Source organism: Furipterus horrens, unplaced genomic scaffold (genome assembly GCF_987537825.1).
Source record: "Furipterus horrens unplaced genomic scaffold, mFurHor1.1.pri manual_scaffold_1, whole genome shotgun sequence".
In the NCBI taxonomy this organism is placed as follows: Eukaryota; Metazoa; Chordata; class Mammalia; order Chiroptera; family Furipteridae; genus Furipterus; species Furipterus horrens.
Genome location: NW_028327171.1, coordinates 212,567,801 through 212,704,523, shown reverse-complemented (window position 1 = coordinate 212,704,523; position 136,723 = coordinate 212,567,801). Strand labels below are relative to the sequence as shown.

The 136,723-nt window shown below is 45.8% G+C and overlaps 2 protein-coding genes, 1 long non-coding RNA gene and 1 pseudogene across 5 annotated transcripts; 2 read left to right on the top strand and 2 right to left on the bottom strand.

Moving 5' to 3' along the window:
* Window positions 1-20,502: 20,502 nt before the first annotated feature.
* Window positions 20,503-23,802, bottom strand: LOC150022765 (uncharacterized). The gene is made up of 3 exons (XR_016509689.1): window positions 23,727-23,802; window positions 21,022-21,178; window positions 20,503-20,927 (listed from the first exon to the last, which is right to left on the bottom strand). It is a non-coding gene; the product is annotated as an uncharacterized LOC150022765 (long non-coding RNA).
* A 14,112-nt stretch (window positions 23,803-37,914) lies between these two features.
* Window positions 37,915-48,847, top strand: LOC150022764 (nuclear autoantigen Sp-100-like). Of its 3 annotated transcripts, none has more exons than XM_090284922.1 (8): window positions 37,915-38,026; window positions 40,088-40,247; window positions 41,089-41,257; window positions 41,897-41,980; window positions 43,279-43,362; window positions 47,307-47,456; window positions 47,977-48,109; window positions 48,597-48,847. In XM_090284922.1, exons 1-7 carry the CDS (start codon window positions 37,965-37,967, stop codon window positions 48,102-48,104), a joined length of 837 nt encoding a protein of 278 aa, XP_090141048.1. In that variant the 5' UTR covers window positions 37,915-37,964; the 3' UTR covers window positions 48,105-48,109; window positions 48,597-48,847. The 3 variants fall into 3 exon arrangements, with proteins under 3 accessions (XP_090141048.1, XP_090141047.1, XP_090141045.1); XM_090284921.1 differs by having other exon boundaries at window positions 48,585-48,847; XM_090284919.1 differs by lacking the exon at window positions 48,597-48,847 and having other exon boundaries at window positions 47,977-48,127.
* A 2,221-nt stretch (window positions 48,848-51,068) lies between these two features.
* Window positions 51,069-126,311, bottom strand: SP100 (SP100 nuclear body protein). The gene is made up of 26 exons (XM_090284913.1): window positions 126,085-126,311; window positions 98,196-98,358; window positions 97,844-98,012; window positions 96,168-96,251; window positions 94,786-94,848; window positions 92,555-92,689; window positions 90,272-90,418; window positions 89,420-89,491; window positions 87,148-87,201; window positions 86,391-86,483; window positions 85,202-85,255; window positions 84,502-84,585; window positions 78,338-78,430; window positions 77,124-77,177; window positions 73,134-73,178; window positions 69,723-69,794; window positions 66,223-66,270; window positions 64,085-64,189; window positions 62,311-62,453; window positions 59,902-59,940; window positions 58,682-58,723; window positions 55,428-55,543; window positions 53,056-53,176; window positions 52,712-52,783; window positions 52,046-52,189; window positions 51,069-51,363 (listed from the first exon to the last, which is right to left on the bottom strand). The coding sequence occupies exons 1-26, from the start codon at window positions 126,294-126,296 to the stop codon at window positions 51,241-51,243; spliced, it is 2,547 nt and encodes an 848-aa protein (XP_090141039.1). The 5' UTR covers window positions 126,297-126,311; the 3' UTR covers window positions 51,069-51,240.
* On the top strand, window positions 112,896-113,828 carry LOC150022763 (V-type proton ATPase subunit D pseudogene; annotated as a pseudogene).
* Window positions 126,312-136,723: the final 10,412 nt, after the last annotated feature.

Genomic DNA, 136,723 nt, shown 5'->3' with positions numbered 1-136,723 from the left:
CTAATGACAGTGATACAGGGTCTGAGGTAGAAATCAAATAGTTCACAAAGATTTTGAAGGTTGCTTTTTTATATCATGAACTAGTAAGTTTAAAATAGCATTTTTCTTTCTTTCTTTTTTTGAGACTCTACCATGCACAGGTCCTATGCCAGAGGCTTTACCTACGTTAATAGCTGCTCCTAAAACAAAAGGGAAATACTGTTATTCATTGAATGTAAGACACTTTGATTGTAAGGCTCATTGTTATATGTTGTAACATCAAGAAAAAAAAAACCCTATGAACTCTATCATAACCTGCTATTGATTGCAAACGGCCTCCTCATTTCAGAGATATTAAACGGGGAACGGAAAGGGCACCTTAGAATTGAGGAGACGAGGACACTGGAGCTCAGACGGGCCGGGGACTGTGGGCAGACTGCAGAGCTAACGGGAGGCAGAGCGGGGTGTCAGCCACGTCCAGAGTCCGCTGCCGCTTTGGAGGTCTGGAGCCCTTTTGTCCCGGGTAGATTCCCTTCCCTTGCCTGCCTGTTCTCAGGAACCAGCTTCTACGCCCTCTGTCCTAGAAAACAGCCCCCCCCCCAACCCTCAGTTCCCGGACAGCTAACAGAGCTGAAACAACTGCCTTTGTAAGGCTGCTCCCCCTCAGTCAGGGTGCCTAATTATAGAGACTGTGCATTCTGCTGCTGCTACATTATTTTTGGTGGTGGCAGGGCCGGGGGGGGGGGGCGGGGGGCGGGGAGTGGCTGTTGGTGACGGCTGTGCAACCTTCCGCCTCTCCCACAGCTCCTGCTCCCCTACTTCTTGCCCTGTGGCAGCTGAGGGAGGGCCGTGGGGGTGGCACGTGTGTTAATAAAATCAGGGAGTCCTGACTGGAGTGGCTCAGTTGGTGGGCATCGTTCCGCAGGGTGAAGAGTCACCAGTTCGATTCCTGTTCAGGGCATGTGCCTGGGCTGCAGGTTCGGTCCCAAATCAGGGTGTACACGAGAAGGTGGCCGATAGATGTTTCTCTCACACATTGAGGTTTCTCTCCCTCTCCCTCTCCTTCCCTTCCCTTCTTTCTAAAAATAAAGAAATAAAATCTTTTTTTTAAAAAAAGCTGATTTAGGGAGCCAGAAGCTTCTGGGAAAATCTACCCAAATACCCTCTCCTATCAGATCTTCTTGATCTTCTCTGTCAAATGACCTGCCGCTCTGATTGCTGACTCAGTTTCATCCCTGAGACCTCAAAGTTTTGTCCCCTCTGAATTAAAGTTTTCTGTCTCCAAGGCTGAACTTCCAATTGCTGAGCCCACCTGTCCACTGACTTAGTTCATTCATTCAGTGATTCAGTCAACATTTAGTGAACACCTACTGCCCACAGGTATTCTGAAGGTGACAGATAAACCAACACACACACACGCACACACACACAGAGTTTCTGTCCTCATAGGGTTCATAGCCTAGGGAGAAGGACAGATGTCATCAAAGAATCTTATAAAGAAACATAAAAGGACAATTGGGACAAGAGGTTCTCAGGAAGAGCTGTGGCAGAGAAAGGTAGTGCTCACCAAATATTCTGTGTGCTTCCCTGCATTTCCCACACCCCTCCCACTTTGGGCTGGGACCATGTGGTTAATTTTGGCCAAGAACCTTGAGTGGACATGATGTGGGTCACCTCCAGAAAAAGCCTTGGAGAGTGGCAGTGTCTCTTTGTTCTGCTTTGATGACCTTGGGCACCGTGCTAATGGTGTAGCCATGAGATGAAGGAGGGCCACCCATCCCACATTGAACTTCATGGTTAGGGAAAATGAACCTGCTGTGCTTACTCACTGAGGTCTCAGGTTTGATGGGTAGCTGTTGGTAATTACCTTAACTAATGCAGACTTGCTTCTTATGAGGGGAAACAAGGAAAGAACTGATCAGGCAAAGGGCCAGAAAAGGCACCCTCATCCTTAGAAAAGTGATGTTTAGGCCAGGATCCAAAGGAAGAGGGGGAGTTAACCTGGAGAACAGGCTGACAGCTTATGCAAAGGCCCTGTGGTTAGAGGGTATGTTTGATGGACTGGATGAAGGGCAGAGTTACAGGAGGAGCTCAGTCACCCACTGTCCAGCTGATCTGAGACAAAGTCTGACGTCCAGGTCACACACTGTTAAGTCCTCTGGATTACTATGGGCTTCAGGACAGGTCCCCTATTCTTGAAATGGGGTCCACTTTGCCCTCCCACCTCCTTGGCCCCTCACAGCCAGTTGGTAGCCACCTGGAAAGTGTCTTGCCCATGGTCTGCTCCTCTGTGTTGTCCTGTCTGTTCTGCTCCTAGGACCAGAACGCCATGGGGAGGGGTCGGGGCAGGAGTCCTAAGGAGCTCTTACCCAGCATCACTGGGGATGGAACCAGAGTGCAGAGAGAGGAGCCTGAGGGTAGCTGGGCAAGAGGGTCAGCAATGAGAGGACCAGGGTGAGGCCAACAGGGTGTGGGGAAGAGGCTTGGGGGTGGGGGGCACTGGGGCCTGTGGAGCCCCCTCTCAAGAGGTGCCACGGGGCCACACCTTCCTCTTGTGAGCAAGGAGGTGTAATGCTGCAGGCTGGGTTTTCCACTTCATGTTTCTGGCTCTACCTGTCACACACCTGCTTAAAACCTTGCCAATGGTTCCCCTTTGAGTACAAAGGAAACTGGGGTCTAGAGTCCAAGGACCCCTAAGCTCTGGTCTCTGGCCACCTTCCCATTGTTTCCCTTCCCAACCCTGCCCTCAGCTGGACCTAACAGCTGTCTTGTCCCTCAGAGGCCCGAGCCTCAATCCCTTGGGGACAGGGCAAGTCCCATTACAGCAGATTTTTGTCTCTGCCTAGTCAATGTGCGATCCCCCTTTCTTCCCTGGATTTGGCTCCATGCAGCAGAGAGCCCAAGCTCAGGGTTTAAGTCTATCATGGCAGCCTCATCCTCGGTTTTCTTGCAGTCGGAAAGGCCACGAGGCTTAGTGCTCTCAAGGAGACCTAAGTGGGAATCCGCTGGGGGTGAGAGAAAGTTCTCTGGAAAAGCTTCTCCTTTCCTGATACCAGGGGGCATACGTGGCTGGTAACACCTTCCTTCCTTGGGTGTAGGTGTGATGGCTGGAGCAGGGGCAGCTATCTTTGTCCCATGAGGAAATAGATGACAGTGGCCATCCTGTCTTTAAAAGGCTATTGAACTATTATCAACATCCGTCTACTGCTGGACTTCTTGTTATGAATACCCCTCGCTCCCGGAAGCTGCTATAGACAATTTCTGTTGCGTGCCACTGAATGTCGTTCTGACCTGATACACCTGTCCAGGAGCCCAGCCTCAGGTTTCTTTGCTTTCTTCAATTCCAGGGACTCTTACCGCTTCTCCATTTCCACATTCCAATCTTGGACCTTGTTGTCACCTTGAACTATTCCATGCCTGAAATATCTGATAAAACTGCTAACTTTCTGACCCAGACTCGATCCTTCCTTATTCCTGGGTTCACTGTGAAAGAGCGCTATTCATGCAGAATTGGAAAGTTGTTCTGGACTCTCTTCGGAAAGCGTCAGGATCGGCAGGTAAGCTCTTGCTCATATTTCTTTCCAATGTTCGTCACTGCATAGCTCCCGTCACCTGCTTTCCTTGTGTCTTGCATAGACCTGCCCACTTTCTCTGGTCTCCAGGGCGAGGTATCCCTCCTCAGGGTCAAGTCAGCCCCTCCCAAGTGCGCCAGATTATGTTCCCTCTGGTGCCGCCACGCCTGGCCCTCTGATGTCTTCAACCTCTCCCCTTCCCCTTCCCCCAGCAACATGCTCAGGCTCCCCCCTCCTCTGAACCACGTCCCCTGGACCCTGTACTTCCCCACTGCCACGCTTGTTTCCCTTTCCTTTGTCCCAAGCTTGGTAAAAGAGCCATTCTCACTGGGTAGGTCCACCCCTCACCACTGAATCGCTCCCCACCCCACAGCATTCTGTCCCTACTGTCCCACTGTGACTGCGTAAGGAGTCTCCGGTGGCTTCCGATTTACCAGGCAGACTGGGTACATTTCAGTCCTTATCTTTCTGGACCACTTAATTGATCTGACACAGGGACCACACTCTCCTCCTTCCGGCTTCCCGCTTCCCTGGCCCCCAAGACAGCCTCTCGCCTGGTGTTCCTTTTACCCATTGACAGATCTTCTGAGACTCCTTGTTGGAGGCTTGGGGTCTTGAGGTCCCAGTCTTGCTTCTTGGGGTTCGACGCTCAGCACAGTGCTCTTCTCTTTCACCCTCTACCTCATTTCTCATCCATGTCAGAATTTCTATCCCCTCCATGCTGCCAATGCTCTGATACACAGCTTCAGCCCAGACACGGCGGCTAAGGTTTAAAATGTTTTCTATTTACCCGTGGATCTCATCTTTTGCTGCTCCATGAACATCGCCACGTGGTTGACCAGCCACTGAGTCCAAGTTCGTCAGGATGACGCATGTGCCCTCGGGTCTAGGCTCCTGCTCTTTCTTCAGTCTGATTCCGTCCAGTCAGCCCAGCCTCCCAGGGCTTCCTGGGACATGCCACGATGCCTCATGCCTCTCTGTCCTGTGATACGTGCAGCCTGGAATTCCCTTCCGCTCCTTGCCTCTCAGCGTCGTCTTACTCACCTTCAGTGCTCACCTTAGGCATCTTGTATCTTTGCCAGGAAGCTTTACCTGTCTGCTGTCCTCGTCCTCGGGCAGAGCCACGTGCCCCTATGCCAGGCATGCCTCTACCACTGCACGGATCTGCATGTAGTCGGTCTCAAGTGGCTGGACCCAGCCAGCCAGTACTCCCCGCCCCCCCCCCCCACCTCTCCTTCTCTGTCTCTGTCCCTCCCAGCCTCTGCCCCTCTGCCCTTTGAACTCTTGCTCTACCCTCCCTTGACAGCCGGGGAGCTCGCCTTGCACGGAGCACAGACCCCACCTCCCAGGCATCTCCCTCCTGCAGTGCCCATGAGCTAGCTTCCAAGCAGGGGCAAGACTTCGGGACTCTGGGACTCACCTTCACTTCCCCAGGAGAAAGTGACTGGGCCACCCTGGATCAGAGCTGATCCCTGGGCAAATTGGTGTGGGGCAGGAGAGGAATTGCCTGGAACACGGGGTGCCTATCTGAGCTGTGGCCCAGAAGGAAATGACACTCACCTCTAGTAAAACTGATTAAAATAAATAAATGATGAAAAGAGACTTCTGGAAAAACAGCCCTGAAGCTGGCCTCTGTTCCCCACGCCCAGAGCCAGCCTCTTGGGGTACATTACGGTTCTCAGGAGGCTGGCTGGGCAGGGTTGTTTCCCGGCACACTGACTGTGAATGCCGCATTGGGGGGCGTATGGTCACCAACAATCAGAATCTCATGTTCATTCATTCTTTGCCCGAGGTCCCCTCCTGTAAGGGCCCGCAGAAACAACATCGGCTCCATCCCCACCCAGACTGCTTTTAGGGAGGCCCAAGCAGGCAGGGGTTGCTTGGGTGGTCCTGGCATGCTGGTGAAGTTCTGGCCTTGACTTTCTTGGGTCTTGCCTCCTTGGAGGCTGGTTAGGGGATCTGGGGAGGAGGAGGGATGCATTTGGACATCCAAGGGATCTCTGGGCTCTCAAGGGGCAAGTGGCCGTGCATGTGGCAGCCCTGGTGGAGAAGGTCATTCAGGAGGGCGCCCAGCCAGTCCTGGGGCCCAAAGAGAAACACAACCGAATGCCTGTCTTCCAGGAGCATGCAGCGAAAGAGACACGCATGGAAGGGGTCTGCCCAGGCCTCGTCGCCTTTGCTGCTTTGTTTATCTTCACAGAACTTCAAATGTGACCTGCCTTGCAGTGCATCTGATTTATTTTTCCGTCCCTTCCATGCGTCTAGGATGCAGATTCCATAAGGGCAGGAATTTTTGTTGTTGTTGTTCATTTCTTTCATTCATTGCTGCAGCCTCAGGACCTAGGACGGGTGCAGACTAGGTACTTAAGTATTTGTTGAAGGCATGGATAAAGTACCAGGGGTCAGGTCTGTGCGGGGTGTTAGGGAAGCTTAGTTCACAATAGAAATTCGGAGATGGCTTTCTGCAGCCATCGTGCCTACGCTGTGTCCCTCAGCATCAGCTAGGTGCCCCGACCCCGGGTAGAAAGAGGAAAGACTCAAAAAGAAGGACCAGCTTGCTCTTTGCATGACCTGGCTGCCCTCAGGGCAGAAAGGCTTCTGGGTGTGGGAGCAGCTGTGTGGCCGTGGGCGGGGCTCAGGCAGGCAGGTACTGACCAGGTGGAAGTAGAACTGAGCTTCCAGGTGTCCCTGTGTTGGGACTCAGTGCAGGATGAAAAAGGGGACCATGCTGTGTGGCGGCCTCTCCCAGGAACAGAACAGCCAATTCCCTCTGTAGTCAACTGCACTGGACCATAGAGGTGGGGGCACATTGGGACAGGCGAGAGGCTTCGGATCTTGGTCAGCAGAGGGACGGCAAGGGCCAGGACCTGGTGACAAGCACCCTGGCTCGTCCAGGATTCCAAATGTCAGGGGGACAGCGAATGGGTGGAGACGTCAACTGGACTCCTCGCTTTGGCTGCCATTGCTGCTGGGAAAGGGCCCCGCACAGAATAAGGTCTCCTTGTTCTCAGGGGGCCCCACCCTGGGCCTCCCGAGGTCAGAATGCTCACTTTACAGTCTCTTGCTCAGCTGTGGTCTCTGAAAGCCACTCTGGGAGAAGCTGGGTCAGTCCCCAGGCTGAGCCCCACATGCTAAGCTTTCCCGCTGAACCTGGGCCCCGGGTCCGGTCACTACCTGTTCTCACGGGTGAGTTTCCCTCGGTGGCCCCTCCTGCCACCAGTCCTCATTCGGGACAGTCTCATTTCATCAGAGTTGCTCTTACGATGCTGAAGGTCAAAGGCCCGGGACCAGGGTATGGGCTGCTTTTGTTCTGAGAGTGTCCTTGGCCCCTATTCAAATGTGCCCACCTGTCCCAGGCCAGCTCAGCAGAGCAAGCGGACAGGGCAGTGACCTTGAACACTGTGGCCGCTGCATCCTCGGAGACCAAGGCAGCGTCACGCCACTGACTCACCCCACCCAGCTCCCACTGGGGCAGAGGGTCCCACTGGGGCAGAAGGTCCCTCTGAGGTCAGCCTGGACCTGCACCTGGTTCCACCCTTAGTGTTTGGCTTACAACCCCCACCCCGCTCCCGCACACACCCAGCTTTTTCCCAGAAGCTCCCAAGGGAGACTCACAGCTCCTTCCAAGTCTAGCCCAGGATCCCAGAAACCAAGGCTGCCTCAGGCAGAGCTCAGATGTGGGGTGAGCCTTGCCTCACCGAGATACCCCCTCAGGCTGGTGCAGCTGTGTCTGCATCTCAGGCAGGTGCAGACAGCCTCTCCCCAGAGGCTGGGTGGGCAGTAGGGGTGAGGTGGGGTGGGGAGAGAGGAAGGGGCCCCTCTACTCTCCACCTGCTGTTGCTTGTATCCCATCCACGTCCCACTAACTGGGAGGACCTTGGACTGCTGTGCATCCCCCCTCCCCTCTCTCTGCCTCTGTTCACTGTTTCCTGGACTGGAGGGGCCAGCTCTCTGCTTGCTTCTAAAAGGATGGGGAGAGAACATTTTGTTAAAAGTTAGCCCAGGAGGGTGAGAAAGAGTAATTTAGAATATCTTTTTTAAGGTAATACTGTAGTCTGACTTGCAAGGCTATTTTTTCTCTCTCTATAGAAGTTGAATAGCCCCTAGCTTCTTCTTTTCTTCTTCTTCTTCTTAATTTAACTTCTGTAACAAATCCTAAAATGTCCCCAGGCAGATAAATGAAGCGCACACTAGAGTGGAAACTCAAAGTTTCATTAACATTCTTCAAATGCACTGCACACTTTTCTACTTATCCATTTCTGCCGTACGAAGTTCTTCCTCTTAAAAAAGAAAAAAGGTTTTGTTTGGCTGTTTGAGGAAGAACCGAGTTCTCTTCTTCGTTTCCTTCTCCATCTTTCTGGATAAGGCATGAGTCAGACCATGAAGAATCTGTTGGGGGCAGCCCTTTGTTCTCCTGTCTCAGGTTCCGTGGTCCCCGTTCCATTTCTGGCCACTTTGCATCCCACACAGCTGTCCTACATATTCCAGAAGAATGCGGGGCATTCACCTCCGGTCGTCTGCTGTGCAAAACCGTTCCCCCGGGAGGCGAAGCCAGGGTCTCAGACGCAGCCTGGGCCGCGGAGGGCACCCTCCCTGCCGTTGCCCAGGGAACACAAATGGGCGGGTCTCCACCCTCCCCTGCACTCTGCCAGCTGGGCATTTGTTTGGGGGGTGGGGGAGGATAAGGGAGAAATAAGGCACATTTCCTCATTCTTGCTGTGTTCACCAAGTATTTCTGGGGCACCTGCTGGGTGACACCCAAGGGGAAGGTTAGAGGGGGTGGTGGAGTCCTTCGCCCTGTGAAGGAAGAAGCAAAGCTCGCACCCGGAATACAATTGTAGAATCGCCGCAATGCTGCCACGGCAGCGCCCCATTGTGCGAGGGGCCCCACGCAGCCTCCTTGCTTGTCTTTGGCTTTTAACTGTCAGAAACCTGGGCCCTGGTTCTTGAGCGACCCTTTCAGATCCTGCCTCTGTTTTATCTGCTAGTTGTGCTACGTTTGTTACTCTCTCTGAGCGTCCATTTCCTTGTCTAGAAATTGGGGATTATACTAGGACTCCCGTCCTAGGGTTTTGTGAGGGTCAGATGAGGCGGTGTTGGGAGCGGCTTCGCTCAATACCTGACACCACTCACTGCAGGAAGGGGGTGAATTTGATCTTTGCCTGCCCCAGGTCGGAAACCAACTGGCTGTGAGCTCTGAGCTGCAGGGTGAAGAGGGGCTAACCCTCAGGGAGAAAACAGAGGGCAAATGGGGAGCCGAACTGGGGCACGGGCCACAGGTGTATCAGGGATTTGTATAAGAAGGAGAGCGGCAGGGATTGGGTGGCTAAGGTTGATCTCAGAGCGGCTCTGTAGCTGGTGACAGGGGGCACCACAGGGACCGCCTGGGATTAAGTGAAGACCATCCTTGCAATGCCAAGTGAGGGCCGATTCACGCTGAGCCCCGCCGCACAGGCCCAGATAGTGGGGTCTGAAACCTTTCTACTGCCCCACGTCAGATTGCACTAGGATTCATGAAGCACCTACTATGTGCTAAATGCACATTTATAGAACAGCTCCAACTTTACAAGACATCGTTTTGGGGAAGTACAAATATGTGATAAATATATTCCTAGAGGCTTCCTGGGTAGGTGTCTGGCAGAGCTGAAAAGCTCTCTTACTCTTCTGGGACGAGAACCCAATTTAGAAGTTTTTCAGAACAAATCTACGCTTGGTTTGGTACAGTTGTCCTCTGTAATCCCTGGCCCTCCCTTATTTTTCTAGTCTTGCCAAGCTTCTTTATTTAGAAAAAAATATTAGGTACAACTTTTTTTTTTTTTTTTTTTTTTTTTTTAATTCAAATGCCCTTTAAGGCTGGTATGTAGAAGAGAGGATTCTCAGGCCACGCAGCTGAGGCCTTTAGGGCTGATGTATCCTGATGTCTAGACTCACTATCAGATGTTTCGTATACAGGGTGGTAGAGAATAAGGTAAAATGGTAACCACTGTGAAGTCTGGAGGGAGGGTCTGGGAGTGGCGGGTGTCCTATTCGCTTCATTTTTCTTTCTGTTTGGAAATTGTTAAATGAAAAGGGGAGGAAGACTTGTTGAACCACAAGAGGAAACAATGAGGTGAGAAGAGCCTTCCAGTCATGGCGGGTTGGTGTGAGCTCTGACCTGGGGCGCTTCCCATTCCCTGCTGGACTGGAGAGGCCCTCTCGCTGTGCTTCTGGGTTCTTCCAAATGGGCATTCTGCTGCTCTGCCCTGTGGCCACCTCTCTGCCTCTGCGTGGCTTTGTCCTCAGCCTGCTGGCCTTTCTGAGGACCTGCCAGGCCCTACCCGGATGCCGTGTCCACAGAGAAGCAGCCCCCAGAGGAGGCTGAGAGGGGGCGGAGAGCCCCTTACTTTCAGGTTTCTAGAAGTGGGTCCTTTAGGGGCATGCGGCATAAACCTGGAGAATTCCTCAGCCAGCACCCGCCAGTCCCAAGTCTTGGGCAGAGAGCTGGGGAGTCACAGCAGAGGACAGGGGCCCTCTCCTTGGTTGTTGTTGTTGTTTATTTGGGGTGGGGGTTGAGGAGGCAGGTCTTGTGTAGGAAATATAGCTGCACTGGACTTACTTAATGAGAGATTTACACCTTGTTGATGGAGTTTCAAGGGTGACTCTACTCTTCTGACCTTACCTAACTTTAGACCTCACCTCCACGGGGCGCGTGGTGGCACTAGGCAATGAAGCGCTCATTTCGTCATTCATTCATTCCCCTCAGGCTGACCGAGTGCTAATTTTGGGCCCTGTGGTGGGGACACAGGGCCCCACTGTGCCTTCACGCTACAGCTGCCCCGGACGCTGGGGTCAGACACTCTCTTTGGGAGGTAGTGGTCAGGGCAGGTTTCCTTAAGGGGGTGAGACCAGCCAAGACAAAAAGGGGCTGAAATGAGACAGAGGAAGGTTCTTTCTTAGGGCACAGGGAACGCCATGAGTGAAGGCAGCGTCTGACCCGTGCGCCCTCTCTGGCTGGGTGAAGATCCGTGGGCCTTGGTCCGGCTGGGAAAAACCTAAAATTAGCCCCACCAGCTGGGCCTGGGCTATGAGGGACCCCTCCTCTGCCTGCTGGCCTCCTCGGGTTTCAGAAAGCACACATGTGTGTAGGGACAGCATGCTTTGCCCGGGTCACCGCAGGCAGGACAGGGCACCCGGGGCCAGGCCAGGCCAGGCCAGGCAGGGGTGCAGCTTCCAGGGCGATGCTCTGTACGCTGCAGGGCCTGGCAAGAGGGAAGGGGGAGTCCCTGCCCTTCCTCCCTCCTTGACACGGCTTCCTCTTTCGCTTTCCCGTTCCCCTTCCAGATACAGAGGCCCTGGTGTGCCGCCAGCGGCAGGCCAGAGAGCTGTCTGGGCCAGCGAACCAGAGCAGGGCAAGCCCAACCAGAGGCCAGAGGCCCAGACAGGCAACGTTCCGGGGCCCTGGGGGGGGACACCTCATCCTCATCCACGGTACCCTGGGCCAGCCTCCTTTCTGACCTTGCCTGAAATTCCCTCCATGAGTCACCACCGGCAAAGAGCAGGTGCTGCTGTTGGAGTGGCTAATCTTGCCTCAGAAGGCGCTGGAGCTGATCTGGGCAGATAAGGAGCAGAGGGTGGCTTGGCATGAGTGGGGGGAGGGGAGGGAAGTTGAAGGCCCAGTCTGGTGGCGGTGGCAGAAGTGGGGACTCGGTAGCTGGGCCACCTTTTCAGTGTCTCCACCGCTTTCCCATGACATACCCTCCCCGACACCAGACATCCACAGTGTGATTTCTGTTATGGCCTGAACGGTGCCCCATCACTCTCCCGGACCCCAATTCGCCTGCTGAGGTCCTAGCCTATAGTACCTTGGAATGTGACTGTATTTGGGGATCAGGTCTTTAAAAAAGGTAATAATGTTAAAAATGAGGCTGGGCCCTAACCCACAACAACAGGTGTCCCAATAAGAAGAGGAGATTAGAACCCAGACACACCCTCGCCCTGAGCAAACAGGAGGAACAGCCTTCCTCCAGATTCATCAGCATCTTCCGTGTTCCTTGTACCCTACCCTGCGAGGCATGGGCACCGTGTACTGGAATGTTAATTTGGGGTTCCTCCTTTTACATACCTGCCCTCACCCCCTTTCCAGTGCAGCCCAGGCTTTGTGTGGCCAGGCCTGGGGAACCGGTGGAGTGGAGCGTGGCCCGTCCACCAAGACTTCAGCGGGTGGCAGACCGGCCCCACCTGGGCTGCGGTCACACTCACTTGGGGCCACGCAGGATTTTTAAGTTTGTTGAATTAGTTGCCAACATTTAAAATTGGGAGACTTTACATAAAATTAGAATTTCTGACCTCTCTTGAACTATGAAAAGATAGGGCATTCTCCTAGCATTGGCACTTTCTGGCCTCCCGAACTGGAAGACCGTGGATGTGCATTGCAGTGCTTGGCTAGGGCGGTCCCACGAGCTGGGCCAGCCCCCCCCCCCCCCCCGCCGGCCCTCGGGTTTGTGGTGCGGGCATTGAGCCCAGGGCCCAGAGCTACCTGCATTTTTACCTGCAGCCAATCCCCTGCATGTTGATAAGATCAGTCTAGGTGTCCTGGGAGGATAGGAGGGAGGATATACCTGGAGAGATGCACAGACCCTGACCCAGCCCTCACGGTGGGTAGTGTCAGGGGTCTTGGAGCAGCAGGGAACCCCAGTACCCCTACAGCAGCCAGACCGGGTGGGATACCTGGGCTGGCATCAGGTATCCATGTTTGTCAAGGATTCCCCCACCCCGAAGGGGCACTGAGCATTGGGGGTGGGGGACACACACAGCAAGCTTGAACAGCAAAGAAGCCGGAGTGACCTTCCATCTGGGTTCTGATGAGAGGAAGCGGAGGTCGCAGGGCGGATGGAAATGGAAATCTAGGCCAGCCCTTCAAAACGGGGTCAGCCTCAAACATCACTTGATTGAAGGGCAATAAAAAGAGTGTGTTATTTATCCCCTTTACGCAGATAAGGACACTGAGGATTGGAACAGTTCAGTCTCCCAAGCTCACACCTCTGGGAAGTAGCTAAATGTCCCACCCACAGCCTTGGCCACTGGCGTGGCTGTTTCCATGAGGTCACCCTGCCCTCCCCAGCCACGGCTCCCATGGGCTCTGCCGGGGTCTGTCAGGCCCCGCAGTGTTTGTCTCCACCGTCATCATCCATCCATCCATCCATCCATCCTGTTTGTTTGCTCAGCACATGCTGGCTGAGAACTGTTTCTAGTTACTGGGGCTATAGCAGTGAAAAAAAATAGATCTGGTCCCTCCCTCTGGGAGCTTGTCACTGTTTCTGGTGGTGACCCTTCCCGTGGAGAAGAGAAGAGAAAGCAGGCTGGGGTCAGTGTCTATTAACACAGGGGTCGCAGAGAGCCTCTCAGGTAGGCGTTACCAAGGCCTGAAGGGGTGAGGCAGGTGCCTGGTGCTCGGGGGAAGGTTTCAGAGGCAGAAGGTGCCGAGGCCCCAAGGTGGGCTCAGGAGCCCACCCCCCGCGTGCCCGGGGTGGTCCTGGGCTGCACAGGAGTCACGGGGTAGCTGTGCAGGCGGGGGTGGGGGTGGGGGGGAGCTGTCAGCTTCTGTCTGGTGGAGACAGATGTGTGAGGAGGGTGACAGGCTGGGCGTGAGGGGGAAGTGGGAGAGGGACGGGCATCGAGGGGGGGCCCTGTGGGTGTGGTTTGAGCCACGTGTGGAACCTAGGCGCGGCTGACTGCGGTGGGGCAGGCTGGGAGGGGCGGGGCCTCCTTGGGTGGAGCCCAGAGTTTGCTGTGGGGTGTGCTAAATCGAGACGGCCTTGAGGCATGCAGGTGGGAACTCTGAGGAGCGGGGAGGACACCCCCACCTCCAGCTCCCTCCCGTCTTTTCGTCCCTCGGTAGCGCTGCTCTGACAGGGAGGACAGGCCTTTGGTCCTCCTGTTCTGCACTTTGCTTTAATTCTTGCATTTACTTGGTCTAGCTTACTGGGTTTGAGGGCTCCGAGGTCCCATTGTGTCAGTCCTGAGGTGGGGGGTCAGGGTAGGGGGCAGAGGACCTGGAGCATGGTCATTCTTGCGGCCGGTCAACCAGCGGCCGGCTTCACTTCTCTTCTTTGGCCGAGTGTGTATGGGGAAGGGGGGCCGCTGAGAAGCAGTGATGGGGGGCAGCAGCTGGCCCTGCCCCATGGTGCCAGGCTCATCAGGTTGGAGAGACTCAAGGCCAAGTGAGTGAGAGAGATAAGAACACCAGGGTCTCTGAGAAAACAGAGGCCCCACGTGTGTGAGGGGCCCCACGTGTGTGAGGGAGCCACACATTTTTAAGGAAGGAAACAGATGCACCCACTGCTTCCCGCCTGCACCAGACAGGCCCCCCAGACCCTCAGCCCAGGCTCCGCCTTTCTGCTGTGGACCCTCCTGCCAGTGCCCAGGCCTGTGCTGCTGGGGGCGGGGGGTGTGGTGGGTCCAACAACGGGCTCTGATCCCAGCACCGGCCTCGCCAGGGGTGGGAGCCTCCCCCGCTCTTGCCTTACTGAGCTCTGCAGAGAGCTACGTGCTAGGCACATGTCCAGTGTCTAGTTGCCCCTTCATCCCATTAGCAGGGCCCAGTTTGGGGGCGAGGGCAGTAGCCACGTGCCCAGCTGAAATACTTTGTAGGATCCTTTGTAGCTCATGGCGGCCGTGTGGATCCAGTTCTGCTCAATGAAACAGGAGAGGAAGTCAGTGGGTAGATATTGAAAAAGGAACTGACTCAACTGGAATGTTCATCAGCCCTTTATCGCTGATCGCTGACCTCACCCTTTCCTCTTTCTGCCTTCCTGGAAGACAGTCTGGATGCCTGGAGGTGCAGCCGCCATCTTTCAGCCGTGCAGATAAAAAGCAGATGCTGAGCGTGCTGGAGGAGGAAGATAGGAGGCTGGATCCTGGCCAGTGCCCTCAAACAGAGGCACCAGCCCTTGGCTGTCTACTTGGAACTTATTTTTCTGCATGAGAGAAAAACGAAATTCCTTCTTTGTTTCAGCCCCCATTACTCGAGTTCTCCATTGAACATGGTCCTAACGATATATAGTCCATCCTCCACAAGCTCTGGAAGCTCCTTCTGAGACCTGAGCCCCGACCCCAGCCTGCCCTAGAGCAGCCCTGCCCACGGATAGCCAGGCCTGTACTGGGACCTCCCCACCCAGAGGTGATGGCCCAGAGGGGTGCCGGGTGTGCAAGCACAGGCTCAGAGAGGTTGAGTGACTTGGCCCACATCACATTGCTGGTAACGAGCAGAGTCAATGGTCAGAGTCAGCTCTTCTGTCTCAGGGGGACCCTTTCACCTCTGATACTACAGTGGGGTGGGGGTTTGCAACCCTAAGAATCTGGTGTGATTCTCTAGAAATAATAACAATAAATAATAAAGCACCTTGTCTAAGGTTTTGTCCAATATTGCCTCAATGAGGCCCACCCTGACCACCCTATTTAAAATTTCTACCCTTATCTCCTGACTCCCCTTATTTTTCTCAAACTTTTTTCTCCCGTAAAACTGATCACCTGCTAGCACACTACGTAATTATGTCATTGTAGGACATCTGTCACCCATGCCTCCACCCCCAGGATTAAGCCCCACACGGACAAGGGTCTTGGGCTGCTTTGTTTATTAATACATTCTGAGAGACTAGACTAATGCTGGCGTTGGGAAGGTATTTGTTGACTTGAATTAAAGAAAGATGTTTTCTGAGCGCCGACCGTTGCGGGCTGACTTGTGTACTCCCAAAACTCATGTGTTGAAGTTCTAGGTCTCAGTACTTGGAGATAGGGTTGCTAAAGAGGTAATTACTTTAACTTTTAAAAAAGATTTTATTTATTTTTATTTTTAGAGAGAGGGGAAGGGAGGGAGAAAGAGAGGGAGAGAAACATCAATGTGTGGTTGCCTCTCAAGCATCCCCAACTGGGGACCTGGCCCACAACCTAGGCATGCGCCTTGACTGGGAATCGAACGGGGAACCCTTTGGTTCATAGGCCGGTGCTCAATCCACTGACCCACACCAGCCAGGGCAGAGGTAATTACTTTAAAATGAGGCCATTGGGGTGAACCCTAATCCACCATGATTGGTGTCTTTATAAGAAGAGCTTAGGACACAGAGCAAAGACCACGTGAAGAACATGTGAAGATACAAGGGGAGAGAGGCCTCACCTGCCAACATCTTGGTTTCTGTCTTCTTCCCTCCAGAACCACGAGGAAATGAATTTCTGCAGTTTCAGCCACCCATCCCGTGGTCCTTTGTTGTGACAGCCCTAGCAGGCTAATGCAGGCTTCTGTACGGGCTGTCTCATTTGATCTTAACCACAATGCTAAGAGATAAGACTGACATCTCAGATGCGGAAACTGAGGCCCAGGAAGCGATGATAAGGGGGCCTGGGAAGGCTATATCTTGGGGTGCTGGGCCTCCTGGGTGGGGCTGGGGGAGGGACCCTCAGCGGCTGACCCATCAGAGACTCCTCTTTATCTGGAGCTCCATGGCCAATCAGGCCTGCCCCCGACCCTGCCCACTCATACTCCACCCCTACATGGTCCTATGCCGGACTCCTTGTACCCCAACCTGCCATACCAGCAGCTTCGTGCAAAGCCCGGGGATCTGGGATGCTCCCTGGCATTACCCAAGGCAATGTCCCCGTGATGCAATGTCAGACATCAAGGCCAGTGGAGGAAGGAGAAGTCTGACGGCTCTGAGCAGGAAGACTTTCTTCCGTGTCCCTCAAAGCAGTTAGTCCTCGCGCACAGGCCTGGGACAGATTCTCCAAGACGAGGCGTGAGGAGCCCAGGGTTCTTCAGCTACCACTCTAGTCAGGACAGCAGTAGAGGCTCCCAGGTGCCAAGCCTTGTCCTAAGTGCACTGTATCCGGTTTCTTTTCTGCGCACTCCTGCGAGATGACACTGATATCACCACCATTTTACAGACGGGGACACCGAGGCTTACAGAGCTCAAGCGATTTGACCATTCGGCTAGTAAGCGGGGCGTCTGAGCTCAGTGCTGGTCCTCTTTGCCATTAATGGACGCCGAGTGTATACCCTGCCTCGCTCCCCCTTAGGCTGCGGGTGGTCGGGCATGGTCCCCACCCGCCTTGCGCTGGGAGGAAGGAAGCGCATGGGGAAAGAGGATGGAAACTGCCGGGCAGCGTGGCCACGATCTGAACTCCTGGATACGCGGTCAGTTACCGCCGCTGCCCGTTCTCCGTCCCCGTCGGCCGCCTCTTCCCGGGAGCTGAGATTGTCCCCTTTGGCTGAGTCTTTCCCCTTCAAGGCCACCGCCCCCTGTTCATCTCAGCCAGGTTCATGGGGGCGGTGATGGTGCTCCCTGCCGCTGGTAGCTGGTTATGAAACACCCTGGTCGGGCCCCAGCAGAAGAGGGAGGGGACATTTCCCGGGGGCTGGAATCTTCGTCCAGGCCCTTCCTGGAGGAGCACAGGCCTGGATCAGTCCGAAGCATGGCCTGTGGGCACTGGCTGATAAACTGCCTGAGCTCTGCCCTGAGGACCACAGCGGACCACTTCCCTCCGGCCCCGAGCCCTGTGTCCTGTCCTCATTAGCCGCAGTGTGGGGCTTTTTCCCCTCTGGGCCGCAGCAGCCCCGACCATCCACCAGGCTTTGGGAGCCCGGCTGGGAGCCCCTTCCTGCCCCTGCTGGCCTCACAGCTCCGAGAGCGTCTGCAGGTCAGCATTTGGGAGAAGGTGAGCGGCCAGGCCCTTCCCCGCCCCTCCCCAGGGCCACCTCTCCCGTGGGAGTGTGGCCGACCCAGGTGGTGGTGGCATGCCCCCAGGTCTGACACATCCTCTGTGTGTTGGGGGTGTGGGGTGTGGGTGAGGGAAGGGCACACATGCCCGAAGCACGTCCCGTGCCTGTTAGTGAGTCTGCCCCTGGCATAGCCCTCAGGTGGCCGGTGGGAAGGTGGCTGGCACAGGAAGAGGGCAGGGAGGGCAGTACATGGGAACACAGAGGCAGTGGGCTGGAGGTCTTGGTGGGAAGCCACAGGCCGTGAGGAGGCTGAGGAAGTAAGTGGCGGGGCCCCCGCTCCAGAGCTGCCAACCACACCCGGGCCGAGGAGGCCCAGGCGGCACACCCGGGGCCTCTCGAGCTGTGGGCTGGGCACCGGCGGATGGAGGAGGGTCACATGGAGGAGGAGTCCCGTGGGTCCTGGTATGGCTCTCCTGGCAAAGCTCGCGCCTCCCGCCCACACTGATCCTACTTTGTGGGCTGGTTTCTGGGCTCTTCTGAAGACAAGTTTGTGTGACTGCCTTCCCTTCTGCCCCCCCCCCCCGCACCCCCCCCCACCCCCCGCCAACCTGCAACCCCTACAAACCCCTATCTTCACATATCAGGCACCCAACACCCGGTTTCTCATTTTCCGGATGACTCTGCAGTTCCAGACAGTAGAACCTGCCGGGTTCTGGGAAGGTGCTTTCTGTCGCCCCTGGGAAGTGGGTGACACAGACCTCGGACTACAGGACGCCTCTGGCGACCTGTGGCCGAAAGGGGTAGAACGAGAGGACCCAAGGTCTGACACGGATTTGCTGGGCAGGCTGGGGTTGCTGAGACAGCTGGGGGCAGGCGGTTGTGGGGTGGGGGCAGTGGGCGGAGTCTGGAAGGGGAGCCTGGGTGTACCCCTGTCCTGGGTGGAGGGAGTGGTAGAAGAGAGATGGGGAACTAGGAGCAGGTGGGCGGGCCTCCAGGGAGGACGCAGAGGCCTGACTACAGACGCAGGGGGACACACCAGGCCAGGCAGAGCTGGTCTCAGTGGGAGCTGGAGAGGGGCACAGGGTTCCGAGCTGTGGCTGTGGTCACCAGGACCGTGGCCGGGGCTCTTGGGGGCATCCCCGTGACAGCCTCAGAAGGGCCTGCACAGTGCAGGTGCCGTGTGCTCCACATCAAGACTGTTGAGGGATCACACTGGAGGCCTCGGAGGAAGCAGGTGGCCTGAGCCCCTCCCTGCCAGGCAGGTATGCAGGTCACTGAAGGGTCAGAGATAGAAGGAGGAACTTCTTTTGGAAGAGACGGAGGAGGACATTGCTGCTGCGGGGGCCCTGAGGCTGTGACGGGAGCTACACCTGGACGGGGGCTGGTGGCCCAGGGGACGATGACCAGCATGTCCGGGAAAGGGTCTTTGCGGGGCAACTCATCTGGTCGCCACAGGGATGTGGCAGAGAAGGGTGCTTTGGGCACAAAGGCCACCGTGGGGACAGCTGCCCCAGTTCGGGGAGCAGAGGCTACCACTCCCCCACTGCTCTCTTTTGGGGACCCTTCTTCCCTTCATGGCGGAGTTCCTTCCAGAGGCCCTGCCAGAGCCCACCTGGTGCAGGAGAGGAAGGTGAACAAGGCAGAGCCCTGTTTGCACCCAAAGAAGCAATGGCAGAGAGTGTGGGTGCTGGAGTCCTGGGTGGGAGGGGCCCAGAGCTGGGCTGCATGAGCCCCTGGCAGGGGCAGGGGCGGGGGGTGGACAGGAATGGCCTGAGGAGTCACAATGAAAATGACAGCAGCTACTAGCGGTTAGGGATCTGTAAGTGCTCCTTCCGTCACTACGGGCATCACATGAGATGCTGGCAAGTGCTGGCTCTGTCCTGGCACCAGCCCAGCGCTCAGTCCCCAGGAGCTGTTACCACTGTCCACGGGCCTCCGGCAACCTGTGAAGGGGGCTCTGAGGTTGGAGAGTCAGCCTGTTTGGAGCCAAACTAGATGGCCTTTGGCACCCTTTCTGCACCAGTCCCTTCCGTGTCCCTCCGGGCAGGGCCGGAGCCCTGCTGGCCAGGCTGGGACCCTGCGTGAAGGTCCCTGTGAGGGGGCAGCTGCTGCCCTGCGTTCTCTGCCCTGTGGACCCCGCCATGCTGGGTGTTTCCAGCAGGGGAGAAACCCGGAGATCACAGTCAGGGCCACAAGTTCCCTGGAAATTTGGGGACTGCTCTGGCAAGATGCCTTCACTGCTCAGTAGGGGATCCTGAGGTCATTTTAGCTACTTAGAGGGGGCGCCCCCAGGCACTTGGGAGAGCACCCCAATTCCTCCGCGAACAGGTCTTTCTACCTGTGCTGGCCTTGTTCACTCTCTCCCACCTGCCCGCTGCTCCGACCTCACGTGCCGGCCCTTGGACGTCTCCACCTGAAGGCCCTGCAGTTCGCTTCTTGGAGCCCCGCACCTCCACCTTCGTGCCTGCTCTCTGTCCCTGGGACACCTTCCCGCCTCAAACCTCTGTTTTCTCCCAACTCCTGCTGAGCCTGACGTGTTCTCAAGGCTCGTGTCCCTATCTTCTGGTCTCCCTCTCCCTCCCTCTCCCTCTCTCTCCCTCTCTCTCCCTCTCTCTCTTCTTCTTTCTCGCTGAAAGTGTTTAGAGTGTTCGCTGCACAGGGTCACAGCCTCAGGATTCCTTCTGTGACTCCCCACCTGGGAGCCTTCACGTGGGCATGTAATCGTCTGTTCATGTCGGTCGGTTTCTCCGTGTTTTATCGTCAGTGCCCAGCAGTTCCTGAATTATATTAGGTGCTTAATAAAGGTTAATCTCTAATTCATATAGCAGCAAGTTCTATTTCAAAGCTAGATTCAAGTGTGCGAATCAAAAAAGAGTTCAATAATTCTACAACTCAGGCTCTATTTTGAGCCTCCTTTCGGCCTCATGGGGGACGCTTTAGCAGTTCCAGGAAACCCACCATTTCTGTGACCTCCCTCCCCCATGGCCCAGTTTATGTTTGACTTATTCTGTTTTCCTCCTCCTCACTTCTCTAGAAGGACCCAAGTTCACGTGCCCCTCCGAAGGGTCCAGAGACTGGGGGAGGAGGCGGGTCCTGGGGGGTCTTCCACTCTGTCCTTTGGCGGTTAGCATCTGTCCCTCAGCTTTGGCTGAGGTGTGTTCTCAGCGTGTCGCAGAAGGTAGAAGGGGACAACCGCGGAGGATGTGTGGGGGCGCTGGTGGCTTCAGTCATATTAGAGTCACTTCCCCCTTGTAAGTGGGCAACCTCAAGATCCTATCTAGAGACCCAGGAGAAGGGGTGGGTATGTGGTAATGTATCTGCCCCCCTCCCAGCCCCTTCCTCAAAAGCAGAGAGGGGCCAGAAGAGAGGACACTCTTGATGTGGGCAAGACACCCCTTTACTGGAAGAGCACAGCGATGGGACTTTGAATATGCAAAGCAGGTTGGTGGTAGGAAGTACTAAGCAGGAATTGCTCTGCATAAGGAAGTGGGGGAAATGTTTTTGGAGCTAGGAGTGGATCACAGCATCAGCAAAGGGGGTGAGGGGTGAGCCTAGAGGGACTGCTGGTTGAATGGCTAGGAAACTCTTTAAGCAGGGGATGCCTACTTTGTCCCTGTGGTGGGGTGGGCCATCTGTCTTCTCAAACTTTCAGTAAAGTAGGCTGAATCCAAATTGGAGTCTTCGCCCTGGAAATGGAAGGGAAGTTCTTTTATTCCCAAGTTCAAACTCCCTCCCACCCCTTGCCCTTGGGGAGACCCTGGGGGAAGGAGCCACACTTACCCTGAGTCTGTGATCCTGGTGTGACCAACAGTGATCAGTGGAGCAGAAAGTTCTGGGAAAGGGATCACCTTTGAGGAGGGGGTCACATGGACAAACCTGGGGTAAGGAGGGGGTCCACTCCCCACCCTCCTCTGTGACTTTTATGTATGCCAACAATCTGGAAAAGAAAAATTGTTCTCAGACTGGTCTGGGGCTGAATTATTTTCGTGTGATACAATTAACAACTTCCTTCTCGGGAGAGACCAGCATTCTTGACGAAATGCATAAGCACATTTCTGATGAGCTTTAATGGAATGAAGACCAGTGGGAAACCGGTGTGTGGCCCACCCAGCTGCCCTGTAAAAAGGAGCAGCAGACATGTCTGTGTTTATGTAAGGAGGTGTGTAGATACCTCTTTCTCTGCTCCTTCCACAAAGAGAGACTATAGCACACAGAAACGCCCTAAAATAACAATCAAGTATGTTGTACGGGGTCCACTTGAGTCCAAGAAGTGTCTCCGACAGACACGGACTCAACATGACCTATGTGGTCAGATGGGTCTTAGGAGGGAGCTGGACACCAGGCACATGACCCTTGGTTTCCCTGTTCACATGCCTTAGAGCTGCCCTGTGTCCCTCGAGGGCTGTGTTCATCCCATAGGATTTGGAAATGCAGAAGTCAGCTTACAGGTTAGGCATTATCGGTGCCACCCTCTGATTCGGAGAGAGCCTGCCTCATGCCGGAACAGCTCAGGAGGCAGTTTTGATGCCAGGCTCCCTGACATAGGCCTTCTTCCTCAGGGCGCTTTTTCAATCGCCCACCTCTCAAACGCACCTCACCCTCCCCGTTAGCTCTGATTAGGGTTGCTCCTTTGGAGTTCTGAGAAGTCCATGGCTTCCTTCCCACCCCCCTGCTGCAGCTTCCTGACTTCCCTTGGGGTCTCCCACCCCAACTCCCCCACATTCCAACCAGCACGGGTGCTTCGTTTTCAGCAGCGCCAAGGCCACTGGAGCTAGTAGAAGGAGAAAAGAGCGAGTCGCCTTTCCAGCCCATGGCCAACCCTCCCCTGACTCCTCTCCCACCCTCTCCCCACCCCCAGCACGGGCATAACAACGCCTGTCTCTCTGCTGATTATGAGAGAGCTCATGGCTGTTAGATCTGCTTGAATAAGCTCTTTTGTCCCAGAGAATTTTCCCATGTCAAACATTTAGTCTGTTGTGTTATGGGTCAGCGAGCGGGGAGATAAGTCTGAATTCTTAAATAACCTTGTGAACACATGACATCTGTCTGAAAGGCAATCAGACAACATCTGTCACACTGCCCCAACTTTCAAGACCCTTTCTTAAAAAAAAAAAAAAAAAAATCATTTCATGTTTTACATCCTGAAGAAATATATTTTCTTTTTACAAACTCAAATACTACAGAAATGTATACTTGGGAAGATGAAAGTGCTGCATAAATCTGCACCCTGCTCCCGCCCCTCCGCCCCCAATGCCAGAAACTCTTGTTAGTACAGTGCTTTGGAATCTGTTCAGATTTTTTTTCTCTGCACCTACTAACATAGCTAGCATTATTATCAGCATCATCACCGTTACCACTCTTACCATAAATATTGTTTTGCAACTTGCTTTTTGACTTAAACATATCTTGAAGTGGTTTCAGTATTAGGATCTCATTTTTTAAGCAATTGTACAGTGTTCATTGTGTATATGAATAATCATTTACGTGAGGAGTTTCCCGTTAGTAGATGCTTGGAATTCAACCCCTTTCAACATTGCTTTTCCTTTATATAAACAGTACTGCAATGTATATCCTTACACATATGTTTTTGTGTGCTTGTGAGTGTTTCTATGAGTATAGAATAGGTTTCTAGAAGCAGAAATGCTGGGTCAAAGATATAGACACTTAAAATTTAGTAGGCATTGCCAAATTGACTGAACCAAGCATTGTTATGTTTGTGGAGTTCTTAAAGGCAGAAAATGCCACTGAGCACAAGAAGTGACTGCTGATCTTGAGTATACCCAAGAAAGTGTTTCCCAAGCTGCCTGCAAGGCCTGAGGCCTCTTTGCAACATGAAGACTAACTTCGGAGAGGGCAGAGGCATAAACTGTCGGTCTGGAAAGGACAGAAGTCATCAGCTGAGTGAATTCCAGGAAAGGAGGGGCCTGAATGACATGCACATTTATGAAATTGTCTGTCTCCAGTCAATCTGTCTTTTGGAAACTGCATATCCCTTTGGGACAAACCTCTTCCCACTCCCCAACTCCAACTATTGGGTTCTAGTAGGAGCTCCCTAAGCTACTGTTCGCCTGCCTAGACAAGGGTCAGTAAATATCGTCTCCAGCTGATTAGAAGCCTTCCCCAGCACTTTCTGAATGCGAAGTAAGGGAAGAGGTTGTGTCCCAGGTGAAGGGATTGGAAACGTGTGTGTCCAGAATGGGCTAGGGGTGTGATTTCTGTGCTGGAGAGAAACACATTTGGAGGGACTACTGATGACTTCTAAACGGGAGGTGAGGCAAAAGGCAAAGAAAGCCCAGGTGGTGCCTGAGGCCTGATGCTTTTTTTAAAAAAGGTAACTAATTAATTTATTTTGAGGGGCACCCCCGCTCTGTAACAACCCCCCCCCCTCAGACTTAAGACCCTTTATAATCTTATAAAGGACAATGGGTGAAGGTCTCATGCTCCTCTAGCTGCTTCAAGCTGGGCATGGTCATTGTCCTACTTACCCTTGGGTCCAGAAATCCCTAATAAGATAGGGAAGGATCTTGCAGACTCCAGATCAGTTGGCTGTCCCCGGATACCAGTGTACTTGGTTTAACAGGCTGGCATCCTTGTTGTATTCTGGCGGCAACAGATTTGGCAACAGGTTTAGAAGGCATCATTCAATCCGTAACCACTAGATGACAAAAGGCAGGGATTAATTTTTCAATGTCCCACATTAGGGAAAAGAAAAGCTTCTTAGGAGGAAGGTGTACAAGGCATGTCACACCTGTCCAAAATCCTTTTGCCCACTATACTTAGTTTGGGCTGAGGGGAATATTTTAGGTTTCCCCCCCTCTCAGACCTCTGGACCCTTTCTCTCCAAGCCATTAGGATAAAAAAGAGAAACCAGTTTTAAAGTGAAGCTCACAGACCAACCCATGCTTCACCAACCCAACCATTTAGTTCAGCCAAACCGAGAGGCCTGATTCTTGCCATCTCCAAGGCCCAAGGGTTCTCAGTCCCTTCCCATGCTTTTGCTATGGACCAAAAAATTAGTTTTGCCTGTTTTTCACCTTTGCATACATGGAATCATACAATTTGTATTCATTTGTCCTGATTTCTTTGATGTAACACTATATTAGATTCATCCATGTTGCAGAGAACAGTAGGTTTTCCCTTCTGTGGCATTATGGTATCTCAATGCTTTGGAGTATGTGCCCATGATCAGAATTGCTGGGTCACATGGTAACCCTATGTTAACATTTTGAGGAACTGCCAAACTGTGTCCTGAAGTGATCGCACCATTTTCACTGAAAAGCAAAGTGTGAGGGTCCCAGTTTCTCCACGTCCACACCAATACTTGTTTTTGTCTGTCTTTTGGATGATAGTCACCCTAGTGGGTACAAAGCGGTATCCCATGGTAGATTTCATCGGCTTTTCCCTGAGGGCTAATGTGGTTGAGCATCTTTTCATATAAGTATTGGTTGTTTGTAGTTCTTCTTTGGAGAAACGTCTACATCCCGTTTTAAATTGGGTTGTCTTTCATGGATGAGTTGTAAGCATTCTTTAAATATTTTGGATATTAGACCTTTATCACAGGTATGATTTGTAGATATTTCTTGCCATTCTAGGGTTAAATTGGGTTTTCAAAAGGTCACTCTGGTAACTATCTGGATAGTAGATGGTGGGGAGTGGGGAGAGCTGGAACCAGGAAAATGGACAGGCTAACGCAGACATCCAGACAGGAGATGATGGTGGTCAAAATAAATGCGGACTCTCAGAGGTACAAGATGGAGCCTTGCGTCTGCTCCCAAATCTCTGTCTGGATCTGGCCTTGGCAATGACTTTGGCTGTGCCTGGCTCTGACCTGTTCTTCCGCCCATGGTTTGACTCACCCCCCACCTGATTTCAGTTTATGTCCACATTCCATTTCCACTTCAATTTCCTTACAGATTAATTTCTTCTTACCGAATTGTTGGCAGTTTTGTGAATCACCTCACTTCCCCTTTGTAATGAGCACAAAACATGGGAAGATAAAGAGGTGGTAGGTGGAGAGATGGGGGAGCAGACTCCTGGCTTCTGTCGATGCTCAGAAGCTGGCTCCCAGTCCGCCCGCCCCATGCCTGCCTTTCCCCAGCTGTCTGGCTCTGATTTCTGGTTCCACTTCCTGGACTCCCAGTTGCCCAGGGTGCACTGGGAGCCAGGTGAGTGACTCAGAGGGATGGAATAGAGAGCTCGGGGGGCCAGGGCACAGACCCCTGAAAACACAGACACTCCGTTCTCTTTTAACCTGTGGGGCTGCACCTTCCGAATCTGCCTGTCCCTGAGCTTTCAAGCCGTGGATGCCCCACTCCCCTCCCTGGGGGTTAAGGGTTAGGGCTCCAGGGCTTGCTGGATACAAAATCTGTATATAAGAATAACTTGAATCTGTATGCACTAGAAACAAATTGATAAGAGAAGAGTCCCGGTGTGCAAAATTCAAGGAAGCCTTCGTTCACTCTCCGCCTCTCTTGCCTCACCCTAGTCCTGGCCGTAAGAAACTATCAGAAAACATCAAATAGCAAGGAACAAGTCTAATAAAAGATGTGAAAATTTCTACAGTGAAAACACTGAACATTACTGAGAAAATTCAAAGAAAGGCAAAACAAGTGAGGGCCTATACAGGTTTATGGACCGGAAGACTGAATACTGTTGTGAACTAAATGTCATTTCTCCCTAAATTAAACTATCCATCCACAGCAATTACAGTGACAATCCCAGTTGGTTATTTTGTGATAATTGAGAAGATGATTCCGAAATTTGTATGGAAAGTCAAATGATTTAGATGAGTCAAGGCAATTTTGAATAAGAACAAAATTGGAGGAATTATACCACCTGATTTCGATTTACTATAAAGCTACAGTAAGTGAGACAGTCTGGGAGTGGTGCACGGATAAACAGATAGACAGATGGAATAGAAAAGAGAGTCAGTGAGGGGCAAATTTCCTTTTCAGTAAATGACGTAGGTCAATTGAACATTGATATGGAAAGATTAACCTTGACCTCAACTTCACTCAATATATATCAATTAACTTGAGATAAATCCTAGTCCTAAATGTGCAAGTTAAAATGGTAAGCAGGATGGATGGAATATCTTAACTTTAGTGTTGGTTATATGACAATAAAAATGTGTTAAAAGTTGGTCTGCTTTGTGAAAATTCATCCAGCTATATATTTGTTTTGTGTCTTTTAATCTATGAATCATACTTCACAATAAAATCTATTTAAAAAGCAATACAGCCCTGACCGGTGGCTCCGTTGGCTGGGCGTTGTCCCACAGAGCTAAAGGTTGCCGGTTCGATTCCGGGTCAGGGCACACGCCTAGGTTGTGGGTTCAATCCCTGGTCAGGGCATGTGCAGGAGGCAACTGATCAATGTTTCTCTATCACATGGATGTTTCTCTCCCACATGAATGTTTCTCTCCCTCTCTTTCTCCCTCCTTTCCCCTCTCTCTAAAAATAAGTAATAATAATAAAAAATGCAAAACAACACTGCCAGAACTGTAAATAAAATAATTGAATTTTACTTTATGTAAATTACACCTGGATAAGAAAATATAACCACGAAGTGAGTAAGGCTCCTGGGTTGTTGGGCATTTGCTACCCTGACACGGATCAGCCACCGACCCCGCCTCTGTGAACTGTGCACCATGCCACTGTGCCCCACTGCGCAACTCATTCCAACCCCAGGGCACCATGGGAGGAAGTGGAAAGTTCAGTAGGCAAGAAGAAGTCAGAATAGTTGTGCGATGAGTATCTGATCTATTTAGATTGAGTTTCAAGATGTGATGAGCACACAGAAGAGAATGGAAAGCCCCGCTGCCTCTGGTCTCCAGGTTTTAGGCAGAAAACTTTGTTATGAGTAAAAACCAGAAAGCCAGTGTGATTCATGTCTTGAACGGACAAGCAGGAAGAAAACAATTTTTCTCCTAAGGCCAACTCCAACCTGCTCTTTGAAATCAGTTTATTTTTTCCTGCTCTTTTGGTTTGGGTCTCCCCAGAAGCAGACCCTGAGACATGAATTTGAGCACAAGCAGCATATATGGAGGTGATCCCAGTTCACACAGGTAGGGAGTGAGGAAGTGGGATAGGAAGGGGAACGCAAGCCCCTGTCCCAAGAAATCCGAAACACTAATTTGAAAGAAGACAGGCACTCCCATGTCCATTGCAGCGTTATTTACAATAGTCAAGCTGTGGCAGCTGCCCAAATGCCCACCAACAGATGAGCTGATAAAAAAGCTGTGGAACAGCCCTGGCTGCTGTGGCTCAGTGGATTGAGCGCCGGCCTGCGAGCCAAGTGTCGCTGGTTCGATTCCCAGTCAGGGCACATGACGAGGTTGCACGACAGGTCCCCAGTTGGGGGCGTGAGTGAGAGGCAACCACATAGTGATGTTTCTCTCCCTCTCTTTCTCCTTTCCCCTCTCTCTGAAAATAAATAAGCAAAACAAACAAACAAACAAATAAATAATTAAACAAAAACAAAAACACTGTGGTACATTACAGAATGGAATACTACTTGGCCATAAGAAAATAATGAAATCGTACCTTTTGCAACAGCATGGATAGACCTAGAGGGTACCAGGCTCAGTGAAAGAAGTCAGTCAGACGAAGACAAATGCCGTATGATTTCACTTATATGTGGAATCTGAAGAAAAAAACAAACAAAAGAGAAACAGACTCAGATACAGAGAACAGACTGACAGTTGTCAGAGGGGAGGGGGTTGGGCAATGGAAGGGAAAACGTGAAGGGACTGAGAACTGAAACTTGGTGGCTGCAGAACAGCCACAGAGACTCAGGGAACAGAGTCAATAAAACTGTAATAACTACGTTTGGGGCCAGGTGGGACCGCTCTGTAAAGTACATGATCTTCTAATCACTATCCTGTCCATCTGAATTTAATATAGAACAATATGGAGTATAAATTGTAATTGAAAAATTACAAAATATATATTTTTAAAAGAAAGGTGAGTTTTTCAGGCATCACAGAGCTATCCCCACAGGTGGCTAGGAAGCGGTGGTTCTTAGCCCATAGGCTGCTGTGCCTGACCTGTGGAGGGCGGCTTCCCCGCACCTGCCCTCGGCAGCGCATTCAGTTTGCCTTGCTCGAGGGTTGGGCACCCTCCCTGGCCCCATAAAATCCCTTAGCCAGAGTCGCAGGTATCCTCAAAACACAGCCCTCCTCAGAGCGTCAGTGCCGGGGGGAGTGGGCCCAACAGTGTCTGCTAAAACTGCTTAGGATCAGGTTTCCAGAGCCCTTTCATCACAAGAAAAAGACTCCTTTTAGCAATCAGAAAAAGTCCCATTAGCTCTCAGATTTACTATTTTATTGTACTTAAACCCCCTCCCCTCCTTCAGCTGGGGTCTGCCTTAGGCTGGGGACCCACAGGAAAATGGTCTGATTGGTTTTCTTCCTGATTCAGTCTTTTCCCTCCTTTAGTACTTGCTCTCCTTGGTCTCTGCAGGGCTAGACCGGTCAGGGGAGGCGAGGTAATAAGGGGCAGGAAAGGCCTTGCTTGACCGATTGTGTTATAATTTGGCCCTGGTGTTCTCTGCATGCGGCAGAGGCTCAGTTGCTGCATTATTTTCTCTGGGAACATTTTTTGGGGGTGTTTTTCAGGGACCCTACCATTGCGGGGTTTCTTGCACCTACAGCTGCCTGGAAGTGCGCAATGACTCCTCCTGCTGGCCAGGTGAACACCAGCATGGACTCCTCCTTCTGCTTTGATCTGTCCCCCTGCTGGGCTTCCATGTGGCTCTCTTGGACAGAGTCTCCCTCAAGAAGATCTGTCTGGCTCCCTTCAGCAAGCCCACTTCTGGCCGGTGGGAGAGGCATATCCATTCTTGTCCCATCAGGCTCTTCAAGTTGGCCATAGCCACGAGAGTCATATCACTTCCTGCAGCTCCCAGGTTCCTACAACTCACAGCCTTTGGATTCTCTCGCTGTGGTTCCATGTCTGATCTCCGAGGGGTTCTCTTCCAGCCCCTCTCACTGGCTTGAGGTGGTGCATACTGCCTCGTGATACCAGCTTGTCAGCTAGGAAGCTTTCGGTCACAAGTGCTGCTCTGGCCCTCCAGAGATGTTGGAGGAAAGAAGCGAGCCCTGTGGGGCTGGCACGGACTCACTGAGAAGTAAAAGCCACAGTGCCAGAAGGGATCCGAGCCGGGGCTGCTGTTGGCTCACTGAAAAGTCAGAGAAAAGGGGCCTTGGAGACAGGGTCAGGGAGTGGGGTGGGTTAGCCTGGGAGGAACTGCCGCTGCCTGTTGCTCCCCTGGTTGCAAGTCTCATGGGGACCTTTAGGGTTTAGGAGGAAGAGAGCAAAAGTACATGCTCGAGAAAAGGAGGGGCAGAGGTGTGCCCCAAGGAGAGCATTCAACGGCTTCCTTTATCTTGAGGGTTTTTAAAAAAAATCTGTTTTCTAAAAACAGAAATTTTAGGGGAGGTGTCAGGGGAGGATCTCAAGAAAATATTCATCAGCTTCGCAGGTGTGCCCTTCCATATGCTGATTGATCAAAACGAACAGTAGAGAGGGGTCAGGGTCACTCAAAGAACAGCACCAGAGAGGAGCTGGGACCCAGGTGTGTCTGCTCCTGCAAGGTCTGGAGTGTGTGAACCATTTGCTCCTAGGCGTCCTTGGTTAGGGAAGATAAGACCTTGCAATTCATTGGCTGCAAATTGGTTGGCCTGTCTCTAAAGCTCTCTCTCTCTCTCTCTCTCTTTCTCAGTTTCCCCATTCCCTTTGCCAAGCAACTTTCCCGGCTTCCTACTGTCCTGCCTCCTGTCCGTGGTGCTTGTGCAGCTAGGTTAACACATCTTTTAAATACTGGAAGTAATCAACCCTCTTGTTAACGATCCAATCCCCACCTTGCTTTCTCCCACCTTTATGTACTATTCCCTCCTTCATTTCAAATGCAGAAAAGAAGATGAAAACGGTTATTCTCCGGAGCATTTGAGATCTGGCTCCCTGGCACATGTGTCAGTTTGGCTCAGATAAGCGCTTATAAAAACTCTCTCCTGGTTTGGGCATTTCTTATCTTGACAACAGCATCTGAGAAGGAGCTGCCCCTGCAGCCCTGCACGGCCCATGGCCTTTGCTCTGTGTTGTGATTCTCCATGGTCATGCTAACAACATGGCTCAGGCTTGCAAAGTGCACAAGATACTTCATGCTGTTGGCATTCAGAGGTTATAGCTGTATATCTGACATTCTTTTTGAAGGATAGGGTAACTTTTTTTTTTTGGTACTCAAAACATAAAGACAGAGTTCTCTTTCAGAAGGCCCGCTACTGTGTAACTGGCAAGGACACGGCTCGAAGTCTCTCAAGGGGGACAATGGGGGAGTAACGGGGCAGGGAGAAGGCAGGAAAACCAAGACGGACAGTGTAGAAGGCACAGATGGGGCCACTGGGTGTTCAGCAGAGGAGAGTCCAGGGGGAGCCAGAGGGAGAAGCTGAGATGTCAGGGAGGCAAGGAAAAGCTGGGACAGAGTGAATGAATAGTCCTGGGAAAGAAGAAGGTGGTCTGTGCTGGATGGTGTTCCCATGGGAGCTGGCTGGGCCGCAGGCTGGAGGACTTGGAGATTCTGAGCAGTTACCACCCCCCCAGGGACAAGCCTAGCAGGGCGGATGTGGGTGGGCTCGGGGTGCTGCCACTCCCAGCCCCAGTGCCTGCTGGTTCTGAAGCCCAGCGAGGTTTCTGAGGTCCCAGCAGGATGGAGCCCAGAGGCCCAGTCCCTGGGGAGCAGGCCATTTACCGGAGTTTTCTCCCTCCCCTGTCCCACGTGTGCATCCTAGACCGCCTCTCCAATAAATGCCCTGTCCCCAGGTCCTTGCCTCACTCCTGAGGAGGGGATGCAAAACCTTACCTTCCTCCCCCCCCTTAGGTTTCACGCTGGGGCTCTTTAGCAACAGACTGGGGAGAGAAAAACAGGTTGTTAACTCCTGCAGTGCGTGTCATGGGGGAGAAGCCTCAGGGGAAGGTAACTTGAGCAGGTGGCTTAAAATTCTGGTTTATTAGCATCTTCAATAAAGGACAAAAGTCTGCAGAGAAATGTGAGGACAAAGGAAAGCAGTTTTCAGCTTCCTCTGAGGGTGGCTCACTGTGGGAAGGTAAATAAATATACAGGAGGCAACTGAGAGGAAGGTTGCTTTGCAGATTCCTGTAGTGCAGATAACAGCCTGGGCTGATAAGAGCCTGTCTCCTCCAGTAGGAGAAGAATTTATATCCTGTCTTCAGGCAGAAAAGGAGGGTAGACATAAGTTTTCCTGTGTCTGCTGCTATTTAATTACCTTCAGTTCAATATAATTTTTATGTCAAGAGGTGTAGGGGTTCAGAATGAGTCACCTAATTATGTCTCTGTGATATGTGGATAATTTTGAGTTAAAGGCAACGGAGACCCTGTGGGCTCAAGGACACCCTCCACCCCAAATCCCCTTAATTACCTAGAAGAATTTAAATTAGGGGCCTCGCCCATAATAATAGGTATTACCAGAAATGACTTTTTATGACCCATCCATATAGGGCAGGGCAAACTACCAACTACTAAACATTTGCTGTTCTTATCATCATCCTGCAATGACCTTCCTCCCCTCTGAAGTGCCAAGGCATCTTACCTCATCCTTAGCTCAGAATGTCATAGATACCTTGTGAACAGAAAGTCACCTCACAGGGTGGTCTGACGGTAAATTCCTACCTGAGCAGGTCATGGTGGGTAGTCACGTGCACATAACTTTTCAGTGAAAGGTTTACCTGTGCCTTAAACAAGCCTTGTCTGTTGTTCTTGTGTATCTCAGTTAACAGACCTTGGAAGTGTGCCAGTAATTCTTTTGAAGCTTCAAGAGATCAATTAAAATACGTTTCCTATTTACTCTAATTTTATAGCTGGCTTTTTTTTTTTTTTCCTAATTGTGTGTGCAGAAGATTCATTTAGAAGTATCAGGGAATCCTCATCTCAGCCATCTTAGTATAAATAGGAGGCTGCCTGTCCCGGTGCTTGTCGTCCTGAGGCACGATTTCCTGTTCCATGTTAATGTTGAGATCTGTAGCATCTGAACAAACTTCTAAGGGAAACCAGCCTTTACATGCATGTCTCCGGATGAGCCAGATGCAGTGGAAATCCCTATAGGACCGCTGCATGCCCTAGAGGAGACAGAGAAGTATGGCCCAAAAGAGGGAACAGATTGAGGTTCCAGTGGGAGAACTAAGCAATGAGGAGATAGCCAACCTAACAGACAAGGAGATAGCGAACCTAACGGATGAAGAGTTCAAAACACTGGTGATAAAGATGCTCACAGGCTTGATATGCTTAAGTATGGCAAATGCAAAAGGGAAGAAGTGAAGGCTATGTTAAATGAAATGAAGGAAAATCCACACAAAACCAATGATGAAGGGAAGGAAACCGGGGTTCAAATCAAGGATTTGGAACAGAAAAAAGAAATAAACAGTCAACCAGGAAACAATAACTGAATAAAATGAGGAGAGACTTAGGAACCTCTGGGACAACTTTAAATGTGCCAACATCCAAATCATAGGGGTGCCAGACGGAGAAGAGGAAGAGCAAGATATTGAAAGCTTATGTGAAAAAATAATGAAGGAAAACTCCTCAAATTTGGTGAAGGAAATAGACATACAAATCCAGAAAGCACAGAGAGTCCCAAACAAGCTGGACCCAAAGAGGACCACACCAAGACACATCATAAATAAAATGCAAAAGGTTCAAGATAAAGAGAGAATCTTAAAAGCACCAAGAAAAAAACAGAGAGGTACCTAAAAAGGGGTGCCTATGAGACTATCAGATGATTTCTTAAAAGAAACTTTGCAGGCTAGAAGGGACTGGCAAGAAGTATTCAAGGTGATGAAGTGCAAGGACCTACAACCAAGAGTACTCTATCCAGCAAAGCTCTCATTTAGAATGGAAGGGCAGATGAAGTGCTTCCCAGACAAAGTAAAGCTAAAGGAGTTCATCATCACCAAGCCATTATTATATGAAATGTTAAAGGGACCTGTTTAAGAAAAAGAAGATCAAAACTATGAACACTAAAATGACAACAAACTCCCAACTATAAACTGAATAAAAAAAAAAAAAAAATCCAACTAAGGAAACCAGAATAGGAACAGAATCATAGGTATGGGGATCATTTGGAGGGTTATCAGCTGGGAGGGGGAAGGGGGAGAAATGGGGAAATGGTGCAGGGATTAAGAAGCATGATTGATTGGTACAAAATAGACAGGGAAGTTAAGAATAATGTAGGAAAGGGTGAAGCCAAAGAATTTATATGCATGACCCATAGACATCAACTAAGGGGGGTGGGATTGCTGGAGGGAAGGGGGGTACTGGGCAGAGGGAAGCAAAGGGAAAATAAATTGGGACTACTGTAACAACAATCAATAAAATATACTTTAAAAAAGTTTCTCAAATCTTTTGCTGTCTGAAAATTTTGCTAAGTTAAATTAAATGATAGAGATTTATCAAATATCAAATAGATCATTTTCTAATAATAAAAAATGAAACATTAATTATTAAATGTAAATTTATTTACTATTATTTTCCTATTGCAGAAAAATTAAAAAGGTACATTTCAATCTATTTGCAAACATTTTATACTGTGCTGACACATTTTCTATGAAAAAGCACTTGTTTGTAGCAATTGTAGGTGGCATCTATGAATTTGATAAGGTAAAAGTTCATAACTGCTTACATCCTAGTTTTTACTGGAATTTAAGGTTTTTAAAGGTTAAAAATTCGAATACATTCTACTGGAAATAATAAAAGGGGCAACTGTATCTAAGAACAGTTGGATGTGAGAAAAGGTTAAAGAGAATGAAGATGCATTTCTGACAAGGAAAGTGAGAGTAATTTTGTTTAAACTAGAACTTCTAGTTCCAGAGGGCAAACTAAGGGTATGCAGAAAGTGGGAGAGAACATCTTACCTTGTGTGATCAAGCTGACTACAAATGAACTGTTACTATAAAAGCTTTAAAAATTAATCTTTAATATCAATGGTATGCTTGTGTAAAGCTAAAACTTAATTTTCTTTTATTTGCTAAAAGAATTTTGTTTTCTTGTTATCTGAGAAAGCAATGATTCTGCATTTTGTCCAAATACTTTTTTGGTGTGTGTTTTATGTTTTAATCAGATCCTTAACTCCTTAAGAAAACGGAATCTCCTGAACAGTAAGAACTAAGTTTTGCTACCAGTTACATATTTGTCTTTGAAATCTTTTTTTGGACTTTGGTAAAACTGATAATTAAGTATTTTATAGTGACATGGTTCTATTTAGTCAAATGGCCAAACCTTTTGATATATTTTGACAAACTTCCCCCAAATTCAAATTATAACTAGACTCTCTTTTCCTGACCTAAAACTAACTCTGAAACACCTCCAACTGTTCGTTTTCTCTCCTTACAAAAGAGAAGTGGAAAACTCAATAGGCTTATTAGGTGTGTTAAATTGCACGGGAAGAATTGTCCAATAATTGTCAAATCACTGCGGGCTGTCCAGTGATGATAAGCCTCTAGGGTACACAGCGTGGGGCAAAAGGAGGCTTCCAGTTGTTGGTGTGGAAAATACTACAATAACTAATAAGTAATAACACAATAAGCGCTGAGTTCCACATACTCACAACTGCAAACCCACTTTTGCTCCTCCCTGTACTGTGTGGGTAAACAATGGGTGTAAATTGAATGACTAGTTGGAGCAATGGGAGACCCAAAATGGCCATTTGCTTCTCCCAAGTTCCCTGGCCACCTCCCTCTTTTTTTTTGCTTTTTTTGGCATCCCTTCCTCTGCCACGGCGCATCTGAGCCAGACGTCACTCAGCTGCCACTTAGCAGGCCTGTCAGGACCGCTCGCAGTTCCACGTGTGTCTCCTGGACGGGTGGAAGCCTTCCTCTGCCACGAGGCGGATGCCCTCACAGTGACAGAGAAACCGGTGGAAGGCTTGTGTCCCACCTGGCGTGTGCCTTCCACAGCCCCTAGTGATCGGGGCGCCCACTGCGCGGAGCGAGTCACAGGAGCCTTGACGAACCTCAGTCCTGCAAACTTCTGGGGATTGTCACTGACTCCGTCATCCTCGGTCATCAGGTGACGTCACCGGAACTAATAAAAAAGAAAACAAAACTGGGTCTGAGGCGGCGGAGGGGAGTTCGCTCAGGCCCGGACCCTGGGAGCATCTTCCTGCTCGTCCTCTGCGGAGGGCTCCCGCTGGCAGCATTAATGCCTTGCTTCTTCCTCTTCTTCCCCATCAGCTGCTTCTTTAGAAACAAACTTTCCTCCAATTCTTCTCTTTCCAGGCCCATCAGGCTAAGCTTAGAGATCACCTTCCATAGCCCGTCGCTCAATAACATATGCCCTCACACCGAAGGACACCTCCCTACTCAGCATCTAGCACCTTCGAGTGTGGCAGGGCACCAGGAGAAACCCTGAACGTTTTCTTTTTATAGTGGGCAGGGTTGCTCGTCTGGCCCCCACCTCCTCGTTCCTCCCCAACAACCTTACACGTCTTACAAGGCAAAGACGACTTCAGTGACGTCAGTTTTCTCCTTCACTGTAAAGAAGTCTTTTCTCCCAGGGAGAAAACGGTATACATGGGTAGAGAAAGACCATTGCAAAGCCGTCCCTGGGGATCAGATCGAAATGATTCTGCAATTTGGACTGCAGGTGTCTTTGGTCAACATGGCTGTCTCAGATATTCCCTGGAACGCTCTCTACTCAAGATTTCAGAGCGACAACAGAAGAATTAACAGACACCAGGAGGCCGAAGACGAACTCCCGGTTCCTGTCCTCGAGCGGAAACGTCTCTGTGCAGGGGCTCTGGGAATTGCAGCGTCTCCGGTCCCACCTGGATTCCCCTTTGGTTCTGTTCGGTTCAGCCGGTTCTGTTTGGGTGTCCTACCTGGTTATTGCCCTGCCGCGTCCTGCCCTGCGTACTAGCTGCTTCCTTCTCCTGGGGACTCCACCACTCAACGGCCGGAATGTCTCAGTGCGGACCCGCAGCTGCTCCACGTGGGCAGGGAGAAGAAAAGCGTTTTGCTGCAGTGTGCTGTGCCAAAGGACCTGCTGTTCATACATTTGGAAAGGATTTCCCCCTATTTATTCCTTTTTTGAAACCATAACATCAATTCAACCTATTCACTCCTCCATGGATTGCTTTGGGGTCAATGGGGCAGGAAGAGCCGCATAACACACAGGTAATTACGGAGGATGTGACCTCGCGTCTCTTAACGTGGGGTGGGGAGGTAGGACATTGTGGTCTGTGGTTCACACTCTCCAGAAAGCTATATGGAAAGAGCTCTGATAACAAACACTTGCAGGAGGTCGCAGTGCTTGTCTTGGAAAACATGTATGATTTATAAGGGGTTCCGAATGCTTGTGCAGGGGAGCAACATATTAAGGATTCCTTAGTTCCTTGGGATTTTACCTTTGAGGACCTGTGACATGGAGTTCTTTAGTTTATGGAGCTGCTTTCTCTTCACAAGGCCGCGGCGGGGGTGGGCGGGGGTGGGGTGGGGACCAGCACTGTGGCAGTTGTCCCCCATGCTTGGTTGCCCCCTGGTGGACGCTCTAGGTTGATATTTCCTGGGGCCACAGCCATTGTGCCCTCTTAGTTCTGGCTGTCAGTCCGACAAGAGCCACCTCGGGACCCTCACGTCCACACCAAGTTTGGGTTCTGTCTGCCACCTGCACAGTTCACAGAGAGAGCTCCCACTGGTAAGGAGGGCCCTCTTTCTGTCCCCTCCGGTGTGGAGCACTTCAGCACACGTGTCCTCCAGAGCAACGGTCAGCCACGGTGTATCACCTCAGGCTGGGGAATAAGCCTGCGGGGGGGCGGGGGGTGCCCTCCCCACACCGTGGCCACTTAGGACAACCCACCTCATGTCTCCCCTTAAAAGACAGCTGTCTGCTGTGGCCCCACTCCCCTCAATGCCCAGCTTGGCCTTCTCTGACCCAGCCACCTTGCAGGAAGCACTCCCAGAGTGCAGAATCCGGAGGGCAAGCCAGCAGAAGCAGCGGCTCTGTGCTCTGGGGAGGCTGGGCCGTCCAGGCGCCCCCTCACTGCTCTGCCACCTCAGATACCCCCGCTGACTCCTCGCTGCGTGAGTCCGCAGAGGGGACCTCACCTCCGCAGAGGGGACCTCACCTCGGCAAAGCACATGGGCCTGTGGGAGCGACACCCAGAGGGCGGGACACCTTGTCCCTGGGGGGACCTAGGCCCAAGGAAGGTCTCATTTACCTAGGAAGACGGACAGCTCAGAAAGGGGGCAGAAAGAGTCGAGACACAGGGCCTCCCTCACAATTTGAACTAGAACTTCTCTGTCTGGGTCATGTAACTCCATTCACAGGCCTACGGACTGCCAAACTGGAAAACCATCTCAGGCACCAGTCGTTTACGTTATCTCACCCTTATTTAAAAGGAAATAATTGTACTTCCCATTTTGATTTGGAACTATTTGGTTAGAGGGTTGAGAAGAGAGTTCTATTGCTTTCCGAGACGGACAGCCCGATGAATTCAGAAGGGAAAAGACGCAAAGTACTTGGGAAGGAGGCTGCAATAGCAACATTCTGCCACCGGAGGGCAGTGTAGACCACCGCAGAGCCCGGAGCGGGGCGGGTACCAAGAGAAGGCACCGTTGAAATGCAAATTAAAAATGAAGTTTAGCCTGCTAAAATTAGAATGAAAATCACCCGGCAGTAGAGTCTTTCGTTTCATTCTGCTCTGTGCGCTCCTGATGAGAACTGACCCCTCCCCAAGGTTGTTGGAGCCGGTTCCTGAAGGACGCGCTGCCATCAGGTCCCCGATGGGGGTGGTCTGTGGGGTGGGGGGTGGGGGGTGGGGGAGAGGCGGGAGGCCCTGGAAGGGGCTCGGGGCAGCGGCTATTGACCCACGGGGTCCAAAGCACGTTCATATTTTCCTACCGCGTTTGGCTTCCAGGCCACAAGGCGGAGGGCGCGCTGGGAAAGCGGTTGCGCCCCCGGCCAGCTGCCAGCAGCAGCCTCCTAGGGAGAGCGCTTGTGCGAGAAGGAGGGGCCGCCCGGTTTCCGCCCCCCCGTTTGCTGGGTCGAACCCCCTCGGACCTGACCTTTGTGTGGTGACCCAAGCGGGGCACGCTCTTTCAGGGGCTCCGCCACGGTCCCGGGAAGGGACTGGGCCAGGTCGTGATTCCCTCCTGCGGGCAACAGCGAGGAGCTGGGGACCGGGGCGTCTCCCTCTCAGTCTCTTCACTTGTGTTTTCTGTTGCACCATTGAGTTCACAGCTGAACCTAGTTCACGCCGGGGCGGGGCCGGATCTCGGCGGGGCAGGAGCAGAAGCGGGGAAGCCCAGCCTGCTGACAGCGTGGGCTTTTCGCTACTGCGTCTTGGCGCTTGGCCGAGGAAGGAGCCCAGATGTGGCTCTGAAAAGTTTCCGAGCTTTGTCCTGGCATTGGTTATCTACCAGCTCTCTCCACTAAGCTGAGAATGTCCCCCACCCCCACTTACTTTTCTGTTCCCAATTGTGCTCAGCTCTCCAGAAAGCATCATGGGACAGCTTAGTTGGGAGTCATGAACACAAACCCACAAATTCAAATAATGAGCCCCTCCCATTATCATTTTAAAAATCGTGATAGACTATATATAGCCGTATTTATCATTTTAATCATTTGTAAGTGGACAATTCAGTGGTGTTAAATATATTCATGAGGCTGTGTAACCACCACCACTAACAACAAACCTTTTTTGTCATTCCCAATATAAACTTTGCACCCATTAAAAAATGAATAGCTCCCCATTCACTCCCACCCCCTCCCCCTGCAAGGCCTTGGTAAGCTATATTGCACTTTGTTCCTATGGATTTGCCTATTCTAAATATTTCATGTCAGCGGAATCACACATTTGCTCTGTGTCTTGTTTCATTTAGCATAATGTTTTCAAGGTTCATCCACGTAATGGCATCTATTAAATTTTATCCCCTTTATGGGTGAATAATGTTCCATTGTATGCATACTCATTTTGTTTATCAGTTCATCTGCTGATGGGCACCTGGGTTGTTTCCACTTTTTGGCTGTTGTGAATAATGCTACTGTACATATTCCTGTACATGTATCTGCCTGAATCTTTGCTTTCCTTTGGATATGTATTTAGAAGTGGAATTGCTAGGTCCTATGGTAGTTCTATGTTTAATTTTTTGAGGTGCTACCAAGCTGTTTTCCACAGTGGCTGCACCACTTACCATTCAACTTGCTTCAAGTTGATCCAGCATGATTTTCCAAGTTCAGGTGACTTCTTAGATGAGTTCTGCCCTCGTCTTCTACAATGATTCGGATCGGATGGGATCAGAGCACCTTTTTTCTTTCCCACTCTTCGTATCTTGACCACTAGACCAAAACCTAGTTTCTACACTGATCTCTTTCTATTTCTTCTAAAGCCTCCTCTTCTTCACACACTGAATTCTGAGGATTAAAAAAAAAAAAGAAGTATAATTGACATACAATATTATGTTAGTTTCAGGACTACAACATAATAATTTGACGTTTGTATACATTATGAAATGATCACCACACTAGATCTTGAATCTTTTTCTCCATTTATTTATTTATTCTTTATTTTTATTGTTGACACTATTACGGATGTTCCCCATCCCCCCCCCCACACCCCCATTTGCCCTTCTCTTCCCAGACCCCACGCCCCCTTCCCTCTAGGCCATCACCACATGGTTGTCTGTGTCCCTAGATTATACATACAATGTGCTCTTGGCTAATCCCTTCCCCTTCTTTCATCCCGCCGCCCTTCCCCTTCCCTCTCACAACTGTCACTCTGTTCCATGCCTCTGTTTCTCTTCTGTTCATCTTTTCTCATTCTATTTTTTCCCCTCAGGATGTGTTCAATAGCCCAGAATAAGAAGACAACTTGCCATGAAACCCTTTTGAGTCACTTCAGGAAAAATAAGGTGGAGATTGCTAATGCAATAACAAAGCCATTTCCTTTCTTTGAGAGCCTCAGAGACCGCTCCTTCATCACCGAAAAAATGTATAATGTAAGAAAAGTGGACCCTCTCTCCCCTGGGTAACCTAACCTCCTGTTGATGTATGTGTAGCATCCTGGATTCAAAATTGAACCTTTTATGCTTTTCATGGGGAGCCTCCTTTAAGTTAGTCGATCATCCTGTAAGGCTGAGGGCGACAGGGCAAGAAGACATCGGTAAAGACATCTGTGCTCTAAGTGAAGCCCTTCTTTTCTGGGGGACAGCCTGGGGTGTGTGTGTAGGGTGGAGGGTAATGGCGATATGGCTGGGTTGCAACCGACACGCTTGGCCAATGCCCAGCAATTTCCACAACAGAACAAAGTTAAATAAGATTAAAGTAATTGAAAGAATAAGGAGAGTATTCTATTATAACATCCGCCCATCTCAAATGAAATCCTCAGGGAATTTGTGCCATTAGAACTCGTATTTCTGCCTTGTGGTTGTCTCCTCCAAAGTGTTCACGTTTTATGAGGTAGTTCTGGAATCTCGGGGTTCAGGCAGAGTTGACTAGTGGATCCTTCTGGGGACACAGAAGAGGAAGCCATCTCGTCAGCATGTGGCTGAGCTTTGTGCTCTTTGCAGCCAGGGTGGCCGTGCAGCCAACAGAATTACTCTGAGATCCGCTCCTGAAACAGCGGAGGCAGGATGCACGTGCAGAAGTCAACGTGCAGAAGACTCCTCTGTGATTTTAAGCAGTTGATCAAATATTTTAGAGGTCCGAAAATGGCACATGGGAAATGGTAATCTACACTGAGAAGGTGGAATAAGTGTTCTATGCAATTATGTCCTCGATGTCTGGTTAGCTTTTAAAACTATTACTCTCTCTGTTTCTTTCCATTGCACTTCTTTAAAGGATTCTCAAGAAGCCTGTAGAGACTTGGTTCCTGTAGGGAGAGTGGTGTACAGTATTCTTTGCCACCTTGAGGAGACGTTTGATACGTCACTTCTCCAAGCCCTGTTCAGCAGGACTCATCTAAAGGAGTATCCTGATTTAATTCAGGTTCACAGAAGCTTCGAAAATGGTAATCAGTTGTCTCCCCTCCCTTTTGGGGTCCACGTCTACTTTTCATACATTCATCCACTCAGTCACCCATTTCCCAAGCATTTACAAAATGTTTACCATGTCCCAAGCCCTGTGCTAGGCAGTGTAAACAAAACTGACATGTTCTCTGATTTCATTATTAAAATGACCTGTCAAATGCCAATTGTGCTAGGGCCTAATTTGTGTTTAATTATGTCCTTTTTACTTCTGGGACTCTCTAGCCCTTTTGCAAAGACAATTCCTCCATTCTTCCTTCAGGTTTGACAGTCCACAGACACATTCCACTTATAGAATTTATATTGAGCTAGCTTTCACTCCTCTGATCATCTTGTTGGGTGATTAATGACTTTCGTAACTTTCCCCCTTACTCCACAATCTTTAAAACCCCAGGAGCTCATCACCTGCAGAATTTCAGTGGTTTTTGTTTGGTTTTCTCTCTTCACTGTCCAAGGGAAAGGGAAGAGCAACACCTTGTCAGGAACCGCTGAGATTCAGTGGCCCAAGGCTCAGAAGTTCCTCCACTGAGGGACATGAATTCATGGGTGGCCTACATTTTTAATTATGAGGTGGTGTCCCTTATCATGTACCTGCAACTTCTAATAAATTTTCCTCTGTTCAGTGACCCAAGACAAAGCTTTTTCCAGGGATAGTGATGGAGAAGAGACACACAAAACTCTCAGCACTCAGCCAGGCTGTGAACAAGGTAATCATGACAAGACACAAACTCTGTTTTCTGCTTTCTATGAGGAAAAGTGGACAAAGGGACCAAGAGGAGACTATGGTGCTAGGGAAGGAATACCAGAGGACCATGGGGCGGACAGATGAGCGTTGCTTTGAATTGATCCCAAGGTGACCTGACTCTGTGTGGAGTTCAAGGGTATTAGCAAGAGGGGGCAGAGAGAGACTCTCTAACCAGGAAGGGGGAGGGTGGAATAAGAATCTAAGTGTAAATTATGAGTTTCCATAGGAGGCCGTCAGTGAGACGCGGTGAAGGGCTAAGAACTACAGGCCCAAGGTTAGCGTTAAGAGGAGACAGTTGATGGTGGAAGAAAGGACTGACTTAAGTATGGGGGGTATGTTATTCAAGAGCAGAAATGTCCAAGAAGAAAGGCGTTCATGTTGAAAAAAAAGAGAGGAAGTGGTAGAGGTGCGGGGAAGGGCGTGGTGGTGCTTTAAGAGAGAGAAGAGGAAGGACGGGAAATAAAAGATGGTGGAAAGGGGTCAGAAGCACAATAAAAACAATTTTACTAAGAGCTCACTTGACTGAACAGCTGGCAGTTGTGGGCTTAGTGTTCACAGCCGCATGTAGAGGTCAGTATCCCTTAGGTGCCTGTTAAACGGATAAGAAGACTGAAATGGACAGAGACCATGTATGTGGTTGGCCTGGGGTCAAGTAAGCAAGGATGAACCCAGACCTTCTGACCCCAGGGCCTGTGTTCCTTTTTCTTTTTTAAATGGAGGGAAAACGCACATGGCATAAAACTAACCATTTAAAAAGGCACGTACCCCATTGTGCAACCATAACCTCTATCTAGTTCCAAAACAGTGGGAGCCCCTCAAAGAACACCCCATATCCTTGAAGCCAACACTCCCCATTTTCCTCTTCCCACTGCCATGGGAAGGAAAATAGAGATCAAGGACTGGGCTAGAGAGTGTCCTAGAAAGAAGAGAGACAGAAATATGTGACAGGAGAAGCCAGGGAGACAGAGGCCAGTGGAGCCCTGGATGCAGAAATGCCTCCCAAGATGAGAAGCAGCAATGCCTGGAGATTGGGTCCTGGTAGAAAATCGAGAAGGGGTGGAAAAGAGAACACAGTCTAACAAGATGGAAAGAGGCAGAGAAGGGATCGGCTGGATTTGAGACGGGGTTCTTGGAGCAGGAGTATCTCTTTACAAGGAGAAGCTGACTTTCGTTTCATCCTCAGAGCTCAGTATGGCCACACATTTGTGGCTTTTCCTGACCGCTGGCTCTGGTCTCTTCTTTCCTTTGATGTCTTTTTAGTGCCCAGGAAACCCAACACTCTTGGAATAAAAAAGGAGGAAGAGTCAGAAGAGCTGTCCAGCCTACTGCTGAATGATGGGCAAGGTAACCGTGATTGACATTTTAAATAACCAGTTACCTGGTGAGGTCATGTGAAGGGAGGAGGGGCCACACACACACACACACACACACACACACACACACACACACACACATCCAGTCTGACTACTTTCTAACGTGTGAAGGATTCGAGCAGGGTGAGGCATGCGAGAGGCTTAGGGTACAAATATTTCTTTTAATTAAGGAGATGATTTTATTCAGGCTACTGCAATAAGGAGAACATTCTTGAATGAGGAACATCTCAAAAAAAGGGAGGAGATCCTGGGGTTTAAGAGAAGCAGGTAAACAAGGAAGCCATCTTGGAGTCTTATGGGGGTCACAAGGAAGGATGGACAGGAGACTTCTTGCAGAAACACTGAGGAGAGTGTGGCCCTTTGTGGGTAGCTGGTTTGTCATTCCTGAAACACAGAATGGTGGGGAGTCTTCTTATCCATCACTCTGAGGTGGCCCAGGGCTCCAATCAATTTCAACCTTGTCAGTGTCTCCTTTTGTTCAAGACAAATATTCTTTTCACTGAACAACACAGAGGTAAGCAGAAAACTCCCAACAGGATGAAGCAGGGCCCAACAAATGGTCTCTCCAGGATCCTTGCTGGTGTTGTTCCTATAAATCTAATTGAACCACCTGCTGAGAGGTGGTGGCAAAGGTTAGTTGTTTTAGGGTCCTGGAGATGAGACATACTAAAAGAGGGATGCCTAAAATAGGGAAATAATAGTATGAAAGTTGTATTAAAGTGAAGAGCCAGAAGTGGAACCTTGAAATTAACCAGTCCAGTGGATACCAGACGTCAGCAGTAGAAAATTGTGTAGCACCACTTCATGAATTTCTTGTTTTGTGTTTGTTTGTTTGCTTGTCTGTTGTGGTACCAAGTCTTTGAAACTCAGTATAATTTATACTTACAGAACCCCGTTGAGTTCCTCCAGGCTAAGATGTCTGCATTCTTGGTGATGTTGTGCATAGTCCTGGCTCCCTCTCATCCAAGGGCACATATGACCCATCTTGTTGGACTTCCTCAGTGGTCCAGCAGCAGCTTTTCCAGGGAGAATTCCAACCCCGTGCCTGGTCCACTGCGGTGCTGGTTCTTCAAGGTCAATGCCAAGTCACCGGGCTTCAGCTCAGAGGGCTTCTTTGGATTCTAAGGGCAAGGCCACCTGCAAAGCAACCTAGAGTCTGATAGGGATCTGCATAGTCAAGTTTTAGTTCCTGGCGATGCTGAGTCAGGAGAGTGGTAGAAAAATTTGAAACAGTAGATTGGAGGATTATAGTCAGATTGAAGAAAACGGTTAGACTGGAAACGCTGTAAGCCATGTACTAGGCCAGTTCTCCCATTGGCTCCAGAAAGTCAACCTTAGTTCCTTAAAAGTATCGGGTCATTTCTGATGAAACGAGCATCATTCCCAAATATGGTATTTCAGGCAAAGCCTTGGGTTTGTAACCAATGTTTCCATTTATGTCCTTCTCTGCCTTCATGTTGAAACTCAGTCTTCTTAGGGTACAAAATTTAAAGAGGCACAAACCTAAGAGTAAGAGCCTCCTTAAATTTGGCAACTTGAGTCCCTTTGTTGCCTCCCCCTAGTCCTGACCTGGAGGCGAGAGAGAAAAGAAAGCAGAACTCCTTGGTGGAGAAAGGTGCTCTGGGTAGGAAATGTGATGACAAGTGTAGAAAAGAGATAGAGGGGGCCACTGAGTCAAGAGTAATCAGCGTGAGTCCACTGTTACCTAAAGTGACATGAGATCCAAACTTCTAGGCAGGGAGATAATTTTGTACCCTACTCATCAGAAGATGTCATAGGAACATGCAAATAATACGTGTGACCATCCCATTGGCAAGTAAGAGAGATGATGGTGGAAGACCTTTGGAGGGAGAAGGTAGGGGGAAGAGGCTCCGGTGTTATGGCCAAAAGCAAAAGAAGAGACTTGCAGTGATGGAGGGATAGGGACAGGACATGGGAATACAATGACTGGAAGAATAGGGACAGACAGAGGGTCAGGGTAAACCTTAGAGAAGCGGAGACAGAGGGGAGGAGGTGAGAGAGACAGCAGAGGAGGTGAACGGATCACTCTAACAAGAGACAGTGACAAAAATGATATGCAGAGAGAAACATTGGGGGAAAGGAAGTGCCAAGAAAAGAGGAAGTGGGGGAGAGGAACAAAGGAACCATGGAGACAGTGTTAAGTGAAGGTGAATGAAAAAGTGGCAGAGGTCAGTGGGACACAGAGAGAGGAGACGCTGAAATATTTAGAATTTGAGGGACGGTCCCTGGACAGAAGCTTCTGGTACAGGGGGTGGTCCCCTTTAACAGTTAGTTTTCAGGGTAAAGTGTCCCCATTTTTCAAAGTGACATTTGTAACCTGTTTGGATTAAATCAGCTCTCACCCATCCACGGCTTCTGTCAGCATTGTAGCCAACTGACCCCAAATACTCACGGCCAGACCGGATTGGTCTTCGCAGCTCATGCATCTAAGAGCCAGAGGACACCTCAGTGGGCTGTCTTTTAGGAATTGCAGATTTAGTGCTTCCCAAACTGATCTCATCATCTTCCAGATCCTCATTTGCCTTCTTTGCCAGCTTCCCTCTTCAGCAACGATGTCATCACTGTCCAGTTTGCTCAAACAGGAAACTCAGGGAGGACTCCTCCCGAGTCCCCCTCTCCCCCATACCCCTTCATACACCGTCCATCACTCAGTCCCGCGACTTGACCTTGGTAGTATTTTCAGCCTGGCCATTTCTTACTGCAAATGCCGTGATGCTAATCAGTTCTGACAACTTTCCCTTGAACTTGAGCCGATGGAGGTTCCGGAAGTGTGGGTGTGTTCACGCTGCTGTCCATCTTAACCCCAGGGACGTTTCACAGCCCTTGGGATTCAGCCACCCCTTTTCCTGCAGCTCCCAGGTCCTATCTCCCTAGCCTCTGTTCTCTCGTGCCAAGTCCCAGTCATGCCAACGGCTTCTACTTACTTGGACTGCCTTTGCCCATGCTCTGACCTCTATTTGGGTCTATTTTCCTTCTCCTCGCCCCCTCCTGGTGACATGACACCCCCTCCAGAAAGCCACTTTCTGTTTCTTGGATGGGACTGGTTCCTCTGTCTGTATGTCCCCCGAGGCGCACGTTGGGGTGGCTAGGGGACAGCATTCACACTTCATCGTGATAATGTGGTTCATTTGTGCTGTCCCAGGTGGACTGTGATTGTGAGGCAGGGACCACATCTGTCCTGTTTTTGCTGTGACTTTCGACTTAAGCATGATGCCTAGCCAACAACAAGAGCTCAATTAACATTCGCCAAGAAATGCCCTGACCGGTGTGGCTCAGTGGCCTGGGAGTTGCCTCACAAAGGGAAAGGTCGCCAGATCAGTTCTGGGTCAGAGCACATGCCTGGGTTGCAGGTTTGGTCCCTGGTTGGGGTGCATACGAGAGGCAACCAATAGATGCTCCTCTCCCTCTCTTTCTCCTTTCCTTCTCCTCTCTCTAAAAATAAATAAATAAAATCTTGAAAAAATATTTGTCAGGAAATGAAAGGGCTCATATTTTTGTGCTCTAAAGGCTGAACTCATGTTTTGGCAAAGATTACATCACTGGTGTATTTATTTGGTAAGTTTTACAAAATAGTTCTAAAAAATTACACTTAACTATACATGTAATAAGCTCCTTTTGTGGAAAAGAACATAGGTTAGGAATAAACACAGAATGCAGCCAAGCTTATTAGCAGTTAGTGAGAATAGCCAGTAAAGGGAAAAGAGAAAAACCAAAAGGTAGAATTCAAGATAAAAAGAAAAGCAGTTGAGAAATTAAGACAAGAAGACACAGATACAGAGATTCAGCACAAGAGTGAGCCTCGCAAGTGACATGGGGAGAGAAGGGGGAAAGGGTGCCATGAGGCTCTTTGAGGGGGACAGATGAAGATTCTTCACGACTCATTATTTATTCCAGGGGCAGAGCTCTCCACGTATGAAGATCAAGTACAACCTCATCCTGTGAATCTGGGGGAGATGCAGAAGACAATTTCATCTTGTCACCCCAGAATGAACGAGGAAGGCCAGCAAGCAAGACCAGCACCTGACCAAGCACCTGAAATAATTGGTAAGGTTGTCATGCGATGACACTTAGTGTGTCACAGCAGAGGTGACTGGAGGTGGCCCAGGGAGCACAGTGTGGGTGCAGGAGAGGGAGATGCTGGTGCTGGCTGCAGGGAGCTTCCAGCTCACAGGGAAAGTGGAGGGGAAATGGACACATACTGTGGGACCTGGGAGGGGAGAAATACTTTAAGGGGAGCCCATAGCAACAGGGGACAGGGAGACAAAAGACACATCCTGAAGTGCTGGAGGGAAGAAAGGCAGAAATCAGGAGAACAGAGAGGCAGGCGCCACAGGGAAGAGAAGCAGAGGCCGAGAAATGGGGAGAGACAGCTGGAAGGGGGACAAGAACGTGAGCAGTGGGGAAATGGAGAGCGAAAGAAGCAGAGCTGGCCCCTGTGGTCACCTGTCCTTACCACAGCATCCGGGGCGTGACTGCAGGCCATGGGAATCCCCCGGGGGGACTGGGACATACATCTGGAGCAGGAGCTTTCCTGCCAGCTCTTGGGTTTTGTTCTGTTGTGCAGGGACCAGCAGTGAATCCAGTGTGGAGGAAACACCTCAGGAAGTCCAGAGCTCAGCACCCAGATGTAGGCAGGGTGAGGAGGGTGAGGATCGCCAGCCTGGGGCTGCGGACCATCAGATGTTTGAATGAAACAGGTAGAATAAAATGTTCCCTGTGGGGAACTAAAAAGTTCCTCGGCTAAAGTCTTGCTGACCGGCATCCTAAAGTTCTGCTTGGCGTGGCCTCATTATCCCATAATAGTTGTCTGCTCCTAATTAAGGGCAACTTCCCTCTTTCTCTTCTTGGGAGTTGCTGTCCTTCATCTTAACTCTTATCCGTTAGATAACGCCCCAGCTGCGGCTGCGCTCCTCCCTAATGAAAACTTCCTCTTCTCCTGAGCTACAAAAATGCTGTTGTGACGAAGAATAAACGAGACTTGATCAGAGCACTGTCTTGTCTCCTTTCTTTGTGCCTCTTGCCCCTTTCTCATCCTCACTCCCCCTCTAGGGTCCTCGTTGCTCGACCTGCGGGACGGGTCAGTTCCCCAAACTTGCTCCATCGAGTCAAACCCTACCAGAACTATGGCAGCCGTAAAACAATGGTCCAGGAACTACCTTGACATTTTTTAAGTTTGTTTTTCAGATCCAAGCCACAAATCACAGAGATAAACTCAATACCTGGCTGGGAAAGTCCCTTCCAGCATCCCATGATAAGTCTTGCCCAATCCCAGAACCCTTCTCTTCACTGACGTATACCTGGACATCAGTGTTGCAAAACAGGAAAAAGCCTGTTAAACTGCACCCTGACTGGTGAGCCCCAGAGAATTCTGTGTTCCCAAGCAATAAAAACTCCCTAAGCCCCACATTTGGGGCACAGAGCCTAAGGCCCCATCACAGCGTTCTTGCCCTCTGTGGAGCCTCGATAAATCTGCCCCTTGCTTTTATCAGTGTCCCTGGTCTAAATTCTTCTATACCAGAAGACAAGAACCCAAACTCAGCGGTAACATGGACTTAGGGCTTCTGTTTCTCGGTGTATTTTACTTTGAGCATGGCCTCAGCCAAGGGACCCTGTAACCCTGGGAACCTGTTACAGAGTGAGGGTGTCCAAAAATCCCAGAGCCTGTGGGTGAGGGGATGGGGAAAAGGAAACAGCTTTTAAGATGCCTTCACATGCCTGTGGCTAGTGGCTAGTGTCTTTGTTACACAAATGGCTTTGATACTTCCAAGGCCCCAAGAAGGTGGGATGGGTTATGGACCATGGAATGGTGCAGAAAGTGAATGGTCAGAACTGGTTACCGTGCCCACTGTGTCAGAGGACGCAGTCAGGGGTTTAAAAATAGGTGGCAGACATTTAGCTAAGTTCTCCATGTGGTTTTGAGAAGGGAGAATACCATGTGGCTTTGAAAGGGCAAAGGGAGAACCATGTGTGATCCACTGCAACACGGCACATGTTTTCCTGGACTGTTATATGGAGGCTGATGACATCATACCCCAGATCCTGAAGGAGACAACTGACAGATAAGGGATGGGGAACTTCTGGGCATGTTTTTGTCTTCTAGCCTTTTGGGGAACAAGGGAAGTGCTGGATCCCGCGGGAGAACAGGGCTCTGAGCTGAAGTGCTCTGAAGGGTTCTGAGTCCTCAGGTTGGAATATTGTAAATAAAGGCCTGTTTTCCTCAACACTAGCTGTTGGGTTTTACACCAAGGCGCCACATGAAAGAACCCCCTTTTGCTCTGTAACAGTTTTGGCGACCCAGATGGGACTAATGGAACCTGTAGCCAGGTTCGCTCTGTAACAAACCCACTCCTGGGAAATGTGGGAGGCAAGGCCCGATGCAGTGAGCATGCGTGTTTATACAATATATTGACATCAGAGTAGAAACGAGATAGCATGCCTGTCATGGTGTAATAAAAGTATCTATTGGGCCTTTGTCCCTAGTTCCTGGCACAGAACTTCCAAAACCCTTAGAATGTCCCCAGTGATAATAGTGAGTTTAAAAAAACAGCCACATCATAAGAGGATTAGAACTTTTAGCTCCACTCCTTGACTTCTGGAGAGGAAATAGAGGAGAAAGATTAAGTTTGATCACTGATGGCCAATGATTTAATCAATCATGCTTACATATTGAAGCTTTGATAAAGGCCCCTAAACTACTGGGCTCAGGAGCCTTTGAGCTGGTGAATATATTGATGTGCTGGAGAAAGCATGGATGGTCCGGGCCCCTCCCCCCACAACCTTGTCTTAGGCACCTCCTTCCTTTGGCTGCTTCTGAATTGTATTCTTTATGATAAAACTGTAATGGTGAGTAGAGCACATTCCTAAATTCTGTGAGTCTTTCTAGAAAATTATTGAACCTAAGGGAAGGCACTCTGGGAACTCCAAATCAGTAGTGTGCTGGGTAGAAATGCCGGTAGCTTGGGAACCCCACTTGTGGCTGGTGTCTGAAGTGGGGGACTGAACCCTTGACCTGTGTGGTCTGTGATAGTTCCGGGCAGTTTGTGTCAGAAGTGAATTGTTGACTATTAAATGTTTGAGCCTTTATAAATTGTAAATCACTAATCAGATATATTGTGAAGTTCCCCAAGAGGGGATTAAGGTCAATTAAGCTATTAAGACAAAAGGCAATGAGGCAAAAGGATGACTGGTCCTGATTTGTAGTGTCCTATTAGTTAGGGCCTGACTTCATAAAATTACATGTTAATTTATAGATTTTTGTCTAGTAGAGATGCAAATTATTTGTTTGATAAAAATATAACCCCAAAGGTTATTATTTTATTGGCTTGTAGGACATTCACTGGTTTTGGGTCTAATTTAAGAAACTCGTTTCAGCCAGCTTGACATTCTTGGCTAACTTTACAAACCTTCTGTTTTTTCAGTTCTGTGTTGGTAGGTCACACACATTGCAATAAATAAGGGGGAAAAAGAGCAAAGAAAAAAGAGAAAAGAAAGAAAGAATGTTTTATATGGGGAGGAGGAAAGAAGAGAAAACTTCACTTAAGAACATAATAGATAAGTCAAATAAATGGAAGTACAGGATATGATCCTTTATAGAAAGACTCAATATTTTCTATTGTAAATTTCACTCCAAATTATTCAATAAGAGAACTCGACAAGGCAATTTTAAATTATATTTAGAAAAATAAATGAGCAGGAATGGCAACCAAAAAAATTTGAAAGAAGGACTGTGGTAGGATGCTTGCACAGCAGCAGATGACAGGTGACATGGGGCATGGGCCCTGGGCCCCATTGCTGGAGGCTTGGAATGGGGGAACGAAACCAGACAGCATTACAAAGCGATGGGCTCAGACTGAGACCTGTTCTTGCTGATTTCCTGAACTGCAAAAACGTCTTTGAAGTTTTTCTCAAATTTGTCCTCTAGTTGGAGTCCCAGACTGATAAATTTGTGGTCCTGGAAAAGCAAAGACAAAAACAATAACAGTCATTGCCAATGAACTTAGACTCCCAAGGTTTCAGATAACCTGGATGTTCACTTCAGGCCACCCCAAATGTTAAGTGAGACTTTATCTGGTGAACAATAGCTTATGTTCCCTGATAGCTCGATCATTTCTTTTTATCTGGAAGACAGACAAGCAATGATAGTGCTACATTGCAGCCTGATTCTTCATCAGAAATTGATCGATTGATTTAAATTGAGAAAATTCAAGTTATTTGAGATTTGAGCACAGCACGTGTTACTTGCAACAACGTGGGAGTATGGAAATGCTACGGCAAATGCGCTGTGCCTCTCTTTTCCCTCCCTCCTTACCCCTTTGTTACTTAATCCCTGTTAACTTTTTGATACTGCACTCGGGAATTTGAATGCAAAGAAATCCAAGATTTTGGAATTTGAGAAAGCTGATTTGGTATTTTCCTGTAGAGAAGAGGAGCACTGGTTGCCTTTGAGAAGCACTCGGCTGTGGAAGGGACTAGGTCTGCAGTGTACTGTTCAGCAGGGAGCAGACTGAGGTCTTAAGGCAATGGTTTGCCATCACAGATCTGGCTTGTTGTTATTTTTCCCTCTGTAGACCACGGGGCTGTTAGAATCCTTCTGGAATTTTTACTTGTGTGGGCTTGCAGAGACAGCCACTTACCCTATAAAATGTCTTGTGGTTCTGAAAGATGAGGCGCATGTCCCGCACAAACCCTTTCACTTGGCAGTACGACTTCAAAATCAGCTTTTGCCTGATTTTGTCTAACCACATACACTTCTTCAGGCCCTGAGGTTCCCCTTTACTCTGTGGATGAAAATGCCAAAGGGCAGGCTGTTAGCACGGTTCCAAGTGTACTTTCTGTAGACTCTTCACTGCTGAGAACGGGGTGTCCCCGTTCCACTCCCCAAACTTGTATGTTGAAATCCTGACCTCTAATGTGATGGTGTTAGGAGGTGGGACCTTTGGGAGATAATTAGGTCATGAGAGTGGAGTGCTCATGAGTGAGGTTAGTGCCCTTTTTAAGGGGACCCCAGAGAGCTCTCTCCCTGTTTCCACCATGTGATGACACAGCACAGCACTGCCAGACCCTGACCATGCTGGCACCCAGATCTTGGACTTTCAGCTTCCAGAACTGCAAGAAACAAATTTCTGCTGTGGAAGCCACCCAGCCTGTGGTACTTCATTATAGCAGCCTAAGCTTCTAAGGGCTGCCTGAGTTGACCAAGACATCCATCAACAAGGCAATGATAATGGCAACTTGTCCCCATTACATTCTCATCACAAATTTGACAAACGCCAGTTGAGGGTTTTGTTGCTGTTACTTACATAATATGGTTTTTTGGCAAAAAAGGGGCTTACTGAAGAGCAATAGACCTTCAAGAGGAGGTATTCACATTTCTGCAAAAGATAGAGGAGATCTTAAGTGAAAATCAGCTTGGAGAGAATGAACTCCTATGCATGTTCTGACAGAATGCGCCTGTGGACTCTGAAACAAACATGGAATGAGCATGTCCTTTGGAATATGAATTTTGGCTGTTAGATCATGTGATCAAAGCCTAGCGAGGTAGCTTGCCTCTGGGCACCATTCCTCCAGCCTCTGCAAGATTGGGCTTCTCCTCTCAGTTGAACAGAAAGGAGAAGGGAGACTTCATCTTCACATTGCAACTCACCAGCCGCTCCTCACGCAGCATCTGCCTCTCTAGGACCTCCGATTCCCGGTGAAATGGTTGACTTTCTGGGCAACTTTCCTGAATAGCCTTTATCTGGCACAAGATGCAACTCCATGGGTTTCTGAGAGGCAGAACATAAAGTGAGCAGGGGCAGGTCCTCCATGAATCAGCCACCGTTCCTACAGCTGTGAAGATCCTCTGTTCAAGGAGGACTATTGGTTGTTACCATGTAGCCAACTTCTGTCACGGAGGCTCCTCCACACTCGAGTCCCATTTGGGCTTAATTACCAAAGACACCCCTCTCATAAGCAGTCTGTTGAGTTAGGTGTCATGGTGGGTGATGGACTCTCATTCATCTCAAAACTTAGGTTTCTCATCTGAGCCACCGTGAGTGTGGTAATGAGCCCTGTCTGTCACAGTTGAGTGTGGGAAATCAGTACTGAGTCTTGGGCATCGACCAACCATCAGGTCATAGGAAAAGTTAGAGGACCAGCTCTTGCCTCTCAACTTTGCTGAATAAGCACAGAGCACAAGCCACAGGCATCCTCCCCTCTGGCATTGCCGTATCTACACCTAGAATCTGTGCGTCAGAGACTTCCTGGAAAGGAAATCTACCAACAGAGTGTCAGATAGTCTATTGGCCCCTAGAGTCCTCTCTATGAGGCTCTCTGCACTGGCAGGTTCTCCATAATCAGTGAATACAGTGATTGCTCTTAGAGACATCATTTAGCCTCTCTCCTGGCGACCCCAGTCCTTTCTCAAGAAGTCCATTACAACTTAAGATATACAAATTGTCAGTTATAAAAACAGTCTTGAGGATGTAAAGTCGGTCGGTCGGCAGCCGTCCATCTCGAGAGACGATGGTGTAGCTTCTTAAGAGTCTATCTGCACCGCCGAGAATGGTTGTGCAGTCCGACTCGGGAGTGACACGGTATCTGTCTCCTCCCGTGTTGAATCGACATCTTGCGATGACGCTGGAGTGTCCTCTCCAGTGAAGCTGAAGCTACAGAGCCTGGGCAGGGTGATATGGAGGGTCTGCTGTTGCCCATGCAGCAGACCCCCCCTCTCTTCGCAGCTGAAGGGTCCAAGGGAAAGACGGAGTCAATACAGCTTGGCTTCAGGTGCGCCGCAGGAGTTGCCGGTGTTGACTACAACATCAAACCGCCTTAGGGACTCCGGCTCCGGATTTTCTGTCGGGGTTTACTCCCTTAGCCTTTCCCCTGAAGAGGTATGCCGCAAGGCAGCGGAGGTTTTTTGGAGTCAGAGTTTTCCTTCTCTGATGTGCCCTGACTGGAAGATCGAACCAGCGACACTTAGCTCGCAGGCCGACGCTCAATCCACTGAGCCAAACCAGCCAGGGGTAAGGATGTAAAGTACAGCACAGGAAATATAGTCAATAACATTCTAATAATTATGTATGGTGTCAGATCGGTACTAGACGTATAGGTAAGTCATGTAAATGTTTAATTACCATGTTGTACACCTGAAACTAATATAATGCTGCATGTCAACTGTAATTGGGAAAAAAAAAAAAAAAAAAAAGGCCCAATACAAAGTGCCCACAGGGCAGGGATGGGAACTATTTGTCAGTTCAACCAAAAGTGGATCTCTCTCCTGCCTCTGCAAATTGCCTGACTACAGAGGTTTATGTTGGATCCCTGAGGTGGTGCGTGGAGCTACCATAGGGCAGGTGGGCTACGTTAGATCCCTCCCATTATGGAGGGCAATGCGCACCCTGTCCTCCCAGGGACATACACGTTCCTGGTAGACATCTTCTGTCCACACCACCACTTATAGATGCCTTCTCAATCTCCGTTAGCCCACGTACCATCACCTCTGACCAAGGATACATTTTACAGCTAAGGGAACACAGCAGTGGACTCACCCTCAGAATTCACGAGATGTATCACGGACCCTGTCACCCAGGGTCAGCTGGGGATGGCCTTCTGAGGACCCATCACAGCCCCGGCTTTGCCAAGTCTGTCGTGTTCCCAAGGCAGGTGATACGTGCTTTCAACCAGCAGCTCACGTATGATGTCAGGACCCCATCCAAGTGCATCGGTTGGGAAACACAGCTGGGCAGGCGGCTGTGACACCTCTTTCTATTACACCCAATAACCATTTGAGGCGTTTTCGCTTCCCATGAATCTGCTGCCGGCATGGCTGAATAGCTCTGATACTTAAGAACCCCACTCCCTCGCATCAAGACAAATACAACCACAGCATAATCAATAAAATATACTTAAAAAAAAAAAAAAAAAAAAAAAAAAAAGACAAATACAACCAGAGACAAACTTTGCAGGGTGAGTGGGCGTGGCGGGAAGAGCTGAACCACAAGAAGGAAGGGCAAGGGGGGATCGGGTCTCACTAACCTGTCAGGATCAATACGATGGATATGGCATTCCTTGTGAAAGGACCGTGGACAAGTATCACAGCAGAACAGCATTCCTCCTTTACAACACACTTCGCATTCATTCGAGTTTTCCGGCTAGAAGGGGAGAGAGTGCAGACATCGCTGGGGTCAGTGAGACTCCGGAAGGTCGACAGGCTGGGGTTCTAGAATACACAGACTTTGCTTGTACCGAGGGGACACTTGTCAACTTCTCTCTGCAAAATACTAAGGAACAACACTGAGCAGAGATTTTAGAAGACATTCCGATTTGCAGAGAAGCTCAGGAGGAAGAGGCCGTAGTAGATCATGACAGTTTTCCTTATGAAGACAGAGACTGGGTTAGCAGCAAATCAGGGTGAATGATAGATAATCTGAGAAGTTTATTATTCTGATGGGAAACCTGGCTCAGGAATACAGTGTCTTATCTGGTTGCCTGTATTGCATCATCTAAATGGACTCATCAAAGAGTGATTTACTGAGAACTTAATATGATGGAATAAACTCCTGAGATATCACTGCACTTCTTTTTCTTGGAACGGCCATGGGCACAGAGGACCAGGTGAATGTCAGGGAAGACAGAACTCTTCAGCCCTGGAAGCCCGAGGAAGATGCCCCATGACTCAGTGTGGCATGTAAGGTGTGGAGGCTCCATCTCTGAATGACCAGGGAGTGTGGCAGCCACTGGGTCCGGGAAGGACCTGGTGCTGTGTTCTGTCTAAGGAAGGTGGAGGAGCCCACAGAATGGGTTGATGCTTGGGTCTTCCACCAATATGTGGGACTTTCAGCCAGATTTTATTTTATTTAGTGAAGTCAAAAATTGGAGAGTGTTTGCATCTAAGTATTGTGGAATGAAAAAATACATGTTAAAACGATAGAATTTATAGACCTAAATAAGATCTGATCAAGGAATGAGCCCAGTGGGGGGCGGGAGAGATCACGTGTGTGTGTGTGTGTGTGTGTGTGTGTGTGTGTGATAATCTGTGTGGCAATAACATATGAATCTAGATGCTAAAATTTCTATATATGGCCCTGGCCATGTGGCTCAGTTAGTTGGAGTGTCATCCCATAAACCAAAAGGCCACGGGTTCGATCCCCAGCCCAGGTACATACCTAGGTTGTGGGTTCAGTTCCCAGTCAGGGCAAGTATGAGAGGCAGCGATCGATATTTCTCTCTCACATCGATATTTCTCTCCCTCTCTCTTTCCCTTCTTTCTCCTTTCTCTAAAATCAATAAGCATGTCCTCAGGTGAGGATAAAAAATAATAACAAAGTAAAGTTTCTATGTATGAAGGTCATGTGTCTGTGATGGAGAGGGATAAATGTCCAGACAGATTTGGCTCCTCTCCTGGGACCACCTGAGCAGAGAGTCGTCTGAGGAGAACCGTGCAGTGGGGAAATGGTTCATCCAATGGGTGGGTAACAGCTGTGCATCTAGATGAAAATATCCTGTATACACCATGCATTAGAAGGAGGAATTCTGTGACAATGTAGGTACAGATAGTGCACAGACTTGGGGACTGGCCTACTTCTTCCTTCTAGAAACACCATGTTTTGTTCTGTGACACTCCACTCTCTTGAATTCCCCCCGCCCCCCTGACACTCTGTCTCTTTCGTTGAAGCTTCCTCACTTAGAAGGTTGGAATGAATTCCTTGGGGCTCTGTCCTACACCCCCTGCTCCTTCCCCCACTCCCACGACCACGCGTATCATATGTATCCTCAGACTTTAAAACCTGCATCTCTGGCCTCCTTCTGAGCCCCTAAACAACCACACCCTACTTTCCATCATCTCCAGTGAGAAGATGTCTTCCATCACATCTAAAATCCACCCCGTCTCCAACCACATTCCTTGTCTCCCTTTCTGGAATCTGCTCTCCCTGGTGCCACCAGCCCCCCAACCAAGCACCCCATCATTCACCCAGGAACCTGGAAGGGAGCATAGATTCTGCCCTCTCCTGACCCAGACATCCGCTCCATCACCAGTGCTGCAGGTCCCAGTGAGACAGTATCTCATTCTCCGTGCTTCTGTGAGGGCTGCTGCTACAAAGAGGCAGAGGCCCTCACCATCATACCATCTTATGAGCCAGAGGAATGTGGCCTGCTACTAGGGTTACGCATCATAACCGTCAGAATATCATCTCTGGGTCCAATGAGCTTAGGTGAATTGGACTATACCTGAATGTGTAAATTCCCCTCATTTATAAATGTAATAGAAGAAGCACAAAAGTCACATATATGAGGAAATTCTAAGCTGCAATATGTCTCTTACCCATGTTTTCCCTTCCAGTAGGAAAACCTGTGGAATGGTCGCTAGGGACATCCTTGAGAACACCCCCACATGGACCTGGCTTGCCCTGGCATGGGGCCACGAAACTTTTTTTTTTTTTTTTTTGTCATAACAGATGAGACGCACAGATGCTGACTACTATGTTAGGCTGCCGGGGCAAGGTTTCTGAACCCTGGGGATTGTTGGAATGACCTGACTTCCTTCCAGTCTGGAACAAGGCTGCCTCTGCTTTTACTTGTAGCCCAGGGGAAAGTGGCCACAGACAAACCATCCATTGTGATCCAAGGAACAATGACCCGAGAAGTGGCTATGCCACCACCTGCCTCTCAGGATGGCCTACAACCCCCACCCTTCCCTTGAGTTATTCTCCCATGTTAGACAATGAAGTTGGGGGCAGGAGGAGCTATAGGGGCGCCAGAAAGGACCCACTTGCCCCAAGTACATTTCTTTGCAGAAACCATGGCAGGATCTACACTCTGAACTTGCCAGCTTGGCCTGGCCTCTTCCTTCTGCCATGCACGAAACCATCTTATCACTGCCTGTACCAGAGAGTGGATGTTTGGGATCTTTCTCTGCTTCCTTTCTGCCTTCTTTAAAATGCTGCTATCCTCTCATATTTGCTCTTCACCTCTAATCTGCAGGCCAGCCACTTCAAGGCCCACCTCTAGAGACCCAAGTGGTCTAGAGCTCTGTCTCTCATATGAATGAGGGGACAGGAAGGTTTCCACTGAACAACGGAAAGGATGCTTTCACACTGGGGACACCCAACCCCAGAACCATCTACCTGATGTGGGTGATGCATCTGCTGTTCTCTGTTCATCACACACAGTGACATGTGACATTTTCTGAGTGTGAGCATACTTCAGGGAAAGGCGGCAACAGCACAGATGATGTACTGAGGACAAGGGCCTGGGTTATCCTGGGATTATAGGTGGGAGTTAGTACTTACGTATGGATCAATAAAGGCACCACTGCGAGACTCTGGTATTGTCTATAGAAAGCAGAGAAAGACCGAGTGACAATACTGAATATGAGTTTTCATTAACCACACATTTGAACAGACTTGTTTGTAAACAATTCAAGCCTCAGTCCTCCCTTCGTTTCATATCTTCTTTTATGGGTCTATTTATCTAATTGGAGAATAAAAATAAAAATTTCCCTGGCTGGTGTGGCTCAGTGGATTGAGCTTCTGCCTGCCAGTTTGATTCCCAGTCAGGGCACATGTCTGGGTTGTGGGCCAGGTCCCCAGTTGGGGGCATGGGAGAGGCAACCACACATTGTTGTTTCTCTCCCTCCCTTCCCCACTCTCTAAAAATAAATAAAATCTTTAAAAAAACCGTTAAATTGTATGTCAGCAATACTTTTGCCCAATGCAAGTTCAATTCTCTGGATCTCAGACCCAAGATGGCTTTTAAGAAGCCATGTAGGGAGAGAGTCTGGCCCCAGTCTTCACAGATGGAGTTGGAGCTGCAATGAGGAATTCAGGCTGAGGACTCATCACCCAAAGCCCCAGTGACCACAGGTCCCAGAGTCCTGGAAGCCATGCAGGTGTCCCTGCAGACTCCACTGCCTCCCATGGCTCTCCTGGGCACAGCCCTAAGGATAAAATAGGTCCAAGGTCCCAGTTCTGCACCTCTTCTTCTTGAAGATGAGCACCTTTCCACTGTCTCCTGAATCCCAGGAGCTTGCATTGACCTTGGGTATCTGTAGAGTAACTTGGCCTCCTTCTAGTTTGGAACAATGACTGCTTCAGCTTTTACTTCCAGGCTAGAGCAGAGAGGCCACAGACAAACTGTGGATCCAAGGCACAATGACCTGAGAGGCGGCTGTGGGACTGCCTGTCTCTCTGGGTGTCATAGAACCCCCATCCTCCCCACAGGTTACTCTCCCATGTTAGCCAATGAAGTTGAAATAATCATATAAGATCAGTTCTGTCTCGTTATCCATTTTAAAGGATTGTTCTCACCTCTATCTCTAATGTTTTAGTGCTTAAAGGAGTCCTGGCCTCACACACTGTAATGTTTGAAAGCAGCAACTACAAAAATACCGTATTATAAAATCAAGTTTTATTAGAATTAGTAAATTGAGAAACTATGAAATATGGCCAGAGAAATGGGGAATCAACATTGTGATAGATGAGACAGTGGCTGAAAGTCATTTGATAATCACCTTTTTTCTTGTCCTTGGTGGGTCTGGTAGATATCCTTTCTGAAAGAGAGAAGAGATTCCAAAATGTGTCCACCTGGTCCTTTTGTACTTTTTCTACTGTTTTGAGCTTGGTGTTTCCAAACGCCGCCCAGACATGCCCCATTGTCAGCAACACACATTCTAGGTGTCTTCGTGCGCAACAACTTCCCTCTCCAAATCCGTAATGTGCTGTTCTTGGTTCTCCAGGCTCAGCTTGAAGAACAGCACCCTCTCTCTCGCGCGCTCCTTACAAAGTCCAAGTTTTCCTTTACAACCTCTTCTGCACCCACCAGTTCCTGTTCATCCCCCCAGTATCCCTCTAGTTTGTGTCTCTATACTTCACATACTTGAGCTTCTCCATTGGCACGTATGTGGTGAGTGACAGGTATCATCAGGTGCCAGGCCCCACCAGTGGCCTTGGGCACACACACATGTCCAGGCCTTTGAGAGGACAAGGGGGAAGGGCTGGCAACAGTGTGTGAGGACAATAAAGTGTAAATCATGCTCTCACTGCGTACTTTGGATTCCAGAGATAAGCGGGTGTAGTAACTGGAATAAGATGTGTATGTCCTGATCTCCAGGCCTGTGAATGTTACTTTATGTGCAAAGAGGGACTTAATAGAGGTAATTAAATTAAGGATCTTTGAAATGAGAAGATTATTCCCATTATCTGGGTGAGGCCAATGGAATCACAACGGGCTTCACAAGACGGGGCAGGAGAATCGGAACGGTAGGAGATATGATGTCAGAACAAGAAGCTGTAGGGATTCGTGGGAGGCACCACGAGCCAAAGAATGCGGGTGGCTTCTAGAAGGTGATAACAGCAAGGAACACATTGTCCCTGAAATGCTCCCTGCTGACAGCTGGACTTGAACCTACGGAAACGGATTTCTGACTTCTGTCCTCTAGACCTGTAAGGCAATAGGTTTGCATTGTTTTAAGCCCTAAGCGTGTGGAAAGCTGTTATAGCAGCAATGGGAACCAAACACAGTGAACTTAACGAACAACACAAACAAACGAGCTAAATAGAACGAGAGTCATGGAAACGAGGATCAGACTGACAGTGACCAGTGGGGCGGGGGGGAGGGGGAGAGGAGGGGAAGAAGGGGAAGGGTCTAGTCAAGGAACTAATATGAATGACCCATGGACATGGAAATCAGGGTGGGGATTGACTGTGGGAGAAGGGGTGGGCGGGGTAGGGGAGAGCAATGCAGGCAAAAATGGGACAACTGTAATAGAATAGCAATAAAATAAGATGGAAAATAAATAAAGGACTTCAGAGACTGTGCTGCTAGAACTTGGCCTTGTTGGTTGAGTGAACCTGTATCAGGCAGAAGTGGTGAAGGTCAGTGGAGGTTTCCATGGCTTCAGGAACTCCACCCTCTAACCCATATTGTGTTCTCTGATCAGATGAATATTTCTAAAGCATTATTTCTACTATGTCAGTCCGTCCCGAACTCAAACCTCCCATGATCTCCCCTATGATTAAAGGAGGGTTCATTCTTCTTCCTCTGGGCCTCAAGATCTCTACAATGAACCCACAACTTCTTGAGAAATCATGGAAAGGATTTTCGAGCCATCCTTTTCATGTGAAATGCATCGTTCCTATGTTTTTGCTTGTCAGAAATACTCTTTTAAGATCCAGCTCAGTGCACACTGCTCCATGAAACTGTCCTCAACCTCAAAGTCAGAAAGAACTTCCCTTCCCCTGAGACCCTGCATCTGTCTCTTCCTGCCAGTGCCTCTCCACCAGCGGTCCTGTAGTTAGGAATGCACAGCCTTGCTCCTGGTTAGGGACTGGGTCCCTGTGACTTCAGATGCATCTCAATAAATATTGCTGAGCAGAGAGAGGGCTTTTCATTGTCATTATGGTGGAGCAAGAAAGGGCCATCTGGGTCGAGTGATAATCAGAAGGCAGGGGCTCATGTGCAGCAGAGACCTGGCTCACTTTGTCCACAGCAGGGGGCTGATAGGAGGACCAAAGGAGCTATTTTAGAATGCCATTTATTTTCACTCTTTTTCAAGAATGAATTCCAGATGGCCATCAAGAGAAGTAATGTTGAAATATGATGAGTATTCTGTAATCCAAGAAACACCCGTACTTTTGTGTTATTTTCAGATACATAGTGCTACTAGGCTACTTTTAAACAACCATGAGTGACAGAGCCAAGGTCACAGTTTACTGTCTGCCTTCTAAGGCGTAAGAGTCCTTGCTCTTGGAGGATTAAGTTGTAATAATAGCCAGCCAAGATAACAGCTGAGTGGAATGTTAGTAATGACATCACTGGGACCTGTACAGAGGTCACGAGGGTTTTCTGGACACCGGTAAAGCTTGGAGTCGGTGAATTGTGAAGGCACATGCTTGATTTTAGCCCTTTGTCACTAGGGTACCTGAATCAGGGACTTCAGGGGCCAACCACCGCAGCGCACACTCAGCCTCCAGTTCTTGGATTTTTCATGGTTTCCTTCAACTTCAAATTCCTTGAGGGTGAGCTGCTTTCCATCCTTTGTCTCTATACACTTCGCTGCGATTCCTGTGAGACCAAGCAAGACAAGCTGAGCTCCCTCTGTTGCCAGGAAGTGCCCCTGGCTGTGAGAACCCCAGAACGTGGCCTCCCACCCCGTGGTTCTGGGCCACCAATTTTGGGTTTAGAATCAGCAACACAGGAGAGATGAGTTTCCTCTCAAGGGCCCCAGGGCCACCCCACCGGAAAGGTGAGGGCAGAAGGGAACTTCCTGCTGTGTGTGCACCCTTCTTTGCGTGGTGAGAAGGGCAATAATTATCGCCGACATTTACTTTTAAAAAAGTACTTACCTATACTCAAAAGAGAAACCAAAAAATGAATGACTCTAAAGAAGAATGACCAGGATTCTTTCCCTTCCCTTCTCTGAGACCCAAGATAGAACTGGGCTCAATTTCAGATGCGGCAGATGAGGGCACCCGGGCGGCCATGTGGCAGCTGTCCCTGCAGCCACGTCTGCCTCATCTTGTACAATGTTGATCATCCAGCTAATGGCAAGCAATTATTTCTCATATTTTGGACTCATGGTTATTTTATGTGGAGAGTGATTGTAGAAATATTACGTAGTAGGACCAGTTAAACAGCTCATATACGATATCATCATAAGGCACACATTTATACTTGTGGGTGCCAACCATGGCAGGTGAACATTTGTGTTGTACTTTAATAATTATAATTTGCAAATTATTCAATTCTTTTCTCATGACAATATGGTGAGGGAGATTTTATTATTATTCCCATTCTGTAAAGGAAGACGTCTAGGATGAGAGAGAAGCAGGGCTTGGTCCGGACGAAATCAGGCTTTCTTGGTGTAGCTGAAAGGTGAAGCCAGGTCTCCGGATTTTAAGTCCTGTGCTCCTTTCCGTTAGCACAAGGCGGTACAGATGGTACAGGGAACGGGGCTGTGAACTTGTTGTTGGATTTCTCAAATGTGTCCATTTCCCACCCTGATGCTGAAGGCCTTGCTGTTGTACTGGGCGCTGGATGGGCATCAGAGGGGCCTTTGCCATGGGAGAAGGGGAGTTGGGTCGGTGGGCTAATGCTTATGAATTTGAAAAGGGCGGGAAGGCCACGTGGGATGCCGCGCAGAGAAGACCTAACAGAGCAGACCTGAGACAGCTTTCTTTAGAAACGCCTGCTTCCGAGGTCAGCCTGTGGCTTAAGCTGAATGCCTGCTCTTCTTCTGCGAGTCTGGGATTTTGGCAGGTGGTAGGTAAAGGATACCTTTGTAGCTAACTCCTGATTAAAAACAAAACAAAACTCTGGGCTCCTAGGCTCAGGGCATCTTCCCTGATGGACAACATCTCACAATATCTCAAATTTTCACATGTTGTTAAAATCTGTTGCTGGAGAATTAAGTATGACTTGTGCGCCTCCACTGGGCAAGGATTCTGGGAACTGACACCTGGTTTCCTTTCAACTTTGTCCCACGTGATTTTTCTCCTTTGCTGCTTTTGCTTTGTATCAATTTAACCAATCATAGCAGTGAGTTCAACTATATGTTAAGTCCTGTGAGTGCACTTGTGAATCACCAGACCCGGGGATGGGCTTGGAGATCCTGATGCAGGTGTCCAGCCCTTGAACAACGTAATACGCACATGGGGGTCGTCCAATGGAAAATGGCAGAAGACCAGGAGACTCACCTTGTTTCATTATCTCCTTAGATAAAGTCCCCTTCACAGGACCACAGGTCACAGGAAGCTCTGGAGTTCGAAAATTCATATTTGTATCTCTGGGAATTCTTGGACCTGCAAAGAAGCATTATTATGTTTTTCATTCCACCTTCTACAGCTGTACCCTCTTCCTCCTCACCCATTGTGAGGCCCTCCTTTTATAAATGAAAACGTACTGGCGGGAGCTCCCCATGAGCTAAGTCTTTCTTTTAGGGCATGTTAGCACATAAAGGTAGCAGCATCCCCCACTCCTATTCTCTGAAATCCTGCATAAAAGCCTTGTGTGGAAGGGCCCGAATTCCCAAGCTGATTGGCCATGACTGTCTACTGCACAATGACTTTCCTCCGGTTTTTGAGGGAGATGTCTAGTCACATTATTGCTCTGAAGCTATGAGGGTGGAGAAGAACCCTTCAACTTCTAGTTTTGTCTCTTCGGCCGAGGCACGCACTGGGAGAACAGAGAGCAGGACGGGCGGTGGAGCTCCTAGTGCTGCGGGTGGAAGTCAGGCTCTCCTACAGGACCGCGAGGAAAGTATTCCACGGGCCCGTGCACGGGAGGCTGTGTGTGGCAGATGGTTTATTCATGTGGAAGGCTGCCTGTGTCCCCTCTTTGTTCACTCCACCATGGAAAATGGAAAAAGTCCTATTTTGCCTTCAGCAGGGCCAAAACAAAAGCCAGCGTCCAGTTTCTGCTTATATTAAAGCTCAGCCCTTTGGAGCCCATGCACACTCTGCCGCGGGCCCCAGGAGTTGCTGGACATGCATGGTCGCCTGTTCCCAGGTAAGAGAGAGCACGCAAATGCATGGGTGACTGCAGGGGCGGGGGAGAGAGAGGGAGAGAGGGAGAGAGAGGGAGAGAGAGGGAGAGGGAGGGAGAGAGAGAGAGAGAGAGAGAGAGAGAGAGAGACAGACAGACAGAAGGGACTCTTTCTTTGTTCCCCTGGGATTATATTAACCTTAGTTTGGGAGTAAGTAGGTGCTTTTGAAAAAATAACCAATCAGCTTCCTAAGCTTTCTTTCATGAGCTTTTTGATGGGCCCACGCCCTAGTTAGACTGACAGGCCTCACCCTGCAACGCAACCCCCCCCCCCCCCCATCAATCAGGTACCAGAGAGGGGAAGGGAGGAAGGAGTGCTAACCCCCTTGGCGGAGCAATGCTGTAACCCCTGGAGTGTGAAGGTGTGGCGTCCTGGTGAAGCAAACAGGCTTATGCGCCCCAGTTTATTGAACTCAATGGCTCATTCCCTTCACTCGTTTTCTGATTAGTAACTAGCTAAGTGCCCGCGGTGACACTAGCAGGAGCAGTGTCTGTGTCCCCTCCATGCTCTCTGCCTTGTTTCACTTCTTCACGCGAACCAGCTCTGCGGCTTTCACTCTGTGACACTCAGGGCAGGGTGCTCTAGAAGAAGCTGCAAGGTGCTCAGGAAGAGGCCCTCTGTACATCCTTTGGGTGGGGCACTAGGCTCTGATTCTGCAGTTGTTGAAAGTCTTAACATGAACTTCAGAAGCAGCAGCACCTGCTCCTGTCCTTCCGGCTGACACTGAGGGGGATCCATGCAGATACAAGCTAGGGCTTCTGTCCAGGGTGGCGGGAGAGGGGTGGGCTATCCCTGGTCCTCTCAGAGTCAGTTCTGCTAGAGCTGGGGAGCGTCTCGGAGGCCACTTGCCCGTTCACAGAGGAGGAAATTGAGGCAAAAGAAGAAACGACTAGCAAAAATCACACAATCAAAGGGATGTTAGGACTTGGGACAAGTCTTGTATTACTACCCAGAGTCCCCCTTGGTGGGCAACCGGTGGCTTTCTATATGGTCAAGAGCTGCACAGCACACGAGCCACACCCTTTATATTTTTATCCTAAAAAGTTATCAGTGCAGTGAGGGGAGCCCTGTACAGGCCCAGGGAGGCTTCTGCTCCCTCACAGATCAATTGTTCAAGTGGGTGTTATCAGCATCTTATTGTATTGTTGAAATTGACCAAGGCCAATGACTACCTTAACGTTTGTTACTGGTTCTATAAGCTAATTGATTGATTAGTCATTTGGAAAACAGAGTATAAAATAAAACTTTAGGTGCTTAATTCCTAAAAGTATATTAATCACTATTTTTTACCTCTTCTTCTGTATCTTTTCAAAGGCCCAGTGTTGACTGCTTTTATCCCTGAGGGGAAAAAAGAAAATAACATAAATGTCTCTTGTTTATAAAATTGCATTGCAAATAGTAGTGTTGTAGAAAAACACCATTCAAGCAGAAACTCTTCAGGAGCCTATCCAGTATTTCAATAACAATATCAAATGCCTAGATCAGGATTTAGAAACCTTTTTCTGTAAAGGGCCAGATAATAACTATATTTAAGGTCTGTAATTACTCAACTCTGCTGTTGTGCTGTGAAATCCTTCATAGGTAATACATAAATAAAAACAGGTGGCTATGCACTCTGGCAGGTGTGGTTCAGTGGATGGAATGCCGGCCTGTGAACCAAAAGGTTGCTGGTTTGATTCCCAGTCAGGGCACATACCTGGGCTGTGGGCCAGGTCCCCAGGTGGGGGTGTGCGAGAAGTAACTGATCGATGTATCTCTCACACATCAGTGTCCCTCTCCCTCTCTTTCTCCCTCTCTTCCTCTATCTATAAAAATAAATAAATAAAAGCTTTAGAAAAAAAAAGAAGTGGCTGTGGATGTGTTCCAACAAAACTTTTATTTATAAAACAATGGGCTGGATTTGCTCTATGGGCCAGAGTTTGCTGAACCCAGGCCTAGACTTAGTTACAAAGATGATACTTAACTGAGATTCATCCTAAATTTCTTTTACTAATATCTGCAGATTATTCCAGGTAAATCTGAAAGAGTGTTTTTTGTATTTCCCGAGCAACAGGGTGAGAAGAATAATGAAGCTGGACATCTGCTGAGCATTTGCTTTGTGCTAGGAACTGCCCTTAGACCTTAGTTCTATTAACTCACTTCATCATTAGAACAAATACATTAAATAGGAACTAACACTATCTTCATTCCATAGATGAGGAAATAAATATGTAGAGATAAAAATTCAAATTAAATAAGGTATTAGAAATTTCCTTTGATAAAGAGACAGAGACAGAAGGCAGTAATAGAAGGTCTCAAGGGTAGACCTTTGCCAGTTAGACAGCTGCCACAAGCCTAATCTTGCGAGTAGGTTTTTGTACTAATGATGGTGAAAATATGAGAAAAGACTTAAAAACTAACCTGGTTAAGGGGAAGTTATAGAAATTGATGCCAAAGTTCTAAAAGTTGTAGCAGTAAAGATAACACAAAATGTTTCAAAAGATTAAAGTATACCCCTGACTATAACCTGAGTTTGCTCACCAGTAGCTATTATTGTCAAACATACATTCTCTTGCTCTTAGTTTCTCTCTGTTTAAATCCTTCTGGGTCCAATGGGTGAGCTAGACTCCCCTTTTATTAACACCTTCAGGCTCACAGACAACTTCAGGTAAACAAACAGAAGCTGTGTTCTCCAGCCAGTTCTCAGCATGAGGAAATTGGGGTTGAACACCAAATCATACGTGTCAAAGTGCTGAGGAGGTTTGCTTTGCAATGGTTCTGTGTGTGTTTGCATGTTCCAGCAACTTGTTATCTTATATCCAGGAAGTAAGATGCTTGGACAAAGTAGGACTTAACTGTTCTTGGTTCTACCATCTTAATAACACTAAACCCCACATTAAGCATTATAAATAATAATATGGTCAGAAAGATTAAAATCAATATACAATATAAAATAATTTTCTTAATAGTTGGGTCTCTTCATTATGGGCAAAAAAGTATATCAGTTTGCCTCAGAGTATCAGCAGAAGCCTCAACAGCCAAGAACAATACAGCAGGAGCCTAGGACACGTATGTCTTAATGCAAGATGCTAGTGTAGCCATGCTAGGGGAGAGTGAGGCTGGTTCTGCCAGCAAAAGCCATCCCTACCACCAGGCCTAGTGACAGAAGCTACATTTCCTTGGAGAGAATTGTCAGACACCTCCCTTTAATGCAAGAGAGAAGGTATTAAAAGACCCACACAGAAGACGGACTTCTGTCCTTGGGGATGTCAAGAAAGGAGACACTGTTAGGTTCATCTCTAAGAAATGTAAAGGTGAAGGTCATGACTAGAGCTTGCTGCAGTGAGAGAAAAACTGAACTGGAAGCCAGCAAGGGAATCAATAAAGAAGCATGATTTCCATGGCCTGGTTGGGGCCCTGTGGATGGGACTTGGACTGGGTGTTCTTGAGGATTACTCTGCCCAAGAGAATCACCTGGAGTGCCGGGGTAACTGCAGCAAGGTGCAGACCTTTCAGAAGGGCCATCCAATGTCTTGATTCCCAAGTAAGTTTGCCACCAGTTAACCACTGAGAGATGGTAACGTATAGTGAGTATGCTCTATAGGAGCAAACTTCTAGCCAGATTTCCTCTCCTTCCCTTCTTCTTGCAGTTTTGTGGCCAGAAAAAGAGTTTTGAAGTATAATTTGTCTATAATTTGACAAATCTGTTTGAATGGGAAGCAGGATCACAAAGGGGCAGCCTAACGGGGGATTGTGTCTGCCCTATCTGCGTCCCTCACTTCTCCTTCCCGTTAGCTTCCTTCTGGATGAAAGGGAAGCTCACTGGGGTTCCAGAGTCATCTCCAAATTGCACAGGGAGGAGGCTTTGCATCTTAGAGCCTCTACGTGGTAGGGGCGGAGTGGGGCGAAGAACTGAGAATTGGACTTCCCAGAAACAGATGTAAAAGTTTAAAAACGAACTTCAGAATGAGGAGCTGCTGTTCCTGCTTTCCAACCAGCACTAAAGATTAGGGGAATCCATTAAAGACACTTCTTCAGTTCCCTGTTCACCGTGCAGTGGGAGATCCACAGGCTGGGAAGCTGTACGTGAAGGTGGGACGAGCCTTGAAGGGCAGTCAGTCTTTATTATTATTTTTTCCCCCATTTTATTTTACTTTACAGACCAATAGGAAGAGGCGAAGCACACAATTACCTCACAGTGGTGGGACATGAGGACAGACAGCTGTATCCCGTGTGAGTTTCACAGTGATTTGTGGCCACTACAGTTGGCCTCTGACCAACTCAAGGGGTTAGGGGTACAGATTCCCACCCGGTAAAAAAACTTCTGACTCTGCAGTTGGTCTTCACACATGCAGACACAACCAACTGTGAATAGAAAACAGTATTTTCCATCTGCAATTGCAAATCTGAGGTTGGGAATCCGAAAATAGTTTTCAATTTGCATTTGGTTGACACCCCAGATGTGACACCCAAACAAAATCTTAGTATAAATGGACAGGTGCAGTTCCAACCTGTATTGTTCACGGTCAGCTGGGTTTCCAGCTTGAAAGTGATCGACTCAGCAGAGGCAGCCTTGCAGTGGCCCCTGGGCCCTGGGTCTTTGTTGTAGATTCAGCCCCAAGTTACCTGTTCGTAGTGTTATCCTCTCTCAATCCCTGATTTTGGAATTGACTAAATCTGACCTATTTCTCAACAGTTAGTACAGTTACAAAAAGGGATTAGGGAAATAGGTTTGTTATTGAACGCAAACAGTAAAGCATAAGAATTTAGATGTTTAGTTATTGAAATGTATCCATCTTTAAAAATTTTACCTTTCGGTTTGCTTCTTTTCCACGGGATTCTGTTATTCAGAGTTTGGGTTCCATATCCGCTTCTGTTTGTCACTGAAACAAACGAACAAACAAACAACAAAACACAGAAAATAAAGACACTGTGAAAAGTTGCATTGTATATAACAGTGCTTTTAAAAAACTCCATTTTACTGTAACTTTTTCAAGAGCCTAATGCAAAAAGAAAAAAAATGCCCATAGCTTTATGCTTACCAAGCCTTAGATGTTTAACCAAAGTTCATCTTAGATTTCATTTTCTTTACCCGGGCATTAACCTTAATTCATTTATACCCACATTCATTTAAAAAAAAAAAAAAAAGAATTTAAGATAGAGTTTCATTTGTACCTCAGGGAGCCCTGAGAAGAACGACGAGAGCTAACCGCTGTGAAGTACTTACTGAGCACAGGGTTCTTGCACCTGCTAACCTACTTATGAGGTAGAGACTTTTACTATCCCCATTACCAATGAAGAAACTGAAAGCCCAGAAGTTGAAATAATTAAGTGTAACAGTGTAGATCTCCTTCGGTAGAAGTGCAGAAATCAAAGGCGGCTACTCAGGAATCTGGACTGCCTGGAGTGGCACGGTGATGAAGTGCTGGCTGCCACCTTAGCCTGAAAGGAAGGCTTTGGGGGCTGAAAATATAGTGAAAGTGATAACATGCGTTCGGACAAAAAATTAAATTCTAAGAAACTAACCAAGGAAAATTTGCTCAAAAAAAAAAAAAAAAAAAAAAAAGTCAAAGGATTAAAAAAAAAAGTACAAATAAAGAAAATATTTCTCAGTTGAAAAAATGTATTTCAAGTCTTAGAAAGACTTAGGACTAGAGATATTGAAAAAGAGTTGGTCGAAACCCTCCTTCAGGTGAATATGCCCTCAGATTGAGCAGGCGGTGAGGTCTGGGTGGAAAAATGGTGAGCCATGTGCAGGTAGATCTCCTGAGTGCTTTGTTTATATGCTTCTCTCTCTCTCTCTCTCTCTCTCTCTGTCTGTCTCTCTCTCTCTCTCTCTCTCTCTCTCTCTCTCTCTCTCTCTCTCTGTCTCTCTCTGTCTCTCTCTCTCTCTCTCTGTCTCTCTCTCTGTCTCTCTCTGTCTCTCTCTCTCTGTCTCTCTCTCTCTCTCTCTTTCTTTCTCTCTCTCTCACCAGCTCTGTGGTGGGACTGCAATTTGGGCTTGTTCAGCAATGGACATCTTAGGCAAACAGATTCTCTTTGTGTCCCTCTGTGTCTTTTTCTGGTACTCTTGGGTTCACCTTTCATCAAACCTGTGAGGCCATATAAATTAAAGGTATAAGAGTAGTCTAGTTCATGCTACCGGTGCTCCCTTTCTTGGAAAATTCAGGGCTTAAGACCTACTAAAAACGTAAAGCCACTAGACTTTTATTTAAAATAGTTCTTTGTGAATATTCCTGCTCAATTACTCCAAAGGAAGTAGAGTGGCTGTTTTGGGGTTCCCTGTTCAAAAACCATTGACACCACAGACTTTCTATAGTAGTTGAGTAAGGTGTTCCCTCATCCCTCACGGCAGGTGAGAAAGCTTCAGCCTCAAAGTAAAGGATCTGTTTCTCCAGGAGTTTGAAGAAGGCAGAGAAATTTAAAAACTCAGGCGTGGAAAGTCCAGAGAGAATGAGCATACAGGGAGCCAAATACATGCTCACTGGCAGAGGATCAATAAAGAGGCACAATTCCCATGGTCCTCTCTGGGGAAGGGAGGAGCTCAGTTAGCTCTTCTTAAGAGATACTCTTTCTAGGAGAACCATTTAGATGAGTGAGGTGTAAACTTTCTCACAGCCGAGAGACTCCGAAAGAAGTGGGAGCAGTCAGGTGGAGTTCTTGCATTAGAAGAACTAAAGTTGAAAAATTCTCTCTAAAGAAGAGGTCTCTCTGAAAAACCCATAAAGGGGACACAATGCACCCACCATATTGGGAAAACATGGGCTTATCATAAGAGGACATTTCTGCTCATTACCACTTCTTTCTCTTCTTCTTCTCCAGACTTGAATTAGCTAACAGCAAGAGATACTGATTGGAATTAGAGAAGAACTTTCACTTATCAGCTCAGGCTTTTTAATATTGAGTGAGAATATATCCCCGCTGCTGAAAGGAACTAGCACAGCTCTGGGGCTTATCTAAGACTTCAGTTTGGGGCAGGAAAAAATTATTTGAGAGAGTATGTTTCAAAAGGAAGCAGGAGAAAAAGCAAGTTGATTTCTGCTTAGACTACCAGTTCCAATTATTTTAATAAAGCAGATAAGATAAAAAGGTTTCACAAAAGCTCAGAGGAGAAGAATTATAGACCTGGGTAAGTATAACCTGAGAAATAATCAAGATGCTAAAGACAAGCATAGAGATAAAATGATAGAGATGCTGGGAATATATGTATATATTGATTTATGTTATATTTAAATGTTTATATTTATACTGTTTACACAAATATATTTGTATATTTAATATATAATACATTATATACAGTAGTCCCTTTCTATATCGTGGTCCACTTATCGTGGTCTCACTGTATCGTGGGATTTTTACAAATATTATATTTCATTATTTATCGCGGATTTTTTGCTATATCGTGGGATTTTGCGGTCCTGTATATGTATGTTGTTAAAGTTATGTAGGTTTAAGAGTGTAGAATAAATGTAAGGTTCCTACTTCGTGGGGGGGGGGAGGTGTCTGGAACGTAATACCCGTGATAAGTGAGGGAATACTGTATGTAAAACAAGGTGACAGAAGTACTCAGAAGAAATGAGAAGGAAACAAAATATATCCAAATACGTTTTGACTCCAGAGGAAAATACTCTGCCACCTGTAGAGAGCCATGTAAACTTAGTAGCAGTGTTTTATATGATATGATGCTAAAGAATGAACAAAAGAAATAAAGCATACAAAAGACACATGAGCGGAATGGGAGAGGGAAGAGAAAAGAAGAGAAGAAAAGAAGAGGAAGAAAAGGAGGAATGTGATAGAAACAAGAGACTGCAGAACCTGATTCAGAGAACGGGAGTCACTCATGCTTTTGACGCTTTGCTGCACAGTGTGCTGTGTGCTCTGGTTAAATATGGCTTAAATAATCGCATTTCCCAGGCTTCCATCTGATGTGTTACCAGGACTCTGCCTTCTGCTTAATTGAGTCAAGTTCTGTTTACCTGCTTCTCTTTGTTCTGTCAAGGGTTGTGTTCATTAGTTACAACAAACCTCCCCAATGCTATTTCCTGGTGCCTTATTTCCCACACGAGCTGGCTTGTCTATTTGTTACATGACTCAGCCTGTACTCTAATTCCTTAGTTATGAAGCCCGTAGGGGATTTCAGGGCTGCGGCAAAGAGAGGGGTCTGGCAGGAAGACCCGGTCTGCGGGAAGCTCACAGGTGTGAATCCTCACATTTATTCTTACCTTTTTGGAAACTGTTAATTTTATCTATGTGTCTTCTCTTTTCTCCTTTAAACAGAAAAGAAAATAATCATTTAGGATTATAGAGATTTACAAGCTTTATATGTATTTTATTTTTGTCTTCATTCGACTTTTGTGAATGGCTCACTTCCCAGGTACCAACACACCATCTTGGTGGTCACCACACTGAAAACAATAGTAGCAACAATAACCGTGACACAGTACTGGTCATTTACAGACTGATTTTATTAGTAAATACTCATGTGAGCTTTTCTCACTCGCTATGAGAAAAATGTGAAAAGCAGCTGAAATCAGACAAAAGCTGACAGCAAATGAGCAGAAGCATCAAGAGAACTGAAGGACAATCGATCTCAGACATCCTGGAATTCATAGGCTTGCCTTGAAAGCTAGCAGAGGTGGGCTCATGGGCTTTAAGGAAAGAAGCCATCTCTGTAAGTTGCAAGTTCAAGGTGAAGCCTCAAGTGCTGATGTGGAAGCTGCGGGAAGCTCTCTGAAGATCTAGCTAAGGTAATTAATGAAGGTGGCCACATTCAACAACAGCTTTCAATGTAGGAAATAACAGCCCCATATTGACAGAAGATTCCAGGTAAGACTTTGACAGCTAGAGAAAGAGAAGTCGGTGCAGCTTTTAAAGCTTCAAAGGATAGGCTGACTTTCCTCTGAGGGACTAATGCAGCTGTGACTTCAGCCAGTGCTCACCTACCATTCTGAGAATCCCAGGGCCCTTCAGAATGATGCTGAATCTACTCAGCCTGTGTTCTATAAATGCAACAACATAGCCTGGATGACAGCTCATCTGTTTACAACATGGTTTACTGAATATTTAAAGCCCACCGTTGAGGCTTACTGCTCAGAAAAAAGATTCCTTTTAAAATAATTGACAATGCACTTGGTCATCCGAAAACTCTGATGAAGATGTACAATGACTTTAAAGTTGTTTTCATGTCCGCTAAGGCAATACCCATTTTGCATCCCATGGGTTAAGGAGTAATTTTGACTTTCAAGTTTTATTATTTAAGAAATACATTTCATAAGAATATAGCTGTCATAGATAGCTATTCTTCTGATGTGCCTGAGAAAAGTAAGTTGAAGATCTTCTGGAAAGGATTCAACATTATAGATGCCATTAAGAACATTCTAGTTTTAAAAAAGTATATTTTATTGATTATGCTATTACAGTTGTCCCAGTTTTCTCCCCCTTGCCCCCCTCTGCCTGATACCTCCCTTCTTTCCATCAATCCCACCTCCCTTTGTTCATGTCCATGGGTCATGAATATAGGTTCTTTGGCTTCTCCATTTACTTTATGGTTCTTAATGTCCCCCTCTCTATTTTGTACCTACCAGTTATGCTTTTTGATCCCTGCACTTTTCCTGCCATTCCCCCTCCCCCTCCCCATTGATAAGCCTCCATATGATCTCAATATCTATTGTTCTGTTCCTGTTCTAGTTGTTTGCTTAGTTTGTTTGTTTAGATTCATTTGTTGATAGTTGTGTTTGTTATCATTTTACTGTTCATAGTTTTGATCTTCTTATTTTTCTTAAATATGTCCTTTTAACATTTCATATAATGAGGGCTTGGTGATGATGAACTCCTTTAGCTTTACCTTGCCTGGGAAGTACTTCATCTGCCCTTCCATTCTAAATGATAGCTTTGCTGGATAGAGTAATCTTGGTTGTAAGTCCTTGCTTTTCATCACCTTGAATACTTCTTTCCAGTCCCTTCTTACCTGAAAAGTTTCTTTTGAGAAACCAACTGACAGTCTTATGGGAACTCCTTTGCAGGTAACTGCTTTTCTCTTGCTTCCTTTAAGATTCTCTCTTTATCTTTAACCCTTAGCATTTTAATTATGATGTGTCTTGATATGGTCTTCTTTGGGTCTAGCTTGTTTGGGACTCTGTGCTTTCTGGACTTGTATGTCTATTTCCTTCACCAAATTAAGGAAATTTTCCTTTATTATTTTTTTACATAAGTTTTCAATTTCTTGCTCTTCCTCTTCTCTTTCTGGCACCCCTATGATTCAGATGTTGGTACATTTGAAGTTGTCCTAGAGACTCCTAAGCCTCTCTTCATTTTTTTATTTTTCTTTTTCTTCATTCTGTACTGGGTGACTGTTTATTTATTCATTTGTTTCAGATCATTGATTTGAATCCCAGTTTCCTTCCCTTCATCATTGGTTTTGTGTGCATTTTTCTTCATTTCATTTAGTGTAACTTTTACTTTTTCTCTTATGTGTTTGCTGAACTCAATTATTTCTGTGAACATTGTTATCATAAGTGTTTTGAACTCTGCATCTGTTAGGTTGGCTATCTCCTTGTCATTTAGTTCCCTCTCTGGAACCTTGATCTGCTCCCTCTTTTGGGCCATACTTCTCTGTCTCCTCAACTTGATAGCCTCCTGGTTTTGTCTCTGTGTCTTAGGTAGAGCTGTCACACCTGTTATGTTGTAAGGGGTGAAGCCTTAGGTATTTGTCAGTGCTGGGCGACCTGTTTCACAGCCCTGTGGCACTGTATGTGGTGGAGGGGTTGGAGAGGGAACAATGCTGCTCGCTTGACACTTGCCCTGTTTCCAGTCACTTCACCTGTTTCCTGTATGTGACTGGCACGCCTTTAGCTGTTGTCCTGGTGATGGTTCCCAGAATGGGTGGGTTTGCATACATTCTAGGACCACGGAGGCCCTCTAAACAGACTCTTCTGAGATATAGGCAGTTTCTTCCACTGCCGCACTCACCAATGGTTTTCACATCCAGAAGCAATGTCTTTATTTTCCTGGCACTGGAACTGTGAGCTGCACGGTCTGGCCTGAGGCTGGGATTGCTCCCTAAGTGTCTCTCCCAGCTTTTATAATGTGTGACTGCTCTTTCCACCAGCCAGCCATAGCCACTACCTTGCCACCACCACTGCCACACTGTGTCCTCTCCACCCTGGTTCCCTGTCTCTGCTCCTTTTACCCATCTGGATGAGTATTACTTCTTTATATCTTTGTTCGTTGGACTTCCATGCAGTTTGATTTTTCTGGTAGTTCTTGTTGCTTTATGTTTTGAGGTAGATGTAATCCTTCTTATGGTTGTGGAAGGAGGCAAGGCATGTCTACCTATGCCTCCATCTTGGCTGGAAGTCAAGAACATTCTTGATTCATGATAAGAGGTTGAAATATTAACATTAACAGAAATTTGGAAGATGTTGACTCCAACCATCATGGATGACTTTGAGGGGGTCAAGACTTCAGTGAAGAAAGTAACTGCTGATGTGGTGGAAATAGCAAGAGAACTAGAAACAGAATTGGAGCCTGAAGATGTGACTGAATCACTGCAATCTCTTAATAAGCCTCTAACAAATGAGGCGCTCCTTCTTATGGATGAACAAAGAAAATGGTTTCTTGAAATGAAGTTTACTCCTGGTGAAGAACTGTGAAGACTGTTGAATTACAACAAAAAGTTTAGAATATTATATAAAATTAATTGATAAGGCAGTAGCAAGGGTTGAGATAATTGAATTCAATTTTGAAAGAAATTCTACTGTGGGAAAAATGGTATCAAACAACATCACATACCATAGAGAAAAATTCTGGAAAGCTACACCAATGCTTATAAGCCACATACACTTTAAAATTGGAATATAAACAAGGAACAGACTGATAGTGACCAGGGGGGAGGAAGGGGAGGGAGAGGGGGGAAAGGAAAGGGAGGGTCTAGTCAAAGAACTAGTGTAAATGACACATGGACATGGACAAGAGGGTGGAAATTGAATGGGGGGTGGGGAGTGGGGTAGAGGGGAGCAATGGGGGGGGAATGGGACAACTGTAATAATAAAAAAAAAAGCAATAAAAAACCCAACATAAAGATATGAGCATTTAAAAAAAGGCATTTTTTTTTTGTCTTATGGAAGGCATGGAAAGTAATGATAATAAATTTTAGCATTAAAATATAGTTAATCTGTAACATAAAAATCAAGTAAATTCTTATTTGCTCTTACTTCTTTTCCCACTGTGTTTTTCTAAAGTAGAATTGCTTCCAATATCCATGGTATCTAGAAAGTAACAGGTGGTGGTCAGAGAACTGTAATTTATATATAAAAGTTACAGATCTTATGGCAATTCACATTGTGGAAAGCTTAAGTTTATAACAATGTCTGAGCACCTCAGTGAATAAAAAAGCCCTGGCTAGGTAGCTCAGTTGATAGAGTGTTGTCTTGATACCCCAAGGTTGAGGGTTTGCTCCCCAGTCAGGGCATATACAAGAATCAACCAATGAATGCATACATAAGTGGAACAACAAATCGATGTCACTCTCCCCCCACTCCCTTTCCCTCTCTCTCTCTCTAAAAAAACCTTACATGAATTGATACAAATTGGTATCTGAAGTCTTTATTTCTCTGAGGCTTTGAAAAAAATTCTTCATTACATACGTGCATCAGTTTCCTCATTTATGAAACAGGTAGGTAGTAAAAGTTATCCTGTTTAGGCTTTAGATTTCTTAATGATTAAATAAGATCTTATTTGCAAAAATTAATGAGAATTGCTATATAAATCTATAGATGCTGGAGGTCAGTCTTCAAAACTACATGTTGAGTTTAAGAATAGTTATCTGAGGTCTTTTCCCTGATAAGTAGCAGGACCATTTATTTGTCTTTTGAGATCTTTTCATGGTTGCGACACCATTATCTTCCAAAAGAACACTTGGATTTTTTTGCTCCATGAGCGAAGGTAGAAGCCACTATATAAATCCAACAATTGATAAGCTCATACAGTACACAAGATACTGGTTTTTTTAAAAAAAAAAAATCAGTGTATTTCTACTACATCATCCACAGAAGATCAACAGGATCCATTCTGTTAAACACGACTGTACCCATGATTTCCTGCCTTCCTACTGTTCCCAAAAGGGTCAGGTTGAGCAAGCGTGGAGAATGAGATTCTGACATGGCCTGAATCTCTTCTTTATCAACATGTGCTCAGAGTCAAGTGCAGCTGAAGACAGGAACTCTGATTTCAGACTCCTGACATCCTGCAGCCTGGGTCCTATGACTCTCACCTTCATACCCGACCTGCTCCCTGTTGGCAAGCTGCTTCATGTGGTCCTTGAACCCTGATCACCTATCACTGACATCCCCGGGGTCTGTGGTATCCGCTGGATCACCTCCACCCCAAGACCCTTGGGTGGCTTTACCCATATCAGATGTTTGGCTACCTTCAGTCCTTGCTTCTTGACCTCTTGGCACATCTTTTGATAAACACATGACACAGGAACACTTCTCACTTCCAAGTCCTTGGAGCTCTGCTCCTATGTTATGATTTGTACAAAAAATTAATTTGCAATTTTATTTTGTATCCCCTGCCCTCCAAACATTCTTCTTTCCCCCACACCTACTTCAAAAGATGGCTCTACTTCTGAAATCTTTGTCTGTCGTTGGTCCTCATTGTCTCTGTCCCTTCCTTTCAATATGTTTTATCTCTATTACCTTTTTCTCTTTGCTCCAATCTGCATCTTTGTTTCTTTATTTTTCCTTTATGTGTTTCTCCTATCCATTCCTTAATTACACTTTTTAACAAAAATTTGTATTTATTTTTATGTGATGGTATTCTTTTCCAGACATACTGTTACATTCATATGTCCACACATATGTATATATAATTATTAAAACTTTTTGTAAACATTCCATATGAATACTCTAATAAACTAACTTTTGCCAGGCAAATTTCCAAATGTTGGAATACAGAGAGTGACCGATTCTTTCCATTCACGTGACAAGTTTGCTAAGCTTCTCTCATGTGCCAGGTGCTGGGATGAATGCTGATGACAACGTAGGGCATAAGACCACTGAAGCGTCAGTGCTTGTCAATCTTAAGAGCAACCATGACATCGACTCATAAAGAAGTGAATACATTAAAACTTGAAGAATGTGAACACACAGATTGCACAGAATACTCTGGGTGGGGAGAAGGCAGGAAGAACTAGCTTAGTTTGAGGTGAGGCACCTCTTCCAGGGAATGAGTCATGGAAGCAGGAGTTAGCCAGATTAGGGAGGGAGGGGAACAAGACTGTAGCCCCAAACGGATGGAGACGCATGTGCAAAGGTCTGCATTCCACAGATGCAAGGATTTTCGTATGTCTGAACATGCAGTCAGAAAGTGGGTGGCAACGGTGATGATAGACAAGGAGGCAGGAGCCTCAAGGTAGGCGGCTTTGAGGGCCACAAGGAGGAGAAAGAACGTAATTCTAAAGGACCTTGAAGGACATCGGATTTTATGTAGGACAGCGGCATGGACATATTTTCTTTTTTGAAAGATCGGTTTAGCTCAATCACTTAGGATACGTTTGGTGGACAAGATTCGAAGCAGGAAGACAAGCAGGAGCCTGTAGCTCTCGTTCCAGTGAGAAGAGATGTAGGTACTGATTAGAGTGAGGGCATGGGGTTGGGTGGGGTGGAGACATTTGAAAGGACGGATTCAGAGTTAGGTTACAGAGCGCTATGTCGACTGAGGAGATGGTGGGGTCACTGATGACCCTGAGAATATGAACTTGAAAGAATGGGTAAATTAATAGTGTTGTAGAGCTAGAGAACATGGGAGGCAGATGCTGGTTTTAGGGAAAAACATGATGGGCTCAGTTTTGGAAGTATTGAGTTTCCGATGGAAAGACATCTAAGTGGAGAAGGCTAAGGCCCTCAGGACCTTGACCAGAGGTCTTTCTGACACTTGGATGAGTGAGTTTAGAAGCGAAGAAGACAGGACTGGTCTGGAGATGTATGTTTAGGAACCGTTAGGTTGTGGGTGGTGATTGAAGTCTTAAGAGTGGATGAAATGCCTGGGGACACCTGACTCCGAAAACTCACTGCTAGTGTGACTCACTCCATGTGCCAACACTGCTTATGTCGCGGTCTTCTCAGATCCCCCAATTTCTCCATCTCCTTCCTTTCTCCCTTTCACGTTGCTTCTCTCTTCTACCATTTTTTCTCCTGTTATAACACTTCCTCTACACAGTTCTTATCGTGCCTCATCTAATTCCTTTCCATTTATCACCCCCTGTATTTCATTCCCATCTATTTTTCTATGCTTCTATCTCTGAAGTAGTCCTCTTTCCAGAGAAGGAAAACTCTGACTCCAAAAAACCTCCGCTGCCTTGCGGCATACCTCTTCAGGGGAAAGGCTAAGGGAGTAAACCCCGACAGAAAATCCGGAGCCGGAGTCCCTAAGGCGGTTTGACGTTGTAGTCAACACCGGCAACTCCTGCGGCGCACCTGAAGCCAAGCTGTATTGACTCCGTCTTTCCCTTGGACCCTTCAGCTGCGAAGAGAGGGGGGGTCTGCTGCATGGGCAACAGCAAACCCTCCATATCACCCTGCCCAGGCTCTGTAGCTTCAGCTTCACTGGAGAGGACACTCCAGCGTCATCGTAAGATGTCGATTCAACACGGGAGGAGACAGATACCGTGTCACTCCCGAGTCGGACTGCACAGCCATTCTCGGCGGTGCAGATAGACTCTTAAGAAGCTACACCATCGTCTCTCGAGACGGACGGCTGCCGACGGAGTCCTCTTTCCACTGTCTCTTCCCTCCTGTTTCTCTTCAGTTCTAGCCTATTTCTCTCCATCATATCTTGATCTCCTGGCTGTTTTTACAACTGCCACCCTTTTGTGTTTATGTTCTCGTCATCTACCTTTGGCTTCATCTCACAGATGACTACTCTCTTTATCACCACATGCCTGCTCTTTTGATATTGACTGCACTGTTGACCACTATTTCTTGAGCCAGTACCCTATGGGCTCTCTATCTTGCAGATGTATCAGTGAGTCTCAGATGTCATTACCCTATTTATGCTAAACTTCTGAGACGTGTCTTGAAAATCATTCCTCTTCCCCCGCAGAACCCCCATGGGGTGATATTTGGATTTCAGGTTCACTTAGAAAAACTTGACGCTTACTCAGATACCTTTTCATTCGATGACCCCAGCCTCTCTCTCCACTCTTTCTCCTTCATTATTTACTCAGTGTCACCTCCATTCAGGAGTCCTGCTCTTCTTTCTCTCCAGCCCCCTCCAAACCCATCATGCAGTCCTAATCTGTGTCCAAGTCCGTCTGTAAATGAGGTGTCCTAGTGTATGGCAATGCTTTTGGGGGGAGGTAAGGGAAAGAAGAAAGAGCTTTTCCTCTCTGCAGACAGGGAAACAGAGACAGCCGATAAGTGGTGTCACGATTGGCTTCTGCACATGCTAACAGGCTGGCATCTCACCTGACTCTCTTCCTCTATTCATTTGAAGATCTTTGAACCCACAGGACACTGAAGGGAAGTAAGAAGATGCCACACGACAGATGGTGACCAGAGAACACACTTCAGTGTAATCCTGCTGAATCATGTCCACAGCTCAGATGAGCTAAGGGAAAGTGCACCCACGCCAACGACTACACCCCACAAACAGCACACAGCGGTCATCTCTTTTTCTGCCCAGTCACACCTCATTGTCTTCTTATTTCCTAGTTTTTTGCTCATTGCTCTCCCGTACACATTTCTAGCTCCATCATGTGGATTCTATAAGCTTCTCTGTCCCCGATTTCTGTTTCTCTCTTTTTAAATCAACAATATTGTTAACCTCTGCTCATTTTTATTTCTCTGTCTATTCTTTTTAGCTTATTATTCTACGTGTTTTGTACAGCATATAGCTGCCTCTATTCCTACCTCCTGGTTTCTTTATGATTTTCATTTCTCCTCTCCATCAAGATATATATATTTCAATATTGACACCAATATTGCTTGTTATATATCTACCTATATATACATATGTGTGTGTGCATAGATATACACTCACATACATACGTATATATTTATTTATTTATTGTTGTTGTTAAATAAGTTTTCTTTGGATTTTGATCATGTAACATAACTCTTATTTTCCTGCCTATTACAAACAATACTCAGCCTTTCTGACCATTATAAATTTGTACATCAATTTCTTCATTCCAAAATGGGGATAGCAAGAGTTAGCCTGCCTAAGTCTTAAGAATTTTGTGATTACACAGTAAGATCTTATTTGCCAAAGTACTTTAAAATAGCATGATATAATCTAATTACAATGTGATGTAAATCTGTCAAAAACTATGCTAAAGTTTGAGTCAGCTGAAACTTTTTAAAAAAATATGTTTTATTGATTATGCTGTAACAGTTATCCCAATTTCTTTTCCCTCTGCTTCCCTCCACCCGGTGGCCCCCCTCCCTCCAGTTGTCCCCCCTCTCAGTCCATGCCCATTGGTTGTGCATATAGTTCTTCTCAACAGCTTCCTGTCTACTCCACTCCCTCCTACTATGCTTCTTAATTCCTGTACCATCGCCCTCCCTTTCCCACCTGCCCCCTCCCCGCTGACCTCCCCCCCAAATGTTCCCCATACCTATGATTCTTTTCCCACTCTCGTTGCCTACTTAGTCTGCCTTTGTTTCGATTCCCTAGCTTCTGTTGTTGTTTGTTGTGATACAGTTTTTGTTTTAATGTTCATAGTTTTGATCCTCCTCCTTCTAAACAAGTTCCTTTAACATCTCATATAATAGTGGTTTGGATCTAATAAACTCCTTCCGTTTTACTTTGTCCTGGAAGCACTTTCTCTGCCCTTCTATCCTGAATGACAGCTTCACTGGATAGAGTAATCGTGGTTGTAGGTTTTTGCTTTTCATTACTTTGAATATTTCTTGCCAGTCCCTTCTTGCCTGCAGAGTGTCCTTTGAGAAATCAGCTGAGAGTCTTATTGGGACCCCTTTGTATGTAATTATCTTCTCTCTTGCTGCTTTTAAGATTCTCTCTTTATCCTTAATTTTTGACATTTTGATTATAATGTGTCTTGGTGTGGTTCTCCCTGGGTCCAGTTTTTTTGGAACTCTCTGTGCTTCCTGGACTTGTAACTCTATTTCCTTCCCTAAGATAGGGAAGTTCTACTTCATTATTTTTTCATAAAATTTTTCAATTTCTAGTTCTTCTTCACCTTCTGGCAACCGTATAATTCAGATGTTCACTCTTTTATAGCTGTCCCAGAGGTTTCTGAGCTTCTCCTCATTTTCCTCACTTTTCGTTTCCTCTCTCTGCACTGGTTGACTGTTTGTTCCTTCCCTGTGTTCCTATTTGTTGATTTGATCCCTGGTTTTCCTTCCCTCACAACTTATTTCGCATGTGTTTTCATTCATTTCAGCAGGACCAGCCTTCATTCTTTCCCCGTCTTGATTAAGTCCTGCTGTTATTTCTGTAAGCTGTCTTATAACTATAGCTCTGAACTGAGCCTCTGAAAGGGTATCTATCTGTTCATCCATTAATTCATGTATTTGCTGTCCGGTCAGCTGTGTGATTGGGATCTCTATCGTTATCCCTGCCATCCTGGCAGTTTTTTGCTTCCTGGGTGGGGCTGTCACCCCTCCTACACTATAGGGGACAGAGCCCTGTGTACTCATCACTACTGGGTGACCCTTCTCACCACACTGTGGTGTTTTGTGTGTGTATTGGGGGGGGGGGGGTCCAAGCTGGATTCCTGCTGTTCTCTTTCCGTTGAGAGACCAGGAGCCTTCTCCTCCGTCCCCACGCCCTCCGGCCCTCACAGTCCAAGGCAAGGGGGGTCTGCCTTCCCCAGCATTGGAATCGCGAGCTGATGGGTCTGGTCTGCAGCCAGGGGTGCTCCCAGGTGCTTCTTGCCTCCCCTTAAATAGGGGTGTCTGTGCTTAACGCCGTTCTGCCGCTCGTTGCTGCAGCTGCCGCCACCAGCACAGCTTGGCCTCTCCGCCCCGGCTTCGCCCCCCCTACCCGTCCGGACAAGCACCACTTCTTTATAACTTCATACGTTGGACTTCCATGTAGCTTTATTTTCTGGAACTTCTGGTTATTTCTGGTTCTGTGGTAGTTATATTCCTTCTTAGTTGTGGAGGGAGGTGGAGTGTGTCAGTCTAGGCATCCATCTTGGCCGGATGTCCTGAAACTTTTATTTCTGCCTACAGTTACATAGCAGAACCAGTTCTCTATTGAGATTTTACAGTTGCAAATGATATTAATGTTAAGCAACGCATCACTATAAACACCTAAGATTTTAGTGTAAGCAGGCATGAGAATAAATATAAAAAAAAAGACGTCATCATTTTGGCAATTATTTCTTCTATAACAGAGATATATAATTACATACATTCAGTCAGTAGGACTCATCCTGTTAAACACGAGTTTATAATAATTTTCTGCCTCCTTCCATTTCCTAAAATGCTGAAAGGAGTTCCCAGGATTAACTGGGTATAAGGTCTTCAAGGTGCTCAGAATAAAATGCATCTGGAAACAGTAGCTGTTAATTCAGATTCCCGACATTCGCAGGCCAAGGCTTGGCATCTTAATCTTCTTTACCTGACCGACTTCTTAAGGCTGAGCTAAAAGTTTCCTGAGGCTCTTCTTCGTTACTCAGTTCTGTAGAGTCGCCGCCGCTGATCCCTGCAGAAAGAAAGCAAATTCCATAGCAGTCTCTGTCTGTGACCTCAGAACCAACCCAGCATGGGATCTTCAACAGGACAACTGGGAAAAGGAAGCTTGTACAGGAGGGTAGGGCCAGTCCTACTGCCAGGCCACCCTGTGGCTCCACCTCACTTGTTGGTCAAGGTGGCTCCAGGAATCATCCCCAAGGACAGGGGACAACTTTGTCATGGAAGGCAGCCCCTTTTGTCACCATTCTTACACCTTTTACCCTTTCCATTTGTCTGCACGTACTGCTGCCTCTACTCTGTTTCTTATCACGGGGAACCATGGAAGCAACATTTCAGGATGCCAGAGCCTCCGTCAGCTGGGCCCTCAAAGGTCGTGTGGAGCAGAGCACCCCTCCACCCTGGAACGACTTTGTCCTTTCTTTATATGAGTGAGGAATGAACTTGTATTGTTCTTGTGCTATTGAACTTTTATCCCAATTAGCCCATCCCATCCAACGCAAAGTGTATCATCTAAAATCCCCCCAAATTACTGTTTTTTAAATTTAAAAGAGATAAGCAAAATATTGACTGAAGCTTTTATAGCAAAGAAAGCTATTTGTTACATCAAGAGTTTTAATTGTTCTTACGTCTTTTCTTACTGTTCATCCCGGAAGTAGATGGATTTCCAATATCCAGAGAATCTAGGAGGTAAAGGAAAACATAACCAGTAAACTATGACAAAAGGAGTTATATTATATGACTTCTCACATTGCAGACTAATTAGGCACACGAAGATGTGATGATAATCATTTCTGTCTCTTCTCATCTAAAGGAAAGAGATCACCACCAAATGGAGCAAAGATTGACAATCCTTTAGCCTATATGCAGAATCAAAGAAGTTCTGAAAACTGACATTCTTTCCATAGGTTTGCAGATAACTAATTTGGCAGTGAACCTGGACTTAGCTGCCATGAGTCTGTGTAAACTTTTAAACTTATCACACTTGTGAGTTTTTACAATTTGCTAAAGGAATATTAATACGTTATAGTATATTATAATATGGGATTCTGCCCCAGAAGCTTTCAGGGTGCTTTGTAATATATAGGATATAAACTGAAGTATCTTTTTAAAACAATAAAATGTTATTTTACATCTGGCTTCAGAGGCTTTTAATAAAAGGTTATGGATGTTTGCTAGGAGTCCAAGCTGTATGTTTCTCCTCTTCTATTAACTTAGCATGTGTGATACATAAAAAATTGTTATATGTTTATTTATGGGAGTTACCCCACCTGTAGAATGAGGGGAATAACATAGTCATCTGGCCTACCTTTAGGTTGCTATAAACATAAAACAATAGATTTTTTTGTAAGTTATTTTGAAATATCACTATCTAGGCCAGTGTCATATTGGGGTTCATCTTTCGAAAGTGATAAATGAAATTTGATGGTAATAACCAGAAGCTTTTTTTCTGTCAATAATGAGAGAGCACGACCAGAGTCTGTGGCGGTTTGAACAGGTGTGTGACAATGCTGACCCATAGCTGACTGTCCACTTTCTCTGCTCTCCATGGAACAGCTGCTGAGTAGGTGAATAGCACTATGTGACCCACTGTGCTGGGGGTGATGACTCTGAGGACGTGCAGGAAGATGCACTGCCGTCCAACTAGAGCTGTCTTATTAAGCCTGAACTATAATGCTCTCTTCCTTTGCAGTCTTCAAGGTGGTCATATGAGATCAAGGCAGGAATGGGATCCCGGGCCGTGGGCTGCGCTCAGAGGAACAGGAGCCCTGAACTCAGACTCCTGCTGTCCCGGAGCCCAGCAATGGTCGTCCTTACCCTCCTCATCAGTGTCACTTCTCAGTGCAGGGCTCCAGGCTCCTGGGGGCGCCTCATCTGCACTGGACTCGGAAAATCCTTCATAACTTCTCTCTGCAGAAGGGGCAAATGTCCCTTGAAGGTCTCAGTGCATGACAAAGGAACCAATGGAGAAAAAACCTGGGAAGCTCTGAAAACTGACAGCTAGAATGTCCCTCCCTCAGTCCTCCATGATCTGCCTTTTGTAGTCACGTGACCTGTAGGTCAGTATTTTATCCCTCACTGTCCCCTGAGCCTGGGGTAAAGATATTTCATCCCTGGTGGACATCTCTGCTTTCTCTTGGCCCTCTGTTTTCTTTCCCCAGATTCTCTTTCTCCTATTACTTGTCTTTTTGTTGTTGTCTTTCTATCTGCATTCACATTTATTTTTCGCTCTGCTCCTCTCCCAGGGCTGTCTTGGAAGTCTGGCATGGAAGAAGACAGATTTCCCACTTGGCTGCTTCCCAGAATGACTTTGTGAAATAGACCCCCTCCCCTCCCCCATCTCATACTCCTGGGAGTGTTTACTTGAGAAAAATTAGAATTCTAGTGTATCTGAGTCTTTGACTTCTTTGTATGTTACGGCCATTAGCCTAACTTATACAAAAGTTAAAATCCGAACTGGCTAAAATAAAAGCAAATTTATATTTTACTTGGAAGGACGTGGAAAAAGTTGGTATGGCTCTTTTGTAGAAAACACTGTTCATTACAACTGTGAAGAGTTCTTACGTACTCTTACCTGCTTCCCAAAGCCTTTTCCTGCATGTAGGTGATTTTCTGAGATCCACGGGCCCTGTAAAGAGGGAGGGAAGAAACATCTGTTTGTACACAGAAGTCTTACAAATTCCATGATGACCCACAGCAGATAGTGTTCGTGATCATCTCAATGCTGAGATAAGCATCTTCCTTTTTCCTTGAACTTAGCCCAGTTCTGGTGCCCAGGGTCATACCACTGGGCTCCTGCCCGGCTCTCCCTTTTACTCTCCGTGTGAATTTGTAAATGACCTTCAAACATGACTACCTCCAGTGTCCTCACCTATAATGCTGGGATAACTTAGGTACCCTATCTTTGTGTTGAGGTTTTCGTGAAAAGAAAATGAACCCTTATTCATAAAAGTCCTGTGAACAACCACAATGTAAGCTCATGGTTTAACTATCATTTGGGTTTGAGAGCAGTTGGGCCGAAGCTATTTCTCTGTCATTAGTTCAAGAGCACAAACTATTCTTTGAAGACTTTTGAAGTTGGAGACTAACGACAAGAATGTCAACAAATACAGAAATACTGTGCTCACTCTGCTCTGTAGAATACAAAACAAGTTGCTGGAACATAAGAATATTATTTCAGCTCTTTAGTATTAACAGATAAGATAGTGCATAGTAAAAAGTATCATTTTACTTAGAATATTTTTGCTACATTTTCAACATATCCATTGATTGGGCTCATCTAGCTAAACAAGACTTATAATGCTATTTCCCAGTAGAGGTAGAGAAGTGAAATGCAGAAAATGATGTCCTCAAAGTCATTGAACCAATGCATATGGAGAATGTCAGAATAAGATTCTTCAGGAAACAGAGCTCTGGATTTAGACTCTGGATATGTTTCATCCAGGAATGCAGTTCTAATACTCCTGTGTGGTGCAGTCTTGGGTGCTGAACAAGTGGTTTCTTGGGTCTCTCCTTCCTCACTTGGTTGTAAAGTTATTGATCATTGCACAAAGGAATAGGATTCTTCAAGCGTCTCGGTGTGTGACCAAGGAAGTGATTCAGAAGGAAATTCTACAATAACACTTGGAAACACCTTGAAAAGCCATGTGTACCATGGCCTCTACATAGGCCACCTGGTCTGCCCTCTAAGTCACCTGCCTTGTAGGTTGGTGATGCTCCATTTCCTGTCCCCAGAGCAGAGGCAATTCACTGCTCTGTTTGAACCTTGACTTCTTACACGTCTATGTCTTCCTCCTCTTACCTCTTCTGCTGTCATTTTGCACCTCCTTCGTCTGCTGTTTCTTGGGGGAGGGGGGGCTTGGAAATCTCGTATTGCAGGTGAGAGCCTCCACTCCTCCCTGGTGCCCCTTGAACTGTTTACAAAGCTGAGAAATAATATCGTCTTGTGTCTGAGACACAGACCTACATTGGGACTCCCTTTTAGAGCAGTCTGCCTACACTAGTCACAAGTTAGAAGGTGTACTCCTGAAAAACTGAAGTGAATTTACATTTTCCTTTCAAAGATCTAGTGGAGCACTTGGAATAAACATATTATTTAAAATATTGGTCAGCCTCCTTGTAAACTGCCTTCTTCCTGCAAACCGCATGGATCTCCTCTCCTTCTCCAAGCAGCCTGGCAAGAGCCTCTTCTTAAAGCAGCCTGGAGATCCCTTCTCCAAGCCACATGGAGGGAGCCCACAAGAGCCAGAGAGTGAATCCAGGTGGTCCTGCATTGAGAGCTGGAGGGCACCCCAGCACAGAAAGGACCTCCCCAATCAGAACTGAGTGATTGGCAGCTACTGGTAAAGCTGAACTGTGCCTAGGAAGTAGGGAAACGGTGTTTCTGACTTTCCTAAGACTGGCCAGGTCTGGGAGGGGGAGGCAGGACTTGGTGTAAATAAACAATTCTTTTTCTTTTCACCAAACTCTGGTATTCAGAGTTACAATTCTGGCGGCGGGCAATCGGGTCCCTAACTAAACAGCCCGTGGGTTCTGTTACAGCAACTCATCACTTTGTTAGCATATTTCTACTATACAATAAGTATAGGGGACGTATGTTGACTAACAGGACCCATCAATAGGCAACATCCTCAAAAAATATGTATATGTTTATTTAATAATTAGTATATAATGATTTCTTAACTTCCTGCATTTCCTAAAAAGGTCAAGTAAAATAAATGCAGAGAAGGGGATTCCAGGAGAAAGTGGCTCTCTGGTGCACCAGGAACTCAGAACCGATGCCTCGGGGAACAGGAGCTCTTAAATCAGGTCCCTGCAGCCCAAGCCTTGAACTCCCAGCGCCTTACCAGGTTGCCTTGCCAGTGCGGAGGTGGAAGCTTTGGGGCGCTCGTCTTCATCGGAGTCCTCGCTGCTGATCACTGCACAGAGGACAGAACCCCGTTAGGGTCTCAGGGTGGGGCCAAGGAGCCCGCGGACAGGAAACCCCATACCAAGAGCACGAGGAAGACCTAGACGCTGAGTTAACCCTGGTCCCTGGTCTCTGCCCAAAGCGTGTGGCCTGCGGGATCCTCCAGGTCCCGCACAGAAGGGGGTGAAATTCGTGCATCCCTTCTGGCGCCCACCGTCACCCTCTCTCCTACCTTCATCTTGATTCTACTTCCCGCCCCACCCCGATTCTACTTCAACTGCCGCGGTCATTCTACCTCTTACCTGCAGCCTCGTTCCACCTTTTCTTTGGTTCTCTATTGGCTTCTTCACTTTCCTCCGGGCTCAGCCCGTTTACCGTCGTTATGGCTGCCTTCCTGGCGGTGGTATCTGCTTATACTTCTTCTCTTCGTGACTTTCTTTCTCTGTCTCCTCTCAGACGTATTTTGGCTCTCTGATTTTCTCTCTTTCTTAAAATCTTTTTCTTTTTTCTCTATCTTCTACCACCATACTTTACTTTAGAAATACATACTCTTACTTTAGAAATAGCCTCTCAGACATCAATACTTATTTCTGCAATTTCTGTCTTTTGGTATTTTTCCAATTCCTGGGAACCCTTGTCTGCTAAACTCATAGCTAAGGTGCCGCTTCCCTCCGCTCCTGCCTCCACGCTGCGCGGTCACCTGAATCTCCTCGGTGGGCCCAGATGACATGTCCCAGGCCTTTGCCCAGTACCTGGGATTCGCATCTCACATTCTCTCCGTTGGTCTTACCTATTATTTCAGACACCTGGTTACATTTAGTCACGGTTTGGGTTTGCTTTTCAAGTTGTGAATTAAAAAATGGCTTTTCCTTCTTTATATCCACCAGAAATACAGAACAGGAATTTATTTTGACTCCATGGTTGCGTAGCTCCGCTCCTAGACCAAATTGCAAAAATGAACAATTTCATTTATCCCCCCCGAGTGAGGGAGCAACCCCACTACAGCGAAGCCCTTCTCCCTGTGATTCCGCTGCTGGGAGAGCGGCCCCCACGCTCTCATTCCTGCTGCTCGGCTCTGTGCTTCCTTTGTGGCCTCTCAACTCTGGGTTTTTTAGTTCATATTTTCTTTTTTACCTACTCTTGCTCTTCTTTGATGATTTTTTAATTTGCTTTTTCAAAAAAAAAATCATAATTGCAGTAAATCATACATGGATAAAAATTGGTAAATAATAGATTTTGAATTATTACAGAGGAAGCATGCCTGAGTAACCACCACGTTGGTTAAGGAATAGAAGATTATCACCACCCAGAAGCCTCTTAGTAACGCCTGCCGCTAACTGTCCCCACTGAGCTTGCTCAAGTAAACCATCACTTTGACATTTAACATCATAGGGGATTAAGGTTGCCAGTTCTGACATTTATATAAATTTGTCTAGATGGAATCATGCCTTCTTTCTGTGTGTCATTTGGTTGTGGGGATTTGACTTATTTTCTCAACATTATGTTATAGTCATCTGTATTTATTTTGCATATCTATTTTTCACTGCTGTATAGTATTCCACTATAGAAATTATCCATTAAAAAAATAAAACCAGTCCTGGCCCATGTGGCTCAGTTGATTGGGCATCATCCTGCAAAGTGTAATGTCACTGTTTCAATTCTGAGTCTGGGCACATGCCTGGGTTGCAGGTTTGGTCCCTGGTCAGGGCGTGTATCAGAGGCAACCAATTGATGCTTCTTTTCCTCTCTGTCTCCCTCCCTTCACCTCTCTCTAAAAATAAATAAATAAAATCTTTAAAGAACCCGTTGGAAGATTATACCAACTGGTTTTTTCCAAAAGGATGTGTAAAGGCAGAGATTTAGTTGTGAGCGTGCGCTCAGGGGGAAGGTGTACGCAGGGAGGACGGGAAAATGCAGCCGCGGCAGGTGTCCTTCTGTTCACACAGCGCAGTACCGCCCTGATGCTGCAGGCCACAGGACAGCACTGGGCTTTAAACCGTAGAGCCACCTGACCTGGTTTGAATTTTTGAAGGGTCCATTGCGCTGAAGAGCAGAGAAAAGACTGAGGGGAGTAAGATAGGCGGAAGGAGCCCAGCAGGACACCACCATTCCTCTATTGAAGCGAGAAGCGGTAGGGGTCTGGATTAGACTGAGCGAGCAGGGGGTGGAGAAGGATGGATAGACTGGACATGTTTTGAAGTTGAAATGGACAGATTGGCAAACAAAATCATGTTGTTGTTGTTTTTTAATTCACTAAGGGTTGGGACTGTCCTTAATCAGCAGTAGATGACAGACACAGCCTTTAAACAGAGGTGTCCGTGAGGTCTTTCCATAAAGACCTTCAGGCGCTTGGTCGAATCAGCCTGGGTGACAGGTGTGGGCTGGACAGCTTACCCTCTCGACGGTATTAGAAACAGCCCCTTGTGCCTTATTCCTTGTGATTATTTCCTCAAATCAGACAATGCTCTGTCCTCTGTCTCATTACCTGGCCCACTCTCTACCAGCTTTTCATTCATTGTCCTTTGTCATTCTCTACATAGTTCTCTTTGTGCCTTCTTCCATTTTTCTGTTGCCTGGTATTCATTTCCTTCTGTATCTTCCTCTCTCCATACTCTTTCCCTCCACCTTTGTATCACTTTCTCCCAGGGCCCAGCAAGGTCAAGGCTGAAGCGGGGGAGGTGTCCGGGGCACAAGAAGTGCGGAGATCTTTATCTGGGTCCCAGGGTCTCCCTACCTCACCCTAGACCTGACCCTGACGTCCCCTACCTGATTTTTTAGATTATCCTAACTCTGTTACGTTTTCTAGTTTCTTCCATCTGTCCCCGCTCCTTAATTACTAATGACCTGTGTACGTCTCTTCTGCATCAATTTTGTCTCTCAGTTATTCCTCTCTTTCTTTCTCCAGGTCTCTCCTAGCAATACGGCAGGCTCCATTTCTGCACTCTGTGGGTCTGTGTGGGTCCCCTCTCTTTGTTCATGGATGTCTCCTGAGTCGTGCCTTCATTCACCCTCTGCCCCCAGCAAGTACTCCTTGGCCCCTCCACATGCATCAAACCCAGCCACTCAGTCTTACCTGCTGGCTCAGACTCTTGGGCACGTTGTTCATCTGCATGTTGGTTTTCAGGCGCATTGTTGTCATTGGTTGTACGTTTGTTCTTCGCACTGATCTCTTCTGTTTCTGAGAGTCCATTTTCAGGTGGGGCTATACCTAGACCACGTTTTGATTCATAGATATGTCATTTGCTCTCTGCATCGATCAGGGTCCCACAAGAAAACACAAAGCTCTCTTAGCTTGTAGAGCAGAGGGAATTCAATCCAGGGGGTTAGTTATACAGCTAATGGAAGAGCGGAGAAGTCCAAATCGAAGAATGCGGCAACCCGAGAAATGGTCAACAGGAAGCTATGCGAGGGGCCAAGGCTGAGCTCCTGCCCCAAGGTTACTGGGTAGGTAGAAGCGGACCATGGCTGCCCGACTGGTGGGAGGTAGAGTCATGCGAGACGCGGCTACTGGCCGAGCTGAGAAAGTGACAGCAAAATGCCCGGCTTCTCACTTGCTCCTGCCCTCCAGTCCCTTGCTGGGGCCTCCCAGGCTAGGAACTCAGTGGGAAGCAGCACCAGGGAGCTGGCGAGAAAGTCTGCACGGGTCTGTGGCCGGAGTTAGAAGGCAAACAGTAGCAGGAAAGGAACAAAAAATGAATCCCCTTGAGTAAACCACCCGGGGCCTGTGCATCCCCTTCCCCATGGCGAACCTCTTCTGCTCATTATTGGTTCCATCGACCCATCCCACTCTGCTCCCACCAACCTCAATAATTTATGAATGGATAAATATTTTTTTCAGTGCAGTTTGGATTTTTTATATAGCGCTATTTTCGAAGCCAAGGAATTTATGTAAAATGTGATTTAAATATCAATTCTCACAAATTTAACATAGACCTTGTGTCATGGGACATGTTTTGCGCCACATCCACATTCCCTTGAGCCTTCTCTTGGCAGGTTTGAGGTAGGGGGGTGGGGGTGAGACCCAGCTTGTCCTCGCCTGTGCATGTCCCAATCAACCGCTCCTGCTGGGTCAGACTCTCGGACACCCCTATCGGTGGTTTGTTTGCTTCATTTGGAATGTAGGCTAACATTTATTTATATGCATTTTCCGCCGTCACTGAGATGCTCTTGGATCTTATTCCTAGGCAAGCCTACCCCCAGACCACACAGTGTGTTATAATTGTCTCCTCTGCCTGCACCCTACACACAGAGACACACACACAAACAGTAATGACCGTAAACACAGTGACATTAACAAGTGCGTGGGATACTGATGAAGTACCAGGCGTGACTATGGATGCTTTACACGACGTAACTTGTTAAAAATCTACCACCCTGTGAGGTAGGTAGCGTTATCACCTCCATTTTATGGATGATGAAACTGAGGGACAAACAGGGGAAGTCACTTCCCTGAGGTCTCAGGGCAGAATTCGAAGTCAGCTGTGGGTCCCCAGACCTCCTGCTCTGACACCGCCCCACAGTAGAGTTCAATCCCTAGTCTCAGTGGCTGAACCTGCACAGATGGCCTAAGTCTCTAAGCTCATTCTTTGTCCTCTGAAATAGACAGATGACATACCATCATTTTAAGTGTCTGAGAAGATGAAATAAAATACTGCCTGTATTACTATAGGGATACAGTAACTGATCAGAAAATTAACTTTCTATGATTAATATCTTAAATTTACAATATTTTAAATAATTTACTAACATTATTAAGAGTGTTATAGATTAAGGGAAGGTCAAGAGTTGTAAACAGTAGTTATTGGTTGCTAAAGTACCAAAGTGTTTTCCTAGAGTCTGGCCAGGTGTTAGAGATGATGGGAGAGGGTTTGCATGGGAGACACATGGTGTCCAGGGTCCTGTGTGAGGGACCCAACAGGTGAGAGACCCTGGCCCAGGGGAAACACTTATCACCCTTCCCCCAGCACTCCCACTGCAATGCCGGCCACCATTGGATGTGACATCAAAGCAAGGCTGAAGCCAGACTCAGGCGAGGTAGAGGCAGAGGACTGGGAAGGCAGGCGCAGCGACAGTAGGTCCGGGCCTATCGGCAGCAAGTGCGTTTAAGGAGTACGGAGGGGGCTGCCCTCCCAGCAACCAGGAAAATGAAGGCTATGTTATCTAAATCTCTGGAGAAATTGCAGATGCAAAGGATGATTATTATGGGCCATCAGCACTAAAAAAAAGCAGCCCTCACCCACCGCAGCACATGCCAGAACGGGACAAAAAGAGCACATTATCACGAATCAGTTAGTAGGAACACACCGTTATAATTCGAGGGATGTGGGCTTCTCCAGGTCAGCCTTGGATATTCATTTTCACCTGGTCCTGGGGGAAGAGATGAGATGTTCATTTCAGAAACTGAAGTTTATTTCAGAAATGCCATTTCCCCCTAATCTCCTATTAATCCTTATAAAGTAGGACTTGAAGATCCCCTCCCCCCAGGTGACAATACAGAGGCCACAGGGACCTGGAGGATCCCACCGGACTCTCGCAATCAGACCCAGGTCCCTCTTCGGGCTGAGAGGGCCTTGGCCAGCCCTTCACACTGAGTGTCCTCCACGAGTGTCTTGGGCAACCGGCAATCACTTTTCTTGTTACCCACGGCCAGAGTGAACCAGGTTTTGTCCCCAGAGCTGCCTCTGACTGGTGGCCTTACTGTAGCTCCTACAAAGTCCTGGTGCCTCATCCTACCTTCCTTCACACCACACCCTCTCTCTACATGTCTGTTTCTCTGCTTCGTTGGCCTTTTCATGAGGTTCTGTGTCTGACTCGCCTGCACGTTCTCCAGCTCCTCGTATCCTTCTTTCTGTGTATTCCTCTCTGCATGTGTTTCCCTATTTTAGTCTCAGGCGTCTGTCTTTCCATGAGGTTGTCTTCATGAGCACAAGGTTAAGAACACAGGCTCTGGGTTCAGAAGGTCTGGGCTCATCCTGCTCATTTGACTTCAGGCCAGCTACATATGACATGGTCTCTCTCCATTTCATTCTCCTAATTGCAGAATGAGCACCTAAGACAGACTAACCTCTAATGGCTGCTGTGAGCACCAGCCCACAACTGCCAGAGTAAACGTTCATTCAGGTGAGCTCCTAATAGTATGGTTGTTGTATTGTGTCCTGTCTTTCATTTCCGCTCCTTCTTTCCTCTCTCAAAGTGCCCACATCTTCTCCACGTCTCATCGCCTCCTTTCTTCCCTCCCTATATAACTGCCCATCTCCTTGACTATTCCTGCTCTCGAAAAACATTCCCCATATATAAATCAGTCCCATTTTCTGTCGTCCTCAAGGATCTCCTATGTGATGTTGACTCTTTGTTCTTGGCCCTTCACAGCTTCACACTGATCTTCTCCTGCAGGGTCTTCCTGATTCATAAGTACTTCCAGGTTAGCATTCTCTTTAAATCTTGTTTCCTGACACACTGGGTCCCTGTTCCTTTGTCTTGGTTATTGGGCCCATGGTCTCTCATTATAGCTACTGCTCCAGGATCAGCCCCTGGTTGGCCGCTCATACAAACACCCCTCCCTGCCTTCGCCAAGCTCCTCAGCAGTTCTTCCCTGATTCCTCAAATCCACTCAGAACTCAGGGCCCACACCCTTTTCTCCTTTCTTCTTCGCAGGTGAGAATTAGTTTTTATCTGGTTGCAATCACCTTGTTCAAGGCTCAGCGGGGCGTTCAAGTTCTCCACACTCTCTTCCCCATCACTTTCTTGGTGACAAATTGCCTCATGGATTGCTGAGAAAATGAAGAGAGAAGACACTTAGAGAACTCCATCAGAGACCAGGGACATCATCTCAAATTTACATGCTTAGGAATTTTCAGACCTTGGACCTCTCAGAGCTAAGTGGGTTCCCATCCTCATGGTGAAGTTCCCCATCACTGCTGGACAGAAAAAAAGAGCCCCTGACAAGCCTCTATATATTTCTCACACAGAAAGGAGCCACTGAATGTCAGAATAAAGGAATTGTGAAAACATTATGAGCCTGTTAGCTCATGTGAAAACATTCATATGGCTGGGAAAGCATATATCAAAATAAATACTGGAAGTGAAGTATGTTTTCCAAACTATTCAAACTGTAATGAAAAAACAGAGGGATACCTCAGTACAAGAACTAGAATGCTAGAGAGATCCATGTGTGTAATAGAAAAAGCCCAATAGCTTTAAAGATGGGCCTGAAGAAGAGGGGCGATGGACTTCATTGGGTCAAGGAGGATGAGTGTCTCCCAAAGACAGACCAGAAGACTGGTGGAATGAGACATGTCTCACTGGTCGTGGTTGGGGGCGGTGGTGCAGAATCCGGGAACAAAGGAAGGACCTGAAGCTGTAAGCAGGGAGTGACTATTTCAGTCCCGGAGGATGTCCCCAGATGCCTGGATCAGGGGCATGGGAGGCTGCCCATGAGAAGAAAACAAGGGCACCAGCCCGGGGCTCCTGCCTATAGATGACCCAGCAAATGTAAGGAGGAAGGAAAGAAACCAAGAAGCCTGGGTGTGTGTGTGTCCATGGGGCGTCCAGTGAGAACAAGACACCAGAAGGAGGTCAAGGCTACCCCAGGCTGATGACAGGAGCTCCTCCTGGGACCATGCCCATGGGTTGGCTGATGGACAAGACTGTGGGGACCATGGATTCTTTGTCATTCCATGAATAAAACCATTTCTCCTTTAAGAATGATTTTGACTTTGGGTTAATTTTTTTGCTCATTACTCTGGAAACCTGATGAAGGTGGCCTCTTTTCTGTGTTACTAGACCAACACTAGGTTCAGGGTAAAAAATGACCAGTGAATATAGGTAGATAAATTGCGTGTATACTAGGAGGGACTAGATGTGAACTATCCCCCATTTTTGGTCTACCTCCAATGTGGTGAGTCTTGTAACTCAGCTGTCCCTTGTGATATCTCTATAAGTTGTTGCATGAGACATGGACTTCCCTGGGCATGGTGTGGCTAAATCAGGGTGGATCCTACACTAATAGCTAAGCTGTCACCTGAGGTGAGTAGTAGTCAACTTGGTGGACTGCTGTGTGGACCATTGCAAGAGCAACAAGTAACGCTGCCTTATTGAAATGTTATGTTTCTTGTCCTTCTAAGTAAATCTGATGCCACTGCAGCTCTGGTTGTGCTGTGACTCTAGATGGCCAGTTAAGGAGACTTCAAGGTCGGCATTGTAGCTATTATGCCATAGGCCTTGATCATGATATGTCTGTTTTCTTAACTGGCATATCCCCACTGCCCAGCACTGTGTGTGATGCATGGCAGGAACGAAATATATACTTGTCAAAAAAAAAGATTATCCTGTATATCAAGAGGTAGGTAATAAACCTAATTACCATTTTCAAAGCCTTTATAAATGTTATTTAAGTCAGGGTATTCCTGTTTGTTAGTGTCGCTGAACAATGCATCCAGTAGTGACAGATCAAATTTCTTCTCCAGGTGATTGAGAACATTGTACACCACTTTCTTTACAGGGACCAGGTTTCTACAAGATTCTTCACAATCCTTAAAAAATAAAAATGAAGAAGCTATAAACACAGACTTCCCATTACAGAAGAGCCCTCGAAAGTGATTTTATTGTTAATGTGTTATAACTTCCTTACCTAGACATTGTCTCATGTAAAGTTTTAGAATTTCTATATATTTGTATGGCTATAAAGTGATTGTAACATCATAAATCTTACTTACTTCATACATTTTATTGGTGATAATTTCACGGTCACGAAGAGTCTCAAGGAAAGGATATGTTTTGTTTATTGCATTTGAAATCTCGACCTTATACCTTCTGAAGTGTTTGAATACAGTCTCACAGATAAGCTGTTCGTCTCTACTCTGGTCTTCTGTGGACATCCTAGGGAGGAAGGATACCATATGAAAATGGTCATCGAGATTCCGAGATGCCCGTGGAGGCTGTAAGATTTTACACATTAAGGCTAGGCAGCAAAGAACCAACATATGTAATTGGTCTTGACTAGAGAGGAAAATACGTGGAACTGAAACAATAAACAAAGATTTAAAGGAAGAAAGTGTGGAGATTAAGAAAGACTTAAACACAAAACTGAAAAAGTCCTTTTCAGTCTGTCCCAATCAAAGCTATCTTCACATATCTGAAAATTTTTAATTAAAAAGTTTAAGTCTGTACAAAATTGAGATGGAATAGATAGGTCATCTACAGAGAAATAAAAACTAATGGAATAACAATAGAATCTAACCTTGAACATGCATCTTAATTAACAACTAATAGAAAATAAATCTCAGAAATTTAAAAACAAGGTGTCTTCTCTCTGACCAATAGCAGTTAAGAGAAATACTATCCCGCATTATAAAATTAGTTCATAAATGAAAAGATGTGGTTTAATAATAATATGATATACAGGAAGTCACAAGAATATCAATAATTTCTTCTGAGACTTCTGCTTTGCATTAATATCCATTTATCTGTGCTTTGTTATATATGGTGAATCTTTTTATGTGCCTGAACTTCAGAAATTGCTGTCGTTTCTGGTGAAACTAATTGCAAACTTGAGTCTAATTCTGGTTCTTGGTTGATCATTATTATGATAATAATGTTTTAGTCAACATCTTGTATTCCTAAATGTTATAAAGACACATACAAATTTTTTTTGTGTCAAACCCGAAAATAAGTATTGGCACTTTCCAGTCCCCAGTAAGCATCAGGGAATAATAATGTCACATAACTGTGTCAAATTCCTGCAAGAAAAAATTTCTAGTTAAGAATGGAAGATAAAAAGAAACTTTAGTCTTCTCTGTTACTGAGAACCCCACGAAAATGATAATAAAGGAACTGGGTTCACGGTGACAAAAGGAATGGCGAGGACAATGAGTAGATGACAGATTTCAACCAAGATTTATAGGACAAAATGTGGTCAGAAGAGAGTAATTGCTGTTGTAGGAGGAGAAAGCAACCATGTGCCCTGTGGAGTCCTGAAAGCGGTGGAGATTGACAGGGAGACATGGTGCAGAAAACTGACGTTGTCGTTTGTAAAATGAAGAACAGAACAGTGCACCTTCTAGCCCACAACCCACAAGCTGACCCCCTATAGCCAGGCAGCCTCAGAGACAAGCAATGCCAGCCTTTTATCACCATATGTTGATGTTGCCTGCTACTAGGTTTCATATATGAAATAAATACATCAGGTATGCTTTTGTGTCTGACTTCTTTTGCTCATCATCCATGTTTTGGGATCATTAGATATTTGCTCCTTTTTCTTGTAGAGGGTATTCTATTGTGTGCTTCTACCATAATCTGTTTTTGCATTTTCCTGTTGGTGAACGTTTGGATTGATTCCAGTTTGGGATTAGTGTAAATAAAGCTGCTCTTTTTGTGGCAGGATGTTTTCCTTTCTCTTGGGGAAACAGCTGAGATTGGACTTGCTGGGTCATTGTGTAAGACTACGTTTAAGCAGCGTAGAATCTGCCAAATCGTTTTTCGAAGTCTATTAGATATAGCCTTTCTACTTTTAGCTATTTTAATGTGTGATGTGGTATCTCAAATAGCTTTAATTTGTATTTCTTTAATGACTAATGATATTGATGACATTTTCACACGCTCATTGGCAATTCATGTATCTTCTTTTGTGAAGTGTCTGTTCAAGTCTTTGGGCCATTTAGGTCACTGTGTTGTCTTTTGCTACTTATTGGTGTGTAGGAGTTTGTAATATATTGTGGAAAGAAGTGCCTTGCATGAGTTATGTATTGGAGACATTTTCTTTTAGCTTGCCTTTTATTTCTTAACTGTCTTTAGTTTTTAATTACTTTTAAATTAAATTTACTGGGATGACATTGCTTAATAAAATTACTTAGGTTTCAGGTGTACAATTCTATAATGTTGTCTGTGTCTAAGTTCTTTTTTTCTTCTTAATCCCTTCACTTTTTCCACCCAGCCCTGCATCTCTCCTCCCCTCTGACAGTCGTCATTCTGTTCTCTATCTATGAGTCTGTTTCTATTTTGTTAGTTTGTTTATTAGATTCGCACAATGGATTATTACTCAGCTGTAAAAAGGAAGGAAATCTTACCCTCTGTGACAGCATAAAGGGACCTGGAGAACATTATGCTGAGTGAAATAAGCCAGTCAGAGAGAGGCAAACACCAGATGATTTCATTCATATGTGGACTCTAATCAACAAAATCAATTAGCTGTATCTTCTGATAAAGAGAAATTTTTAATTTTGATGAAGCCAAATCTATTTTCTTTATGGTTAATAACTTTAATGTACTAAGAAATCTTCACCTACCCAAAGTTAATTAAAATATTTAAAAAACCATTTACCCATAAGCATGGGTATTTTTCTAGATTTTCTGCTCTGTATCATTGATCTATTTGTCTATCCTCAAGCCAATAGCATATTGGCTTGAATACTACAGATAATAGAAAGTCTAGGAGTCCATTAGGAAGATTATTTTAGCTTTTCGAAGTCTTTTGGTTTTCCACGTATCTTTTATTATTTTTTATTTCTTTTTTACTTAACAAGTGTTTATTGAGGTCACTGTTTTTTATTTTCAATATTATTTTGTATGGGGTTCAGTTATGTAGCATAGTGGTTAGAGGAGCATATACTTTACAGAATGTTCCCCCCAATATTTCTAGTACCCACTTGGCACCATATCTTTTAAAATCAACTTGTCAGTTTTTATAAGAAGAGTCTTTTAGATTTTAATAACCTTTTGTACTGAACCAATGGAGAAATTTGTCCAATCTGTTTATATTGGATAAGCTCTTCATTTATTTAGTTTTTCTTAATTTTGCCTAGAAATCTTTATAGTTTTTAGTACAGAAGTCAGGCACATCTCTTCTTAAACTTATTTTTTTTAACTTAAAGTGTTGAGCTGAGTGGTAAAGAAAAGTTAAGTTAAATAATCTCTTTAAATATAAAAAATCGGAACAATATGGTTTCAAATTAAACACTAAAAATACAGAAATGTAGATTGAAAATGATCTTGAAACATTGAAAGTAATTTAGAGAGAAAAAAACAAGGAAAACAATAGAATTCTAAAAGTTAAAATAGATAAAAAGCAGTATGAAAAATATATAATTGAAAACACTAAATGAAAATTAAAAAATGCTAATATCAGAAGGCATAAGATCAAAAACAGAATCCAAGAAGAGACACGAGGAAGACAAAGTGACGCAAAACTTGTTAAACTCAAAGAAAGGCACGTGATTGCAGGGGGAGGGGGCGGGAGGGGGAGGGCGAGGGAATAGAGGGGATAAACGGTGATGGGAAACAATGAAAATAAATAAAAATAAAAAGGTAGGCAAGTAAAGGTATTGAAATGTGAACAACACAAATAAGAATATTCATTTCCATATCAAAGCAAATTCAAGAAATAATGGAATAAAGGTTTCATGGATAGTGAAAAACCATTCAGTTCTAGTTTTTGACTCTTCACATATACAAAGAAAAATGATCAAAATATACAGACTATGGAGAAAATAGAAAGAATGATTTATTATTTAAACTTAAGATCTAAAAATAATGAACACACCAGTTTTCAATGCCCTTGAAATGTATATCAATATGGATTATAATCTTGGCCACAAAAATGTCTTAGTAAGTTATAATTAGTAGAAGCTAAACAGATTACATGTTAAAGACAATAAACTACCCAGAGAGTTTGTAAAACAAAACAAAAACTATTGTGTTGGTCAAACATGAAATAAAACCTGTGGTTAGAGGCTATTTCAAAAAAAAAAGAAAATAATGAATAAAATGAGAAAGAGTAATGCTGGTTCAACATTAGGAAATCTCTTTGTATACCTCATTACATCAACAAACAAAAGAAGAAAAGAGTATATAAATATATCACTAAATGGCATTAAAAGGGAATTTGATAAGACCCAAGAACTATTTTATAAAAACTATATAAAATAGATGCTAATACAACATAAATTCTCCCAAAATAACAAATGTCACAGTAAACATTGAAATAATAAAGTCATCTAAATAGAGAAAAAAAGACAGTCATGCCTATTGTTATTATCACCGTGTGTGTGTTTGTGTGTGTGTGTGTGTGTGTGTGTGTATATATATATATATAAGTTTTAGCTAATGCAATTGGATAAAAAATGAACTTATCAATATAAATGCTAAAATAAGATACAACATTATATATCCTATGATTATATACATAGAAACCTGAGAGACCTAACTAAAACCCATAAAAATTAGAAAAGAAATTTACCGATGTGTATGAATAAAAAAAACTAAGTATATGAACTTACAGGTTTTATTTGGAACAACATAAATTGAAAAGAAGTGAAATACATAGCAAATACATATACATATATTTATAAACATCTGAAAGGTATGGACCTATATGAAGAAAAATATCAAAGGAAATTATATAAGATCTAAATAAATAGAGATATACAATGAGTCCCCAATTAGAAAAACAGTAACTTAAAAACATTAGTTCTTCTGATATTATTGTATAAATGTGGAGCACTTGTAATCCCACTGAAACTGGATGAAATAATATAAAAACTCATATGAGGAAAAATATAAGTCCAGCCAAGAAAAATACAGAAAGAAAGTAGGTAGAGAGGGATTTAATAAATTTAAATGTAAAATAAACCAATACAGTGTTAAAAGACAATGTAGAAAAATATTTTCAGCACATATGACTAAGGGTTAATATACCTGATAGACAAAGACTCCAGTTTATTGATAAAATATGACATATCATCCACCCCCAAACCAGAACTGAACAGTCATTTAGAGAAAAGAAAATTAAAGTGTCCAGGAAACATATGCATACAAACTAACTGAAACATCAAAGAGAAACCATTTCTCGCTCACTAGACCGGCAAACACAATTTCATACGTGACAATGCCGTGTGGGAGGAGATTCAGAGAAGCAGACATTCATTGCTGGTGTGAGCGGGAATTGTTAAAGTGTTTACAGAAAAGATTTAGAAATATGTACTAAATTTTAAGACACACTCCATATTGGTCCAGCAGTCAGCCCCACTTTGGGAAACTGTCCGATGGAAATAAAAACACCAATTTGCGTCTTACAGAAACTCGAGCTCCAGAACGTTCAGCGGTGCCCCATGGCACCCAGAAGAAAAACAAGTTCTTACAGGACTCAAGGGGCCCAAAATAACCCAGCCCTCCCCCCTCCTACACCAACTCACTTCCTCTGGCCAAACCTGCCTCTTTGCTGTTCCTTGCCTGACTGGGCACATTTGAGCTCTAGAAACTTGGTGCTGGCTGTCTCCCCTGCATAGCGTGTTCTGTGTGTGTGTGTGTGTGTGTGTGTGTGTGTGTAGCAATAATCGCACCTTGTATAAACCTCATTGGCTGCAATACTGCCATTGCGCAAAGCTCATAGCATGTTCTTTGTCCAGATATCCCTGTAGTAAATTAACTGCCTCATCTCCTTAAGGTCCTTGTCAGAACATGGAGACAGCTAGAATGCCCACCTGCACTTCTCACATATGCAAATGAACCACATGCAAATCAACCTGGTCCTAGCCCCTCCCACAGGAAATGCTAATGGACTTAGCTCGATATGTTAACTAAACTGGTGGGGGAAAAGCAAAATGATATAAATGACCTACTAAATATACTTATAAGTAAACTCACCCTCACCGAAACCTGTGTTTGGCAAGTATAAAAATGGCGTCTGCAGAAGCTCAGGCAGACGATTCCTACAGGCCCACGTGGGTGACAGGGAGAATCCATCCCCCTTGCCCCTTCCCCTTACCCACTTCCCCCTTCTCCCTTCCCCATCCCCCTTGCTCCTACAGACCCTTAAGTCGGTCTGGGAGTTTCCTCTTCCCTCTCCCCCTTTTCCCTCATAAACCCATTGTTTAATCCTAGAGTGGCCTATGGTGATTACTCAGAGCAAGGTTGCCTTCCAGTCCTTGTTCCATGTCACCTTCTCGATGAGATTTGCTTTGACCAACTCACTTAAAATCAAAACCACAGCCCCTTCTCTCTGCTTGTATTGTGCATGTCCTTACTACTCCCGAATATACTAAATTAATTACTTACATATTTCATTTAGTGTCTATTGTTCTTTTCGTTCTGCATCTTCTCTCAAAAATTTATATGCCACAAGCACAGGGATTGTGTCTGTTTTGTCCCTTGACTTTTTTGAGTACTTGATACACACAAAGCGATGATAAATATTTGTTGGTTAGATGCCCATAAGTGCAAAACTTTTCATTGAAGTGTTTTTTCTAGCAAAATACAACAATAACAACATAACACTGCAAGGGACAAGGGAACTGGTGACTTACAAACCAGTAGAAAATAATTAGCAGCAAAGGGCAAGTGTAATTAGAGGGTCTCTGAGCCAGAGTTAACAAGTATTAGCATATTTACAAATCAGAAAAGGGGCATTCCACAGCTCAGTACAAATGCTTCTGAGGACAAAGGATATCTGAGATCAAAGGCGGGGGGGGGGGGGGAGATATTCATCTCCAAACTCCTGGAAATGGGAAAATGTAGCCAGACAGCCCAGCAAACAAGATAGGGAAATTTAAAAGAAGAGCTGGAGACAGACCTACAACCAGATCACCCTCAGTTAATTTAGTTAATCATGTTAGATTGTAACTCTGGGGTATCCAGCATGGAAAAACGGAGGAGAAGGAGGAGGAGAAGGGAAGGGGAGGGGTTTACTCGTGTTAGAATAAAAGCAGCCAGCTCCATCTTTTCGGCACGCACCTTCATTTGGCTTTTTGGCTGTGCCCAGAGCTGCAGATCTGTGAATAATCAACTGCCTCGGTTACTGCTAATGTCCTGTGTCCCAGTGTTTTATTGTGAGCGTTTCTCACAACCCTGACCTCCCAACCTGTAAACAGCCTGATGGTTCATTCAGCTAAATGTTTGAATAAATTATGGTAAATCCATACTGCTGAATACCTAGTTATTTTCTTCTAGTATTTGGATGGAAGGGCATAGCTTTATTGGTGAATGAAAACATCAATTTCATATTAACATATTATGATGCCATTTTTATACAAATCGAAGTAATAGAAGTCTTGTATTTGTGTGTAGACTTTGGAACAAATGTTGGAAAAGGGATGGAATGTTACACCCAGGCTGTAACACTGACGTAGTGAAGAGCATCAGGATTTGACCCAGGTCCCTTCAGATTTTTCTTTTATCATTTTTGGTAACATCAGAGGAAATAGAAATAATAGAACCAAAATAACAAGACTTTAGAGGAAGTATATTTAATACTCCTATAGCTTATGAGATAATACTGTTTGCACTAGACAATTAAGTGTGAAGTCTAGAAATTTAAAATTTGAGTCTTCTAAATAAAAAATAAAAATAGGAAAAAGAATAAAATATTTAGGAATAAATTTTACAAATGGAATGCAGATCTTATGTGCTGAAAACTTTAAAACATTGCTAAGAAAAATTAAAGATCTAAATAAATAAAAACATCTCATTCATGGATCAGAAGACTCAACATATTTAAGATGGCAATTTTCCCCCTAATTGATTTATAGATTCAATGTAGTTGTTATCAAAGTTCCAACAGGACTTTATGCAGAAACTGCAAAGGACCCAGAATAGCCAAAACAATCTTGATGAACCAAGTTGGAGAACTTATACTTTCTGATTTCAACACTTATTATAAAATTACACTTATTATAAAATTATAATGCTGGCACAAAAACAGATAGATGGATCAATGGAACGCAATTGAGAATGAAGAAATAAGCCATTATGTTATTGGTCAATGTTTTTTCAACAAAAGTGCCAAGACAATTCAATGAGGAAAAGATAGTCTTTCAACCAATGGTAATAGGATATTTAGATATCAACACGCAAAAATATGAATTTATATTTTTACTTCACACCATCTACCAACATCAACTCATGTGCGAACAGGGCCAGCCCATGGGCATGACCTATGTAGTCATACAAGACCCTATGCTTGCCCTAGTGGTCTGCCTTCACTATTCTGAAATTCTTGATGATTTGTAATCAAGGGTCCCCCCATTTTGATTGTTTATGGGGTTCCACAAATTATGCCGCATCCTGTATCAGAGTGAAAAGGATAACAACTTTTCGAAGACTATATAGGACACAATCTTTGTGAGTCTGGGTTTGACAAAAAGGGAGCTACAACACCAAACGCATTGTCCATGAAAAGATGAATTGATAAACTGGAATTTAACAACATTTAAATCTTTTGTGCTTCAAAAGACACCATAAAGAAAGTAAAAAACTAGTCCCAGTCTGGGAGAAAATATTAGCTAATCATATTTCTAATGAGCAACTTGTATACAGATATGTAAAGAATTCTTACAACTCAGAAATTAGAAAAACAACCCAATTAAAAGATGGCCTAATGATTTTAATAACTATTTCTCCAAAGAGACATACGAGGCTGGAAGATAGAATAGGGATTGACTACAAATAGCCATGCGCGAACTTTATGGGGTAGTAATATATGGGGTAGCATTTGATTCCAACTCTATGCCATTCTAGAAAAGGCAAAACTATGGAGACAGTAGAAAGATCCGTGGTTGCCAGTGGTTAAGAGGAGGGATGAATAGACAGAGTACAGAAAATTATTAGAGTAGAAAAACCACTCTGTATGATACTGTAATGGTGGAAACATGCCATCATACATTTTTCCAAACCCACAGAATGTACAAGAGTGAACCTTAATATAATGTATAAACTTTGGGTGATAATGACATGCCAGTACAGGGTCATAATTGGAACAGATGTACTGTTCTGGGCGGTGGGGGGACCCTCTGACAATGGAATAGGCTGCACCTGTTTGGGGGAGAGTACACAGGGGAAGTCTCTGCTTTGTACTCAGTTTGCTGTGCATCTAAAGTGCTCTAAAAAGTAACGTTGATTTTAAACCTGTTCTAAAATACCAACCTGAATTTGTAAAAAGTTTTGTTTTGGTAAAACTTTTTGACATTGTTTTTGGCAATAATTTCTTGGATTTAACGCTGAATGTACTGGCAACAAAACCAAAAACAGACAAGTGGGACTACATCAAACTAAAAAGCTCTGCACAACAGAGAAATCACTGACAGAGTGAAAAGTATCCCACAGCATAAGAGAAAATATTTGCAAATCATCTATCTGATAAGGGGTTAATACCCAGACTATGTAAGAATGTCTCCTACAACTCAACAACAGGAAGAATGAAAACAAAACAAACCCTCCATTTAAAAAATGGGCAAAGTATTGAACAAACATTTCTCCAAGAAGATATACAAATCGCTGCCAGGTGTATGAAAAGGTGCTCAACATCACTAATCATGAGAAAAATGCAGATCAAAACCACAATGAGATATCACCTCACATTGGTTAGAATGGCACTTATTAAAAAAAAGAAAAAGAACTAGTGTTGGCAAGAACGAGGAGAAACTGGAACCCTTGTACCTTGTTAGAGGAAGAAAGTGGCATGACACTAGGGAAACCAGTATGAAGATTCCTCATAATATTCTCACTTTGAAATATTTAATTATATGAATTACAGTCAGTATCTGGAAGCGATATCTGTATCTCCATGCTCACCTCAGTCGTCGTCGGCAGCCGTCCGTCTCGAGAGACGATGGGGTAGCTTCTTAAGAGTCTATCTGCACCGCCGAGAATGGCTGTGCAGTCCGACTCGGGAGTGACACGGTATCTGTCTCCTCCCGTGTTGAATCGACATCTTGCGATGACGCTGGAGTGTCCTCTCCAGTGAAGCTGAAGCTACAGAGCCTGGGCAGGGTGATATGGAGGGTCTGCTGTTGCCCATGCAGCAGACCCCCCTCTCTTCGCAGCTGAAGGGTCCAAGGGAAAGACGGAGTCGATACAGCTTGGCTTCAGGTGCGCCGCAGGAGTTGCCGGTGTTGACTACAACGTCAAACCGCCTTAGGGACTCCGGCTCCGGATTTTCTGTCGGGGTTTACTCCCTTAGCCTTTCCCCTGAAGAGGTATGCCGCAAGGCAGCGGAGGTTTTTTGGAGTCAGAGTTTCCTTCTCTGATGTGCCCTGACTGGAAGATCGAACCAGCGACACTTAGCTCGCAGGCCGACGCTCAATCCACTGAGCCAAACCAGCCAGGGCTGAGTAATTATAATAATATTATGGATAATCTTATGTGAGTTAATTTTCAAATTGAGATAAAATTGGACCATTCTAAAAATAAAACTAACCAATATTGACAAAATAAATAATGAATATATGAACATTTCCACTGAAATGGAAATATTTGAATGTATTATTCATAACTTTACATAAAGGAAACCATGTGCTTAGATAACTTTACCAAAATTTGCTACTAAAATCTTAAAAAATAAATAATGCCATTTTTCTACAAACTCTTCCAAACAAATAGAAAAAGAGGATAATCCCCAAATCATTTTTATGAAGCCAGACTTTCATACCAAAACCTGAAAAGTATTATATAAAAAATGTTTACACAGCAATCTATTCATTAATTGGATGCAGACAATTGAGACATGTGTATATTATCAAATCCAGTAAATATTTTAAAGGATACTATTGTTTTACTTTTGGGGATTTATTCCAGAAAAACAAGTTTACTTGTTTTGAAAAACGATTTGAAAAGCCAGTTCATGAAACTAATTAACAGAAGAGAAACTCATGCAATCACACACACAAAAAAGAAGTTGATAAACTCAATAACTGTTCATGATAAAGAAAAAATGGCAAAAGAAATAATACAGAGGAAATTCCTTTTTAAGATAAAGGTGCCTTCACCATTTTACAAGTATCATATTTAAGGGTAAAAACTTCTCCTTGGAGAGCAGGAAAAAGACAAACATGTCCACATTACTCTTCCTGCATTTACAGATACAGATGCAACAAATGTTCCTACCAGTGCAGTAAAGCAAGAAAAAGAAATAAATACATATAATTGAAAAAAAAAGATTAAATTATCACTATTGAAGATTTTAGCAGTGCATGCCTTGGCAATTCAAAAAGTCTACAAAAAATATTAGAACTAACATGATATTTGCAAAATATGGTCAATGTAAATGATCTAATGTTTTTAAGTTCAACCCATGAACATTTAAAAAATTAAATATCAATTTACTTATATATGCCTTTGCAATTGTTTTGAAATATCTCAAATAGGTAGGAATTAATGTAACAGAAGGTGTGGAAGACTTCTGATACCTCTGTGCAAAGGAATACAATGTTATTAATAAAAATTTTAAAGGCCTAGACAAGTGGAAGGATACAACATAGTTACCATTTGAAGGACTGAACAGTGTAAAGGTGCCACTGTCCCCGTGGTTTAGAATCCATGCCACCCGATCACAACCTGATGCACTGATCTAAAAACATATAGCAAAGCACTAAGAACAACCAAGAAGATATATATTTTGTTAATCGAAAGGACTTACTCTAATCAATTTAAGACATTATGTAGGTTCCAGTGAGAAAAGAATTGTTGAGGAGGGTCTTCCAAAAGGAGGAGGAAACCAGCATTTGAGAGCAAATGTCAGTAATGCCCAAGACTAGGAATAAGGGCCCGAACAAAGAGAATATATGTAGAAACCATCATAGAGACAGGTATTTAGGGGGCAGGTATATGCCACCCTTGATGGCTGATTGAAGATGAGAAGAGGCAGAGGGAAGAATTTCTCTAGGAGTCATAGGCCTTGTGTGTATGACTGGATAATAATTCTTAATTGCGGGACATGTGAAAGAACAGATTATGCTTCTCTCCTGGTATGAATACAGAGAGGGAGCCAGAGGTCCCGAGAGAAAACGCTACGTTTTCTTTGCAAACTGTTGAACTAGAACCTCAGTATTATTCACAAATGTCAAAGTATGAAAACAACACAGATGTTCATTGACAGATGAATGGATAAAGAAAGTGTAGGCCACACTTACAACAGAATATTATTCAACCTTAAAAAAGACGGCAGTCCTTCCCTTTGCAACAACATGGATAAACTAGAGAATATTATGCTAAGTGAAATACACCAGTCTCAGAAAGATAAATATCGCATGGCTCCGCGCACAGGCGATATCTAAAACAGTCAAAGTCATAGAAGCAGAGAATAGAACGGTGGTTGCCAAGAATGGGGGAAAGGGAGATTGGAAATTGTTTTTCAGTGGGTATTTTTCAGTTCTGAAAGGTGAGTAAGTTCTAGAGATGTCCTGTCAAACACAGCGCCTACAGCTAACAAACATTAATTTTTTGTAGATAATGGGCATATTGAAGTACCTTGGTTGTGGTGATGGTATCGTGAATGTATCGTTATATCCAAATCCATGAAGAAGTAAACATTAAATGTGTACAAACTCTGTATTTCAATTATAGCTCGATACATTTTTTAAAAATATAATTACTTACACAGGGGGAAACTAGCAGGAGGCAAGAGAAAGGGTTCAGGAATCAGAGGCACCATTACTTCAGAAGACAGGATGGGAGGTGAAAAGCAAAACCGGCATGAAGCTCACCAGCCGCCCAGAGGCACCCGTTCATGCCACAGGGCCCTCGTCGGTGGCTCATGTCTCACCCCTAAATGTGGACGGACACCCCATGGACACCTGCTGGAATCTTTGAGAACAGACAAAAGAATCAGGCAGGAGCTAGGAAAAAATGAACTCTTAAAAGAACCTTGGAAAAAACAGATGGAATTAAAAATGTATCATCCTCAGTAATAGAGATAAAATATTAGATTTTTTTTTTTTTTTTAAAGAGGCTTCCCTGCCACCTTGGCGATTCCTCTTCTCTTTCTGAGCATATTGGACTGGCTTAGGCATGACCTCTAACCTCTCCTCTATCTGTGCTCCTTCCCTCTGTAATCTCATCGAGTCCCATGGCTTTGAATGCCAGCCATGCACTGACAATTTCCAATGGGCTCTCTACCTTGTATCTCTTCCCTGGAGTCCAGATTTATATTCAACCATCTCCACTTGGAGGACACTGGTAGGCTGTTCACACTTAGCTGGTAAGAACTGATCACTAATCTCTGAGTCACCTCTTGAAAATGTCTTATTCTTTCGGTTTTTCCAAATATAGGATTTCACAAATACATATACAGTAACGCTTACTAAATGCTAAACATCATTCCAAGCACTTATGTATATTAACTGTGAGTCCTGGTGGCACCTGTGAGGCATATTCTTTTACGATCCATGTTCCAGATGAAGAAATCGAGGCACAGGGATGTGAAGGAATTTTCCCCAGGTCACATAACTATTAAAGAACAGCACCTTTAATCACTACACAATATTTCTATCTAGGCAAATGAAAACTTTATCCTTCAGTTTCCTTGACCAAAATTTTTGGAGTCTTCTACGGCATCTCTTCCCTCACACCTAGCATTTTATCCATATTCAGTTGTCCCTGGCTGTACCATAGACCTACATCCAGTATCCCACCCTGGTTCTGTATATCCATTGTACCAGCCTGGTCCCCGTCACCATTGTCTCTGACCTGGGCTATTACAAGAGCTGCTAACTCGTCTCCTTCTTCCATCCTTGCCATACTGCAGCTGTTCTCTAAACACCCAACACAAGCAGAAGAGATCTTTTAAAAACTAGTATCACATCATTTCAATCTCCTGGAAACCCTCCGCGGGCTCCCCATTTCATTCTGAATGCAATCTAAAATATTGACCATAACCTACGAGAAACCACATGACCTCTCTCTCCAGCCTTATTTCCTACCATCCCTTCTAGATCACCAACCCAGGGCACCCTAACCTTCTTGCTTTCTTCAGACTTTCCACATAGGTTTCTGTTCCTGCACTGTCACTGACTGTGGTCTTTGCTTAGCACATTTCTTCAAGAATCTGCATGGTAAGCCCTGGCTGCTGTGGCTCAGTGCATTGAGTGTCGGCCTGCGAGCCAAGCGTCGCTGGTTCGATTCCCAGTCAGGGCACATGACTAGGTTGCCCGTCGGGTCCCCAATTTGGGGCGCAAGTGAGAGGCAACCACACAGTGATGTTTCTCTCCCTCTCTTTCTCCTTTCCCCTCTCTCTAAAAATAAAATAAAATAAACAAACAAATAAATAATTAAAAAAAAAAAAAAAGAGAATCTGCATGGTGCTTTTCCTCAATTGATTCGGGACTCTCCTCAGATATTAGCCTCTTAGAAAGCCCTCCCAGGAAATCCTGTCTAAAAAAGCACTCCCTCCACTGCACTCTGTCCATGGACCCCATATGGTCTTTCTCTTCATAGACTTACCACTTTCTTTCGTTGCCTTATATTCGTTTATTCTTCTGTTTGGTTCGCTTGTCTCACCATTTGGCACCTAATCAAGGGCTAGCACATGGTGTTGGGAAATATTTTAGAATGAATGAAAGAAGTATTACAATAATATGTAGGAGAGTAAAGTTAGAATTCTGAGCACATAAAAGGCATTCTCATGAAAGACACTGGAGGGTAACACTGGCAAAATGGAGTACATACACTTTTTGTAATGTAAGTTTTGAGTAAGGTGGAAAAGTAAAACTAAAGATTAACCATGCTTAGTACCTATATAATTGATTTATCAAAAAACTCATCAGAACAGCCAGCTCACTCCCGTAGAGGAAGACACCGTGGCTGATTCTGTGGCAGCCATGACTGCGCGCGGGGAACCTGAGATGAGCAGTTGTCATCCGGAGGTCAGGCAAAGACCAAGTTGGACTCTTTCCCTCGCTACTGGCAGACCATCATGAAGGTGTGATAAAAGGAGCTCAGGCAGGTCAAAACCTCCTGAAGAAAAAATCTGGTGCCTTAACTCTTCGATTTCAACAGATTCTAAAGAAGATCATAGAGACTAAAATGTTAATGGGTGAAGTGAAGAGAGAAGCTGCCTTTTCACTGGCTGAGGCCAAGTTCATGGCAGGGGACTTCAGCACCACCAGTATCTGGAATATATAGAAAGCCCAAGTGAAGATTTGAGTGAAGAAAGATAACATAGCAGCTGTTACTTTGCCAGTATTTGAACATTTCCATCAAGGAACTGACCATTATGAACTAACAGGTTTAGGCAGAGATGGGGAACAATTGGCTAAATTAAAGAGAAATCATGCCCCAAACAGGGGCGCTTCCAGGGGAAGTTCCTTTGTTACTGGTTGAAGCTATTAAGAAAATCAACAGGCCTGGAAATTGCCATTAAACATGTCATAGTTCCCTGGGTTGAACGAACCCTTGCTTATATCATCACAGACCTGGGTGGGAGAGAGCAAGAAGATTCCTACAGGTGAAGGAAAATACAGCAGAAGAAAAAGATTCTCAAGGAAAAATCTGAGAAGGACTTGGAGCCACGCAGGGCGGCTGGAGCGGTGATGGAACCTGCCAATCTTCTGTCTGAAAAGAAGGGTGAGCACCTTCTGTGTGAATAAGTTTTCTTGCTCTGTTTTGGAAGCCCTAACATCCCACTATTTTAATTCAGTGTGTAGGTTTGGTTTGTGTGGCTATTTATTTATTTATTTATTTGCCTGCTTCCTGTTTTCTTATGGATTATCTAACTTGTTTCGTGTTTCGCCTGTATTAGCACTAGAGGTTTCATTAGAATTTATTTTTTTGGCCTAAGGATTTCACTAGTTATAAAATTTCCCTGGATGTCTATTTATGGGACTGCCTTTGCAGAATCCTAATTTAGCAACCATTTATCACAGATGAGATTTAGAGAACCTGGCCAGGAAGTTGTAGAGCCTATTCTGCGGAAGAGTCACGTTGCTCCATCTATATCTATGTTACAAGTTAGCGGCTCACTGAGCGTGTTAGGGAATTCTCCTTAGGGACCAGCAGCCCTCGCAGGCCAGCACGAGTAGGCCAGCCACTGAGGGAGCACCCTGCGTTCCTAGCCACTCACACCCCTTGGTGCTATTGTCTGAGATAGCTGCAGCCGTCCCTGTGTTACTGCGGGACTTCTCTCCTCACGCTTTATGCAAGCCTTCACTTAGTGTGCTTTGCATGACAGGTTTCTGTTCTGTCTGTCATAGAGCAGTTTTGCCAATTTGATTGTGACTATGATATAAACAGTAATATCATTAAAACAATTCATCAAAGCCCTGGCTGCTGTGGCTCGGTGGATTGAGCATTGGCCTGTGAGCCAAGTGTCGCTGGTTCGATTCCCAGTCAGGGCACATGACTCGGTTGCACGTCAGGTCCCCAGTTGGGGGCGCCAGTGAGAGGCAACCACACAGTGATGTTTCTCTCCCTCTCTTTCTCCTTTCCCCTCTCTCTAAAAACAAACAAACAAACAAATAAATAAATAAATAAATTTAAAAACAAAAACAAAAACAAAAAAACCAATTCATCAGATCCCCCTGCCAGCTGTGGCTCAGTGGATTGAGCGTTGGCCTGCGAACCAAGTGTCGCTGGTTCGATTCCCAGTCAGGGCACATGACCAGGTTGAACATCAGGTCCTCAGTTGAGGGCGCGAGTGAGAGGCAATCGCACGTTGATGTTTCTCTCCCTCTCTTTCTCCTTTTCCCTTTCTCTAAAAACAGATAAATAAAATAAAAAATAAAATAAAATAAAGTAACCTTATTTAAAAACAACAACAACAACAACAACAAAAATAACCAATTCATCAGAGAATAAATGAAATAGTTTCAGGCAGGCCAGAAGTCCAGTCTAGAAAAATTAGAACCACTAGATAGTATATATATAAAACAAACAAACAAACACCAACCCCTCTCCCCCAAAACCTGAAACAACAGCAAAAAACTCAAACCCCAAAATCCCAACTATTTGAACAAGGATTAGAAGGTTACAGAGCAACATAGACAGGAGAACTATGGGAGATGAGGAGCTACGGTTGTCCTTTTTCTGGTGGGCATTTGCTGATTCTGGGAGCAGAGGCTGAGACTCTGGGCCAAGGCCAAAAGCTGCTCAGAGCAGGGAAAACAGATGAGCTTGTGATGTCATGCAGGGCTGGAGACCTGAAGGGCCCAAATATATAGCCATCCCCCTTCCCAAGATAATTGGTAAAGTTGTTCAGATCAGAGGGCTGGAGGAACTATGTCATAAATCTCTGTAAAGCAGAGCCAGAGTACCTGCAGGCCCCCCGTGCAAAAATGGCAATGATGAGTATTATATGATGAGGTCCAGAGAACCTACTGGGGAGAAAGAGGAAAGCACTGAAGGACGTGGTGATCTGGCTAAAACGTCTGCCGTCCCCATGTTCCCAGAGCACTTGTCAATTCTGGACACAGCCAGTGGCTGAGAATCTGGACTTGCTGGAGGACAGAACACAGTGGCCAGAGGACAAAGAACTAACAGAAATTTTGACGGCCATGTGTGGCTGGAGGGAAAAATTAGAGACTTCAAAGAAATAAAAAACTTGGTTTTCTCCTCAAGAACTTTTCTCAGTTTTAAAGCTGCATGAAGCCAGGAGCTGAAGACATGGCAAAGCCTTGGCAAAGCGGGAAACATGAATGCAGACTCTCAGCTGAAAGCCTTGGGTGTCCACATCGGGATCGGGACCAATCAGAGGTGTATTAAGTCTTATCAAAAATGCAAACCCGTTTTGACTCATTTCACGTCCCGATTTATTTCAGGTAATCCACTTTATTACTTTACTTGCACAGCAGAAGGAAGGGGGCCACTCTCTTGTGGAAGATAACATCTGGAGGCATTTTGCCTTGTGTATACACTGTCTCCCATTCAATAAAAAATTAATATATATGTCAAGGGCAGAACTAGAGGACAAAACCAAGAAAAAATGATAATGGAAGCAGATGATACATGGTTTGGAATTAGCACACACACAAAAAGCTATGATTAAAAAGCATAAGAAAATGTATAAAAGGATAGTAAATAGAGAAAGTTGAACAACTCCACCAGAGAATTGAAACCCACTAATTGAATGGATATTTTACAGCTAAAAATACAATTTCTTAAATTAAACTCAGTGGAAGGATCTATCAGAAGATTAGGTACAGAAAAAAAGACAAAATTAGTGAATTGGCAAGCAAGAAGACACACAGATCAATAGCAGACATTCAACTAAAGAACAGAAATTTTAAACGTGGAGATATCCAGGAAAGCATATGAGAAATATGTGAGAAACAGCTAAAAGACCTCATTTGTGGGAGGGCAGAAGAAGTATTTGAAGAGATAATGGTTAAGAATTTTCCAAAATGGATAAAATACATCAACTCACAAATTTAAGAAAGTAGGAAAACCCCAATGAGATAATTGCAAAACAAAAACAAAAACAATTAAAAAAAAAACAAAAAGCAATAAAATCTAGACTCATTGCCGTATAATTGCTAAGTTTAGAAAAATATCAGAGTCAGGGAAAAACTTCATGAGTCACAACTAAACTTCAAGCCATAACTTTGAAAAATGATAGTTAATCAATCATTCAACCAATTGATGGCCATAAATTTCTGCTGTGGTGAGACAGGATTAAAAAAATTCTCAATACCCTCCAACCCTCATATGCCATATCACGTTCTGTTGAAGAAACTGAAAAGTTGGAAGAAGCATTTAAATGTTATTAACCATTGAAGAGGTGAAAATACTGTAAGAATTTATTATGCAAAAGTAAAGGAGGAGAAACCAGGAAGTTAGGGGCAAACAGAAGCCACTTTTGACTTTGGGGCATTTGCTGACCCCAGAAAACCAGATCCTGAGGTTTGACAATGGTAATGTCCAACAGGAACAGAAATAAAGTCTAGGGTCTGGCTGGGTGTGGAGGGTCTAACAGGAAGTCCAGACCATGACCATCAATCATAGCTTTACACTGAAAATAAAGCAGAGAGGACAGCCCGAGCCTGGACTGCATGCCCAGTAAACCACTCTCGGACCCTGACCAATGTGAAAGTGGTCTCAGATGGGTTGTGCCTTCAGGGAACTGAATGCAGCAAATAGAAATCTTTTCCAAAAGCCTAAATTTCAATGCAAGCCTAAATTTTACCCACAAGTAATTTTTTTCAATGCAGTTGATATGGAGTAAAAAGATTCCCCGGCACAATATAAGAAACACAGCCGTTGTGAACAGAGTGTGGAAGGGAAAAACAGTGATTTTATAGTGGAGAAGCCAGCAGACACCACCTAAACCAAATGCTCAAGAACAATAGCCCAGGTGATAAGCCAGGTTGACATCCCCCTTGATATGACGTGATAAGAAAGGCACTTCTCCTCAGGGAATTCTTTCATAGAACCCATACCCCCAGTCTCATTATGAAAAAAAAAGTAAAGATAAACCCAAATTGGAAGACAGTCGACAAAATGCCTGACTAGTACTTTCAAATTGTCAAGGTCATGAAAAACAAGGAAAGGCTGAGAAACTGTCACAGACCAGAAAAGAAGAGGTGGTAAGATGACGGAAGGTGATGTGGTCCCATAGAGGGAATCTTGGAACAGAATGAGGACTTTGGTGGAAGACCTGGTGAAATTTAAAAGGTCTGCGGTTTACAATGAAATGTCACCTCACAGCTGTCAGAATGGCCATTACCAACAAATCAACAAACAACAAGTGCTGGCGAGGATGTGGAGAAATGAGAACCCCAGTGCCCTGTTGGTGGGAATGCAGACTGGGGCAGCCACTATGGAAAACAGTATGGAGTTTCCACAAAAAAATTTAAAAAATGGAACTGCCTCATGACCCAACGATTCCACTTTTGGGTATATAACCAAAGAAACCCAAATCAGTAACTCAAAATACATAACCCTCTATGTTCATTGCAGTGTTATTTACAATAGCCAAGATGTGGAAGCAACCCAAGTGCCCATCAAAAGATGAGTGGATAAAAGAAGCTGTGGTACATATATACAATGGAATAACATTTAGTCACAAAAAAGAATGAAATCTTACCATCTGTGACAGCATGGATGGACCTGGAAGGTATGCTAAGTGAAAGAAATCAGTCAGAGAAAGACAAAGACCACAGGATTTCACTTACATGTGGCATCGAAAGAAAACTATGAACAAAGAAACAAAACAGAAACAGACTCAGATACAGAGAACAGGCTGAGGTTGCCCAAGAGGAGGAGTGTTGGGAGACTGAGTGGAAAAGATGAAGGGATTAAAAAGTAAAGACTGCTAACTACAAAACAGTCGTGGGGATGTAAAGTATAGCTGAGGAAACGTAGCCACTAATATTGTAATAACTGTATGGTGCCGATTGGGTACTGGAAATATCAGGGGGAATATTTTGTAGAGTGTATGATTGTCTAACAATTATGCTGTACATCTGAAGCTAATATAAAATAATATTGAATGTAAACTTTAATTTAAAACATTAAAAAAAGATTTTACTTATTTACTTTTAGAGAGAGGGGAAGGGAGAGAGAAGTGAGGAAGAGAAACATCAACGTGGAACAGAGACATTGATTGGTTCCCTCTCGCACATGCCCCATCCAGGGACTGAATCTGCAACACAGGCGTATGCCGTGAGTGGGAATTGAACTGGTGACCTTTCACTTTGTGGCACCATGCCCAACCAAGTGAGCCACACCAGTTTAAAAAAAAAAAAAAAATCACAGAAAACAAAAAATAAAAAACAAAAAAGTCTATGGCTTAGTTAACATTGTTGGTTTAGTTAACAATGTTGGTTTTTCAGTTTTGAAAAACATATCACAGTAGTATAAAAGCTTAACATCATAGAAAATGAAACTGTGTGTGTAATATACAAAAACTTTTGTAGTATCTTTGCAACTTTTCTGTGAATATAAAATTACTCCAAAAGAGCTCTTGGCGCCCTTGGCCTTCTGGTCTCAGGGCCTCTGGCCACCCTAGGGCAAGCTTGCCACCCCAGCCTTTGGCCACCCTTGTTTTTTCTCTCCTGCTCACTAATAACCTTTGCGCGCATGCTAATAAGCTCGCTGATCTGTAATTCTTTATTGCATTAGTGATAAGAACCAGGGTTCCTCCGGTAACAAATTTGGTGCTGAACCCCAGGATTCCTGACCTGTATTCCTGACTTGGGATTCTTGACCTGTGAGCCTAACCTGTGACCCTGACCTGTGAGCCTGACCTGTGGGGCTGACCTGTGACCCTGACCTGTGAGCATGAGTCAGATCCCACCCTTTGTCTCCAGCCATTTGGAACACAGTGAGCATGGTCTCACTGACAAGGTACATGCAAAAAAATAAAACTGGACCACCAACTCACACCACACACCAGAATAAACTCAAGATGCATAAAAGACTTAAATGTAATCTGTGACACCATAAAAGTCCTAGAGGAAAACACAGGCAGCGAAATTTCAGATATCTCCTGCAGTAATATTTTTGCTGATATACCGCTTAGGGCAAGGAATATAAAGGAAAGAATAAACAAATGGGATAACATCAAATTAAAAAGCTTCTGCACAGCTAAAGAAAACATCAGCAAAATGAAAAGGGAAACAACAGTATGGGAAAACATATTTGTCAATGATACCTTGAACAAGGGTTTGACCTCCAAAATATGTAAAGAACTTATATGACTCAACACCAGGAAGACAGACAATTCAATTAAATAATGGGCAAAGAATCTGAACAGACACTTCTCAAAGGAGGACATTCAGAGGGTCCATAGGCATATAAAAGGATGCCCAACATCACTAGCCATCAGAGATGCAAATTAAAACCACAATGAGATACCAACTCACACCTGTCAGAATGGCCATCATCAACAAATCAACAAACAGTAAGTGTTGGCAAGGATGTGGAGAAAAGGGCACCCTAGTGCAGTATTGGTAGGAATGCAGACTGGTACAGCCACTGTGGAAAACAGTATGGAATTTCCTCAAAAGACTAAAAAAGAAACTGCCTTTTGACCCAGCAATCCCACTGCTGAGATTATACCCTAAGCATCCTGGAACACCAATTCAAAAGAACCTATGTACCCCAATGCTCATAGCAATGTTATTCACAATAGCCAAATGCTGGAAACAGTCTAAGTGCCCATCAGTAAATGAGTGGATCAAAGAACTGTGGTACATTTACACAATGGAATACTGTGCAGCAGAAAGAAAGAAGGAACTCCTACCTTTTTTGACAGCATGGATGAAACTGGACAGTATTATGCTAAGTGAAATAAGACAGTTGGTGAAAGACAAATACCACATGACTGCACCTGTAACTGGTGAACTAATGAACAAAACAAATAAGCAGAACAAAACCAGAGACATGGAAATAAGGAACAAACTGACAGCGACCTGAAGGGAGAGATGAGGGGGATAATGAGGGAAAGAAGGGGAAGGGTCTTGTCAGTGAACAAGCATAAAGGACCCATGGACATGAACAACAAAGTGAGGATTGACTGTGGGAGTTGGGGTGGGAAGGCAGGGCAGGGGAGAGCAATGGGGGGAAAAATTGGACAACTGTAATTGAAAAACAATAAAAAAATCATTCCAGGGGACTTCCGGCCAAGATGGAGGCCTAGACAGACAAACTGTGTCTCCCTCCACAACTGAGAAGGAATACAACTACCTCAAAACTAGAGAAAACCAGAAGTTCCAGAAAATCGAGCTGCATGAAAGTCCAACAAATATATAAAGAAGAAATACTCATCCAGACAAGTAGGAGGGGCAGAGCTAGAGTGGAAAGGACCCAGTGTGGAGGCAGAGTTGGCAGCAGCTGTGGCCAGCCTGCAGAGAGCACAGTCACACATTATAAAAAGTAGGGAGAGACACCTGGGGAGTGCTCCCAGCACCAGACTAGACCATACAGCTCACGGTTCCAGCGCCAGGGAAAATCAAGCCTCATTGCTTCTGACTGTGCAAACCAGTGGGGGTTGGGGTGGAGGAAGAAACTGCTGGTCTCTCAGCAGAGTCTGCTTGTTTAGAGGGCCCCCATGGACCCAGAACATCCACAGACACACCCACCCTGGGAACAATGGCCAGGGAAACAGCTAGAAAGGTGCCAGTTCCATATGGAAGTGGGAGAAGTGTCTGGAAAAGGGGCGAGTGTTGAGCAAGCAACATTGTCCCCTCTCAGAAACAGTGCTACAATGTGGTGAAACAGGTCGCCCTGTACTGATGAATACCTAAGGCTCTGCCCCTTACAACATAACAGGTGCAACAGCTCTACCTAAGACACAGAGGCAAGCAAACGCAGAAGCCTGTCAAGATGAGCAGACAAAGAAGTCTGGCCCAAAAGAGGGAATGAATCAAGGTTCCAGTGGGAGAGCTAAGGAACAAGGAGATAGCCAACCTAACAGATGAAGAGTTCAAAACACTGGTGATAAAGATGCTCACAGGCTTGATAGATATGCTTAAGTATGGCAAATACAAAAAGGAAGAAGTGAAGGCTATGCTAAATGAAACAAAAGAAAATCCACACAAAACCAATGGTGAAGGGAAGGAAATCAGGGTTCAAATCAATGATTTGGAACATAAGAAAGAAATAAACAGTCAACCAGTACAGAATGAAAAAACAAGAATTGAAAAAAATGAGGAGAGGCTTAGGAACTTCTGGGACAACTTTAAACGTGCCAACATCCTAATCATAGGGGTGCCAGAAGGAAGAGAGGAAGAACAAGAAACTGAAAGCTTATGTGAGAAAATAATGAAGGAAAACTCCCCAAATTTGGTGAAGGAAATAGACAAACAAGTCCGGGAAGCACAGAGAGTCCCAAACAAGCTAGACTCAAAGAGGACCACACCAAGACACATCATCATTAAAATGCCAAAGGTTCAAGATAAAGAGAGAATCTTAAAAGCAGCAAGAGAAAAGCAGAGAGTTGCCTACAAAGGGGTGCCTATAAGACTATCAGCTGATTTCTCAAAAGAAACTTTCCAGGCAACAAGGGACTGTCAAGAAGTATTGAATTTATAAAAAGCAAGGTCCTACAACCAAGATTATTCTCTCCAGCAAAGCTATCATTTAGAATGGAAGGGCAGAGAAAGTGCTTCCCAGACAAGGTAAACTAAAGGAGTTCATCATCACCAAGACATTATTATATGAAATGTTAAAGGGACTTATTTAAGAAATAGAAGATCAAGACTATTAACATTAAAATGACAGCAAACTCACAACTATCTACATCTGAATCTAAAAAATAAAAACAAAACCCAACTACGCAAACCAGAATAGGAACAGGATCATAGGTATGGGGATAGTTCAGAGGGTTATCAGCTGGGAGGGGGAAGAGGGAGAAATGGAGAAATGGTGCAGGGACTAAGAAGCATAATCAGTTGGTACAAAATACACAGGGGGGAGTTAAGAATAACATAGGAAAGGGTGAAGCCAAAGAACTTATATGCATGACCCCTGGACATGAACTAAGAAGGGTAGGATCGTTGGAGGGAAGGGGGGTACTGGGCAGAGGGGAGCAAGGGGAAAAAAATTGGGACTACTGTAACAACATAATCAATAAAAATACTTTAAAAATTATTCCAAAACAGAAGTTTATTTTTTAAAAAAATCTTTGTAAGTGAGAACAACAGAAAAAAGTAGAAAACAGGGCCAGGAATACCTCATACATTGAAAATATCAGATGCCAAGTATAAAAACTTCGTTAATCTGTGTAAGTTTTCATATTAAAAAAGACAACCTCCAGCAAATAACACCCATAATTGTACAGTGCGGAAAGCCTCCTCTTTGGGATTAAGCTTAAGATACGGACGGTTACTATCACCAGGTGTATCCCACCATAATACTGGAAGTTCGGGTCAACACAGGAAGGCAAAGAAAAGAAATAGTAAGCGTAAGGATTAGATTTGTAGAAACAAAAGTGTCATTATGAATATATTATGTAAATTGATACATACATATATATCCATATGTCATCAGAATTAAAAAGAATTTGGCAAAGTTTTAATTTATCTTTCTATCTCAGCAACAAGCTGCTAGAAAGTTTATTGTAAATTATGTAGATGTAATAGCCTAACGATATCACAATATCCAGTATCCATGAATAAATCTAGCAGAAGTATATTACTTCTACTGAAAAAAATAGAAATTTTATCAGAAAATATTTTAAATTCAGAGTATACATACTCCATATTCATAAGATAGAAGGCACAATATTATAAAGATGTCAGTTCTCTTCTAATCAATCCATAGATTCATTACAATTCTAAAACATATATCCCAGCAAGGTTTTGACAAGCTGATTTGGAGACACAAAGGGCCAGGACGCTTTGAAGAAGCAACGAGGATGGGAAGATGTGCTCTGCCAGGTGTCAAGTTCATATGAAGCCGTCATCACTAGGACAGCGGGTCAGGCACGAGCGGAGGCTCTCAGGGGCCAAGGGCAGAGAAGAGAGAGCACAGCACAGCCCCTGCACGTGCGGCTGCCGGAACGGGACGGGCAGCACTGCAGAGCAGAGGGCAAAAGGCGGGCTAGCCAAACATGGCGTCTCAGGAAACCTGACAAGAAAAATGATAAGCCTTTCAAACTGTACATTAGAAGACAAAAATTCTGTCTCAGGCAAGACAGGAAATGTAACAAAAATTCACCCAGGTAAGGAAGGCGCAAAGGTCAAGCATGATTGAAATGGGCTGTAAAATCGTGGCAGGCAGGGGAGAAGGGAAGTGAAAGAACGCAGACAGCGCCCTGCAGACGGGCTCAGCCTGGAGGAATAGCCCGGGGAACAAGGAAGACGTCCCCAAAGCCTTGACTTCACCGAAGCACATGCATAAATTAAGCAACAGTGTGCAGACGGGCTGATTGAGTAACAAAATATGATTTATAGTTGAGCTTGCAGAGCTGTTGAAGGAAATTAAGAACCCCCCCCATAAACACAATTAACTTTTCAAAAAAATTAACAAGAAACCAACTACTAAAGATGAAATAATTTTCATAGAAGAAATGTTTGAGACAACCACTGTGAGCAGAAAGTAAAAAGCTAAGGAGATGATTTATTAGGGACAGATAAAGCTGCGAAGGTTCAAGTTGCACCAATGGAAGAATAGTTTTGCCCCCAAAGTTAAAAAGAATATGTTTTTGAGGACCCTAGAGAAGAAGCGTTCCCTGAAGTAAAAGTAGAATCGAGTCTGTGACCTCAAGGACACAAGAACTCTGGTTAAAGACAGTGTGCACGGAATTAACCAGGAACTTTCTTCATTGTTTTATTTATTCATAATAACTGGGGTGTATCCATCTTATAAAACCAATACTATAATAAGTCTATACTCTAGGTTTCCAGCTTTAATAAGAGGGGAGTTTCCATAAACAAAATTTAAGAAAAGGAAGCTATATAACTTTCAGCATATTCAGCAAACTCTCCCTTACCTTCAAAAAGAGGACAGTCACCTCAGCTGATAACATTGGCCAAAAATAAGCCAGAGACTCACCAAAGAGGCAACTTAAAAGGCCAAGAATCATGAAAACCTATTCAACCTCCCATGCAATCAGAGAAGGCAAATTAACTGAATAAATCAGTTTATCAAGCACCTTTGCAAAAACGGGTGTTGGGAGAGGATTCATCCCATTCACTAGAGTTAGGAGAACACAGTGGTTCAGCTGCTCAGGACGGCAGTGTGGCAGAGACTATACACAAGTATTAGTATTCTTTGCCTTAGCGATTCATTTTTTTGGGGGGGTTATTGACACAAGACAAATTGAGGTATATATGCAAAACAGAGAAAAAATATATAAATGACCTAAGTGCCTGTCAATGGAAGAGAATCGTTTTAAAAATTATGGTATATGGATTCCACGGAGTAGTATGAGGTTGTTAAAAAGAATAAGGGAGATCTATATATTTATTAAAGTGAAAAGATCTACGATATATCCACTATTAAAATAAATGCCAATGCAAAACGGCATATACAATATAATTTCATTTGTTAAAAAAACAAGACACAAAGTATGTATTTAGGTAAACGAGTTATATGTTTAAATGTGCAGGAAAAGATAAGGAAGGCTGTGCCCACAACACGCAACAGGACAAGGACAGAGAGCTTCGGGGGGGGGGGGGCGCTGGCGGGGGGACATCAATGAGACTGCGTCCCTCTACACACGCTCATGTCATTGGAAACTTAGTGAGCAAGAATGTAAAATGCAATTCTTCTGTATTAAAAAAAGAAACATTTCTGACCCATTGGTAGAGAAAAAGTTAGGATTTCTGGCCTTTTCTCTGTCAGGAGTATAAGCCATTCCAGAGCAGAAAATCAAAGTATAAATGAAAACACAGCCCGCACTGATTTTTGGAATCCTGGCCCCTCCTGTTTCTTTAGACCAAGATCCCTGGAGGGAGAGCCACACCCCCCTCCCCAGCCAGAGACCAGAATAGGCCTGGAGCAGAGGCACCTCCAGGTCAGGTAAGAGACCAAGGCATCCAGTGTTTGAAAATAAGTCATGTGCTTACCCTGAGTTTTATATTTTCTAAAGTACTCTCTTTGAAACGACTTAGGTGAAGGTAGAGGGGGCTTGAGGGAAACGAGAGGGGTCAGAGGTTATGAGAAACTAACAGATTGCTCCCTCAGAGCATCAGAAGGACAGCGGAATCCAGGAGGGTCGCCAGCTGAGCAGCAGGTGTGAGACCACAGTCCTGTGGGTTGTGGCAGCTGCGCTCACTCCAGCGGCCGTCCCTCTGCAGGTTAAAGATCCGATTTCCTCGCTCCATATCCCTGCATTTCATCACACTGCACGTGAGTGTTCTCATAAAGCAGGGCAGAGGCCAAGGTTTAGACGAGTGTCTAATGACAGGCACTAAAGCAGCAGCACAGCCAGAGAGAAAGTTACAGGAAGAAAGACAGACTGACCTGGTCCTGAGGTCGCCGCCCCCATCGGCCATGGTTCTGCCCTGGGCCCTGTCTGGGCCTGGAGCCTGGCCTTGGATCCCTGTGGTATCCCCAGCCTGGTTCCAGTGTGGCTGCCCCGCCGTGAGCAGGAAGTGTGTAACGGGCTCGCTCAGACAGGGCTCCACCCAAATGGGGAAAATAGAAGTGAAAGTAAGTTTCCGAGTGTCAGACATGTCTCTCTCCTCCTGCAGTCCCACTGTGGTTCTCAGCCATCAGGACATGTGGCAGCAGGAATGGAGGACAAGGAGGGACAGTGAGGGCCTGGAGGGCCGCGGGAGGGGGATGCCCAGCAATGAGCAGATCCAGCCCCCAGGACGGCACAGACGCTAAAAACAAGGAAGTAGCCCGAGCTTCTCGGGAGCTGAAAACTGGGAAAGCAGGAGAGGCAGCTACGGAGGAGGGGGCCTGAGTATTCAGGGGCAGGAGGAGGCAGCAGTGCTGCTGCTGCCACTGAATGGAGAGGGAGGGCCACCTGGGAGCCAAGAGGGAACCCTCAGGACCTGCACCAGGCACCCCTTCCAGGAGGTGGTCCAACCAGCAAGCCTCTCGGTCCCCCTGCCCTCCCTTCTTTCTGGGGACATTCTCAGGTTGAGAGTTCTGTGAAAGGTGAGTCCGCTCCCTGGTGAGTCTCCCTGGGCTCATCCTGCTGGAGCGGCTGGGGCTCTGTGCTCCTCCCAGTTCTAGTGCACGGGGACATCAGACTGTGTGTGTGTGTGTGTGTGTGTGTGTGTATCCTGGGGGTCTGTGCTCCTCCCAGTTCTAGTGCACGGGGACATCAGACTCTGTGTGTGTGTGTGTGTGTGTGTGTGTGTATCCTGGGGGTCTGTGCTCCTCTCAGTTCTAGTGCACGGGGGACATCAGACTCTGTGTGTGTGTGTGTGTGTGTGTGTGTGTATCCTGGGGGTCTGTGCTCCTCTCAGTTCTAGTGCACGGGGGACATCAGACTCTGTGTGTGTGTGTGTGTGTGTGTGTGTGTATCCTGGGGGTCTGTGCTCCTCTCAGTTCTAGTGCACGGGGGACATCAGACTCTGTGTGTGTGTGTGTGTGTGTGTGTGTGTATCCTGGGGGTCTGTGCTCCTCCCAGTTCTAGTGCACGGGGGACATCAGACTCTGTGTGTGTGTGTGTGTGTGTGTGTGTGTATCCTGGGGGTCTGTGCTCCTCCCAGTTCTAGTGCACGGGGGACATCAGACTGTGTGTGTGTGTGTGTGTGTGTGTGTGTGTGTATCCTGGGGGTCTGTGCTCCTCTCAGTTCTAGTGCACGGGGGACATCAGACTGTGTGTGTGTGTGTGTGTGTGTGTGTGTGTGTATCCTGGGGGTCTGTGCTCCTCCCAGTTCTAGTGCACGGGGGACATCAGACTGTGTGTGTGTGTGGGTGTGTGTGCGCGCGCACCCGTGTTTGATTGGAGCCGCCTGAGGTCTTATGGTTAAGCCAATTCTGGGGTTCAGATTCAGGAATTTGGGGGGCACACATCTGAACCACATTTCCTGATCGGCTCTTATCAGGATGAAAGCTGGTATTTTGATCCCTATTTGTGTCAATGTTTTGCCTGTTATTTGGTTTGGAGCTTAGGTTTTAGAAAGAAGTGTGTTTGGGGGGACCCATGGATCCCTTAAAGGGGGCAAGTATTTGGGTGTGTGTCTCACTCTTTGGATCCTCATCCACTTGCGCCCTATATGGGCAAAGAGGCAGCCTCGTATCCCCGGCAATCGCACGGTTGTAGGGTCTCCACAGCACTTAGCGGCATAATTTCAGCGTTTAGGAACTGCGGTGAGGTGAGCCCCCTTCTCCTGCTTAGGAGACCCGTAGTGACTGGGCCAGCGGTGGCACAGCTGGGAACTCCTGAGTCTTCCTACAAAGTCTGTCAGAATCCAGAGGAGTTGTTGGAGGGGAAATGGGGTGGTTTCTCTTGAGAAGGCAGTGAGTGCTTGGAAAGGGGGTGGGAAGAGCGACCTGGGCAGAGAAGGAGCAGGTGACGGATGAGGGTTCTGGGGAGTGAGGGAGAGAACGGGACCATTGGGGAACGCAGAAATTCTAGCTGGGCCACTTTTGGAGGGCATAGGGGCTCTGCGAGAGACACCCCCGAGGAAGCCCACAGTCCTTGCGCAGCCCAGGGCGGAAAGGAGGCTGGCCCAGGGTCACGGGGTGGTCCCAACCCACAGTTGCCACCATCACCCACAGCCCTTCATTTGGAACCCAGGGGACGTTGGTGACCAGCATCCGTGTGCATAGCGGGACAAGGACTCATTTCCCTGGCACCCCGGCTCTGCTGGACGGCATCACACCCGGTGCCCCCTGAAACCATTTCACGCCTCTCTCCCATGGGCCATCCAGCCCCAGACGCACCATGTAGACGCAAACCAAAGGAGAAGCCTCTTACTGCCATCACATTTCTCATTTTTGCCCCCAAGGGTCCCTCGGGGGCGCAGGGAGTGTGGCCCAGCGCAGTATTACTGCCTTCTTAGAACTGGGTTTGGCTGCCCATTCAGAGAAACTCAAACTAGCCACCCCTCTTCTCTCAAGATTGTGTCTATCCAAACCCCTCTAAGTTAGCAGTGGAAGCGCCGTTATTTCCATCTAAATAAAGGTGAAATGACTTACGGGTTGGGTTCAGAGATAATTTTGATATTTGGCAGCTCATGAGCACAGAAATGAGCTTCCGATCTGGACAGCGAAGTCTCAGTTCAAAACTGAGAAGGTCCTGAACTGTGGCCCCTTCCATCCCCTCACAGCCCCCCCTGTTTCCCAGAGAGCTTCCTTCTGTCCTGGGAGCCCCAGGGTGGCTCTGCCTTCCCCACCTTGCTGGAGACAGAACTGCTTAAACCTGCCCCTCCACAGCCTGAGACCAGCCTTCCCAGAGTGCACACAAGAGAAGCATTCTGGGGCGCCTCCCAGGCATGTTGGTCTTCCTCCAGGGTGAGCAACGGAAAGTAACAAAAATTACTAAACAAGTTTCAGAAACGAATGGCTGAGAATGAATGTTTAGGAGAACACGTGAGACGTAAAGAAGCTGTGGGTGCGTGCAGACTACAGGCGATGCCTGCCACTCCCCCACCCTACCTTCCTGGGGGTCGTCTTCGCCTGCCCCCGCCATTAGGGTTCTCTGCCTCCTGGAAGACTGGAATCTGAGTGGCTTAGCTGCACCCAGCTACTACTGACTTCGATGTCCAACTGCTTGCCTGGGAAAAAAGGTTCATCGTGTTTAATATTGTGGGAATCCTGGTGGGGTCTCCATGCGTTTCATACGCGAGTCTCCACTGGCACTTGCTGCCATCGCTGGCAGGCCTGGGAGTGGGAGGTGCCACATCAGACGTGCCCCACAAGGAAAAAAACGAGGCTGGAAGAGTCAGCCCTGGCCTCTGAAGGGGGAGGAACGTTTCCTGGGCTGGGCACCGCAGGGATCAGGGATGCACCAGGGAAGGAAGTGAGTGGGTGGATGAACACTGAAGCCTTTGCAGGGCCCTAATATTTCAGCAAATCTCCCCCTTCATCCATTACTAATTGTGGTTCCCGGGACTGTTCTGGACCTTCGGGTGGTCATGTGATGCATGTGTGCCAAGAAAAGACATGCACTTGGTGGCTCATTCGGATCCTCTCCACTCGGCACACAGAAGGATCCCCCTGGGCGGTGGCCTTCCCTACTTTCAGCTTGTAAGTGGGTCCTTCTGTTGAGTGGAGCATCCTTGGTGGGGACCTCAGAGTTGCTGAAAAGAGCGGAAACAGAGCAGATGGGAAATGCAGCTTCCTGAAGACTCAGTGGTTGAGAGCCAGGAGGCGGGGTGTCCTAGGAGGAGCCACCATGGGCAAAGGATAAGTTGAATCGTCCGTGCTGCACAGAGGGACTCAGAGGGAAACATACGCGGAGGGATTCGGAAAGGACTCGGTGCCCCAGGTGTATTTCCAGTGTAAACTCGTGTTTATACAGAGTCACTTTAGAACAGAGCCGGAGCTTCCAGGCCAGAGGAACTGCCTTGTGTGTCTGATGCCTCAAACCTTCGGAGGTTAAAGCAGAGCAAACTAACCTCTGGACTGGGCCAAGCACCCTTGGGTCGCAATGAACTGTTTGGAAAGATAACAATAAAGCATCATTATGACTCTAGACTGATGACGACTGGACTGAAAATTGAAATCATTGTTTAGAATTAACACCACTATGTTATGCTTTCTGCACCAATAGAAATGCCTGTTTATTCGTGTAATTGTTCCTCTTCTCCTTCTCATAAATACCCATTGCCTCTTCTAATGAGAACATTATTTGGGCTTCTGCCTGAATTGATGATTCCTGAGTAGCTAGTCTCAGTGATTTCAATAAATGTTTGTTGGCTGTCCCTTGAAAAGGCCTTTTTATTTTACTGAAGCCAAGGCCAATGCACACCTGCTGACCTTTGTCAGGAGGTGACATGCAGGGGAGGGGCAGAGCCTGCCTTACCCACAAGGGCTCTTGCTGGACACCGCTGTGGTTGGGAGACAGCTGAGATGGGACCCCCTGGGCGCTGGTAGAGCACCCGTGCCCAGAACAGAGGAAGTCTTATGAAGGATGAGGTGGGCCTTCTCAGACCATCAGCTCTAACCACTCCGGCCCAAGGCAAACCCCGAAGGGGGTTCTCCCTCAGGGCCAAGTCCAGCGCCTTACCACTGCCCAGTGCACATGCTTCTCATGTGTACAATGTTGTGCCCAGGAGGCGGGTCGGCATCCTGGAGGCCCCAGCGCACCAGCACAGGAGAACTAGGGGGGACTGGCCAGGCCAGAAAGTGGCCCTAGGAACACATAAATGTGACCTGGAGCGCCACCAGGTTCTGCTGGACAACTTATGTCTCACCTTGTAATGAGGCTTGTCAGGCACCAGTGGCCTCTAGGGTCCCCATGGACACGAGCTTTATAGACAGGACCACAACCAGCAGTCCGTGCTGCTGGGCTGCTGCTGACTACTTATCAATGGCAGCCTACGCAGAATGACAACATCCTGGCATGACTTCAGTCTTATCTCAAAGCGACGTTTTTTTGGTCTTTGTCATAAGCAAGTGGATTAAAACAACTTCACTTCAGTAACAAACAAATGGGTTTACAGTCATAGTAAACCAACAGAGAGTCCCGCTCTGTATCGCGGTTCACTCATCGCGGCCTCACTGTATCGCAGGTTTTTAAAAAGTATTATATTTAATTATTTATCATGGATTTTTCGCTATATTGCGGGATTTTGTGGTCCTGTACAGTAAATACTAAAATAAATGTCAGGTTCCTGCTTTGCAGATTTTCACCTATTGCGGGGGCGTCTAGAGTGTAATACCCGTGAAAAGTGAGGGATCGCTGTACATAACAACCACTGTGTCCAGGCTGGGTCTAGATTTACTAACTAGGCAGCTAATTGACGAGTCTCACTGGAATCTGAACAGAATCAGCTCATTGTTGACCTGGCTCATCTCAGATTTCACACTGGCTCCTCTGTGGCCCAGACCTCAGTTCAGACACATTCCAGTTAGTCCCAGGCATCTGCCAGAGGCTTGGGAAGGGTTTATGCCCAGAATTTGGGGTCTCTTTCTGTGGCTTTCTCTTTTCTGGGATTTTTGCCACTCCTCAGAAAGCCTGGTGGCTCTGGGCTTCTTTCCTGGCTCTGCTAATTAGAGAGAAGATGGGCTTTATACTGAAGCCTCGGCCCCCCATGCCAGCCTTTCAGAGCCAGGCAATAATAAAGAGAACACATTTCACTTTGGTTGCTTTCTCCAGAGTCCCCAGCTCTTGTTCTCTTTCCAGAAGCCTCAGGCTGTTGTTCTTTGAATATTGTTCAGAGTTTCTAGCTGTTTTCTTCAAGAGGATGGTTAGGTAGGAGCTCACTGCTCTGGATTAGAAGCAGAACTCTGTATCCCCACTTTTAAGAAGCACATGGGTCCTGTCCACTCCCAGCCCCAGCCCCGTCCTGGCTTCTGGAGACCCCCATGGATCCAGTGCCCCTGAGCCCTTGCCCACCAAGGAGGAGAGTTATCACATTTGTTTTTCGTTTTTGAAGGACTTCGTTATCAGCTGTCTCTTTCCAGGGGTTTCAGGCCACAGCCTTCCCTCTGCCTCTTTCAGCTCTCCCTGTACATGTAACTAGGGAATGAAAACACACCGCTATGTGTGTATCAGTGACAGTTTGTCCTATTAGGAAACACAGACCAAGAGCTCAGTTCCTGAACTCTGATGTGGGCCTTGTGAAGCCTCAAGGCGACGTTGCCCACCCACTTTACACAGAAACGGCTGGAGAACACCCAGTCCCCTCCTTCCCAGCAGAGGGCGCTTCTCTCCAGCAAAGCAGAGCTGGGTATGTGCTGGCGCCCAGAGGAGTCCCTTCGGGAGATTTGGGCTAAGGGGTGGTTACCAGGAGTCCCAGGACCTCAGGAGCTCCAGGTCCTCTTGCAGCCACATGTGCCCCAGATAAGACCTCAGCTGAGCTCCCCAGCATCATAGGAAACAGCTGGTACATGAGTCCGGGTAAGTAGGCCCAAAGGAATGACAGGCTTAGTGGCTTTCCTTGTTCTTGGCTGTCCAGCGGAGTGAGGGGTGCACTCTGCCCTCCAGCATGATGCCCACGTCAGCCTTCATCTCCACAGCACAGGAACGGGACCACAGTCAATCTGCTCCATTAAAAATGCCCCAGGCTCTGCGGCCCCTCCGACTGGCCTGAGACTGTCCCATTCTTACCATTAAACAGCAGGGCCTACCTCTGGGGTCCTCCGGGTGGGTGTTATCAGTCAGTCATGTTTTCCCTGGCCATCCAGCCTCCTTCCCCCTGTTCCAAAGACCTTGATTTCATTGGGTGGACAACTCCTATGCCTTGTGTGCAGGGTCTGAGGGGCCATTAGTCCAGACGCTGGCCCTTCAGCAAACCTGGCCAGCCAGGATATCTTTGGGGGGTTGGACTCTTTAGTGGAGTTTGTTAAACAGTTACAAAAATCTTTGGAAAGCACTTGTTCAGTGCCACATTGGTCTGCAAGTATTTTCTCCCATTTTATAGATTGTCTTTTCAATCTGTGGATTATATTTTTTGTTGTGTAGAAGTTTCTTAGTTTGACATCATCCCAATTGATCATTTTCACTTCTGTTGCTGCTTTTATAGTTTCAGGTCTCATATATAAGTCCTTAACCCATTTTGAGTTCATTTTTGTTAGTCGTGTAAGATGGGGTCTAGTTCCACTCTTTCGCGTATGAATATCTACTTTTCCCAACATCATTTATCGAAGACGCTGTTCTTTATCCATTGAGTATTATGGCTCCATTGTCAAAGATTAGTTAACTGCATATACATAGATTTATTTCTGGTCTCTTGCTTTTTTGAATTTGTCTCTGTGTCGTTTTTATACCAGCACCATACTATTTTGATTGCTATAGCTTTGTAATGTAGTTTGAATCAGTGACTGTGATGCCTACAACTTTGTTTTACATTCTCAGTATTCCTTTGACTATCAGGATATTTTGTGGTTCCTATGGAATTTTAAGGTTTTTTTTTTTTTTACCTTTGTAAAAATATCCATTGGAATTATGTTAGGGATTGCATCTCAGTGTATTTGTGAGTTTTCAAGCTTTCTTCCTGTTACTGATGTCTAGTTTTATAACATTGTGGTTGGACAAGACACAATATAAGTTTTACTATGATTTACCTTGTTTGTTACCTACCAAACCCTTTAACATTTCTCTTAAAGCAGGTCTACTGTTGATAAACCCCCTCAGCTTCTGTTTGTTTGGGAAAGTCTATTTCTCCTTCATTTTTGAAGGATAGCTTTGCTGGTTACTCTTCTTGGTTGGCAGATTTTTCTTTCAATATTTTGAATATATTATTCCTCTTTCTCCTACCTGAAATATTTCTGTTTAAAAATACAATAGCCTTGGACGTCCAGCCAAGATGGAGGCCTAGCAGAGGTGGATTTAACGGCGGGCACACCGGGTGCATGCCCTGGGCCCCAACTTCTGAAGGGCCTTGCAAAACCCCAACTTTACACTTTTTTCTAATGACACCAAGTTTGGTTTCATATATGCAATTTTAATTACGTACAAATTTACAGTCGGTGGTAAAACCTGATAGTATGTTTATATTCACTTATTTTCATTATTTCATGACTATGCTGCATACTATACACACACTACGCTGCACAGGCTCTGCACAGCTGCGCTACCGCTCATTGGAGCAATAGAATCGTATTTGCTGCTTTGTACTTACAAAGGTTCTCCTGTAGGGCAATTTTATTGGAAATAAAACATTACTAGTGCATAACACTTTTTATTTATTTAAAAATATGGTTAACATGTATTTTTATTTTCCCTGTCTCTCTCTTTTTTTAAGGGGCCCAATATTTTCTTCTGCACCCGGTGCCTCAACCAACCTTAATCTGCCTCTGAGGCCTAGAGAAACATGCTGGGTCTCCCTCCACAACTAAGAAAGAATACAACTACCTCAAAACTAGAGACAACCAGAAGTTCCAGAAAATCAAGCTTCATGGAAGGCGAACAAACAAAGATATAAATAAAAAATACTCATCCAGACAGGCAGAAGGGGCGGACCCATGAAGGAGAGGACCCGATGTGGTGGCGACAGCAGTGGAGGCTGCAGTAGGCCAGTGGAAAGTGCAATTACATATTTTAAAAGTTGGGAGGAACACCTGAGTAGCACTCCCAGCACCGGAAGAGACTTTGCAGCTCATGGTCCCGGCGCTGGGGAAAATCAAGCCTCATTGCTTATGACTGTGCAGACCAGTAGGGGTTGGGGTGGAGGAAGCAACTGCCAGTCTCTCAGCAGAGTCTGCTTGTTTAAAGGGCCCCCATGGTCCCAGAACATCCACAGACCCACCCACTCTGGGAACAATGGCCAGGGAAACAGAGAGGCGCCAGTCTCATATAGAAGTGGGAAAAGTGCCTGGAAAAGGGGTGAGTGCTGAGCAAGCAGCATTGTTCCCTCTCAGACCCCACCCCCACATTCAGCGCCACAATTGGTGAAATGGGTTTGCCCTGTACTGACGAATCCCTAAGGCTCCGCCCTTACAATGTAACAGGTGTGACAGCTCTACCTAACACACAGAGGCAAACAAACACAGGAGCCTGTCAAGTTGAGAAGACAGCAAAGTACGACCCAAAAGAGGGAATGGATCAAGGTTCCAGTTGGAGAACTAAGCAAAGAGGAGATAGCTAACCTAACAAACCAGGAGATAGCCTAACAGATGCAGAGTTCAAAACACTAATGATAAAGATGCTCACAGGCTTGACAGATATGTTTAAGCATGGTAAATGCATAAGAGAAGAAGTGAAGGCTATGCTAAGTGAAACAAAGTAAAATTCACACAAAACCAATGGTGAAGGGAAGGAAACCAAGGTTCAAATCAGTGATTTGGAACATAAGGAAGAAAAAGACAGTCAACCAGTCCAGAATGAGGAAACGAGAATTGAAAAAAATGAGGAGAGGCTTAGTAATTTCTGGGACAACTTTAAATGTGCCAACATCTGAACCATAAGGGTGCCAGAAGGAAAATAGGAAGAACAAGAAACTGAAAGCTTATGTGAGAAAATAATGAAGGAAAACTCTCCAAATTTGGTGAAGGAAATAGACATACAACTTCAGGAAGCACAGAGAGTCCCAAACAAGCTAGATCCAAAGAGGACCACACCAAGACACGTCATCATTAAAATGCCAAAGATTCAAGATAAAGAGAGAATCTTAAAAGTAGCAAGGGAAAAGCAGAAAGTTACTTACAAAGGGGTGCCTATAAGACTATCAGCTGATTTCTCAAAAGAAACTTTGCAGGCAAGAATGGGCTTGCAGGAAGTATTCAAGGTGATGAAAAGTGAGGACTTACAACCAAGATTTCTCTATCCAGCAAAGTTATCATTTGAAATGGAAGGGCAGAGAAAGTGCTTCCCAGACAAGGTAAAGCTAAAGGAGTTTATCATCACCAAGCCATTATTATATGAAATATCAAAGGGACTTACTTAAGAAAAAGAAGATCAAAATTATGAACATTAAAATGACAACAAACTCACAACTATCAACAACTGAATCTAAAAAATAAAAACAAAATCCAACTAAGCAAACAACCAGAACAGGAACAGAATTATAGGTGTGGGGATCATTTGTAGGGTTATCAGCTGGGGGGGGGGGGTAGGAAGGGGAGAAATGGAGAAATGGTGCAGGGTTTAAGAAGCATAATCGATTGGTACAAAATAGACAGGGGGAAGTTAAGAATAATATAGGAAAGAGTGAAGCCAGAGAACTTATATGCACGGCCCATGGACATAAACTAAGGGGGATGGGATTGCTGGAGAGAAGGGGTGTACTGGGCAGAGGGGAGCAAAAGGAAAAAAAATGGGACTACTGTAACAACATAATCAATAAAATATACTTAAAAAAGAAAAAGAAAAACCCAATAGTCTTATAAGGGCTTTTCTGCATGTGATAAGTCACTTTTCTCTTACAACTTTTACAATTCTTTCTTTTCTTTGACGTTTGACAATTTAATTATAAAGTATGTCTGTGTAGCCCTTTCGGTTTCTGCCTATTGGGTCTATTGGGCTCCATGAAGCTAAAAGTCCATTTTAGTCCCTGAACATGGGAAGTTTTCAACCATTATTGTTTTAAGT

Bases quoted from the DNA above. Each gene is read 5' to 3' on its own strand.
- LOC150022764 (XM_090284922.1), top strand. From the start codon at position 37,965: ATGAGAACTGACCCCTCCCCAAGGTTGTTGGAGCCGGTTCCTGAAGGA. The intron at 43,363-47,306 runs GTAACCGTGATT...TATTTATTCCAG, and splicing joins ACTGCTGAATGATGGGCAAG to GGGCAGAGCTCTCCACGTAT. The intron at 47,457-47,976 runs GTAAGGTTGTCA...TCTGTTGTGCAG, and splicing joins CCAAGCACCTGAAATAATTG to GGACCAGCAGTGAATCCAGT.
- SP100 (XM_090284913.1), bottom strand. From the start codon at position 126,296: ATGTCTGACACTCGGAAACTTACTTTCACTTCTATTTTCCCCATTTGG. The intron at 96,252-97,843 runs GTAATTAGGTTT...TCATTTTCTCAG, and splicing joins TTATAAAGGCTTTGAAAATG to CAATCCATGAGGCAATTTGT. The intron at 52,190-52,711 runs GTAAGTAACAGC...TTTCATCCACAG, and splicing joins TTGCCAAAAAACCATATTAT to AGTAAAGGGGAACCTCAGGG.